We start from the raw sequence: 139,573 nt of genomic DNA on the forward strand, positions 1-139,573 counted from the left end.
TATTTCCGGGAAAGTTTATATTGGAAATTGCTCTGACTGGCTGTATATACTGTATTTCTTCCATTATAGATGAAATACAAGGTAGAAATCACCCGGAGAACCACGAGATCACAGCCTCTAGACATCAAGGACAATTCCAGCATTTTTATACAGACCCAGCCCCCTCCTGCTGCCTCATCTTTGTTTGTAGATTGAGATTCAGGAACAGTTTTGTCCCTGGAGTCATCACCTGTCTGCCCACCGCCGCTAACTCTCACCACATCTGCCACCCAGACAGACTAACAGTCAAAGCAACCACTGCATGCACTGCCGGACTCAAGTACTACCTGTTACTATTTCATACACAGCAGTCTCTTTTGTTCTCCAGTGGTCAGCTATGTCAAATATACTGCGCATATGATTTAACAATAAATATGACATAAGCAACAATAAGCTGCAGTGTTTGTCTTGCATCTCTTAACATTTGTTTGCCCGAGTCCTTCTTAAACTATCATGATTTTTGTGTCCCTATCAGAAAGAAGAAAAATAAAAACACGCTTCTTTACTTTGTCACGCTTATTTGACACAAAATAATATGTACAAAAATTAAATGATAGATCAGTCGTTATTTTTATAATACAAACAATGGTATTTTATGTGTGTTTGTTGCTATATTTAAATTCAACCCTGTTTAATTTTGAATTCTCTAATCAGTCACACACCAATCACAGCCCATTCCCTCAACAAGGCGGTCCATTTAAATATGGCCTCCTACTCCCTGATATATACACTAATGCTACCACACACCAATTCTGCTGCTGCATGCTGCTACCAAAGCTTGCCTCCTCCACTCCAGCCTCCACTTTTCTAATTCAGAGTCCTACCATGGCTTAAAGTTTAAAAGGGTATTTTATGTCTTGCTTTTGGGCCCACTCTTGCACACCCTGGGGGGTTTCTGCATTGCACTCCCTGTATTGGTTTAGCATGCTGCTTGTCTGATCCAGGGAGCATCTTCAGAGCGGAGCCATCAGCGCCAAGTGTAACTGTATTTCTTTTTGATGCAATAAATGGTTAAATATAACAAGAGTGCTCCTGACTGAATATTAACTTTTCATACAAATGACACATTATTACAATTTTAATAAAATGTGTTGTACAGTATATTAGTATTTTATGGGGTTTTTTGTTGTTTTTTTTTAATAAAAAGAACAACTGTCACTTGGGGTTATTGTCATTTGCACCACTCAAAAATATATAAAATGTAAATTAAGAAAGGGTTTTCTTTCTTTCTTTCTTTCTTTCTTTCTTTCTTTCTTTCTTTCTTTCCCCAGTATTTTTTCATTTTTTTCATATCAATTTTGCCATGACATAGAGACAGTTAGCTCCTGAAATAATAAGAAATGTAGGTAAATTTTTGTTAAATCAAGAATGCGTTTATTTACCGTAATTTCCAAACAGCTTATATTACTACTTAAAAATAGAATTTTATGTTGTATGTTTTGTGTATCTTTAGTTGTAATGCTAATGTGAACATTAGCACGCTAACATCAATTTGATTTCTTTTTTCTTTTCTTTTTAATGTGGCAAAATGTCATTTCCACAATAGTTTCCTATCACTTTGTTTATTGTGATAAAGCACACGTATGGTTAAGGAAATGACAAAGCGAGCTGCATTCCTCTGTAACACGTGTTTGTTGTAGCGTATTATTTTTTGTTGTGTCTTCGTCTGACCATACAACACTTTGGTCAACTGCTGTTGTTTTTAAATGTGCTCTATAAATAAATTTTGATTGATTGACTAATTGAAAGCCAGTGTTATATTACTGAAATTTCTGTACCAATACATGTCTTTAAATATGTGTTACATTTTATAAAAGTTTCCAGACTAAAGTATACTAGTATAACTGTTGTTTATATGCACCAGATAGAAAGATATTACTCAAATATGTCCTTCTTTGTAAATGTTTTTTAAGTCAAATATGAAGATATGTAACCTTTATGTACTTAGTTGTTTTTATTAGGAAATAAAAGACTGGGTGTAATAATTGTGTTGGTCTCTGCTGTTTAAAAGTAATTTTACAAGTTGTTGTTTTTTTCTCCTTTAACTTGTAAATGAGTGTGTGACATGATAGAAAGAAAATAAGGAATATAACGTGTCTAAGAGACTTTGGATCACAACCCTAACTTGCAGCAACACCCTATTTTGTAATTTAGAGAAAAAAAAGTTTTTAAGTCAAATATGAAAATATGGAACTTTATTTTCTACTTATTTCTTCATTTATTTGTTTATTATGAAATAAACGACTGGGTCTAATAATTGTGATCATCGCTGTTGTTTAAAAGTATTTATGAGTTTTATTTATTTATTTATTTATTTCTCTTTAAGTTGTTAATGAGGTTCTGGTTAGGCTAGGTTGGGGCATATATATATGTGTAAGAGACTTTGGATTACACCCCTACGTGTTAGAACACACCTCTGTTCACATTCTCATGTTACACATTTTTCTATAAGTCAAACCATCCTTGTTCTCCCTCATGCTGATATGTTATAGCGACGGACACTGGTACTCTCCCTATCATACACACACACACACCCACACACACACCCACACACCCATCAAGAGCACATGGAAGTGTGGTGGGTGCGAGAGAATATTACAAGTCAGCAATTTTGAGGTGTGAAAATTGCTCTTGCTCTCCGGGATATTTTTAATTTCCTATTATTAAACATCATTGCACTCACATGATTATGCATTGAAACCACACCCATGCACACGCACACAGACACACAACTACACACACATATACGCACCGTCTCTCTCTCTGTCAAAGACAAACTCGCCAAGTTCACACTGCGTGACTGCCCATGTGATGCTCATCCTTGTCCTCCATTTCATTAGACAGGGGGGCCGAGCGAGCTATTCTGGGAGATAACGGTAACTCTTTGTTGGTTGCTCAGCTGAAGAGACGTCTCCAATAGCAACTGAGACCTTTGGCCTCCCCCCTGTGGCGTCCAGCTCTCGTACTTGTGGTTGTGAGTGTCCATGTCTGTCTGTGTGTGTGTGTATATGTGTGTGGATGTGTGTGTTTGCACGAGTTCAGCCCCCGTGTGTGTTCAGCCTTTTAAGTGTGTACCTGTGTTTTGCATGTGTGTTTGTGCGTGTACGGGCGAAACAGGATGCGATCTATCACTCGTGGATCTATAACAGTGGCACACAGCGAGGGATGAACACGTTAGTGTCAGTTGCAGACGAGGGAGACGAGCAGAGGAGAGGAGTGATGTGACTGTTATCGATCCTGCCTGGTAATTACAGCGCGATTTATTACCAGAGAGAGAGGAGGGAGAGACAGAGAGAGAAGGTATCATATTTAGTTTGGGGTTGTAAGTCAGGTTTTTGGCGAGAGGGAACAAGGTCAGAGAGAGACAGAGATAGATCACTTTACCCCTCCCTCCCTTGAGTGCTGTGCGATCTGATCACTGTTGTGCTTCCTGACATCCTCCCCCGTCCTTTCTCTCCCCACTCATTCCTATTTTCTTTTGTTTTTCTTAAATCATCACATCACCATATGATGCAGTGAGCGCTTCTGTTCGACACATGCAGACTCATGTTCGTTTTCTTAAACACTCTTGCTTACGTTTAGCCCTTCCATGCATGGTGTCTTCTTGCCTGTCAGGAGCATCACTTGTAATCAGTGCAGAGATGAAGTGTTGATATGATATGAAGTGAAGGTGCGCTCTGTCACTCTCACAACAAGCCTACCAGTGTTTGTGGCTTGTAAAAGTGTGGGAGTGTTGGGTTGTTTACAGAGATGTGTGGGCGTTAAGCATGATCTTGTGGGTATGTGTGCGCATTTATGTGTGTTTCTGTTTGTGTGGAGGCAATATTGTTCCTGAATATGTCAAAAAGCTATGTTCTTATTGGCGTACCACATCCTGTCTTTCAATGAGTCACACAGAACAACACACACGCACCCGAACGCTTTACTACGATCCTACTCACGTATATGTTTGTTTGAACTGCAGATAGGTGGTGACTTTTTTTTTCTGTCCTGACCGCTAAGTGTTTTGTAAATATTACACCAGATGCTGTTCTGGCCTAAATAGCGTTGATGTCATTGTATTACAGCAATGAACAGTCCTTACACACTGATTTTTTTTTTTTTTTTTTTTTTTTTGTTTTTGCTTTCATTGTGGCACCAAAGCCATTTGTGTGTGAAAGTGAAAATAAAAATGTATTGACATACTTTCTGTGGAGACACACACACACACATGTAGGAAGACAAAAATATGAACAAAAAGAGAAGAGAGAGCATCGTGTAGTAACTTTTCACACTAACTAGATGGAAAACAAATGCTCTGTGTCTGTCATAGTTACAGTGGCACCCCAAGGAGGTACAGGGCAGCATCCTGATGCAATTGCCCCTCTGCACTTGCCCCCCGCAGCGAAAATTACTGGAGCAGGGGTGGAAATATAGACAGTGCAGGCAGGGGGCCCATAGAGAGCGGGCACTCTAACTATTTCCCTTTTTCCACTGTCACTTTTGGCCGTACAGAGTCAAGCCATGCACGCAAATTTGCGTTTCCATTATCAGTTTAGATGCACCTTGCCAAGCCAAGCTGCTCCAGAGATGGATCTTTTTTGGAGCAGGTCCAAAAGCCAGGCCGCCTGCCCTCAAGCAGGTAGTGGTGACGTCTCACCAACTGCAGCCAACCTCCGATGACCCCACTTCCGAGCCTCTGCTCACCTCTGTCTGCAGGAGACCAGGTAGAAAGGTGTTTTTAAAGTCTCTGTGTGTTCAGCTCTCAGTACTTTTGTATCCTCTAACTGAATCTCTGTGGTCTGGAGTTTAGTTTCTCTCCTGCATCCTGTTGGTTGTGTGAACTTGCTGTTCGAAAACTCAACATTACCTTATTTTGCTGCTTCACAATAAGAGTTTTTACATCACAAAATAACACGGGACTTTTATTGTGAAGAATCTATAGGAAATTAAATGCGTTTGTCAGTGAATTAGCAGAACTTTGTTAGCATCTTTTCTTCAATAAAGGCAAGTCTAATGATATAACAGAATGTTAATGAAGAGCTGCAGACGACGGGCTCTTACTGCACCCCTGCAAACAGCTCACCTCCAACAGGTAAACTTCTTCTCCCTGCCTTGCTGTGTGAAGGAAAAACTTTGGATCAGCACTCTGCTTTTAAACATCATCATCACACAAGACAAGCATCATCGGTTTAAGGCACACCTTCAAGAAGGTAGCCCTGTTGTGATGGAAATGCAAATCCCTGCTGTGCTGGGCTGATGGCCCAAGCCAAGCCAAGCCAAGCCAAGCCAAGCCAAGCCCATGACTGTCGAAAAGGGGATATATGTTAGGAGGAAAATAGGCCCTTGTGAGTAATTTAGATCGCCACCTTAGAAATATGTCTGTGTTCAAAGAAAAGCTCACATTTAATTAAAATGGTGCCTTGTGCTTTATATGCCTTTGAAAAGGCAAACCCATCTCCACCAAGGTTTTCTTTCTTTTCTTTTCTTTTCTTTTCTTTCCTTTTCTTTTTTCTTTTTTCTTGGTAAAAAAGCCAGTAGCAATCTATAACAAAATGTTAAAAAAATATACAATATATGTTTCCTCCGTATGAACTATAAATAATGTATAAAAATTATTAAATTAAATGACTAATTCCTTATTTTCTTTGGTATTTTTGGCTTATACATACATGCAGTGATGATGTCTGGGTGACACCTCTCACCTCAAGATATCTGAATGACAAGGGTTCCCAGGAGTCGGTATGTTTTGTTCCTTACAATCAATGTACTCCTTCAAATTAAAGCACTATATTTGTCTTTTTAAGGAAAAGGGTTACCAACCATCGCCTACACACACATGCACCACAACATAAATGACACTTTAAAAATCCTTTTACATACTTTTCCATTTATAAAACATCTGAAAGCAATGAAATACAGAGACAGCACAGTGTTTTGTTAATTTATTTATGATTATGATTATTTATGAACGATTATTTCAAGTGTCAGTGTGGGGTTGCCTGTTGTAGCATAGCAACTTTTTTTAATTAGTATTTTTTAATCAATATATTACTGAAGGGACATTTTGAGCATATCTGAATATTGAGTAGGTCCCAATGCATACTTTAATTACTGCCTTGGATTATATACCTCAACACATCATCAAATTTCTTAAATTCCCTTATGACTTATGATTTTGGTGCGCCACCCCAAAATGTTCTGTGGCCACCCCAAAGAAAAAAATCCAAAAAATTGGATTGTTCATTCTTTTAATAGTTTAAGTCTTGTTATTATTATTACTGTTGAAATTATTTTATGTGTAAGTCTTCCCATAAAATCCAGGCTCCAGCCACATATACAGGGCTGCTATAGGCGTGTCATGTTATACTGAGGGATGGATTAGTTTAAAATTAGGACTTTATCTGGAGCTGCTAAATAAAGACTTGATTTGATATTATTCATAGCAGAGTATAGTTTGCTGGTGTATGTTGCTATGGTAATCCTGCTATTGGCAGCATTCCAGTAATAGATTGATTTGGGTCTGGTTATTCTATACACTACTCTCTTTTTCTGCGTGTGCGTGCGTGTGTACATGTGTGTGCTGCCGTGCACGTTTATCTCTGTCTTATCAATCTGCGAGCGCTATATATTGATTGGCCAAAAGATATTTCCTCTAATGTGCTTGGGGGGGATGAGGAGTAGGGGAGGGTAGCGGGGGAGGGGGAGGGGGAGGGGGGTGACAGCTTTCACTTAGCCTCCGAGCTCTTAAGAGAATATCTATCTATCAACATTTCCAGGCATAGGGACGGGTCAGGAGCAGGTAGGTGGTTCGATTACACACAGACACACAGACACAGACACACACACACACACACACACACACAGAGGAGAAGCAGCAGGAATCATTAAAATAGCAACGGCATCAAGCAGCCAACACACCTAAGCAAAGCTCGAGCTTGTTGTTGTTTACACTGTGGGAGGCAAAGAGCTGATGCATCTCAGAGAGCTGCTAGTTTAAGCAATAGATCCTGCTCTTTGTGGGAACAGCCAGGAGAGAAGAGTATCATTATTAGTGCCAGGGCATCGGGGTCTAGTATGTGTTCGGTGCGAGCATGCAACAATCTGTCCAATGTTTTGTTTTGTTTTTAATTAGGGGGGGTTAAAGCGTGAACGCTGCACTGTCTGCACGCCTCCTGCCCCGGCTCCTGGGATGATGTGATGCATCGTGATGATAATGCCTTTCCCTGTTTTTACACTCGAGCTCCATTTGCTCTCTTCAGGCCTCGAACAGGGGCGAGAGACTAACAGAGCCACCATTAAACTCTCAGCAGGGAGAGAGGAGAGGGGGGGAATCAGTCGCTCCTCCTCTCTTATCTCTCACTTAACAAAAGCCTCTGATGAAGACAACAAGCATTCTCCCGCTCTCTCTCTCTCTCTTGCTCTCTCTCATTTGTCTCTTGCTCTCCTCTGTTTAACTGTCAGAGTGCTAGTTGAACATGGCAGCTCAGACACTTTTCACATCTTTAGTCCTTTTGTTGTGTGTGCTCTCACATGTGTGTGTGTGAGCGGCTGCATTCTTGCTTGTGTCTCTGCAATGTTTGTGCTTCCTATACTCGCACCTTGTGCCAGCACGTGAGTTTGACCAACCATGCGCTTGCATGTGGGCATCCTCTCTCAGCAGCTACTGTTGGCTGGCGGTGGATGTCTCCGTAATTATCTTTAGAGGTGAACACAAACATGCATGGCGACACATAGCCTACAATGGAGTCCACGCGCAGCTGTCTAGTTTTCATTTCTGGCTTATTGTCTCCAACTAGCACAATAGCAGAAGTGGTTCTTAGCCTGCAATGTGGAGGAAATGGGTGAACAGCCTCTCTAATTACACTTCACCCACTGACACTAATTTACATACAAACACAATCGCACTCCAATCCAAACCTTCATTATCTCTGGATTCCATTCTGTAGGGCATGATATTCTGGCTGTTATATTTCATTCAAGCTCTATGTCTCAGCACCACTGCTTAGTCATTACACTAACTGAGAGGCACAAATAGGGTTTCCAGCGAGACTGCAAATTTGTCAAACCAAGTAAAGGGTAAGTAAAAGGAACATGATACTAGTGTGAAAATGAGCTCTTTCCAAATACTCTGTGCTCAGAAAGTGCACCATCTCTGAGTGTTTTCATGTGTTTGTCCGGGGCCTGGTGTTGTATGTAGCCCACAGTCCGCCCAGACGTCACCCTGCGAGAGCTGACAGCACAACTGCGTGTCTGTCTTTCCCCGGGTTCATGCATTTTCCTTGCACTTCAGACTTGTGTTCGCTCTCTGCACACACACACACACACACACGCACGCTAAATAAGCTCCATTGTAGGGCCATTACAATGTGAATGAGGGGCCCACCAGCTCCATTGAGATGTGTGTGAGTGAGTGTGTGTCAGTGCAAATAGGTTAGGGAGATTGATGAACTAGTGGGAAGGGAGAAGGGAACACCTAATCAAGTTAAAAACTCTGTGATTGACATGCTGCGCCCAGTTGATTGACATTCTACAGAAGTGGGCCTAATGGGGCTGATTCACACGTGGGTGAACATGCATGAATGAGTGTATTTTGAATAGTGAATACCAAAAATGTCTTATTCATCCGCATGATTGATACCATTTTTGATGATGTGAAAATGCTTTTTTTGCACACCACCTATAGTCTAAGTGTCCCTCTTGCTTACTGTTCTTTCTTATTCTTGAGTACTACAACTTGTGCAAGGAGCGAGAGGGAATCAGCAAGGCGCGCCATTAACTTGCACTGGTGCGTATCCGTGCGTGACATCCCTCATCCGACTAACACCAACTAACGGGCCGTGAGCTTTTACCGGGGCCCGTGATCGCTGATGCCCGCGAAAAAGGCTGTTTGTGTCAATCACACCGAGCCCCCTCCCCTTCTTTCCTTCCTACCTCACTCTCTTTCTCTCTCTCGCTCCCTCGATCGCCTCCACTTGTGTAGGCGCTCTTAAACCGGAGCGTTTACGCACGGCAGTCAGTCGTTAACGGGCAACCTGGTATCGGTGCTCCTCCGTCCGTCTCCTCTGCTGGCTAATCTCCACCTCACAGAGCAGAGATTAAGAGAGAAGTGAGCATAGCGGGAGAGAGGAGAGGACCGCGGGGGAGACGAGAGTAAGAGAAAGAGAAGAATGATGAAAGGGGGGAGGAGGAGAGCCGATCATTCCGGCTGCCCGCATCTGCTGCTGCTCTAGTGGAGGGTAAAGAGAGAGAGTGTGTGTGTGTGTGTGAGTGTGTGTGTGAGTGTGAGTGTGTGTGAAAGGGGAGATGGCACAACGCTTCAGCATCCAAAACATACGGGAGTGGTGCGCCACCGAGACCGGAGCCCCGGACCCACCCGAAGCAGCAGCAGCAGCAGCATCACACTCACCGCTCTCCCGTCACGCCTCTTCCCCGCACGGCAGCGCCTCAGCTTCGGCGAGAGGTAGGTGGGCGAGTCGGTGCTCGTTGTTAACAGAAACTTCAGCGGCAGGAAGCGGGATGGGGAAACTCTCAGGGATCATCTGCTGTTAGTTTGAGTTAATCTTTCAGTGTGGGGATGTTTATGCTGCGGGTTGCTTTCTCTTTTCATCAGAGATTTAACCACTCAAACAGAATAGTTGACTAGATTTATTAACATTTCAGTGTTTTCCTCCAGTTTTTTAAGTGTTTATCCTCAACTAACATCCTCAGTTCACTGCTCAGATTTGATTAAATTAAAACTGGATGATTTTGTGGCTTTCAAAATGCACTTAAAACTAACAACCATCATTTTGAACTGTTTTAAATACAGAAAAATGCAATATTATGTTGGATTTAAGTGCATTTTGTTGTAAAATTTGAATTTGAAAATGGTTCAAAACTTTTTTTTTTCATGCAGCATTTCACAAAATCTATAAAAAACAGCTCCCAAACCAAGAAGTATATTTAGCTTCTTGCATACTGCATGAATAACCAGTGGGAGTTTTAGCTGTTAAAATGACAAGAGGAAAACTTCCATGTGAAGTCTCTCACATTATTAATCCAATTCCAGCGCCCTCATGTGGCTCCTAATAGTGAAACACATGCATACCTCCAGTAACAGGTTAAACTCACCTATAGTTGTCAGATTTTATTCCTCCTTTTGAATCTCAAAGCACCAGCTTGAATTACTCCAAGGCTGAGTAAGTGTGCCCTACTTTTCTTGGTACAAGAGACAATTTCCTCCACATTTTTCTGGCGTGTAATAAAACTCAGATATGCTATCTAACAGAATTAGTGTAGTCATTCAAGTACCAATTAAGATGACACACATTTCCTTTAACGAAAAATGACTACTTTCTGCTCGGTGTTGGCTGTAAAGAAAACTGTTAAGAGTTATTTCATTTTCTGGTTTCATACTTAAGGACTTCATCCTCTATGACCTTCTCTTCGCGTGTGTTCTCCAAAGGCAAGGAACAAGGAGAGAAGGATGGGGAACGTGAGGGAAGACTATTGATATTCAAACAGACAGAAGGAGAGAAAGAGGGGGTGTAGAAAGACAGGGAGAGGGGGAGAGTGAGGCACAGAGAGAGAAAAGAGAGAGAAAGAGATGCTGTGGGATCTTTTCTTCTCCCTGGCTCCCGGCACATACATTAAGATGCTAATCCTGGTCTTTTTTGTCTCTTTCTATAATTCATTGCATTTTGTTCCTCTCTCTGCTCTGTCTCTCTTATTCTTGCACTTTCCTCTTGCTCTCCATTTCCTCTGTACTGTCATGGGCTCCCCCCAGATTAGTGCTCCTGGCGAAAGGATTCCAGCTCTAATTTTGTGGTATTTCAGATGATTAGGTTCAGAAATAGGACAGAAGTGCACCGAGTTTGGCGCAATTAGAGGAATTCTCTGTAGAGCTTCATGGGACTGATTAGTTGAGCTCCCATCCACCTCCCCACACTGCCACATTAACACACAACCAGCTGTTGTTTATTTGTGAGGCTTGACTTTTGTGTTGTGTTTGTGCTTTTAACTGTGATGTCACTTTGTGTGTGTGTGTGCCAGAGGTTGGATAAGCCCTAAGGATGCAAGTTGTTTTCAATCAGCTCTGTAGTTACCAGCTGTGCCCTCGCGTTCCCCAGGGTGGCACAACCTAGGTACGCGCACACCCGCGAGCACGTTCGCGGAGAACTAATGCATACTATTCAACCTTGCCCAACAAATTCACTCTTTCTTCTTTTCTCCTTGTCCCCTTTCTCTGCAGGCATTAATCATCTCTCCCTCTGTCTCTGCATGTGATTCCTCCGTGAGGACTGGAAGGAGAGTACCTCGACTGCGTTTCCCTCAATGAAGACCTTTGTTCCCCAGCATCCGGCACAGCTCCCCTCTCCACCTGCCATGGTGACATGACACACCCTTGAGTGGCTTTGCTCCTGTCTCGCACACATAGACAATCTCGTGACTTCCTCAAACCCCCAAACTCGTGCTCTCTAGGCTCTGGCAAACTAAAAACGAAAGACACCTCCTCCTACGCACAACACCTCCTTACATCGCGATGACCGTGGCCGTGCGATTCCGCCGCCACTTACGCAGGCTCCTGCTCCTGCTGGCCTCTTGCTGCCTCCTCTCCCTTCTCCTCTCTGCCTACTTTCTGTTTACGAACTCCTCCCCTTCCATGCAGCTTGGACAATCCCCTGAACCTGCCTGCTCCCAGCCGCTCTCCCCATACCATCAACTTCCATACCCGTACCCTCCTAACCCACCTCACACACATGTCCACACTGACCCGGTTGTGCTTGTGCTGGTGGAGTCCCAATACTCCCAGCTGGGTCAGGACATTGTGGCTATATTGGAGTCGGCACACTTCCAGTTTCGCATGGAGATCGCCTCAGGGAAGGGCGACCTTCCGCCGCTGACAGAGAAAGGCCGCGGACGATATTCACTCATCATTTATGAAAACCTATTAAAGTATGCACATGCAGACACATGGAACAGGCAGCTGTTGCATCAATACTGCACTGAGTACAGAGTGGGCATCATAGGTTTCTACCGCTCCACTGAGAACTCCCCACCTCTCCTCAAACTCCGAGGCCTCCCGCTGGTGCTAAGGACCAACCAGGCACTTTGGGACTGCTGTGTGGTGTCTAGCTCACCTCTCCTCCATCTGACCAAGCCCGGCACAGATCGAGGGGCTTTACCCGGGGAGGACTGGACCTCTTTCTCCTCTAATCACTCCACCTACCAGGCTGTGCTGCATGCACGGGCCAAGGAGGGGGCAGGGGCAGGTAGTGGCGATAATCCAGGGCCTGGTTTTAGTTTAGGCCTCCAAGCCACTGTAGTGCAAGACATGGGGCTTTATGATGGGGTGAGGAGGGTACTGTTTGGCCAGGGACTGGGCTACTGGCTCCACAGACTCATCTTGGTGGATGCCATCTCCTACCTCACGGACAGGAAGCTTACTTTGGGTCTGGACCGGCACATACTGGTGGATATAGACGACATTTTTGTGGGGAAGGAAGGGACACGCATGAACGCCAAGGATGTGAAGGTATTGGGGGTGATGGGTGTGTGATAATGCGCATTAGAGAGTGGTGTTTTCATTCTGCTGTCAGTTACTAAAAAAACAGTAATTCATGGCAGAGCAGTGATGAAAATAAGGAATGTTTACTTACTGCTGTGAAAGACACCTCAGCAAAAGATTTTACCTGGAGTGTATTTCTGATTATTTTAGTTCGGGCATGGGTGGACCGAGAGGGTATTTGAGAAATCTCATGCCTGTGTGTGTGTGTGTCTGTGCGTGTTGTGTACCAAGTGCATATGTGTTGGGGTACAGCGAGAGGGTATTTATCTCAAATGGAGGTTTAGCCAGAAGTAAAGAGGCCATTTAAGGGAACAAAGACGTGGAGTGAAAGAGAGAAAGCGAGGTAGTGAATGAGCCAGTGAAAAGATGAATGGCACTTATTCCTCTTTTCCCACGTTCCTCCTCTTAGGGAAACTAAAGGAGAGTCAGCCATGCAGCCCGCCTCTCAAGACAGCCATTGTTTCAACACACACGCTTGCATGAGCAAACACACACACACACGCATGCATACACATATATACAGAGGCGTGCACCTCCGCTGATATTTGTGCACACGCTCCCATGCATATAAACCCTAATATTTGCAGGAATGTAATATTTTTTAAAAGAGAGGGGCACAAAACTTCTCAGGTTTGATGGAGTGTGGATAAAACGCCTCCGCGAGAGGAATTTCGTTTGAAGCCGGTGGTCACATTCTCCCACTGCGTCCTCACTCAGGGCCATTCAAGGGAAACAAATTGTGTTTGGTGGGTTTTCATGTGTGGGAGTGTGTGGCTGTGTGGGACTTTTAAGACAGGTGAGATTTATGCCGCTCTGCGCTGATGTGCATGAGCTAATCCCGTCTGCCCGTCTCACTGCAGCCACAGGATATACATGACAGGAGTGTGTGTGTGTGTGTGTGTGTGTGTGTATATGTGTGTCTGAGCGTGGGTGTTTTCTGAATCACTACTTTAGATTAGAATGTCACTTCCCGTCAATGGTTGACACCTGTCCCGTCAGGCGCTTGGAAAAAAAGAAGAAAAAAAAAGCGAGCCACCTGTCCGTGGCTGAAACGTGGGGAGGAGATGAGAGGAATGGGGAGGCTGAGAAAACAGGAGGGCAGTGGGTGGTGAAGTGGAGAGGAATTCCAACCCTTGAATATAAAAAAGATGCTTGAATCCAGAAAGGATAAAAGAGTGCATATTCACGCACACATACACACATACAGAGCGAGAGATAGAGTGCACACACACACAGACACACACACACACACACACACACCCCCGTGCACGTACACATTCACAAAATGAGCACACAAGCGCTCTCTAGTTGGAGTTTTCATTTTAAGTCTGCCTGACTCTTCAGCTTTGTAGCATAAATATACATGAGGATGAACCAGCGCCATAACAGAAGGACAGGGAGATGGGGATGGAGGAAAAGGTGGAGAGAGGGAGATGGAGAGATAGAGAGAGACAGACAGAGGGGAGGGGGCAGAGAAAAAGAGAGAGTGATGCCATTTGAAACACTCGCACTCCTTCCACATTTCGTCTCTCCCCTTCAGGATAGTTGGCAATCACAGAGAGGAAGACTGGAGGAAAAGGGGTGGGGTGGGGGGGTTGGTAGGGAGAATGAGAGGGAGGGGAAGGTGGGGTATGGCGCCTAGGGGAAGAGCTAGCAGCTAACTTTGCGATTTCAGAGAAACAAAATGCTGAAGGGAAATGGGGAAGCAGAGGAGGGGAGCAGGAATATGGTGATTTGTAGCAGCCCTCCCCTCAGAGATGGAGAGCCTCAGGTAGAGTTGTCAGATTACAGTTTGAACAAGGCTTATTTTAAGTGACAACTGTGTAACGCGAGCATGTTCGTAATCATGTGCAGCAGCTAATTTATTTCAGTGTTGTCTAAATGTCTCACTTTGTCATGAGGTCAGTCCTTTTGGTTAGTTTGCAGCTGGGCTCATAAATGGAAGTGTTTCCCTCAAAGCAAAGTGTCATTGAAAAGCTGTTGAAAGGGTGACTCATATTAGATGACGGTGTGTCAGATATATAGCTTCGGGTTGAAGGTGACAGCTGAAAAGATGTTTCTTCATTTTGTTAAAAAATGATGAATGCACGTGGAATCCGGGGAATTATTCAATCATAGAACCAGAGTGTTTGCACAGACTAAATTTGAGGTTGTGTAAAATCGCCGAGGTCTGATGTGTTGTTAAGTCCTCGGTGAGCTCATCTTTTTCTTTATCGAGACATCTAAGAATAGTTCATTCTCAATATTGAAGCGCTGCAAAAATGATTCCTCAGGAAGCGAATACCAGTTACAAGACACCGCGGCATCTCGGTGAATCATTATGAATGACACACAAATTATGTGAAAATGTAAATCCTGTCTCATCCCTGGTGCTTTAAAAACAGCTTATGTCTAACACTCCATCAAAGTATGTAACAGGATATGTTATTGACCAATTAGTAAGACAAGACGTTGGCAGTGCCAGTGTTAGAAATTCCCTCTTACCTCTGAGAGAAGAGGAGAGAGGTGCAGCTCGGCCACCAGGATAAAATGTTGACATTGTACGCTATTGCAAACCATGGATACGCTGCATTTGTATGTTTCATACGTGTCATATCAAGGTTTCTAAGGTGACGTAGTTCTGATTACAAATGAGCCGAGTTTGTCATATGGAGGCAGAAGGGATGGTGGACGGCGTGACACCTACGTGAGATGGCTGTCAAACTGCAGACCAATGCAGACCCCTGTTTGAGACCAACAAACAACAAAACTAGTTTGTTGGTCCAGCACTGATTGTTCCACCAAAACTGGGTGTTTTTCAGAGGCATTTCTGACGGTGGTGGTTCGACCATAAATGGGTGTTTTCAGCAAGACATTGGTGCCATTTTGAGCAGTGACTGTTCCACCATAACTGGGTGTTTTTCTCATGCACTTCCGGCGGTGGTGGTTCGACCAAAAATGGGTGTTTTATAGCAAGTCATCGGCAGCATTTCTAGTGGCGACTGTGTCACCAAGACTGGGTATTTTAAGCCGAAACAAAATCTTTTCCTGATCATAACTACATGGTATTTGCGCCTAAACATAACCACACATTAATCACACATAAAGTTTAACATATCCGCAAGATAATAATGTACAAATGTTACATATCCGCGGTTTCCACAAGTGTACAATGCCAACATTTATTCTGGCGATTGGGTTGAAGAGTGAGACAAAGAGAGAACGAGAGAGAGGCCAATTAAAATACCTCCCTCCTTCTCTCTGCACTCTTCATTAGTCTCACCCCACGAGTTCATCTGGTGACAAACAATACCTACACCCCCTCCTGTCTGCACACACACTCACGCACACAGCTGTATTTCCTCCATTAAAATGATTCACAGGGAGGCACCCCACGGATGACATTTCTCAAAATGAGGGATGATGCCAGTCAAAAACTGCCATCAATGAATCGCGCGTGCCGGTGCTTGTGTTTTTTAATTCATGCCTGCAGGTTTCGCTCCTCTTCTCCGCCGCCTCAGAGTGGTCGTTAGGGAGGTGTCCGACTCCCGTCTTCAGATCCCTCTTTATCACCTCGCTCCTCCTTCTCCTCTTCCACTCACCTTCTTCCTCACCCCCTCCTCGCCTGAGTCATTGATCACTATCACTAGCCTATTTGTATTCCTCCCTAAACCCCTCTCTCAACTCCTCTCCACTCTTTACCTCCCCAAGGTGCTTTCTGAATCTAAGTTGAGGGGACACACACATGGGAACACAAGTACTGTACATGAACTCAGAGGCCAAGACCCACACACACTTGAGCTGGATTAACTGACTGGGTAGTTTTATGTATCTGAAAGAAGGTAGTGGCTCAGTGAAAGGCACTTAGGACATTTCTGTGTAGCTTTGCTGTATGCAAATTTACCTCATATTTGTGTGGGTGCACGTTAGTTAGATTGTCCTGTGATGGACTGTCATCGTGTCAGAGGAAATCCCCTGCATTCTGCGTATTTTCTGTCGTTGCAGTCAGTCTCTTGTACTCCTGAAAGGGAATAATTGGCTAAAACAGATAAAAACAAGTTTCCAGAGACACAGTCGGGCAGTTGCTGCACTTTCATTACTTTGTTTAATTTGGCAAGACAAATAATTACCACTTTCATGTGGCCTAATAAGCCGTAAAGTGCCATTTTGCCTTTAGGACTGAATAGAAAACCTGTTTTAACATTGCATCCAGCTAGAAGGTTGTTATTCTACACATTACTGCATTTCACTGAGGCGAGCCAATAATGGTGTAGGGGCGTTTGAAATGCAAAGAATGCATGTCAAGGCTGAAGTGCTTTTTCAGGTCTTCATGATCACTTTGGTCTGGCACCGGCATGAAATTGAAAACAAAACAAAAAAAGGAATTTTACCAAATGGACAATAATAAGACTTCAATTAAGTTTTTTGGCGTAGCAGTGTTTAATTTATTGTGCAGTCCTACTTAGAGTTAATCTTTAGACTAATTAAGTATGATGCCACTTAAGTCAATGGAACTGAGCTCACTCCATATCAGTTTATTACTTTGCCAAATGCTATTACATAAGTAATGAATAAAAGACATAAACAGTGGAGAAAAGATTAGAAAACTACCGGAGGCAGACAAGGAAATGTGAGAAACGGAGACTGCTTTTGGGCTTTTGTTCCACGAGGCAGACAAATTTCTTTCTCTTTTTAATCTGGCAGGCGGCATTCATTTAATACGTGGCAAAGGTCGGCCACCCTTGCCGGAGAATCTTAGGTGTTCGGTCTTAATGGCTTTTAAAGCGACAAAAGTTGCAGGTGGGAAAGGGAGAAAAGGAGAAGACATAGAAGACGGCAGAAGGGAACAGGATATTGCTTCCAGCATGATGCGTCCTGACATCTGCTCTCATTCGACCCCCTGATCTGGACAAGTGAAATGATCACAGTCAGCCCTGCAGGGGAAGAGAAGTTTTACAGTTGCACTATTGGAAAGAGAAAAGGGATGTTATATGTTTATGCATCAGGGGTTATCATATCCAACATACAGTGTCATTATAATAAATGCACTGAAGAAAGCATCTGTCAACAAGAGAATTATCTTAATAACTTTTTTTTTGTTTAATTAAATTTTTTTGTCAGTGCTCTTGTTTTTACTCCAAATTAACTCGGAGGATGTGGCAGTGTGCCATGCATTTTCTTCCACAAAAATGAAGCAGGTTTTTGCGGTCACAGCAATCACTGAAACTCAAAATCCTTGAGGGGCTGCCAAGTAGAATTTAGTGTAAGTATAGCGATGCCAAAGCAATCACAAGTACCTTGGATCTGTAAATGCAAGTGAATAGATGATTTTGTAAAATGCTCCAATATATAAAAAAAAAGCTACACTGAGGCTGACAAGCGAGACTGGAAGTGAGACAGAAGAAGGGAAGAGTAAGCAAAAGGAAGACTGGCATTAACTGGTAAAGTGCTCTTCCTGCTCATCAAATAGAGATGACTGACCCAGTTAAATTTGCTGGTCTAGTGTTCGCATTACATGCACAGATACACACACATACATAAACACATGCGCTTGTGTAGATGAATCAAGAACTTGGCTGGCTTTTGCAGAAGAATCCAACCTCGTAAATGTGTCTAACTTTCTTGTTCCCCTCAACACACCTTCAAATCTGTTTGCACATAAAATCCCACTTGCAAATAAGTTCTTTCATAATTACTTTTATTTTAGATCTCCCAGCCAGGCTTAAGGCTGTGAAAAGAAAAGAGAGGAAGCAGTGCAAAGGCGAGAATGACAGAATGGGGATATGGTGGGGAGGTGGTTGGTGTAAAGGGTTTGTGAAAGGCAGTGAATGCCAGCTGTCCAGATGCCTGTCTCCCATCTGTTTGAACCCCAACATCTAGCTGGCACCTCTTCTAGTGCTTACCACGCACACATGCAAGAACACACACAAACACACACACCCACTGTCGCTCTCACGTACACAGAAACAAACTGGCATTGCTTCTGACACTAGCAGTGTTAGGCAGCTGTGGGATTGGGCACAGAAATGAGGGCTATCGCTAACCGCTAATCCATTTGTGTGTTTACCTTCATCACTAGGATTGTCAAGATCTCTCACATGCTACATAGTCCCACCTCCTGCTAATCCAAATCCCCCCTTCTTTCTTATAAAGTATCTCTTATGGCCCATTTTAAAACCATCTCCAGCTTTGAGCTCAGTATCCAGCAGACAGATTGGCTCCATATTGCACAAAGCTCTCCATTCTCCCGGATCTGCTGCCGTTACCCTCAAAAAAACAGCAGGGGGGACCTCATGTGTCCCTCAGAGCCAGAGGTAGGGTTTTGTCATATGCTCAGTGCGAGTGTTTCGGTCCAAGAAGTGCACTCCTTCATATTACTGGGCATAGTTTGTACCCGTAGTTCTGCCTCCTCATGATCAACAGTAGTCCTCCTATTGCTCTCTATTCCTGAAAGTTAAGTTTCTGAGAACAACACTCAGGGCGAATTCACAAAGAATGGATTGTGGCCCCTGATAGAGCCATTACTTGAAACCACTATCTGCCCTGTCTCAAAGTCCAATTCACAAAAGGTATTACAAGCGCACACAGCCATAAGTTTTGCAGCTGAGTGCAATATGCTCTTTTTTTTAACATCTGATTGCAAATCATTCTTGTGGCAAAGTATAAATGTTTTTATCCTTGCGCCAAAAACACAGAAGGCAGAGCAATGGCCTACTGACAACACCTGACAACCCAGTCTCATTCTGAAGTTGTTGGGTACTGACACTTGGGCAATGACTTCCGGCATCAGACAATGATGAAAAAAGCCGTCGTTTCCCATTGCGGAGGCATTCCTCATAACTTTAGCAGACAGAGAGAAACTGGGATTTAATACCTGTCTGCCAGTGCACTTTGTTACCACCAACCCTCTGAAGATGCTAATATTTTCACTGTAGCTGCATGTGGCTGTTAACACTGATCTTTGTAAATTGGAAACGAGGCTTATTTGCATTGAAAAGGTCCAATTTTGCACTAAATGTATGCATTCTACCTAATTCAAATATGTGCAAATAGCACAGGGGCACCAAGGCTGTAAAAGCTGCACAATCTTTTTGTAAATCCTCCCATCAGGTCTTTAGTTTGAGGGCAATGGACTGTCACAGTTTACCCAGCACAATGCTTTTGGTCCACTCAGGTGTTAACAAACAGTCTCCAGTGGTATCCTGATGTGGTTGTGTTGTGAATATTGCTGATAATGTGCAGGTTTTACTACTCTGTGACTGCTGGTGACACACAGCTGGCAAACAAACTTAACTCCTGTTGTCTGTAGGACCTCTTTATAGGACATACATACAGAGTCGCCAAAATAAAATGTTGTAAAAGCAGGGAGGTTAGGCTACCACACAAATCACAAAGGCCCTTAAGATGCCAGTGTACTTCTCCAGAAGTGGTTTGGAACCCACTTCTCCCGTCACTTTCCCAACATCCGACATTCACACCCACTTCGTGCAGTGATTCGGCAGCTGTGCAAAGGTGATGATCTCTTCCTCGCTCTCTATGTTTATTGTGTAAGCCACTATTTCTGTCATCCCCCCCAGAGACTGTCTGAACCTGTCTGCCATTATTCCTATATTTAAACAACATCACGGTCCCTCCCCACCTCCCTGTGTGAATGTGGCCTTATCGATCCAAGTATAAACAGTGATTTTCAGTGTGGTCAGACAGCCCATCTTACAAACTAGTTTTGTTTGAGACAGGTGAGAGTTCATCCCAGAATCAAAAATTTGTATTTCTCCTCTGACCTGTACCACTAACCATCAGTCTAGAATGTATTTGTCTGAATTGTTGAGTTGTGGAGATATCGGCTACGGAGATAATACAGTTAACCGAGAGAAAATAGTTTCTACATGAAACTGCTCACAACAAGGTCTGTGGATTATCTTGAGTAGCTGGGTCAAGCACCACACGCCAAGTGACATCTGTTTCCATTATGTTGGAGAGAAGGCAGACATCTCTATGGCCAATGTCTCCAGCTATCTCCAACTGTCCCTTGAAGAGAGAGATACGTTACTTGTCTTTGAGGAGGAAATTCTTTTCCACTGTAGGTGGATACAAAAGTACAAACAGGTAATACATACAGAATAAATACACAAGAGACAAAAACATGTTTTGTATTTGAGACACCACAGACTGAAAAGGTTACTTATATAGAGCCTGAATAGCTGTGGGATCAAAGCTCTTCCTGAAACGAGCCCTTCTGTTGATGGGTAGTCTATACCAGTGTTTCCCAGCTGGTGGGTCATGGCCCAAAAATGGGTCCCGGGTCCATTCCTAATGGACTGCAAGTGACTTACAAACATATCTAATATGAAAAAACACACTGTATTTTAAAGTACAGCGAATTTCTGGCACAGAGTTTTTATTTTGAAGTGCAGTTCCTGCTAGCCTGGAAATCCAGACTCAAATCTAGAAAGAATTTGAGTCTGGCCCTCAACGATACACCCTTCCTACCCAAGGGGCAGCACTAACTGAGGCATATTAAATGCCGCTGCATGCAATTGGATAGCACGATAGCCAATCAGAGCAAAAACAAGGTGATGTATTCATTGCAGTTAGCCCCCTTGGTTTGCCGACCAGTGGGGCTAACTGATTTATTTTTATCAATTTGCCGTATCCTGTCGGCAAAATGGCAAAAACGTCCTTCCTGGAAGCGAAGGCTTCTAGGGCAGTATTCTGTTCCTCTCTCAAGGAAAAAGATAGGTGTTCTTCCAAAGCTAAATTGAATGGACGCGGCCCTTCAGCAGCTGCCATCTTGGCTGTTTACTTTTCGACTCCTATGGCACTGCGCTGTCCTCATAATGTTACGCCCGCCCAGAGCCTGCCTCTGTCAGATAGACTGATCTGATTAGTCCGATGGCGATTCAACGGGCTCTGCTCGTCGGGGCCAGATCCCCATGCAGAGCAAATTCGAATTTGCTAGGGGCGGGGCATCTGGATTTCCAGGTTAGTTTCCTGCTGTAGAGTGAGGGAACAATGAACAGCTACTTGACGACATGGCCAAATGCAAGTATGATGCTGAATGTGTTAAACTGTGTGGACCTTGAACTAATGACTAAGGAGAAATCTGGACCAGTGGCTAGACCAGTTGGGAACCAATGGTCTACAACTACATCCAGAAGGAAGGGGAATAAAGTACTGGTTGAGTGGATCATCTGGGTCATGAGTGACTATGAGTGCTTTGCGGATCACAGATGAAGTGATACAGTCAGATAGGTTAGGAGTAGGGATACCTATGAGTTTGCAGGCTAAATGAGTTATCTTTAGAAGTTTAGTTTAAAAGTTGAAAGAAAAGAAAATTTAAAGTTAATTTAAGTCCCTCTTCACCACCACAGCCCTAGAGTAACACAAAACAAATATCAAACAGGCTTTCAAAAGGTAAAATTAATCAAAGTGTTGAGAATGAAAAAGTTATTACAAAATTTTACAATAGGTTACTAGTCAGTAGTGTCTGCTTCATCGTCTCCTCCATCATTATACTTGTCAGTCAAACTGAAATAGAACAACTATAAAGTTGATCTTTTAAATGTGGCCTATTACATCTTTGAGTGGTTTTGAAAACCACTTTACAGAGACTTGAAACAAGCTTGAGAAAGCTGATCCATCACCATGTGCAATTTGTTGCCTGTGAAAGTTTCATAATCAGTGCTGCGGTTGCAAACAGAGAGTGTTTTTGAAATTCTCCTTGAATTGTTTGTGTGTTCTCTGTAAGATTTGGCAGTTGAACAACAACTTCTTAAGTGCGAGAATTGGCCGAGTTCACACATTGCCCCTTTTTAATGTTTGCTTTTTGGTGTTCTGGATTTGTCAGCAAGGAGAGCTTTAAAAATGGCTCTCTGCTCACTGTGGCATAACTGCACAATGAAAACAAAACTTTCCCAAGAAAGACATAAAAGTGACAAAATGCTCGCTGTGATAGTAAAAATGCTAAAACATGCAAAAGCACCTGTAGGGTCATTTGTGGCTTTTAGTTTCACTGACGCATCACAAAAATTGGTCATTTGCGGAGCTCCTCTCTTTTCTGCTATGGATGTTAGGTAGCAGAATACAAATGAGGTGTTTAAACTAATATATTGCACACTTGGACACACACCTCCGCCGACTCTCACAGATACCGACACACACGTTAATAATGCATTTCGACCAAGTGCATCGGGGAGTGTATATTGAGTTACAATGCAAAGCACTCAGCTACAAACTTAATTTAATTTTTAAGTCTTTGTATCCACATGTTTGCCTGTGTGTGTGTGTGTGTGTGTGTGTGTGTGTGTGTGTGTGTGTGTCTGTGAAAGATGTAGAGGATGTCATAACAGAGGAGACAGGGGATCAGATTAGGGAGCTGTGCACATCTGTCAGCATGCAGCCATCTTCAACACCATTAGATTAGAGCTAATGAAGACACTGTGTGCATGTGTCTGTGTATTTGTTAGTTTGGGAAACACACACACAAACATGCACACAGACAAGCAGTGTTCCAAGTGGAAATAAACAAGGACCGGTGCTCCCCTTATGCACATGTTGGTGTGTGTATCAGGGTGGGGACTGGGAACCAAAAGACTTGTTTCACGAGTCAGTTTGCTAGTGGCAGGTAAACTACTCTTAAAAGAACTTAAGAGAAATGGTCATCTCATCACTGACATGCAGGTTTTGCTGAAGCTAACATTATTTTAACGGCCTCTTCGCTGCTAAAAGGTGCATCGCGGCCTGTGTTTAGCAACGTAGAATTTGACTGTTAAAGTTCTGTTGTGTCACCTTCTTTCTCTGATGATGTTCCCTTTGTGTTGCCGTTTCGTAGACAGGCTAACATCAATTGTAATGTAATGTAACTTAGGCCTACAGCCCAGTGGTTCCCAAGTTACATATTTTATGGATATTCATATTATATTCAGCGCATAACATAAACATCACAGAATGGCTAATAAATTATTCAAGTAATTCAAATAGTGTACGTGATAACGTGGAAACCAGGGTTGCCCCCGACTAAGAATTTTCCTAGTCGACCAATAGTCATCATTTAGGACCATTAGTCAACTAGTCACCTGCATGTTTAAGATATTAATTTAATTATTAAATGATATATTTTGGGCGGAGCAACACAATGGTTTGAGTTGAAGGTGTGAGAAAGAATAGTATCAGTAAGATTGTTAACACTGTGCTACATTACAGAGAAATACAAACCGTACTAATGAACCTTCATTAATATAGACCTATATTTTATCTACAAGTGCATGTCACACACTGAGCGAGCCGCCTGTTAATGGCGCTGTCGGCAAAGCAGTAATGATTGTGCTAAGTGGCTAATGGGCATGTGGCTACTTCCATGTTTCAGATGATACGTTATGTTTGTAGTCGACCAATGAAGATGAGTTTACATATCACCTTGGGTTCGTCCTTCACTTTCTCAAAATGATCCCACACTTTGGATTTCCTGCCCGACATGTTATTAACTAGCCTGTGGAATAACCGCAGGTACCAGCCCTGGAAATTAGGGGCTGTACACATGCCGTGTCTTTAACCCCATGGAAACGTGAGGTCGGGCGCTGGGCGCTACTCCTTTTTTTTGAGGCAGGTGTCAGGTTGCAGAGTGCAGAGCTGATCTTCTTCCAGGTGCTGTTTATAAGTGTGTAGGCCTATCGTCCGTGGGACAGATGTAAAGCTGTGGGTAGCTCTGCACTAACATAATCGCCTTTTCTGTATTTACCAAAGAAGGGACATAAATCAGTCGACTGTGATTGTTTTGTAAAGTGGCAACTTTATGTGTCTGTCCTTTTAGATTAAATTCCCACATGGTCCGCTCACATAGGTTTTGATTTATTTTGACAAGGCACAGCGCCTACAATTTGGTCAACTTACATTTGGTCGACTATTAGGGGGCAACCCTTGTGTAAACAAACAATTTTGAGCAGATTTTTTGTGATTACTGCATCAGAGATGAGTTTTTCTGATATTTTTATGAACTTGTATATGCTTATCTGTCATTTATTTTTTAACAATCACTTGGTAGTCTTCTTGTTTGACTAATTCAGTGTTTATATCTCCCCGACACTTGGCCATTGCTCTGTTAGCTATTTGGTTGTTTTAACTCTGTACTTTTCTAATGCAGGATGAGGCTGTTTAGCAGAGAGTGGAAGCCCTGTTAATACAGCTTGTGTTATGCAGGTCTTCACCGTGCCCTTATCCTGAGAGATTTTTTTTTTTTTAAGTTTATAGTATTATTATATTATATTTTGAAGTACAGTGAATTTCCAGCACAAAGCTCATATTTTCAAGTCCATTTCCTGCAGTAGAGTGAGTGGATAACGGACAGCTACTTCACAGAGACAGCAAACTAGCTTGTCGCCATGGCCAAAAGCAGTTATGACGCTGTATGTGTTAAACTGTGTGGACTTTGAACCAATGACTAAGAAATCTGGACCCCATGGCTGGACCAGTTGGGAACCACTGTCCTACATAATAATCTTAACTTTAGAAATTTTATTCAGTTTTCTCCACAGAAAAATGAATCAAATGCTGACATACAGCTCTATTGCATACATATGCATATATACACAATATGCAACCCTCAGTGGAGCCTTTGCAACCCCTAATGGGAGTTGGGACCCCCAGGTTGGTAACCAGTGGACACACCGATAAACAGAGAGGAGCGGGCAGGCAAGAACGGAAACAGTTGAGAATCACGTACTGCCGCCTGGGTAGCCTACGTAGTGCTCCCAGTGCCTCCTGGGTAATGCAGTTTGTTTAGGATCACTATGAATCACCCAGAGAACCTGATATGCTGAGGGCATTAAAGAGTAACGGCAGAGAAGTGCCGGTGCACAGGAAAAAGTTCCGGTACACCAAAGAGTGAAATGTAGAGGTGTCAGTACAGAGTACCAGTGAGTACCGGCCCACTTTGAGCACTGCACACAGGAGGAGAGAGGGTGAAGAGAGACAGAGAGGGAAAGAGAGAGACTGCCTGGAACTGATTCCTTGCTCTGACATCAGCTGCTCAGGTCTCGTAAATCACGTAGGGTTCCTGGGGATCGATTAAAAGCAGCATGGCAAAGATTGGTAATGGAGACGTGGCGTGCAGCCCGATAGAAAGACCCAGCGGACTGAAATATACAGGGAATTATAACTTTCATAAATAAACAGAATATTAGTGTGGGAGCAAATGGTGAGAAGTGCAACTATGGCAAGAAGACGGGGTGGGAGAGTGCAAGAGAAAGAGCAAGGGGAGAGCGTTATAGAAAGGGAGAGAGAGCGATCTTTCCTCCATGCTGCTTCAGCCTTCCTTTCAAATTAGAACAGCCCCGTCTCCTGAGAATGTGACATTTTCACGGAGCAAGCGAGGGAGAGATGGAGGTTCAGAGAAGGGTGGGGGGCGGGGGGGAGGTGGAAGACAAATGGGGAAGGGGGGCAGAGAGGCGACTGCAGGTTCTCAGAAGCGGTAAGATGGAAGAATAGAGGGAGAATCAGAAAGAAAGGAGGCGGCGAGAGGGAAAGAGAGGGAGAGTCTGGATGCAGGGCTTCACTCGGTAGTGTTAGGGATGGATGGAGAGAATGATGAGAAGGGAGGAGTGTGTGCGGGGGTTATTAGTCCACCCTCCAGAGGCTACTAATGCACTGACCTTCATTAACTCGCATTACTGTCGGTGTGTGTGACTGCGTGTGCGAGTGTGCAACTCTCTTTAGTTAACACTCATTACAGAGTCTTTGTTTAAAGGCCAGTAAACTAATGAAGTCATTAAATAAGTGGAGAAAATCCTGATTCAAGCATTGAAACCAGAGACTGAGGTAACTTTAAGGACAGGAACAGCCACTGGAACACTTAGTACACGGGGAAAAACAGAACGAACTAATGAACGCGCTGTAACAGCATGTTGGCGACTGCCATTGTCGAGCCATAGGATGAGCACTGATGAGTACACACAGCACTCATGATAGTTCTCCGAGGAACCAGAGTTCACCTCAATATACAGCAGAGAGACATGAGAGCTGAAGCAGAGACAGCAGCTGTTTATTTGTACTCGTGCAGGCTGGGGATAGACGTACCTGATACACTGATTGTGTCACTAATGTTCTTATCTATCTATCTATCTATCTATCTATCTGTCTATCTGTCTTGTCTGTGTGTCTGCAGGCTCTCCTCGATACTCAGAAACAGCTTCGTTCTCAGATCTCCAACTTTACCTTCAACCTCGGCTTCTCTGGGAAGTTCTACCACACAGGTGTGTTTTTATTTATTACGCTTTCCATTCAAACATGCATACCAGTGCCAGGCATACACAGTACTATAACAAATATAAATAACATGACTTGTTTTAATAATCTAGACTGATGTTTTGTATGAATGATTCAGACATCACATATTTAATTCCATTGGGTTTATGTAGATGCTTAAAATGCCAATTCTTAAAATGTGCTTTTGGGGTAAAGTTGTTAAGAGCTATATTTATTTATTTATTGTTCACACATAAGACTGCATAAAATCCAGGTGATGGAAAACAAGAAGTGGGACAGGAGAGGTCAAGAAGCCACTGGCTTATACGACGGGCCACCCCTCAACTTAAGGCGAAAAACAAACAATAACGAAGGAAGGAAGGAAGAAAAAAATAAACCAAGCTAACATAACATAACATAATTTAGAAAAATACAACGAGAAGCACACAAAATGAGTGGAAAAAGATCAGAAAAAAATATACATATACATACATACATATGTATGTACCTACACAACCATGTCAAGAAATAATTAGACATCTTGAATCTAAATGTAATGATGAATGGTAATTATAATTTCCTTTTATAATTAAAAGGATAATGAGCTCTTGATAAGGAGTGCCTTCGCATTCTGTATCTGTACCGACGATATCGTAGGTAATGCAGGTTATGTTTCACCAAGCTATATGTGTGTGTCTCAAAAAAATGAACGGTAGTTAAATGTTTTTTTTTCACTTAAACCTTCGACATGCCAAAGGTCATGCACAAATCTTGTGGATCTAAACATCCTCAAGTGTTGTTTTTTTGGTTTTGTGATGAAGTGTAAGGATGATGCAACTATTTTTTTTAATATAATTCAGGTTTTCATTGGTTTGAAAGGCTCGCAACATGGTGTACGTATATTCTTTTCCAGGGATACAAGAATACAAGGCACATATTTTTTTATAATGTGGAGGTGGACTCCAGTACATAAAGAAAAACTAACAAATAAGTTCAGAAGGACTCTACAAGGTCACATAATCATATAATAAATTCATGATTATATAGGCTTATCTTCCATTCAGACATGAATCCCAAGGTGATACTCCTTTCTCCTGATCGCCATTTATTCTACTTCATAAGGTGCTATTTCCACCATTTCATTCACCCATTCTTTCAATTCTGGGGCCTTTGCTGTCTTCCTGTGTTTTAGAATAACTCAACAGACGGTTATTAGACCCGTGATTAAGCTATGTTTTAAAAATTTCACATTAACATTTGTTTGCACCTAGCACAATCCATCAACTGAAAAACAATCGTCATACAAATCAGTTGACATAATATAACATGATCTTTATGATTTATTTTTAGATGCTACTCAGTGTCAATCTGAGTAAACAAGATTAGCTTATTGTTACTACATTATAAATAAATCTAAATGATTGCCTTAGGGCTGGGCGAAATACAGGTATATTGACATTGTGATATGAGACTAGATACTGTCTTAGATTTTGTACCAAAAATATTTTTAAAAGACTATTGCACGCAAAGTCAGCAGCAAATAAACAACCAAATATAATTTAATAAAGAAAGGATGAACTTGCAGCACAGTGGTCATCACTGAAAAGAATATTTTTATCTCATACAATCTGTAGATACTTAGTTATGGAGTGATATTAATCAAGGCATATATGTGTGATATGGTGACATAGCGCTGTGCGTTGAGCTCTGTTGTGGTTCCAAGGGTGTATTTTATTGATTTTCTAGTTAAACTGTATAAATCTGCAGCTAGAGAACAAAGGAACACTGAAAGGAAAAACATGTGGTGGGACTGAACCTAATTATAATTACAAGACATCTGATGCAGAATAGAACATAATTTACCACAGCATCTATTATTGCTATGTATGACTTTCCATCACCATGGTATCAGACTGCCATCTTATTTAGCAATGTGACCTTAAAACAACCTAGTTGCTTGGCGATACTCTTACCTTAATTGGGCGAGAAGTTTTATAAAGCAACAATTTTCAAATGTACTCTGAATCCTCATGAAGCATCCAGTTATACATCTTGTTTCCTTGTCCTTTTGTCCTTGTGTGCGCGCGCGGGTGTGTGTGTGTTTTTGTGCGTGCAGGCACGGTGGAGGAGGACGAGGGAGACGATTTACTACTTAAGTATGTGGATGAGTTCTGGTGGTTCCCCCACATGTGGAGCCACATGCAGCCTCACCTCTTCCACAACGAGTCCTCACTGCTGGAGCAGATGGTCCTCAACAAGGAGTTCGCCCTGGTGAGATGGATGCACACGCATGCACCGCACGCATGCACACACGTTTCTTGCAGCTGCCTGTTCTGCTTTAGCTTCTTTTCTTCTTGTGCGTCCTTTTAATCATGCTCGCTTCCCGTGATTACATTTTCTTCAAGGACGTCTGTTACTGTTAGTGATTGTTATTTCTTTTGCCGCAGCAGATTGCACGCACGGTGTTTGCAGGTCAAAGCGCTAGAGTAGAATAATACAACACAAAGAACACAGCGTATGTTACATGTAACATGCTTTACAGGAAACAAAATGTCTGCCTTGTTTGCCTTGTTACGCTTATTTAAAACATTTGTGTGACTTTACGCCACCACAGGAAATAGAAATAGATACTGTAAGGCGGGATAATGTCATTTGTCTTTCATGTTGTTCGGTTTAAAGGTATACTATGCAGGATTGTTGGTAAAGGCACTTGCCAACAGAAGTCAAAGTTATATCCAACCCCAGATTCACTCTTCTTTGGCTTTTTGTTTCACTATATTTGTTCCGAACACAAAAAACAAGAAGATATTAAGAAAATACAGGCAGAGGGCAGAGTCTAATAAATGATAATTAAATGACAATCTTAGCCCTCGACTAAGAATTTTCCTAGCTGACCAATAGTCGTCATTTACGACCATTAGACGACTAGTCGCCCGCATGTTTACGATATTAATTTAATTATTAAATGATATATTTTGGGTGGGGCAACACAATGGTTTGAGTTGAAGGTGTGAGAAAGAATAGTATCAGTAACATTGTTAACACTGTGCTACATTACAGAGAAATACAAACCGTACTAATGAACCTTCATTAATATAGGCCTATATTTTATCTACAAGTGCACGTCACACACTGAGTGAGCCGCCTGTTAATGACGCTGTGGGCAAAGCAGTAATGATTGTGCTAAGTGGCTAATGGGCATGTAGCTACTTCCATGTTTCAGATGATACGTCATGTTTGTAGTTGACCAATGAAGATGAGTTTACATATCACCTTGGGTTCGTCCTTCACCTTCTCAAAATGATCCCACACTTTGGATTTCCTGCCCGACATGTTATTAACTAGCCTGTGGAATAACCACAGGTACCAGCCCTGGAAATTAGGGGCCGTACATGTACCATGTCTTTAACCTCCTAGAAAACAAGAGGTCAGGCGCTACTCTTGTGCAGAGCTGATCTTCTTCCAGGTGCTGTTTAAAAGTGTGTAGGCCTATCGTCAGTGGGACAGATGTAAAGCTCTGGGTAGCCCTGCACTAACATGATCAACTTTTCCGTATTTATCAGACTGAATATTTACAGAAGAAGGGAAAGATATCTGTTGGCTGTGATTGGTTTGTAACATGACTCCTGTCTGACTGCTGAGCGTGGCCTCTTCCTGTGTCTGTCCTTTTCAAATTAAATTCCTACATGGTCCAGTCATGTAGGGTGCAACTACTAATAGAGTTTCACGTTTACTTTTTTTTTCTTTTTTGTGCGACTAAGCGACCAATTACATCTTGCCGATGAATGACCTTTCTGGTCAACTATTAAAGGGCAGCCCTAATATCTATAGAAAAGCTGAAGACTGAACATTTTTTGAGGCTAGGGTAGAGTGTCTTGCTCTCGTCTGTCATCTCCTCCGACACAGTTTTGTGTGGCAGTAATAGACACACACTGCTGTAGTTGCTAGCCAGTTATTGCACCACAACATCACCTCAGCTGAGCGTGCATATCATGACAGCCCTGTGACAGATGTTGACAGTGAGTGTTTTGCAGATGTGCTCAATATGAATATGTCTTTGTTATGTTAATTGAAAACATAATCAGGGTAAAATTATACTTCCTGCAGAACATACTCGCGAGGGCTAATTACATGCATATGAACATATTTTTAAGAGGCAGGGTTGGGAGAATAGTTGTACCACTTATGTCAGCATGAGCAATAAGAATGCTTTCACAAAATTTACCCTCATGTACTCATTTTCTAAAACCAAATATCCCTGTTGGGGAGTGATGCACTTATTTTGATGGGCACACCTGAGCCCTCTTTAATGTCTTTGGATTAATCTGAAGTCCACAAGGTCGAGCGCTTTTGTTGCCCTGCTCTGCCTTGTTTTCCTGTTTTGTTAGTACGTGTGTGTGTTGAAATGATTTGTATGAGCCTACTGGAGTGCCGTGTCCCACATACAATACGGCGAGGAGAGCTGGTTCATGTTGTTGAAGGTGAATGTGATCATAAAGTGTGATCCCTCACCTCTGTTGTACACACACATATACATACTCCACTCCCTCATCCCCTGACCGCTGATGCTTAGCTTTGACAGTGTGTGTAGGTGTGTGTCAGAGCGAAGGACAACACCATCAGTCTGCAAGATGCACCCAGCAACCATCCACCCTCACACTCCCACATGCTCACACAAACTTTTTTTTTTTTTCTCATTTCCAACCCGAAGGCCAGCATCGTAACAAACACAGCACAAACCGCGCGCTTCTTCGACAAGGTCAGCCTGGTGGGCTTCGTGTGTTTATGTCCTACCGTGTCCTTTGTCAGAGCTGTAAACGTACTGTAACTTCTGTTTATGTATAACCCTCACACATGTGTCTGCCATGTGTATGTATGTCCTCCATCTCCAGGAGCACAACATCCCAGTGGACATGGGCTACGCCGTGGCCCCTCACCACTCAGGTGTCTACCCGGTTCACCTGCAGCTATACAAGGCTTGGAGACGTGTGTGGAACATCCAGGTCACCAGCACTGAGGAGTACCCACACCTGAAGCCTGCCCGCTACCGCAAGGGCTTTATCCACAACAACATCATGGTGAGGAGACGACTTCCTTGATGACATGTCTGTGAAAAGCCTCAGGGGTGCATAAGCAATGCCGCAACAGCACACATGCATAAATGTGCTCATCCACATGCACATCCATAAATGCACTTTGATCAGTTGACACGTTTCTGCACAGACATGAAATCAATTAGTATAGTGTAACATCTGACGAGTTGATCTTACTTAGAACAATCAAGGAAACAGATTGCCTTGAAAAAGGTAAGTAAACATAACTATTAATCTTAAGATATTTTTACTTCGTAACTAATTATTAAATTTACTTAAAAATCAGCCGTATTTACTCAATTTTGTGAAGTTGTGGCAACTTAAGTGACAAGTGAAAATAACTTAATCTTTCTAAGTATTAGTAACATCAGTATACCAAGTTTACTTTACTATATATCTGTGTTCTGCTGGTTGCAAAGTAGTCGGCCATATTTGTATATTCTTTAAATTAGACTAGTTTGGTTTACTGAAGTTGCTGACACTTAGAGAAAATGAGTTAATTGTACTTGTCATTTTCAAGTTTCAGTGACTTACAAAATTAAATTAACACAACTAAATTTTAAGTCAGCTTATCAATTAGACATAACTTAAGATCAATACTTATTGTTACTTTAGTTTCTCAGATGTTTTTGAGTAAGATCAACTTGTTAAGCCACGTTTCCACCAAACACTTTCTGTATGGTACCTTTGGAACCAGAAGTAACCCTTCAGACATGGTGCCCAGACCCTAGTGTTTCCACTGCAAACAGCACTCTTAAATGTGGGCGGGGTTGTTGTCACTCACTGCTACGTCAAGCACTCACTGTATTTCCTCCTTTATCAACCTGCACCTTGTTTATCAACTGCAGAATAAGGAAGCCCAAACACAGTAATAAACATACAAACAAAATAAAACAGGCTGCAGTGAGAGTCTCTCTCGATGGGATATTTAAAAATAGCAGGTTTGTGCATTTAGTCCTTCTCAGGCAAGCTCTGGGGTTTAGTGATGCTGGAGCACACAGGAACGACGCTCCACAATGCTTTCTTTTTTCTTTATAAAAAACACAATCCGGTCGATATTAATATATATTTTTGAACGCTTCAAGATCCATTCATTATTAAAAGTGTGTGTCATCTAAGAGAGACTACAAAAACTTAAGTAATGGTCAAAGTTGTCACATTGAAATTTAAGGTGTGTCGATGGATTCATGTCGTCAACTCATGCATTGAGCAACATAACAAGTTAACGTTCCACCTTAAAAGTTGCTAGCAGTCGGCCTAGTGAAATATTTTTCTCAGACTGCAGCTGCTACAAGAGGCAGCAAAACCTCCTTTCATTTTATCATTTCAGTCTACTGATCTATTTAAAACTCTCCACAGTACGAACAGTGGTTACATGAGCCTCAAAACCAGCCACAACTCAGCCCTGAGCAGAGTGACTGTCCTCTATTGACCAATCAACGGACTGCAGTGTTCACAGCTCCACCTTTTAGTACCAGATCTGTGTGCTAGGTACCCCAACAGAGGGGGGACCAAAAATGGAGACGGTACAGAACGGTTCCATTGGTACCATCCACAACGTTTCATAGTGGAAACAGGAAAAAAAAGCGTACCGAACTGAATGGTACTGCTTGGTGGAAACAGGGCTTTAGATTTACAGTGCACCTTTGGGTGTTCATAATTTAACACCTTTTTCTGGTGGTGTTGTTTAGCTGAATGCCAACATGTCTAATTTCCAAACACATTCTCTGGGCAAACATCTCCGTGATTGTTTAATATTTTTCCTCACTATTTTGTCATTTTCATTTTTTTCCCTTCTTTTTATCTTGCATACGGCCAGATTAGCTGGTGTTTCCACAGCTGGTGGTTGTGGTCCCTAGATAGTCGGTGCTGGCACTGTGTGTAGACATATAAAATATGTTGGCCTGGCAGACAAAGCATAGATGTGTGTGTTTGACAAAAAGAGGTGAGTCAGGTTCGTCTGATAAACGTGATGAATACCACAACAAAGGGCATATTTAGAGATTCCTGTGTGTTATCATGTACTTTTCTTACAACACACACATTGATCATGCAGAGGTTAATGGTCAAATCTAACTCTTATGTTATGTAGTGTCTTTGCCTGTGTCTTTGTTATATAGCATCTTCGCTTAATTCATCAGACTTTAATTAAACCATGAATTGTAAATTCTAAGACACTGAATCAACGCTTCAAAGCAGAATTATTTAGTCACAAGAGTCTGTTTAGATTCTTTTATCTCACTTTGAAAAACTGTTTTTATCTACCGTCTCTGCGTTCAAATAAGTGTTTGCTGAATAGTAAATTGTGTGCTGATTGTTTCTTGCGGTCTTAAACAGAAAATCAATGATGCTGCGCGTGGTTTGTAACCTCTGTGCGTGCACGCGTATGTGTGTGCGTGTGTGCAATATGTATTCTTTGACCTCATCTCACCACAGCTCTATGTTGATTTAATATTTAATGGCTTCCCAAGGCGGCTAAAGGGGGTTAGCTTTTCTGTGTGTATGAGTCCGTGTGCATTTCTATGTTTGTATATGTGCAGGATGTGTACCATAGAATAAGAATCGAGTAATGAGAGTATTTTTACACTTTCATGCTGCGATAAATAATTCATCAGTCACTGTTTGAGACAGCGGTAGAATAAAACTCCTGTCGCCCATTCCACCTAAGCAAGTTGTCTTCGTCCCTCCCTCTGTCTCTCCTCCTCCTCCTCCTCCTCATTCACTTGTCAGTCAGGCTCTTTGTCAGTGTGCACAACTGCTCCCTTATTGACAAAAGAACCAATCACATCTGACACCAAAATTACCAGTCCATGTTGTTCTGCCGTATTTGGCTCTCGAGCAAACAATTTGAACCGACAGCAATGTCAATTTCCTAATCAGTCCTACAAGTCTGCTTTTATTTCTTGACATCTTGTCACAGCGTCATAAAAGACAGCCACTTAATGCTACATCCTTTCAATACAATAACAAGCTGACGCTTTGACAGGCTATAATGTGTTATTATACATTATCACTGGTAAGGTATTGAGAAGCATCAGTGAATCGCTGAATTAGATAACAAGCCATTGAAAAAGAATGCATATTCAACATTGTGCATCACAAAGGAAGACAAAAAACAGGAGAGACAAAGTGGCAGAAAATCAAAAATAAATCTAATTTTTTGTTTTATACAAGAGAGGAAGCTTTTTGGGAAGAAAAAAAAAGCTGAAGAGGAAACAGAGGCTGAAATGAAATTAAATCCCCAGCAAAAATTACTCTCAAGCTTACCATCAACCCAAATGATGGATGCAGCAGTTCTCCGAACATTGCTTTTGAAACTTTTGTTCTTATTGTCTTTCAAATAAAACTTCAGACAGTAGTTCATATTGGATGGATTATACTTATTGTTGGAAATTTTGCCCGTGCACTAAAGTCACACTGATAGGGGAGCACAGACATGCAAAATCAGATCTCATAGACTGAGCTTGGCTCTGCTCTGGTGCGAGATAGTTCAGATGTTTAGTAAAAAGATCACATGGAACACTGTTCAGTACAGTTATTGAATTCTCTGAGCAAAATGCTGTGATGAAATGACCTCCAGGAAGCACAGCTGGACTTCAGGTCTATGAATCAGAATTAGCTACCACTGGTGCCCTGAGAGGTATCCAGTGTATGTTGCATCTAATTCACTCTCCCCTCCAACAGTGTCCCTCAACAACAGTGCAACAGCAGATGGAGATGCCCAGAGATTCTGTTTATTCAAACTTTCATGTCTCCATGTGTGTGCTTTTTGAACTTCTTTTCTACATTAAAAGTGGTCTTTGTCCTCATCCGCAGCAGATGAAGATTATGTGATATGATCAAAAGCTCCACAACAGCCACTAAATGGACCTTGAGATTAGATTTTTATTTATATATATATATATATATTGAGAATGAACTTCAAAACTCAACTTAAAGGTTTAGCGTGTAAGATTTAGTGGCATCTAGTGGTGAGGATTGCACATTGCAACCAGCTGAAACTCCTCCCAGTTGGATTTCCTCCAGTGTTCATTGTTCAGGAGGTTTTTACCAGGGGCCAAATTATCCGGTGACTATCAAGACCAGGTGACTGAAACCAGTTAAAAAACTGAATAAAGCAGTTTCATGTTACGAATCAGTGTCTCTCCTATGCTGTTTGGCACGTCGCAGACGGGCTGCCCACCAAGCACCTGCTAATGTGTACTCACCTCTTTTCTCTGACAACTTAAAGCCGCTACAAGGAACTTTTAACTGGATATGCAAAAGTCTCTCGTTTCTGCTGATGTCTGTGCGTGACCTACAGCAGGAAATGAGACCATTGGTGTGAAGATAAGTTATTTCTATATAGTGTATATCCATACCTTTAGGAAACTGTCTCCGGGTCCACACCAGGTCGCTTCCAGGACAAAGTGATTTACGGCACTCAGACGGCACACTTCATCTTACCTAGCTGCTTACATTTATAGTGACTCTTTATTAATAGTCGCTATTCCTCCTCCTCGACCCGACGTCCGCGGGGAGTTAAAATAGCAGCAATCATCAGGTAAAAGTTCTGTGAAAGCACTGGACTCACCAACAGTCAGCCACGTCTCAGTCACACAGAGAAAACCCAATCCTCAGGAAGTCAGGAAATCCTTCAGGATAAACGTTTTGTTCGCTAGCGATCTAGCATTTACCAGCCCAATCCTGGCAGGAGCTGGCGGGTCCATAGCATTAGCTGTTCGGGAAGCCACAGACAGAGGCCGCAGGTTGTGCAGATTCACCCCGCGCCAGCGGCAGAGCTGGGATCCCCGATAGAAGCGGGTGCAAAGTTTTCCCATCTTGTTGTTTCATTCATCCCCAAAACAAACACATGCACGAGCCAGGTAAGCATCTTTACGACAATATGCGATAGAGCTCATGGGAAATGTAGGCTTCATTCCGGCAAAACACTACGGCTTTTGTCCACAGGGTCACCAAACTCAACTCAAAATGAAAGTTCCTTGTAGGGGCTTTAAGTTCCAGAAGTTCCACGCAAATTATCGGTAGAGGTGTCTTCCTCTCCAAAACAAACAGACTTGGTAAGTTAAACCAGTAAAAACACCAAATAAAGAAAAAAAATCAGTGTCTTTCCGACAATCATCGCAGAGATGCAGAAACAAAATAACCGTATCTAGAGGTAGTGTTCGGTTTGTCTGTTCTGGGCTACTGTAGAAACATGGAGGTGCAACATGGTGGACTCCGTAGATGATGACCCGCTCTCTATTTTGATATAAAAAGCTCATTCTAAGGTAACAAAAAACTCAACGAGTGTTTCTCTCAGGTGGCTAGACACTAAAGAAAACATGCTTATTATATTATATACAATTCCTGCCACTATCTCCCTAAATCCTACACACTGGACCTTTTAAGGGAATGTGAAGCAACAACCTGTTCTCTGAGTGAGTATCAAGATGATGTGAGTTCAGAGTCAAACTCCTCTCTGGAGAGAATTTTACCATCCTAAGGTAACAAAAACACAATTCTTCTTTTCAGGTGATTGTACACTAAAGAAAAAAATAGCTATTAACTTATAGGCCTAAAGTGTACGATTTCATAACATCTCAGCAGACGCCATCTGCTGATGAAGATCATGTGATATGATGATGACTCAGTGGACCTAAGGGTGACAATGTTCTGTCAAATTCTATTTACAAACTGTAGAAGTACACACTATTATTAGCAATTGTTAAATAAAAACTGCGGAGCAATGTGAAAGCAGAGTAGGAAGACAGTGAAGAGGTCCATCTCTTGCTCCGAGACATTGCATACTGAACTGACTGAACAGCAAAGGGAGGCTCGGAAAAAGAGAAAACAAACTTGCCAGCTCGTGGATGCCGAACATTTTCCTGAGAGGCAGTTTATTTTGTGGTGTGTGTGTGTGTGTGTGCACCTGCTTGCAGAATTTAAATTTTAAATAATTTCACCACAACCCAGCTGGCGAGCTTTCGCCTTGTGATAATTCATCGAGCCTCCTGACCTCTTGTAAAGTTACTGCGACACATCACTCACAACCGTCCCATTTTCCTCACCTTTCACATTTCTTCACTTCCAATTTTTCTTGCAATTTCTGTCTATTAATCTCTTTCCCCTCTGCCCCTTGCTCCATCTTTGTTTGCTCCGAGGAGGACAGGAAGTTGTCTTAAGGCTGTAAAATTGGTGTTTGTGTGTCTCTGTCAGCAGATTGAGAGCCACCCACTGGACCCACAGTATCAGAACAAATCAGACTGAGATATGGGATTGTGCTGTGTGTGTGTGTGTGTGTGTGTGTGTGTGTGTGTGTGTGTGTGCGTGCGCTCACTCACAAACATGCATACTTGTGTGTGTGTGTGTGTGTGTGTGTATTTCTTTTTAAAATGTACTATATCAGTTTGAGCTATAGCTCTGTGGATAATTGGTTTGGTGAAATAGTGCTGAGTGTCTGTGGCTCTGGTGGCCTTCTCTCTCTCTCTCTCTCTCTCCTTCTCTCTCTCTCTTTCGTGTGTGTGTGTGTGTGTGTGTGTGTGAACGAGTCTGCAGTGTTTTATAGATAAACCAATATCTGCTCTTCCAGCCTTTACTCTCTATTTCACACGGAGAAGTGCTCCACAAGGACTTCACAATAAAGACCTTCTTCTTCTCTGCTCTTCATTTAAGTCATTTAATGACCTAATGAAAAGAAGATTAATTCATCAGCTGTTAAACACTTGATCCAGCACTCTGTTAGTCTTGTGTGCTTGTTTTTTTGTGCACATTATTTTAGTTAATTAAATATTTACGCCGGCCAAAAAGACTTTGTCAAATCTTTGACAAATGTGAGTGTTACAGCGGAGGTAAGCTGTGCACACTCCCTAAGCCCAAAACATGTCATGTCATCACAATCAATTGTTGCTGTCACTTTTTAAACCTTGATCTACTACGACGTTGTTAGATTTACAAGAAGCAATCAAGAGAATCTGGGAAACCGACATGTGAGACCCTGCTTTCTTCAATCAAAGCATGAGTATGTAACTCACACAGGGTGTGTCAGTGTTTTGTGGCCAAGGGTGTACAGTGCACCTGCTCGAGGCAGGATTAAAAGTAATCCATTATTATCTCCCTCCGCTTCGGTAAACAACGAGTCACCAAAATACCAAACAGGTGTAGGTGAGGAGAGAAACTGAACAGTGCCCCAGGAAGACTTAACTTCACCGGTGCAATTCATGCACTTGCAGGAAAATGAAGGGTCTCTACTGCTGCAGTGGAGAAATCTCAGCTGGACAGCTCTTCAGGACTCATGGCTGTAGCACAGCAGTAAATGGTGTGTCCACAGACAACCCTAATTTGACTCTTACAGACCTTTTTTCCCCACAGCAGACTTGTTGACTTGTCATTACAGGGAAAGGCACAAGTGGAACTAATAACATTTAATGATGCCTCCATTCTATTTGAGTGTGCCTGTAAGCTGTGTCAGTGAGCCAGCATGCATGATACCAGAGAACCCGAACACCTAAATGGAAAAGCGCCATTATTTATGTTATTAATTACACCTGTGCTTTTAATCTTATGACAAGTTAAAATGACAGCTGTGAAAAACTGTTTGATACACCCTGCAAGAATGTGACTTGAACCATCTGTAGAATTGGCACCTGTGCTTCTCCAGTGGGATAGGTAACATTACCATATGCTGGATGACACAACACATCAGAATATCCCTGACCTGCTCGGCTGTCTGCTTTTCATATTTAGAAACTGCCAAGTAGACAAGCTTGACTCTATAGCTGTGCATTTCATCCATACACCTGTCATCTTTTATGCTGCTGGCTGAATTATTTTTTTGTTATTTGAAGTCATGTTGGTACCTGGTGTGTTTGTGCTTTGGCCCTGAAATGGGTGAGTGATCAGCAGTTTTTAAACCTCACACAGAACTGGCGGTTTTAGTTTCCTGTGTAATCTCAAATAATTATATCACAGCTGTTTCATTATGCCACTTAAAGGGGAACATCAAAGTGTGTTTTCAGGTCTTGGGAGCACTATAGCATATGTGAAACAAGTTGTGGAAAGCCTTTCGTGGCTCCGCCGGGACTTCAGCCAAATCTGATAAATGTGCTAGAGCCCTTTAAATGATTAAAAACTATAAGTTTGAAAGAAGAAAATCTGAGGGTGTGGAGCTAGAAAGAAGTGAGCTTACCAGACTTCTTTAGCTCGCTCCTCACCTCTGCTTGAGGGTAGGCGGCTAGAGGCTACAATAGCTGCTACTAGCGTAAGAGTATGATCACACCTGAGCTAAATTAACACTGACGAATATTCGCTTCCTGTTCACTTCCATTCAACGCGAGCAGAGGGCGAATAAAACATTCGCTCCTGGTTGCAAAGCAAATTTGAATCTTCACATAGCGTGGAGTTTAACTCTGGTGAACTGTGATCCATGCAGTCCCAGCCTCAACCAATACCAAAGAAGCATGTGTGCAGGAGAGGATGGTTTCTTGTTTAACCAGCCGATACTGTATGATATTAGCCATGAAAAACACAAACTGCCCACATATAAGGAGCTACCTGGCTGGCAGTGAGTCAAGAGACAGGCATTAAACATAAGAAAATGGAAAATTTGCCATTACCATTATATTGTGCTATAGCTAGCAAGCTTGCTTTCCATGTCTGTCGCATCAGGCACTGCCCACATTCAGCATGAATATCGCATTAGTCACTCGCCTGTATTAGCTCACATGTGACAATGCCCTAAAAGCCCATATGCACCAAACCAACTTCAGAGAACTAGCAGTGAAGAAAACGTGTGCCTCACGGAGAGCCCACGTGGGCCGGCGGCTGTATGCAGCTTCTTCTCATTGGCTGGGGGGGGAATACTAGCGCGGGTGACAATCAATTATGCGGGACATGGTCTCAATTTGCGTGACGCGTGAAAAGAGACAGAAATGCTGTGCAGTCCTGTGCAATGCGGGACATCTGGTCACCTTACATTGCCTGTGTCTCGGCTAAAAAGTTGCACATGAACACACCCCAAAGACTATAGCCGATGGCCAACAAGCACATCGGGGAAATACCTCTCCACACCAGCAAATAGCGGTAGTCTATATTCCTTATTCAAAAGGGGAAACTGGAAGACTGTCTTGAAGCTAGTTAGCCAGTTAGCACATTAACAACACAATACAGTGTTCAAAGAACAAAGCATATTTGACGTGCACCAGTGAACAACAGCACAAACCATTACGAAAGGTTTCTGCTGAAGTGCTCAGTAGCTAAAAAAATGATCTTACCTCATGTAACAAGTTTATTTCGATCTCACTCCCTCTTGACTTTAGCTGTTTGTTTACTTTCCTCACTTCCATTTTTCTTCCTGTGTGCTGAGCTGAATTGCCAATGACAGTGAGTTCAATCACCGATGGGCTGTGCCGTCACTGAATTGGCCAAAAACAAAAAAAAAGTGAACAGACATTCAACGATAGCCCAACATTGACCGACAGCCGACTGTTGCCTTGGTGTGTCAGGGCTTTAACACACCTGAATCTCCAACCAAGCTGTCAGGGGTTGTGGTTGAGTTGCACTGTGGGTAATGCAGGTTTTGAAAAGGAAGAAGAAGGTGTGAAACTGCTTCTGCTGCATTGATTTTGATCCTTTATTCATCGTCTATCAAGAGCCCCACAGTATTATAAGAGTGCAATATAAAGTCAGTGGAGTGCTCTTTGATGGGCCATTAAAAACAACAAATTGTCATGTTTTTGCCATTCGTATTTTTTAGTCTTAGAAGTTAGTACCTGCTGATCATACTTGGCTTGGCCGACTGTTGTACACTATTTGTTCAGTTGCACTTCCTGTGTGAACTGAAGCTATGAATGATAATAACAGCTCCTCCTTTTATGTGTATGTGTGTGTGTGTGTGTAGGTGCTGCCCCGCCAGACGTGTGGCTTGTTTACTCACACCATCTACTATAAGGAATACCCTGGCGGACCTAAAGAACTGGACAAAAGCATCCGTGGGGGAGAGCTGTTTCTCACCGTGCTCCTCAACCCAGTGAGTCAGAGAAAACACACACACACACACACACACACACACACACACACACACACACACACAAACAATCAAACACACACTCACGTATGGAAACGGATATGGGGAGTGAGAAACAGGGAGGCCTGTTACTTTCTATTTTGATTTTTGCACCTTAAAGAGGCACCAACTGGGTTTCCTGCTCTCTCTGTAAAGGTAACTTCCTCTCGGTCTGGTTCATTCTTTTTCATGTTTTGCTGTTTGTGTGTGTGTGTGTGTGTGTGTGTGTGTGTGTGTGTGCGTGTGTGTGTGTCTCTTCTCCTGTCAGGGGCTGCTTCTCACTGTGGAGCTGTGTTCATCTCCCCACTTTAAATTGGGTCACACCACAGGGGGAGTTGCTGTCACACATTCACACACACACACACACACTCACACACACACACACATCCTCCCCGTCTCGTTTACCCCTGCTGTGTATGTCAGCTCAACTCGATTCTGCTTTGAATTAAGGAACAGAATTAGGTTTTGGTGGCAGTTAAGATGCCCGCGCACATGCTCGCAGGCGCATGCACGCACACAACCAAAGGTAGAAATTCCCAGGAATTATCTCCAAACAATCTCTGTCTGATTTAAACCACACACATGCACAGACACACACACACAGATGCTCATAGACCAGCAGTAGGCTGTATTGAAGTGTCAGGTAGGGGAGTGCTGAACTAGAGGAGCTGTCAGAACTCGGCGAACATCACAGAGTCAAGAGCGGCTTCGCACAACAACCCAATCTAGTCCTTTCTTCTCTCTCTGCTCCACTTTGTCTCTGTCTGTCTGTCTTTTTGTTATTCTTTCTCTCCCTGACATCCTTCTTTTGTTTCGTTGCGTCTTTCTTTTGTCTTCCATTCCTCACTGTTTTATTTATTCAGATGTTTTCTTTTTCTTTCGCGCTGTCTGTCTTCTGTGTCCCTGCATGTCACTGTGCTCTCGTGTCTTCCTTTGAGCGCAATGTTTTCACTGTGTTAAAATGATAATGACGCATGACAGAAATACTCTATGAGATTGTTGTTCTGTTGTCTATTGGCAGTTGATACAACAAAAGAGTTAATTGCTCAGTTTTTCTGTTCCTAACTTTTATGTCTCAGATACCACTTAACATGGGAAAAAAAGGCTTTGGTACAAATTAGGTGAAGTGTTTCACATTTCCTCTAGCTGGGGCAGTTGTTTTCTAATTATAGACAAAGAACTGGGTGGTTGGCATGAAGTAAAAAACTAAAGGGAACAGCAGTTTAGCTTTTCCTATTCAAGGGGTTGGAGTGATTTGTATGAACACAAGGACTCAACGGGGAAACTGCACCAGACAAATGGTCACCTACACCTGTTAAAGTCATTCTCACGGCCATTTTGAACATCAAATGAATCATGATCAGGGCTAATAACTACGTGGCCTTTAGAGCTCTGTAGTTAGCATAAGCAGCGCAAGTCAACATGGCTAAACAAACACTGAGGAAGACCAGTAGTTTAGCTCTGGATTGAAGATACCAGACGTAAAAACTTCCTGGAGTGCCTTATTAAAAGGAAATGCCAAGGTTTTCAATTCTGAAAGGGCACCATAAACTGGGGTTATTATTTTTTTACTGGAGATTTAACAGGAGGTACATTAAAAGATGCCAGAATCTTTACGGGCATGGAAGTGTGCAGTCCGTAAAAATTACTCACATGGCCAGTTTGAATGGGATAAAATCAGGGACTTGCTCTTATAAAATGTACACTGGGGCACCCCGGTATCGCTCACCTGAAAGTGTGTGTTCCCCACTAAAAAGCTCAGCCTTTTGTTGCATGTCGCCCCCTCTTCCTCTCTCCTTTCTCGTCTATTTTGAGCTGCACAAAGCCCACAAAATATCTGAAATAAAAACAGTGCATTAACCCACATCCTCCTTTAAAATGTCTCTTGCATCAATAACCACACAGTGATCACAGGCTGAGTTTTGGTTTCTAAAATCACCAGGAAGGACCAACTTGAGACTTAAAAGCATTTTTGCAAACATATACATGTCATGATCCTGGGTTTTCTGTCATGTCATTCATTCATGTTTAATCTGCTTCCTGTTTTATTTTGTAGAATCTCTCCTCATGTGTTGTGTCTGGTTTTACTTCCTGTCTTTGTGTTTCCCGCCTGTTTTCTGTCACACCTGTCTCGTTAGTCCTTCCCTGTTCCCAGAGTCTTCCCTTCACACCTGTTCTGAATTAGTCTTGTTTGCTCCACCCTAGTCTTCCCAACCACACCCTTGTTCTTAGCCAGTCTCCATCTCCCTCCTTTTGCCTGTGTCCTCCTACTCCAGCTGTGTCTCATTCTCGTAATTATTTCTGTGTATATACACCTGTGTGTTTCAGTTTCTCCTGTGCTTATCCCTGGAGTTTTGTTTCCGCTTTTATTTGGACTTACATGCTTGTTCTGGATGTGTTTTATCAGCTGCATTAAAGCTCGCTTTTTGTTTCTCTGCACTTGGCTCCTCCCTGAACTGACTCATGACAACATGAAGTCAAAATATTTAAAGCGCCGAACCTACCGGCAGAACTCTGACTAATAGATGAAATCACTTTACGAAGGACAGCAAACACATCACTTACAACACGGTGAAACCTTTCTCACATAATTCTCCAGCAGACAATGCAGTGCTAAAGATGTACTAATGGTGATGGTAGTATTGATGGCCCAGGTAATGATAACAATAAACTGACATACTGTGGTTTTAAGCACAGCGATTATACTTTAAAGTTTGGTGCGGCTGATTATAATTATAGTAGTGTAATGCGAAAAAAGCATTATATAGCAATAATGACAAACGAACCAAGTTTTCTGAACTTTGTTGCAATTAAAAAACAACAGATTTACTGTACTGTACTATGTAAAAAAATATAAATAATCCAAGTTCTGTATCATTACATGACAGTCAATTAAAGTAATTTGAAACGGTAGAACAAAAGAAAATTATAGGGTGGTAAAAAGCATTGTTGTGTAATAATAGTCATATGATATTGCAATACCCTATATGTTTTCCACCACTTAAACGCCTGGCTCGAGTTGAAGCAGTTTGTTCTAATTTTTTAGCTCATTACATTGTTATCATTATATTTTGGTTGTGACTGAGCAGTGTGTTCCCGAGGTGTTGATTAGCACTAGAAACATTTTTATAGGTAATTAAATTTCTGTGTGTGTGTGTGTGTGTGTGTGTGTGTGTGTGTGTGTGTGTGTGTCACATCAGTGTAGGTGTGTGTGTGTTGTTAGCTGCTCAAAGGACAAAGAACCTAACAACCTTTTTTGTGCACATCGCCACTGATGTCATCACAACATGAGCCCTCAAACCGACAGAGATGCCTCTGCACGCTCACTGTCTCCCTCTCTGTCCTTCTCTGTCTCTTTCACACACACACACACACACACACACACACACACACACACTCATATATATTACATAAGGGTTTAAAATTCCTCCTAAAAGCCAGAAACACAGACGCTAATTACATTTTTTCCCCTCTGCTTCCACAATCTTTTGTCCTTCTCTCCCACTTCCTCCCTCTCTTAATGAGTGTAATAAGAGATGAAACTCTCCTCTTGTTGTATTGCTTAATGAAGAGACCTAACTCTGCCATGACGTACATCCGCGCACACACACACGCTCACACGCACATAAAGACTGACGATTTATTTTTGCTTCCCCCTGCTATGTTTCCACTTGCAGACGCAGAAAGCTTTCATTAGTGTGTGCACTTTGCTCGTATAATCAATAGTGTTCTGTAGCTCACTGCTTTAGTCCCCAGGGGGTTTCCTATTGTTTGATGATCTGCACATTGGTAACATTGTCACTTCCCATTCAGTGACTTTAAATCACATTTTGGCCCGTGGTGGCAGTTCACCACTGACAGACACCAACATATTGAATGTGTGTGTGTGCGTCTACTGTATGTGTGCGCATGTGTCTATGTGCGTTTGGATACTTTTGCATCATTCGGGGCTGCATCAGCGATCATTGAGCTCCCCCGTCTCGCATAAGCTCGACAATCGATTGGACGACCTAGACTCTGCAAACAGCCAATAGGGCACAAGTCATTCCCCGATAAATGGCCAGAGAGGGGTGAGAGGGAGAGGAGAGGGAGAGGACAGAGAGATGAGGATGAAGTGGGGGGGGAGAGACGGGGAGAGCAGGGTGAGAAGGTGGCAGACAGATTGAGATTTAATTTTCAGGTCACGGCATCTTGTGTCACTTGAGAATCCAGACACATACAGAGAGGAAGTGATGCACATACAGCCACACACACACACACAAATGCACACAAGCACACACCAGTGCATATGTTCGTGTCACCACCCAAGTATCTGCGTATGCGTGCATGTGTATGTTTGTATAAGTGTGTGTATAGCTGACATAAGCAGAGCTGTAGACATATATCAGGGCTGACATTTAGCGCTTAGCTCTGCCACTAAGCTTATTAGCCAAACACCAAATATCAGCACAATCTCCCTCCCTCCTAGCCCTCTGTTTCACCCAGCACTCACCCGCACATCCTACACCTCTACACCGTCTTTCTTTCTCCATCTTATTTCTCGTTTTCGACCCGCTTGCGTTGACTTTGCTCACACACACATGAATCTTTCCACACTTGTTGTTGTTTTTTTCTTTATCTCATTTCCACTCCTTCCTTCCCTTTCTCTGAAGTCCTGCTGATTGCTACTGAAGGTTTTGGCAGCTCATCAACACATACAGGCTCTCACACACACACACACACTCTCCCAGTCACATGCACACACACACACACAATATGCTCCAATCCAAACAGGAGGACAAATTACGAAGTTAGGGTAAAGCAGTCAAAGATGGCAGAATGGAAAGGGCCAGAAGATGTTGACTGGAGCAGGCAGAATAAATTGAATCGAAATCATTTGCTGTTTTGACGTTCAGCTTTCAATTATCCACTGATGAGACAGAGACAGCGAGATGGACTGCGAGAAAGGGAGACGGAGAGAGATATGCTGCAAGAGCAGGAAGGGGAGAGAGGACGACGGCGGTGAAGGAGAGAGGGGAAGGGGAAGTGGGGGGGAGGGGGGGTGGTGTAGGCTTCTTTTTAGTAGCAATAACAATTCAATCAGGGAGAAATGTATGTGGAACTAAGTGCTCTGTAATGGGAAACAGGCTGCTACAGCTACACATTGAAGGAGAGAGAAAGCAGCTGAGAAGGCAGAGACGGACGGCAGTAGGCAAGAGGCAAAAGGACGGATGGATAGAAACAGACAGATGGACAGAAAAGTGCGGGTAAAAAAAACAAAAACAAAATCCACCCTCAACCAAAGGCTGGTAAAACAAGTAATTTCTTCAAAAATGCAATCATGTCAGAGTGGATTGAAGCATGTCACAAACTCAAATACACGACTGGTGTTCTCTTAATCTTCTGAGACATGGCATTTGTGTGTGTTTGTGCGCCTGTGTGTTCGCGCACGCGTGGATTTTGAAGAACATCGCTCCATGTTGGACTGACATGCTTCATCAGAGCATCTAGGTCAGCATGAGATCGGAGAGAGAAGGAGAGAGACAGAGTGAGAGAGGAGAGAGAGAGAGAGGGAGAGAGAGAGAGAGAAAAAAAACACATAAAGTGACTTTTTGGAGCAGACGAGAGTGAGTGAGAGCAAGACATTAAAAGGATGAGAGAAGAGGGAGGAAATGAAGCTGCGTAGGAGCAATGAGAGGAGAAGACAAGGGACAAAGATTAAAAGAGGGAAGCTGCAGGGTTGGGTTTAGTTCTCTCATTTCTTCTTTTTTTTACACTTCTCTCCCAGTCCAGTTCCAAGTATGATTTGAGCCCAATTCTGGTGTTAAATTATTAGCGCAGTATTCTTTATTAAAGGCACATAGGGGATTCAAAGCAATCCAATATTCAGGAAATGAGACGTGGCACCAGATGCGGAGAAAAGGTTTATACGGTTCAGTTAATTGAATTCTTACCCACAGTGAGTTCTTCCACCAAAAGGGATCGGGGCTCGCACTGTGTCGGGAGATTAACACTCTCTCAAGTGGCTTTTTTTTTGTTTTTTAATTCACACTCACCTGCCAAGGTTACTCTCTTTGTCTTTCTCTGACTTTTCTTTTTTTTTGTCATTTTCTGGAGCTCTCCAATTACAAACACAAATCATCTTCTTGCTCCCTCTTTTGTTTAATTTGGCAGCCAGTGCTTAAGCTCCATAATGAATGTTTCCATGTTCAATAACGCTCAGATTCTCCCTCTCTCTCTCTCTCTCTCTCTCTCCCTCTCTGTATCATGCACACACACTCACATACAGTACGCTCCGTCCCCGCACAGCCTGGGCCAGATATCATAGGGTATTGAGTGGTTTGAAGGGAACATAAATCACTTTTTGATCACCTTGCCTGCTTTCAAAAACAAGCACAAAACAACACAAAAAGGGGAGAGGCGGTTTATAGCCTCTTATTTACTCAGGTCAGATTTGTCTGCATTCACTGTGTAGCAGTCCAAAACCTTTTCATTTATAATATTCACATCCCATTTTTCCCCCCCGCCGTCTTCAGCCACTGCAGCATGCCGTGGGGAAATACTCCCTCTCAATCCCAAATGTGAATAGATGTTTCCGGTGAGACGCTGTCGAATTTAATTTTACACGTTTCTAAGAGCAGTGCTCGAAGTTCTCCACGCGTGCTTCGAAGAAGGGAGGTTTTTCTGGGTTTTGACATTACGAATCATTGCAGAGCAGGAGCAAGCAAACATTTCTTACTGGCTCGTGTTTCTGTTGTTCCTGGTTGAGTGCTTGGTGATGCCTTTTTGGCAGCGGTTCCACGTTGTTGCCCTAACATCAACCAGATTGATATGAAGCATGCTGGATGGTGCGCTGCTTGGTTTTGCTTAGAGTGAGTGCGAGATAAGAGGATGGTGGCAGATGCACACAATCGCGCCGGCATACACAAATGCATAAACAATTATGCTGACACACACACACACACACACACACACACACACATACAAGTGAAAAATGACTCTGACATGCATACCCTTGCTCCTCTCTGTTCTTTCTGTGTTGCCTTCTTTGTCACAAAGACACACACAACTAGCCACACAACATGTCTGGTTCCTCTTTCTCCCTCCCACAGTCTCTCTCTCTCACACACACACACACACACACACACACACACACACACACACACACACATCAGTATTCGGGGGCGATCAGTATTCTGAACAGCTTTCCAGGTCGGCCGGACGCTGATCCATCAAACCCCGACACTGTGTCGCTTTGTATCTGCGGCAACCTTCAGCGTTAAAGAGGAGCACCGACAGTCCTCTGTCACCAGGAAATTCAATGTGTATGCATGTGTGTGTCTTCCCGTGTATGTGTGTTCACATTCATGGACATTCACCCAAATACACTGACACACGATCATCCATGCACACACACAGACACACACATGCTCACATCCACCAAATAATTCATATCTTAATGGCTGATGTTACCGTTTCATCCAGACACTTCACGTTCCCAAGCTCCCTCCAATCACAAAAGAAGTGTGTGTGCGTGCGCGAGTGTGTGTGCATTTGTCTGTAGCAGCTATCTTAGCTTGTCTCTTTGATCAGCCTATAAAAGCACCGAGGCGTGGACAGATAGCCTGGACCAACACACTATCGCTCCTTCACTCCCTCTGAGTCTCTCCTTTTCCCTCACACACATTAACCACCGTGAACACACACCGACACACTCGGAAACACTTTCCCCGTGTGTAGCTGCATCTCTCCCATCACCCAGTGGCTATGAGAAGTATTGTGCTGCCTCCTCAGCTTTATCTATCAGGAGTGGTGAATACATCAGTTTCGGTTTATCTGCCCCCCCCACCTCCCCTTTACACTTGAAACTGTATTGCTCTGAAAGTTAATGTACAATCTTACATAACAAAAGTGAGTGTGTCTCTTTGCAAAGTGATAGCAAATATTGATACCCGCCAGACAGCTGCTCTGTTAGTGACTTTAAAACCATCACACACTGAGAAATAATCTGTTTGCTTTCCACTGCAGTCACAACAACAGTAATTAGATTTACTGCGCTGCCTCAGTTTTTCACAAACATGGGAACTTGGGAAATGAGATTTTGACTTTATCACAATTTGGCACAATCCAATAAGTATGTATTTCCTTCTCTCCATTCGTTTCCCTTTTCCTCCCTACCCCCTCCCCCCCTCCACCCCCACTCTGTCTCTGTTTCTCCACTCTAGATCAGTATATTCATGACCCACCTGTCTAACTACGGTAACGATCGGCTGGGTCTTTACACGTTTGTCCACCTGGCCTCCTTCCTTCGCTCGTGGACCAACCTGAGACTCCACACGCTCCCACCTCTGCAGCTCGCGCACAAGTACTTCCAGCTTTTTCCCGAACAAAGGAACCCGCTCTGGCAGGTGTGTTTGCGTGGGTATTTGCCCGCATGTATGGGCTTGTGTGTTTCTGCACTCATGTGTATATTTTAACTGTTCATTTCTGTGTAAAAAAAAACAAAAAAAAAACTGTCTTGTTATTCTAACTTTTATGTGTGATTCAGTTGTATTCAGGAGGAAAACAGTTTGTATGAGCTGTTCTCTTGTACACACATTCTTTTGTGCTGCACGACGAGTTAATTTTCCACCGCTGACTTTGTATCAAAAGCCTGGAAAAGAAGGCGAGGTGAACTATTTCAAAGGCGGGTCCATCTGTTTTGTTTTTCGTGATTTTCAAATTGAAACTCCCACTCAGCCGTCAGCAGAAAGCGCTGACGTAGGTTACAGTGCTGATTCCACCACCCCTCTCACATGTGGTGCACTGACAATTTAAGCAAGGAGAGTTAGAGAAGTGTTAGCTTGGATGGTGAGCACTGGGAGGTGGAACATGACGCTTTTAAACCTTTATTCAACCAGGTGAAGACACATTGAGATTCAATATAATAGTGAATTGGTGTTGTTTAAACAGTTTAATAGACTCAAAGTCAGTGTATAAACAACAGTTGATGCAGTCATCACACTCCTAGTGGCACAGAACTAAGCACTAGCCTACTGCTGTGGACGTCAAGTTGGTTCGGGTCCGAAAGTCGGCTTTACCTTGCCGTCAGACAGCCCTTTCCAACGGGGAACTGAAGTCATTATCTATGCTCTTTTCAAAGCCACTAGACACCATTGACAGAAACAGAAATTTTGCCTCACAGCACAAAGGTGTTGCTGGGCTACTGCCAGGCTGATTGTTAAGTTTGGTTGTCATTTGTGATTTTCAGAGCCAAGCTAATGTTGCATTCACAGCAGTTTGTGAGTTTATATGTGGCAAGGGCATTGTGCAGAAACTGACGTCACGTCATGTGGGGAAAAAAAGCTTTTAGAAGGGCTTAGGTAAAATGGCATCTTAAGGCTAAAGCATACATACTCAAACTTTAGGGCCTTAAACTACCTACCTAAAATTAATTTAGGGCCATTAGTCACCTGCATGTTCATGATATCAATGTAATTATTAAATGATATATTTTGGGCGGGGCAACACAATGGTTTGAGTTGAAGGTATGAGAAAGAATAGTATCAGTAACATTGTTAACACTGTGCTACATTACAGGGAAATACAAAACCGTACTAATGAACCTTCATTAATATAGGCCTATATTTTATCTCCAAGTGCACGTCACACACTGAGCGAGCTGCCTGTTAATGACACTGTCGGCAAAGCAGTAATGATTGTGCTAAGTGGCTAATGGGCATGTAGCTACTTCCATGTTTCAGATGATGCGTCATGTTTGTAGTCGACCAATGAAGATGAATTTACATATCACCTTGGGTTCATCCTTCACCTTCTCAAAATGATCCCACACTTTGGATTTCCTGCCCGACATGTTATTAACTAGCCTGTCGAATAACCACAGGTACCAGCCCTGGAAATTAGGGGCCGTACACATGCAGTGTCTTTAACAACCTGGAAAACGCGAGGATGGGTGCTGGGCTCTAATCATGTGCTTTTTTTGTGTCAGCTTTCAAGAGCGCGGCAGCAGGTTGCGCCTGAGGTTGCTAAGCAGCCTTAACAAGCACTGCATAGCCTATTTACCTGAAATCCTGAGTGCAGAGCTGATCTTCTTCCAGGCGCTGTTTAAAAGTGTGTAGACCTATCATCAGTGGGACAGATGTAAAGCTCTGGGTAGCCCTGCACTAAAATGATCAACTTTTCCGTATTTATCAGAATGAATATTTACAGAAGAAGGGAAAGATATCTGTCAGCTGTGATTGGTTTGTAATGTGACTCCTGTCTGACTGCTGAGCATGGCCTCTTCCTGTGTCTGTCCTTTCAAATTAAATTCCCACATGGTCCAGTCATAAAGGTTTTGATTTATTTTGACAAGACATAGCTACTAATAGAGTTTCACTTTTTATTTTTTAAGCGACCAATGAAATCTTGCAGACTAAATGACCTTTCTGGTAGACTAACGTTTGATCGAGGGCAGCCCTAGCTGGGACACAACTGAGAAACAAAATGACATAAACCGCCAAAAACAAAAAAAAAATAATGAAGCTCTTAGCTTTTTTACTAGTATTTACTTTAATTATTACGGTAAAAAAAAATGGTTTATGAACTTTGTTTTTTATGTTTTTTAAACTTTCTATAGTATTTGAAAAAGTGTGTCAGCATTCAACACAAGAAGTTTGTGCTCTAGGTAAAGGATCAGCGCTCAGTGAATAACCTCCTAAGCCCTATGATAAGCTATTATGCCAAGGCTTAACTATACAGACCACTGAGCAGTGATAACTAACACATCTTTGGGAACCTCTTATCACCAGTGTTTCGTCTAGTTGGTCCCACGACACCTCCAGGAGGCTAGACAGAGATCTCTGGCTTGTTCTTTTTTAAATTAATATGTAGTGTCTTGTTAGCCTGTTACACCTGGGTATAGTTGTGTGCATGAGACAGTAACTACAAACATCATTCAGTCATTCTGTGTAGTAAATCCTCCATGCACTGGAGTATGTTTTTGTATGTATTATGTGCACGATTACTTTAACCTCCAATCCTTTGTCTGTGCCTTTTTAGAACCCGTGCGATGACAAACGACATAAAGACATCTGGTCTAAAGAGAAAACCTGCGACAGGTTACCCAAGTTCATGGTCATAGGCCCACAGAAAACAGGTAAGCTGCACACAAACACTAACTCAGGCATGCACATACAACAGACAGACTCCTTCTGTGTGCCCAGGTGTTGAGATCCTCAACATCAGAGCCCATTCATCTAATCCCCCAAGCTCCTTTGGCCCTGTCAGAGCGAGACAAAGGAGGAGGCTCTTACCTCCTTTCTTCCACCCACATACTATCTACTTTAGATGCACAGAGATACAGTACTGAGCAACCACCCTCTCCTTTTCTGACTTTCTGTCTGTGGAAAAAAAGAAGAGGAGAGTATTAAAAATCTGTATTCGCTGCTTGGATCCAAAGTGTTGCCTTTGTGTGATTTCAGGAATTCTAATTGCCGGTGTTTGATGTGAGAGGTGAGGAGGTCCAGTAATGCTGGCTAATTAACCAGGTGATAATTTACTAAATGGGAGGAGGGGGTCACCATAGCAACATTAGCGGTGCAACAACAACTTCAGGACAATGAATTATTTTTTTATTGCAGGGTATGTATGCCTCGCATGTCAGAGATGTTAGCGCAAATAGGAAACAGGGTGAGGAGGGGGTGGAACAGGATGCGTGGGAGTAAGTGTTAGGGGAGCAGGGTGAAAAGAGAGCTGCTGAGGGTGAGACAGAGGGCACGACCAGAGCCCCAGTGCTGATTGGTGTCAAATGGTTTTGAATCATTTGATGGGGAGGCGTGTGATCATTGCGGGCACACACACACATAGTGTACTCTCAGCAAGATATAAATCTTGTGGAAGGAAAAAAATCATCCAGTATGGATCAGTGGATGACAGCTCACACATACACACACACACAGACTACTCTCTGCTGAGCTGAATTAACGAGCCAGTTATGAATTATGCCCTTTCTTCCAGGAACGACAGCACTTTATCTCTTCCTACTCATGCATCCCTCCATCTCCAGTAACTTCCCCAGTCCAAAGACTTATGAGGAGGTCCAGTTCTTCAACACCAATAACTACCACAAAGGAATTGACTGGTAGGAACACAAACACACACACCCTTATCTTTCATTCTCTCTCTCCGTGACTTTTTACGAGTCGAAACCTGAGGTGAAAAGAAAGATTATAAACAACCTCCTTTCATTTTTGCAAGGTTGTTGTAGACTGTAATGTGTATTGCAGACTTTAATTATACATTAAGCAGTTCAAAACAGTTCAAAAACATCCTCAAAATGATCTTTTAAGCCCGCAAACATAAGCCAACAGACATATGGCTGCCTAAATTGACCCATAAATGGGTTACTTAGCTGACAGAGACACAGCTGGTGCAGCCTCCGAAGTCATCCAGAAAAGACTTAACTCTGGAAATTTGTCATTTAACGCTGTTAAAATTATATTGTCAAGTTCATTTAAGGCTTGTTGTCTAAGCGCAGATTAAGGCCGTAACTTTGTGGCTGTGTCTGACTTTGGAAAAATGTGTAAAAATTCACACTCCAGGTGACTCCAGGAGTTTGCAGCATTGCTTCGGTGCCTGTGTATGTGGAGTTTATCATTATTTTGTGCATGTGTATCTGCATTTCCTGTCAAATCTCTGTGCCTCTGTTGCCTCAGGTACATGGAGTTTTTCCCCGTGCCCTCTAATGTTAGCACCGACTTCCTGTTTGAGAAGAGCGCTAACTACTTCCCCTCAGAGGAGTCCCCTCGGCGAGCTGCTGCCCTGCTGCCCAAGGCCAAGATCATAACCCTGCTCATCAACCCCTCTGACAGGGCCTACAGCTGGTATCAGGTACAAACACACAGAATATATTAGATGCCACTGTCTGGCTGCACATGTATTATTTTAAACCCTCTAAAGTTGCCTGCTTCTTCATATGACATCACCTCTGTGCTGACTTCTTTATCCAAGATTGTGTTTGGAGTCTGATTTCTGTCTGTGAGCGTGGAGTTAATGAGCCTGATTTATCCATACGTCTCAGTGTGGGAAATGTCACCAGAGCCTAAAATCTTCTGCTTAAGTCTGTTTGATTAATGAGACATGAATGTCAACAACGTGCCAACTCAAATGTTATGTCATTGTCGACAATAAAAATGGTCTTTCATGCAAAGCCGTGAATGTAATGCTGGATGTTAAAGAAGAGGGAACGAGAATACAATGGAGTCAGTTAAAGCTTATGTGGCTGCATCTGCTCAACTCCCCAGCATCAAAGAGCTCACGAGGACCACGCAGCCCTGCGATTCACCTTCTATGATGTCATTAGCGCAAGACCGGGAGCTCCGGCTGAGCTCCGCTCCCTGCAGAACCGCTGTCTCATCCCCGGTCTTTACTCATTACATCTTGAGAGGTGGCTCACCTACTACCCCGCTAACCAGGTATGTGCAGGCAGGCACGGACACAGATGCACTCAGTTGCACTGTGATAGCGAACACAAGCACAGATCATACAGTGTGTAAAGTTAAAGCCTTTGGTTTTGTAAGATGAGATTTGTTGTTCACAACATTTGAAGAAAGTTATGAAAGATTTAAATGTACTAATTTTTAATGTGATCAGGAACATACCGTAAAACTACGTCAATGAAATCAGCAGGCCTATATTTGGGACTAAACTCACAAGTCAGTCTTTAGATGCTTTGCTTAACTAAAGACTGATGTCTTTCTCCCTGATTTTGTGTTTAGATGGGCGGATACAATTTCAGAGTTTAAAAAAAACTGCAACCTACATTGCAGAACCAATAGTAAATCCGCAGGGCGGTCCTTTGGTGGCTCACTGGACTCTTGTGCTCGTAAACATAGTCCCACTAGAAACACGTGTAGCGGTACAAAATGGCTCAAGTCGCTGTAAGTCCTTCATTTCCACAATCTTGTGGACTGAGCACACGTTTGATAAAACAGAGTTAAATCTCTCGGTATCCATTTTCAAGCTCTCTGTGTGTTTGTTTCCTTGCAGATGAGAAAAGGGGGAGCACACATTTCTGGGAGGGCGTGTCCTTTTCAAAAATGCAAGAGGCATTGCTTTTTTGCCGGCTGTTTTCGCTGGTGTGTTAAACACACTTCAGAAAGGAGTGTCCCCAGACTATCAGAAGCCAAAGAGATCTCTGATTGTCTAGTGGCGAGACTAATTTGGGACAGGCCTTTAATTCCATTCGTACAAAAGTGTTGCTCAGCAAAGATCGTAAATACAATCAAATTGTTAATTGAAGCAAGTATGAATATTACTTGCATACAAATTTGACTTCAGGTAATATATCAATTATGAATCATTTATGTGATCTAGCTCCGACTAACAGGGCATCAGAGAGAAAGAGTTACGGTACAAGAATTACGGCGTCCGATATACCGACACAACCTCACTTTATCCTGATAAAACAATACTCACAACTTGAGGACCTTCACAGATTAAAGGAATATGAATAACTTACAGGGTACATGAGAAATTGACACCTAATTTGAGGTAGCCAACAACCTCAAGAGCATCTATAAAAAAAATTAACTGCTTGGCAACCAGTCCAGGCGTCTAACTGAGACAGGGGTTTCTTTGTCAAAATGTGTAGCCACACCAGGCTAGTAAAAGAGACTAGGCGTTTAACTGGGACTTGGCTTTTATTGAAGTTTTATGGTAATAGAGGGAATGGTACCATTATGTATTTTTCATTGTTTAAAATGTCCTTATTTCTGTGTTTAGATGAGAACGACATAATTAGTTGTGCTAAGTGTAGTGCAATGACATAACGTTACATAGCACCTAATTATTAGTGGAATAAGAAGAAATAGATAATAGAATAGAAAAAGAGTAAATAGATATATAACATGTTGGGTTGTCCCGAATGCTTCAAAGCTTCAAATGTTGCTATAGTAATGACATCCCATTCTGATCCTATATATTAGATCTGTGATGTTCATTATGCATTAACATTAATTATTCTCACACAAGGACATCATTTAAACGCTGTGATAGCTTTGTGACTCCGACTCGCTCTCGTCTGATGTCAGTCACCAGCAGAGCAGTCCAGCACTTCTGAAACTGGGACAGTTTGACCACATGTGACAGGCTTACAGATCCACTAGCAAGATGTTGAAAAAGTCAATCGTCTGGAATAGTTTCAAAATTTGCAAAGATGACCCCCAGAAGCCGAGTGCCCGATTCACCAAAGGAAACTGGCATTTCTCAAATCTACAACGACCTTGTCAAACCGCTTAGCCATCTTGCAAAGTATTTCTTTATCTGGCTATAGACCTTTTTTTCACAGCAGACATTTTGACATGTAGGAAAAGCACAGGTGTATTCAATAGCATTAATGATAGCTGTGTTTCACTCATGGGGGAATGCAGGAGGGTAATATGCATGTTGGCTCACTTGAATAGCTTACTGGGACACTTAGTGTAAGTGTTATCAGTTTGACCTGTGCTTTTCCTACTATGACAAGTCAAAATGTCTGCTGTGAAAATAGGTCCATTTTGGGTAAGGTAACTGTGACTTGCATGCTAACAACGTGGCTAATTGTGTTGTTATTTTAGGTGCATTGACTGAGAACTGATGTTTCAAAAGAGTCCGTCTTATGTCCTTGTCTCTTATTACCCCAACCCCGATCATAGCTTTGATTAATCACAGATATTTCTCACTGACGTTTCAATGCCCAAAACTGGTATTCAGGACAGCCCTAATCACATCTGCTTACAGAGTTCTGTTTTCCAACATTTTTGGTGTCATCAAAGTAGATCAAGTTGCACTAAAGAAGCTGCCCACATGCTTTTACTTCGACCCAGTACCTAAATAATGCATCAGCTAGTTACCCAGTGTTACAGTATGAGTGTATCTGTGTGTAGGTGATGATCATTGACGGCCATCAGCTGAGAACTGACCCCGCGGCAGTGATGGATGAGGTCCAGAAGTTCCTGGGAGTCACTCCTCACTTCAACTACTCCCAGGCACTTACGTAAGTCTCTCTTGCTTTGCTTGCTTTCTCTCTTCAGTCTCTGACATTCCTGGCATCCCGGAGTCAGGGCGCCTTTCACCTGGCATGCACTGTGATAGAAATGATAGCACAAGCTGTAAGGATGAGACTCCAAACCCAAATCTGCGTGAAGCCTGACATCTACTGGTGAACAGCGGGGCATTAAACTGGCCATCTCCTCTTTGCCAGTCTCTGGTGCCAGGTGGTGTCATTCTCTGAAAACTCCAGATGACAGACACGGTGACATCACCTGGCACCAGAGATCAGCCAATAGCAGGTGGTCAGTTTGCTGCTTGCTTTGAGCTATTACATTTCTGCCTTTACAGATTAAGGTGTGGGCTGTTGCAGGAAAGATGGAATGTACTGGACGGTCCCGATGCAGAGAACAAAGGGAATATTGGTTTAAGATGAGCCAGAGATGATAAGACAAAAAGAGAAAAGAAACATCAAGGAATTTGTCACATTTTAATATAGAGGACGTGGCAGAAATTCTTAGCTTTAATGGCAAATTAACAAAACAAGGTTGTAAAAAGGAGTGATTTATTAGTGTCAAGAAACGTAGCAGGTAATTTAATGTAATGCATAACTTTTATTGACACACTTTTATTATCCTGACTGCAGGGAATCAATGACAGACGCTTACATCTCCTCACACTCAAATTTCAGGCATCATTTCCAAACATTTAAGGAGCATTAACATCTGATTACATTGCTTTGCAATTTAAGAGTGCGTGAATTATGTTTGTACTGCGCATTAAACACATGACTTTGTTTTAGCAGTTAAAAATTTGATGCCTATTCTTGCCAAAAGACAGTCAAGTGGTGAAGTCTCAGCCCTGTGAGCTGCTGGCCTGGGATCAAATCCCCAAAGAGCGTCGACTGTCTCGCTTACACTGCCTGCCTGTCTGTGTGACAGCTGTCTGAATAAATAAAAGTACGAAAAGGTTAGTGCACTGCACAGCGTCAATCCGAAAGAACTAAAACAGGCACCAGTAGCTCTAACCAAGATAAATAACTAATGCAACCTCTATGATACGAACTAAGCATAGTCTTTGTAGTCGTTCATAACAGATAAAAAAAGACGTGCAAAAAGGAGAAATAATACAGATATAATGAACTGTGCAACCAATGTGTGCAGATATTAATATGTCTAATATGTTGACCCAAAATATGCATGTCAACTAAACTCTCTCGAGTTTTAATACAACTCGAGAGAATTAGCTTTGGCCTCTTGACGCTCTGTTTCAACTCATTCTCCATTAGAGATTTTGCATGTGACCTTTAAGTTTTGGAGGAGTGGAAAACGGTTTATTTATCTCGAGCACCACTCATCAGAATGCAATCTGCCTCCAAGCCCTCAAATCTCCAGACAGGGACATCTAAAATTTGTAGCTCAGATTGGGACAGAGAGTGCCTCTGTCTTGAGTGCCTCTGTCTTGAATCACAAGCCCACATGCATACAAATAATTTGTAAAGAGATGCATTTTGACAGAATAATAAGGAAGCTGTGTGTGTGTGTGTGTGTGTGTGTGTGTGTGTGTGTGTTTTGGTTGAAGACCGAGTTACACAAAAGCCTAATCTTTCTTTTCTCCTTCTCATTCTTTTGACATGGCAGCAGTCTGACAGATCCTGGAGCCTATTTATTTAATCCCCCTCTCCTTTCTTCCTCCTGTTCTGTCAGAGGAAAACTGAAGGAGAACCACTTAACTCTTTTTTTCTCTTTTATTCACCCACTGATGCATGCAGATAAAGAACAATATTTGCATCTTTCAGTCACATCCACATTAGCCTTTATACTCTGACTGCCAAATAGCCGTTAAAAATAATGTATATCTTTTTACCTCCTCTCTGGCTGTGACACTGTACTGCAAACACCAGGTGCATAAATGTATACATGCATAGGAATGAGTAAGAAGTCTGCAGTATATATGCACAACATACATGTGCATGCAGATCCATAAATACTGTTTACACTTAAAGGAGCAGTGTGTAGAATTTAACGACACCTTGTGGTGAAGTTGCAAATTGCAGCCAATTTAATAACCCCTCCTTCACCCCTTCCTTCCCAAGCCTGTAGGAGAACCTATGAGCGCCATCACTTAAACATACACATGAAAAGGCCTCTCTAGAGTCAGTGTGCTACCATTGAAAGCGGGATTTATACTTGTGCATCAACGCTATGTAGAGCCTACGCCGTTGCCTAAGCATGTGGCCTGCACCGTTGTGAGCATTTATACTGTGTGTCTGTGTCACTCTGCAGTGTCATCTCCAAAACACTAGTCAGCGTCGGGGTTTCTGTGAAATGCTGTAAAGTTTAGTTGATTCAAAACACATCCCAAAACACTTTTTAAATGTCTTAATAGAGACAATTTCAAACACAAGTACACAAATCGGCTTCATTATAACTCACAGCATTCACAGACAAAGCCTTTGTCTTTTGCCGGACACATTTTCCCCCCAGCCTATGGCATTTAACATTGTATAAATTAGCCTAGCAGATAGTGGACTGTTTCTGTACGCATATGAAGCCAGGGACAACAGCAACATTTAACAAAGGTAGCGATACAAAATTCAGCTCCATTACAACTCACAAGGTTTACCAACAAAACAACCGTCTTATACTAAACACGTTATCCAAACAAATATAGCATGCTAATGTTATTAGCACAAGCCTATGGCATTTTACACTGTATAAATTAGCCTAGCGACAACCAGCTAACATTTAGAAATTCGGCTCCATTACAACTCACAAGGTTCACCGACAAAACAACTGTTTTATACTAAACACATTTTCCAAACAAATAAAACATGCTAACGTTATTAGCACAAGCCTATGGCATTTTACATTGTATAAATTAGCCTGGCGACAAACAGAGATTTCCTCTGCTCATATGAAGCCAGGATAAATCACACACAAGACTTATAATGCTATTTTTTGGAGGCTTTACTGTCTTCACAATTTATTGTTTCTTATCTGTGAAATTAAAGTAAATAAAAGCTTCCACTGAGGGAAATGGTGTCAGCTTACAAAAATAGACAGCAGGTCTGTGTCGCCACGACGTGTAGTTATATTTTTGGGGAGCCAATGGAAACACAAATGATTCTTAGTTTCAGGTGATTATACACTAATGAAAACATAATTATAAATATAATATTCAATTTTTGCCAATACATCCACCTAAATCCTACACACTACTCCTTTAAGTCAGATATGCAGGTCCATGCATAAATCTATATATGTGAATATGCACTCATGCATATACTCTATACACTTGTCAACAAGCACATGTTTTTTCCAGGGCACTTTGCTTTAAAAGTCACCTACCGTCTCCTCGCCTGGTGACAGGTTGTCACATAACATGCTGCTGGGGTGTAATAGTCTTTGCACTCTGCTAATAAGAGAGGCAGTTTGGCTTTACAGCAGATGCTCGTGGAGGCAATATGGGAATGTTATGGAGACATCAAATTTATTAGAATATTTCTCCCTCACATTCATGCTTTTTTTTTTTTTTTTTTACATTCATTCAGTAATGAATTGAGGTTCCATCTCAGGCACATACTTACATCCCCCAGCGATTATTATGTTATCTCTTTTATCTCGTTGTTATTATCTCTGCCAGCTCATTCCAATAGCGAAGTTGTGATCACTGTCGTTACCTGGTCATTTGCCTGTAAACTACGGCAGTCAGATAATCTTCCACTGTGTTTTGCTTTTTGTGCCTCTGCGTTGGAGGCATGATGTTTTCTGTACGTCTTGTTCTTGTGAAGAGCCTTGAGGGAGTTTCCCCAGATTTGGCATAAATGTCCACTTGTACTCAACAATTAACTGATTAGAATTTGGTGGCCAAAGGTCAGTGTGGCCTCACAAGAAGTGTTTTTGGCCTTACAGTTATAAATGCATACTTACATTTGAAAAAAAATTGAAAGCAGCAATTTAATAAATATTTTAATACATGTATTAAAATTAAAACAAACACAGAAAACAGCGATAACCAGAGTGTTTTGGTGCCCCTGCACCCATTAGAACTCTTGGAGAGGAAAAGAAGTAATTTTAAAAGGAGAAAAAAAATCAATCATTGGCAGTTTGTAGCATAAAGAATCCAAATTCCAAGCAGTCAACTGGATAGCTGAAAATAAAAAAGCCTTTAATAAATATGGACTAGTACATAATAAAAATACGCCAACTGGTATTGGCAGAGTTGCATTCCTCAGGGTGTTGTTACACACAATGAACCCAAACCAATAAGTGAAGTAATCACATTTTTAAATTAGATTAGATGGGAGTAAACAAAACAAACTATGGCCTATGCATATTTCTAATTCTGTTTAAGCATCTCATAAAGAATATAGTAATCCATTACTGTTGGATTACTGTATTAAACACCCAATAAAGTATACTCGTGATTACTGTGTGTCTGCATTGAGAGGAACAGCGAGGAGAGGAATGGAAAGGGAGGCAGATAGAGACAGAGATGAAACGAGACAGTGCGACAGTCAGAGAGACACCGGCAGCACGCTAGCAAAAGAGTACAAGACAGACAGAGAGTGTGTTGAATGCGTAGTGACATTTGTGTCTTGTCTATGAGTGTAAAATGGGCCGACTTTTTCAGCTGTAATATCCCAAAAGAAGAAACACTGCTTTATATTTCAGACTGAACTTACTATTAATTTGAATGTTTTATTAAAAGTTCTCCTCTGTCCGTCTCTCTCTGTCTCTCCTCTTGCAGGTTTGACCCTCAGAAGGGCTTTTGGTGCCAGCTCCTCGAGGGAGGGAAGACAAAATGTTTGGGAAAGAGCAAAGGGAGAAAGTACCCTCCTATGGAGCCAGAGGTAAACAAATACATTTTAATTAGAATAGATTTCTGCTCGATGACAAAATAAATGATATACGCACTGAATGAAATGTTGGAGAAAGAGACATATAGGAAAGAAAAAGCATCAGCCTGACTGACAGTGATACACAGTCCCCTCCATTGCTGTGGCAAAATTTCCCACAGGACTCAGCGTCGGGGTGGAAACTGTCAGCCAATCAGATCCAGCCAGAAAGTTACAACCTAATTATGAGGACTCAATAGTGACACAACACCCGTGAGGGAGAGGGTCGCGGGTGGTGGTGGGGATTAGGATGGAGGGAGAAAGGTAGAAGGAGAAAATCCAATCCATAAATCTTTGTCCTGGCTACTGATTCCACAGAGGAGAGACCAGAGCTGCCGACAATGAATCACACATTTGCTCTCACATGAAGACAAACACACGTAGATACAATTTGTCTTCCCTCATGTGCTCACACACGGCTAATGGCTGCGCCTCAGTGTCACCTGTAATTAAACTGTGTTTGAGTTTCCACCAGGGGAGGGAGGGGGGGCAAATGAGAGGGAAGGAAATGGAGGGAACACCAGGGAGGAGAGACATGAGAGGGGGAGAAGAGGGATGCGCACAGGAGGGAGAGAGATAATGGATCTCATACATCCTTCATGCAATTTTCTCCCCCTCTCTTACCTCTCTTTTCTTAGCTCCGTTCATACCACTCGGCACTTAGTGGCCCTAAAGTCCTATTGAGGAGAAATAAACTAATCTAAAGATGGTGGCACATCATTAATCTCTCTCAACTTCTTGTTTGCCCCCTACTCCCATGCTGTCTTTTTATTTTCTCCTCTAAATATCCCTCCCGCCAACCCTTTTACCACTCCTTGCACTTCTCACCTTTTCTGTCTCCTTTGATCCTTCCTTTGTTTTTTCCTTCTCATGCCTGTCCCCCATTTCCTGCCTGTTTCCATATGTCTTACTATACTTTCTGTCTTCCCTATCTACCACTTATCGAATCCTGACTCGCCAACTCGTATTCTTTCCTTATTTCCTCACTCCATCTCCCTTACTTCCCCATCTACGCCTGCTCATCTTCTTTCCCATTTTTTGCTCTTACCCTTCCCCTTCTCTCTGCAGGCACATGCATATCTCTCCAGGTACTACAGGGAACACAACGTCGAGCTGTCAAAGCTGCTGCATCGTCTCGGACAGCCCCTTCCCTCCTGGCTAAGAGAGGAGCTGCAGAAGGTCAGCAGCATTGAACTCTGTAACACTCTGCTTATAAATTTCATATCTTAGGTATTTCTTTTGTGAGTAAATAAGCAACAATCAGAGTTAAAGTTAAAAAAACGTTCGTAGTTATTATTCCTTAAGCGTCTGACTCTCAAAAACTCAACATGACTGGGACCAGTTTCAAAAAATATTGTCGACTGGTCTGTGCTGTAGACCAGCTGTAATTTTTCTCTTAAATCAGCTTATTTTAAGTTTCACAAAAATACACAATGACATATTTTAAGCCAAAAACATTTAGGCTAACCAGGCTAACCCAGGCTAACTCATATTTCCATGGTAACAATCTGACCAGTGGCAAAGAGGAAAACATGGCTTATAATCTCTTTGCCAGCATTGTTGTGAAGCCAGCAATATAGAGGAAAAGAGTTTTTGGGGGGAGCTGCAGAAGTACTGCGCCCTGTCACATTAAGAAGACGCATCTCAGGTCTCCAGCACGTCTGCCTTGTGTTGAGATTTTAAAGGGAAATTTCGGTTTATTTCAACCCGTTTCCTATCGTCCTAAATTTGTTTCAAGTGACTAGTGACATAAAAATAATATTTAGCATGTTAGCCGTTAGCCTAGATACAGCCGGGGCACATCCACAAAGACCGCCTCATATCGTTAGGTTATCCTAATGATATGAGGCGGTCTTTGTGGGAAAAAAAGCTTGTTTAGTGGACTAACTTGCACATGCACGGATAGCATGCTTATCTTCTGAACTGATACTATCACAATACTTGGGTTTGTATTAGATTTGAATTGCGATTTTTAAGTATTGTGCTTCTACAAACTGTTGACTTTTACAACACCAGACCAAAGGGAAAAGTGAAATCATACACTTCAAGACACTGTTTATCATGAAGCATTTAAAAAAAAAAAAAAAGTCTTTCTGCCTTTTTTTTCAGCAGCATCATACTGCATAGAAATGTGGTAAATGACACATACGTGTACAACAGAATGAATGAAAAAATATATAGCCCCAAGGTAAACTGTTACATTTAGCTGTTCCTACTAATCAAGCTAGGGCACTGTTTCCCATACAATCTCCGCCTCACTCCCCATCACTAAGAGACCACTTTGCCAGAAGAATAGCGGGCAGTAAACGGTCCTGAAGTTAGGCTGTAGTAACTTGAATTATGCCCAGCACTGGGGGTCACAGCGGACTAGTTGCCAGAGGCAGTGCTGGGTCTCTCCTGCGTTACAGCAGCAACAGAAAGTTTGCTGAACTGGGGGGAGTCTTGGCAGTCTGGGATCAGAACCCAGGGGCTGGGGTTTGTGCTGACAGAATTCAAGTTGCTTCAGCCAGTAACTTAAAGTCTTTGTCCTCTGACCATCTGCCATTTTCTACTGTATTGCTTCAGCATTGCATTTCTTGAAACAGATGTGACGACATGTAACTCATAGATTAATTCAATTCAATTCAATTTTATTTATAAAGCCCAATATCACAAATCACAATTTGCCTCAGAGGGCTTTACAACATACGACATCCCTTTGTCATTGGACCCTCACAGCGGATAAGAGACCCAGTCGCAAACGTAATCTGTGGGAACGTGCGAGACAAGGGAGCACAGAGGCTCCAGGGAAAAAGCCAAGTTAGTAACATGCATTAATGGGACATGAATGTTTGCAAATGGAGAAAGAGAAAAGGAGAAAGGAGCTCAGCGTATCATAGGAAGTCCCTGGCAACAGTAAAAGCTGTAACTTCTTTCCACCTCCACATGGACTAAAAGCTGAATGAGCTCGACGCTGTTTGAATTATACTGATTCAGTCATTTTTGCCACACCTAAAATTTTCCAAGTAAAACGTTGTATGTAACAGTTACACTTTTCCAGAATGTTTTTTTTTTCTTCGTATTTAGTCGGACAGGTTTTTTTCTGTTTGAAAACATTAAATATATGTTCAATTTGTTGCAAATTGATCAGCAATGGACGAATTAAGACTAATATCTGAAGTCTGACGATTGGTTGGATCTAAGCCATAATCAGTCTATCTTTGTGAAACAGGCCCCAGATTTGACTGACTGTGCCAGAAGCATAGGCATACAACTCCTCAACAGTCATTAGATTTTCATTCAAATACTACTAGGTGCTTAGAAGTATGTGTTACCACCCTTTTAACAGAGCCCTGCCCTCTTCAAACCAGTGAGAAAGGAAAGCTTTTATATTCATGTAGGACTCCGTCGCTCATTGTAGGAATGTGTTTTATAGAATATGTTCAAAGGGCCTTTAAGCCAGCGAGCAACAAAAGCAAAATGTTCGGAGTATCAGTGGTTGAGTCAAAATACAAAGAAAACACACGAAACTGGCTTCTAAGAAATAAAAAGGCATCTTTTGAACTTGATTACCTTCTAATCCTGCCAAGGTATTCAAAGCATGCACTTAAATTAGGCTTCCTGGTGTAAGTGCTGCTGCTGACAGTCGCCTCACCTTGATCTCTGCACAGCCCTCTCTCTGCTGCAGTGCTCGACGCTGTTTGTCTTTTGTCTGCGGATTTGTTTGTGCTACTGTTTGTCACTGTTTATGAATGAGGGAGCAGCTTGACAAGTGCGCTTAAGTTTCCCGGCCCATTCGCAGCAATCACAGCATGTTTCCTTTCCTTTTTTTTTATGGCTGGCATTTGAAAAGTAAACAGATGTTAAGAATTAAATTACCTTGTTCCTCTCTCTTTTCCCTCTCCACCCCCCCTTTCTCTCTTTACCCCTTTCTGAAGGTTAGATAACCTTTGCATCCATGAACCAGGGTTAAAGGTCAAAGGGGTCGAAGACCAGGAAGTGACCAGGAGCACCTGACCTTCAGATGCACTGTCTGTGGCCTTTTAGTGAACCCTGAGGTGAAGGCAAGGACGGGATGCCTTGTTTCACCTGGGAGCTATGGTGACACTGCTGATGGGAGCAGAGGTCATGAAAGCACAAAGAAACTCTGGAGGGCTGAAACTGAACTCCGTTTGGATGGATGGATGGATGGATGGATGGATGGATGAGAGTTTCAGGTGACCGTCAGCTCTGAAGAAAGTGGGACTAAAAGGAAGAGCCACACCATAAGTGTGAAGAGAATTATGGGGGACAAGGAGCATTTTGCAAGTCTTTGATGCCCACACCCTGTTCTGAACTGTGGTGAACTCTTGTGCAGACCCGCAGTGACTTTGATGGTTATTACTCTTTGTTTTATTTTCACCTTTAATTTATGATGCCAGAGCAGCGCTGGTCAGCTGTGCGTGGTTCCCATAGAGATGACTTTGCACTAAGTTCTGTTCATATTTCTCCAAGACAAAAAAACAACACACCCTTTGTGGTTTTATTTTACTATTCTTTAGGTTGTTTTGTCACATTGAGAGTGAATATAAGCAGGGAGGATAAGTGCATAGGCTCAGGGTGAGTGACAGGCTGTTACTTTCCATGATAGGTTCTCATTGTTTTGTGAGTTAATTTTTTTTAAAGTGAAGCTAGTTCCTGGTAGATCTGGTAGCCTTGTTCACCATTAGAGATGTCACTTGAGGCTTTCACTGGAAAAGTATGGACTGGAAATGAGTCACTGAAGCAAGATGCATCGCCCGCTCATTATTTTCCCGTGACAAGCCGTGCGGAAGAACGCCGTGTCCATTTAGCAGAGCACGAGCGCTGATGATTTCAGCGCCAAGGACTGAGGGGACGTGAGATTGTGGGGGAAGAAAACTGACCAAAATGAGCCTAATGGATATGACACTTAATTCCAAGACTTTAAGTAGCTACTGTAACCGCAGGCAGTTTTTTTTTGTTTTGTCAGTGTCTCATTTAAGTCTCAACCTCCTTTTCTTTTTCCTTTTTACAACCAGTGGCCTACGTTGTTGAGCTTCAATTTGAATGCAAAAAAACCCCTAAATGTCAAACACAGAAACCAAAATTAAAGAAATGGATATGACTGACAGCATAAGATGTTTTATTTTATTTTCCTTGTGTTCAACAACATAACAGCTGTAATACATCCAGAGTGGAACATCAGAATACAAAAAATTGCATGTTGTCCATTCGGATAGCATCTAAGAAGAGGCATGTTCTCTGGGACTACCCCGAAAATTGCAGTTAGTGGGGACGGGGTAAATTTGACTCCCAAAACCACAGAAATTGTATTAAATATCAATGTCCTGTTTTTATTAAGATGTGGACAAGTCCAGAAAGTATGAATGAGGGATCCTGTTACTGTTCTGCATCTGTTGCATAAGGGTTCTGTCCCCGGATAAATCACGGCTAACTTTTCGTTTGATGTTTTTTTAATAACAAAGCAATCCCAATGAACCATATTGTGCACACCTGCACACATACTTGTGAAGTCACATAATCTTTGGCCTGACTGGTTGACAACAGACCCTTTGTCCTCTAAGGTAAGTGAATGACAGTTTGATGTTTGAGGAATTTAAACCTGTCAGGTATGGCATCAATCGCCATTAACTAACATACCATACAATAATGTTCAGTGTTTATACAACATGGTTATTTTACTTTTCCTGTTTTTAGAGGATAATACGTGCAAACTGCACAACATCAAACCAGACTGCAAAACAACACAATTAAAGATAGAAAATAATAATAAATGAAACAAAAGCCAACATGGACAAACGGCAAAACAGCCAACACTCCCACCAGTCCTATTTATTTCACCATCATTTTAACCCCACTATAACACAACTAAAATGAACCCAGTCATTCAAACTTCTTTGTCTTTCAAAATAAAAGTTATTAGAGGCCTTGGTCTCAATACAACCCCCTGTCAAAATAAAAGCTGAATAAATGTAATTCAAATTTAGATTTCTTTCAGTTTGCACATAATGTAAAATGGATTGTCTTTACATGAAACTTTGAACACCACATGCTGAAGGCAGTTACAGCACATGTGCTATGCTCAGGGCTCACAGGCATGTAACAGGAGGAGCAAAGATCTGGCACATTCCTGTTTGTGTTTGGGAGCAAAGGCAACACCTTTTTTGAGATTGTCCAGCCGAGCAGAAGGCGTTGACAGCAGTAGGTGGAGTTTTCTTGAAATGATCAATTTGACAGACACAAAACATTTTATCATGAATGATGTAAAGTATTTCTGACTTTGAACATTATCTCACCCCATTGAAGAGCAGTGTTTGAGGTCATCGGCCAAGCACATGAGGAAATCTGTCTCTGCTGTCTATGTCTGTCTTCTTCAAAATGACTGACCTGAACTGTCTGATGAGTGTCCCAACCTCCCCTGATAGTGAGTGAGTTTTAAATAGGATCCATGGCATACATAAACTCATTTTAGAAAAACTGCACAGGAAGAATGAGGTGCATTTGACTGGGGCCCCCTGGGAACCCAACAAATTAGTACCTTAGGAAGCTTTCACACCTGCCCTGTTTGGTTCGGTTCAATAGAATTCAAGTTTGTTTGCCCCCTAAGTGTGGTCTGTTTGGGCAGGTGTGAACACAGCAATCACACTCGGGTGGGCGCCAAAAAAAACGGACCAAGACCTTCTTGAAGAGGTGGTCTTCGTCCGGTTACAAATGAACTCTGGTGCGGTTCATTTGTGGTGAGAACGTGTTCCAACCTCGATCTGAACCAACTGCAGTCACATGACACATTGTTTGGGTTAAACATGAGCATGTTACAGTCCTGGAGGATTATTAATGTGCACCTCCTCCTGTACTGCCTATATGCACATTCAGCACATCCAATGCATCAAAACATTGTTTTCTAGTTGGAGCCGCGCCTCGTTTTCAAACTGCATGGTTTGACTAAAATGAACAATGACAGCAATATAGTCCACGATGAGCAGCGCTAAAACCAACCTGTGTAGTTGTCCCTCCATTGTGACATTAGAAAGTGTTGCATTTATCTTGCAAGTGTACTCTTCTTCAATGTTTTGTTTACTTCCTGGATTTTTCCCGCATTGAAATTCTGACCAATCAAGAGCAGCTTTCTCACACAAGGCATTTGATCTGGTCCGCTTGTAAATGCTGCCGTGAGAACACGAAGCAACTCTGGGCAAGTATGCAACTTTGTAACAAAGTTAGTCCCTGATTCAGACCAAAGCAAGACGACTCTAGGTCTGAAAGTACCTCTAAAAAGCACTAATTAAAACAAAAACAGGAAACAATGATACAAAGCTTTAAGGAGCAAAGTGACTGACAAAGTAATGAAGAACTGGAACAATAGAATAAAGCACCTGTGAGATATGATGAAAAGTATACATTTGGGGTCTGTGGGTAAACCAGTAGGAAGGATGAGGGTTACAAAACTGTATCTTGAAGATGTCCACTTGACGTCTTTGCTCAAAACAAGAACTACAGATTTTGTCACAGGAAGTGCATTAGAAAATGATTTTTTTAATGGCGAGTTTGAATCAACATAGGAGAACAGACTTGAGACAGTGTGGACCTGTCCTTCAAGGCACAACATGGTAATAACACATCAGTCAGTGTTCGAAGGCGGGGGTGAGTGTTTTGATATACGACAGCGCAAGTTGCCAGGTGAGATTGTATTTGTCGATCTGTTGTTGAGCTATTTTTCTTTTATCTGTGGTCATAAAAGATTCTGCAGTAAACCTTGAATGTGATGAAGGGCTTTGACATTACCGAAGCAACAGGAAACAAGGTTTAGCCATGAAGTCACAAAAGGCAGCCGCCTTCAGATTAATGTCTTTTGAGTCTAAACACTCTACTGTCCAAACAGGTCTGGAAGATCAGAATGAAAGGCTATACTGTGGGAGAACTCAATTAAAACATCTGTTACCGGTGAAGCAGGAGTGAAGGACAACACACACGTACACGGAAAATGTCAGAGAGAGAACATACAGCCTATGTTTGAAAAAGCCAAGACACTTTTCAAGCAACTCTTCAACAGATGTTAACACTCACAGAACCCCTTTATGGCAGATATGGATAAAAGTATGGCTTTCCATACATCATGATGTTTATCTACAGTAGCTCCATCCCTGGAGTAGCCCACTGTGTTTGCAAGGAGCCAGAACTGACTGTGTGAAAGGGCTGAAACAATTTCAGGTGTTCCAGTTACGGCTCATTAACAGTTCAATCTTTACTGCAGAGTTTACAGGGGCGGGTAGCAGCAGGAAGCAGATGGTGTTTTTACCTAATAAGTCTCTGTTGTGCATATTGTATACTAGAAAAAGTACCTTTTTGAACAAGATATCATGGTTGTAATGTTTCTTTTATTATTATTTGTTTGTTACCACAAAGACTAGACAGGTGGGTTCATAAAGAAAGGAGAAAAAAGTGTGCATCAGTGTGACCAGTTGACAACATCAGAACATCAGAGAATATGCATATCAATTACTCACCCTGTGTTAGGTTAAAGGGCCAGTGTGTAATATTTGGCATGGTTTATTGTCAATCTGAATCTGAATCTGAATATTCTATCCATTAATATGTTTATACAAGTGTATAATCGCTATAAAATAAAATTTGTTTGGTTTTCGTAGCCTTATAATTATGCTTTTATATATATATATATATATATATATATATATATATATATATATATAGCAAGGGCCTTGCTTTAGAGAGGTCGCCATCTTGCGCCGCCATGTATGTAAGGCAGCCCAAGGGACAATCCAGCCAGCCAGAGAACGCGTTTCGAGTGTATAAATAAACCAACGAAGACAGCGGAAAGTAGGAAGAAGGAGGAGGAAACATCAGAGAGTGATAGTAGTTCGTCGATGGAGAGTAATGAAAAGTTTTTTTTAGTTAGAAAGTGTGCGAATGGACCACACTTACCACGCAACAGGAGAGAATGAACCCGAACCGTCATCTGCGAGGAAAAGAAGACGCAACTTCACTCCTTGTGATGCACTCTCTGCGGCGCTTTTCCTCCTGATGATATATCTCCCCAGCGATGGCAGCACTGAATCCCATTCTGTGCAGCAAAATGGGAGCGAAGGATTCAGCCTCTCTTCTCGCCCGCTCAGCATCAAACACATGGAGTTTCTCATCTGTATGCTCCGGCTCAAACAGGTATGGCTCTGGGTCTGTGTCCGCTACAAGAAACTCTTCAAAATCGCGTTCAAAGTCGTCCATTGCAGCTACTATAGTCCGGAGATATTGCTAGGCTAAATAAACAGCTGAGCTCTGTTTACTGGCTACGCTGTCAGTCAGTGTGCGGGCTGGAGATTGGTGGAGCAGAGAGGGGAGGGGGGTCCCCACTCGGTATGGTAAACGAGTATGTGTGTAAAGTTATGAAGTGTGTCTGTTATGCCAGAAGAGTCAGAGTTTGGGACGGAGTCTTTTACCCCCTGGAGTGTTACCAGAGTTTCTGGAGTGCTCAAATAAACTGGCCTTTTTCCCGAACGCTCCTCTGGTCTCCTGCTCGTGAGGGATTCATTACAATATCATAACATGGCTTAGATTTTTATATAAACATTCACCTCGTTGCTAGATAGACCTACTCCTGAAAAACTTGTGCGCAAGGCTTTTTGTCCCTACGAGGCCACCGTCATTTACCTGACGGGAGGAGTGAGCGAGTGAGCCCTGCAATCTAGAATTTGACCACTGATGTCACCGTTTTCAACCCATTTTACACACTGGCCCTTTAAATATGTGAGGAAAACTGTTTTTCTGAAATACCTTGGTGAATGAAGAATCAAAAAACAGTCATAGTCAAGAATTGCATGAGAGTGTTCGCACCGGCATGTTTTACATTGTAATGTTTTAGCAAAAATGCATGTGTTTGGGAAGTACTGAGCATACAACTTGATATATGAGACTTTGATTATAGTGCACGAGTTGTGTGAGCATGAATGGATGACTGACAGGGCCTTCTGGGCGGAGGCCCAGGGGCCCAAGACGTCAGGGAAGGACCCTGGCCTTTTCTTGCCAAATGTCACCAAACTGAAATGTACCAACCGAGAGGAGAGTAAAAAAGACCAAAAAAAGATGCAAAGGAACAACAAAACAAACTACAAAAACGAGTAAAACAGCCACACAAAATGACTAAGAAGTGACACAAAACAACCAAAAATTACCTCAAAGATACGCAAAACCAACCCGGTCTCACTCCAAAGTCGTTGAAATCCGGCACTGGGGCAGTGACTTGCAGCATCAGACACTGACGAAAAGCTGTCCTTTAATGTCAGCATGATATGCAGCCTGTTGCCATTATAGTTTAACGCCACTAGGCGGCGTCGGGGGGAACCCATGAGTGACAAGAACCAAAGTTAAGGCGGTAAAAGTCCAAGTTGTGGGTGTGGGAGGGGTGGTGGATGGGTCCAAGAAACACCGGCTTTCACAAGGTAGAACTGTGTTTATGTCCCATAAGAATCTAAAGCCAAGCCCTGTTGTTTTTTCCTAACCCTAATCACGTGTGTTAGTTGTTGAGGGAACACAAATGTCAATTTGCGTTGCTGTACCAACATAGTGCATTTATTTTGAAAGAGACTGTATGTAAAAGTTAAATTTCCTGTGAAAATGGAAGTGCATGTTGAAAGAAGACAATGCATGTGACAGGCAGAACTTGACACAGTGTCCTAGAATGTCAACAACCAATGCACCCACAGTACCTTTCGCGTTGTATCTAGATGTGGAAGGTCCATGACCTAATGTCAATATGTTGGAGTGAGAATGTGTTGGCAAAACAAACATGAGGAGACACAAATTGTCCACAGAGAAAAATACAAAACCACAAAAAGGAAAGACTGATACCTACAAATGGAGGAGAGGTGTTGGGGCTTTTTGCATATCTGTGACTAGGGGCCATTTTCAGATTCTTCATTTACCGAGTCATGCGAGAAAAAAGGTTTCTTCAAAAATTGTTACACTGGTTGAGCATTTGTCATTTTGTAGGTAAGGTATCCCTTTAGCTACATCATTGCTGATAAAACCAAAGGCTTATGATGGGAATATGAAAAAGGGAATTTATTTACAGCTACTGCAAAGCAGAAGTTGCAGCCCAGTAATATGCCACCCTAAGATTTAGGTTGTTGTATTATCTTTTTCAATACGTGAGTATTTTTAGATCATAGTTTCAAATATTAACATTTAAAAAGAAAGGTAAAGGAATTGCTGCAGATCTAAATATAATTGGTCTAAAAGTAGCACAAATCCCAAACCTATAAACATATTTACAGCCACCTTCAAAAGCAGCTGGTCGAGGAGGGAGTTACCTAACAGCCAATCTGATGTGCACCAGATCACGCCTATTCAGGTTTAATCATTATCCTCAGATCTTTCCCAACTGGTTTTCCCAAGTGTTGCCAGACTTTAAGGGATGGAAACAGATATGAGTGGAAATAAATTATCCGTGTATAATGAGACCTTCTGTTCTGCACCACCTCTGGTGACATCTAATATAAGCTCATTAGTGCAGAGAGCTATAGCTAGAGGTTCAGAGGGAGCAGCAAGGAGAAGAAAACAAAAAAGGGCAGTGCTGTCTGGTTCCACTATTCGTCATTATATTTGATTGTTAATGCACGATAGTTTGATTCAGATTTTTGTATGTTGAATAATTTGAATAGAACTGAAGCATAAGGGGGTTGAAAAAATAAAATCAGTAGACATTATAAAAGATTGTGCAAGATATTCAGCATCTAACAACACAGCCAACACAAGAACATTATGAAAACTAAAAGCAAATGAAAGAAGAAAAGAAATTTCAAAATCCAGATTAAAAAGACACTGCCACAACCGTTTTATAATTGACATTATGAGCACTGTAAATCCACATTTACTTAATTAACATCTATAATTTGTGTGGCAATTGTTTATTCATGAGTGTGATTTTTTTTCATTTATATGTTTATTTTTGTATTATTTATGTCAGCCCAAAGAAAAAAAGGACACACAAACACTTAAAAAATTAGCACCAATTTTTCTGTTTAATTATGTTTTAAAATGCCATCGTACTCATAGAGCATTACAGTGTCTTTACAGACTTTTTATGCTTGATTTTTCATAAAATTAACCATGATTAAATGAGCTCCAAAGTTTTGTAATTTGTGTTAATGACCACAGGAGGGTGCTCTCAGACAATCAGGACAACTGTGCTCTAGCTGAGAGCTGTTGTTCCAGTTCAGGCAATCAATTCAGCAGATGTAAAACAAGATGAATTATAATGGAGATGCACGTTTACTCCCACAGACATTCCCCCTGCAGCATGCTGTGCCTTCTGGGCTTATTAGTTAAATGAACTATCTGTCACTGTGTTCGCGTGTGTGTAAAATACCTTTGCATAACTACCAGTGTGCAACCATCGCGTCTGGTGACACATAATTCAATTTTGATTAAAAAACTGTTGTGTAACCTGACTTTGCTTCATCAAAAGTCTATGAGGATGAGAAAGGAAAGGTTCAGACATACAAAGGCAGTAATGCATGATGGCATTTGCATTTAATTTTAAGCAACGTGCCTCATAAATAGCTCATTAAGTCAGTGTATTAAAATCAAGAAAAAGCTTATCTAAAAGCAGAGCCAAGGCAGAATTCCCATTAGTCACCACTTTTAGAGGCAGACTGCTTCATTGTTTTTATGCCGATGATCATCATTTAAGGCAGTGGTTCCCAAGTGGTGAGTCGAGGTCCATTCTGAATGAATAACTTTATTTTTGAAGAACAGTGACTTTCTGGCACAAGCTTTTATTTAGAAGTGCCTTTTCCTCCTCTAAAGTGAGTGAGTTGTAGACAGCTACTTAGAGACAGCAAAATACCTCAACAACATGGCCAAACGCAAGTATGAAGCTGAATATATTAAACTTTGTGGACCTTGTGTAACCGGTGGACTATAATGATGTCTGTGTTGTGTTGATATGAAGAGGCCCAGACCGTGGGTATTTTTGGAGGCAATCTTCGTTTATTCCTGACAGCAAGTGGCAAAAACAAAATCCTCCGTCAAACACAACTATACAAACTCCAACCCCAACACAAATTAAATGACACAAGAAAATGAACTTTCCACGCTAAAACACGGAAATTACTATGAAAGGAATGTTGCTTACCTCTCCCATGGAGCACAACAGCAAAAGGGGAGAGGCAAAGTGGGAGGCACACCTTTATAGGTGGGGTACCCCCAGAGGTGAATGTAGGGGTACAGAAACTGAGTTCCATATATTGACTTCGGAGGCCTAAGCATGTCAGGTAGTGTCAGATAACATCCATCCATCCATCCATCCATTTTCTAACTGCTTATCCTCTTGAGGGTCGTGGGGGGCTGGAGCCTATCCCAGCTGACAGTGGGTGAGAGGCAGGGTACACCTTGGTCAGGTCGCCAGACTATTGCAGGGCTGACATGTAGAGACAGAAAACCATTCACACTCACACCTACGGACAATTTAGAGTCACCAATTAACCTGCATGTCTTTGGACTGTGGGAGGAAGCTGGAGTACCCAGAGAAAACCCACACTGACGGGGAGAACACGTAAACTCCGCACAGAAGGGATCCCACACCTGGGATCGAACCTCTTGCTGTGAGGCAACAGTGTTAACCACCACACTACCATGCCGCCCAGGTAATAACAACTGAAACAAATTTTGTGTAATTATAATACTTAATATTACAAATGTACATTTCACTTTGTTACATGTTACTGCTGAATAACTGACCCTGTTATACTTGAACTAATGTCTAAGGAACAATCTGGACCCCATGGCTGGACCATTTGGGAACCACTGATTTAAGGCACTGTCTTGGCTTATGGTCTTGTATGTATTTTGGTTCTCAAATGCTTTTTGACAACATATAATAAATTAGTATTTGTCTCAGTTAGGTCTATAAGTAAACATAAATCATGCAAAGACAAATATATAGAGAATTTTCACTTTTGCAGAAAGCTGTGCAATTGAAATTGCCATCCAAACAAAATTGTGGCATACAGGTTAGTGTAATGGGTTGACCACAAGGTGGTGCTATTTTGTTGGATAATAAAACCTGTTGTGCCAATACAAACACTGTGACAAGAAGGTGTTTTGCTTTTAAGGATAAAAAACATTCAGTAAATGCATGACAAATTAAGCTTTGATACAAGAAGCAAAATTATAACAATACAAGGTTAAGAAATTGCACTTGGTGTACTTCTGAAGTACATGAGGGAAAAAAGCAAATGTTTAAAAGATGAGATTTTTATTTATGTTGCCAAGATTTCATGCAATCTCCCACTGTAGCAGCTGGTCCCAGTTCTTGTACGGGTGTTAAGTCAACATGACGTGTTTGCCTTGTAAATGAGGACAACTCAGAAAATGGCTGCCGTTCCTGTCGACACTGTGTGACAAAGCAGCGACAGTGTGTGTGGGTGTGTGTGCGTACACATTGTCTGACATGGTGGTGCTCACTTTGACAGTTTGCAGTCAGAAACAAACCTGAAAGAGCTCTCTTGTTCCAGCGGCTGTCAGATGTGTGGGCATGACATGTACATGTAACATAAACTGCAACAACCACTTAGAAAGTATACACGATGACACGGAATCAGAATACGGCCATTATCACTTAACTAAACACAAACAACAAACTCACTTTGTTTTCTTTTTTACAAAATCTACTTTTATAAAGAAATGTTACAGTACATGAAAACATAACAAAGTCAGTAAACACCAAATAAGAAGGCAGTGTAGTTTTTCAAGTGTACCAGATTGTCTCCATTCAGTGTTGTCAGGACCTCGACAACACTTGACCATCCCACCAGAACAAAAGGACATGAATTAATAGTGTCGATATGACAGAGCAATACTTAGAAATGCTGTTATGTGCTTTCATTCTGAAAAACTTTAATCCCTTCCTTTCTCCGCAAGCATCGAGCAGCACTGAGGACGAATACTGACTGGATGTAAAGAATAAATGCCTGAGTAATAACTAAGACCTGATCTGCTTTTCACACAGAGAACAAAGAGCACAGTGGAGAAACATCACATTAACAATCATAAAGTGAGGTTGAGAGACATATTTCAATTTGGCAAATGTCAATATGACGAGAGAAAGCACTGCATGCATTAAGTATCTAAAGGGGGCATCTTAGTGCAAGTCTGCAAATGCATGCATGTATACTATGTTTATTCTTTCACTATGGTCCCTTTTCAACATGTTTAATCACGTATTTAATATCATAAATTACACTTTAAAAAGCAAGCACAGAAAACATTATTTCAGAAAATAAGAATACAATTAAGTGTACAAGTAATACGCAATGTCACAAGGAACAAAAGACATTGAAGTTACAGAGTTGCATGTTCTTGCGTGAACACCATACAAAATCTTGCATGTCAAGAGCATATTAAATCTTTAAAATAAGTGCTAATGACTTAGATGAGAGAAAAGACTCCTCAAAAAATATAAAAAAGTTTATAGGTGGAAAAAGACCAGCGTTGCCTTGTGCTCTCCATTTGAAGGTCAGGTTGTCACTGACATTACTGATAATCAGGTCATAACATCAGTTATTCATGACTGATATATAGCGTTGCGTCAGCCGTCACTTGACCAATCCAGTAAGTCTTGAGTGTCATTCTCTCTGATCGAGAGGTCAGCTGTTTCAGATTGTCTTTCACCATTTCATCGCCTTTTCTCCTGTCTGTCGTCGCGTCCGATCACCTTGCGTATCCAGGAGCTGAAGGCAGAGACTTTGGTGTAGACGCCAGGGGACTGCTGTGTCCTGCAGGCATGACCCCAAGATGTGACCCCGTAAACCACCCAACCCCCTCCTGGACGCTCGCACACCAATGGACCTCCGCTGTCACCACGGCAACTGTCCACACGCCTCTCCGACTGGATGCTGCCTGCGCAGAGCATGCGGCTCGTAAAGGCGCTGTGGAAGTGGTGCTGGCAGTGACGACGGGGGAGTAAGGAGAGAGGTGCCTGCTGAAGGGTCTTTGAGTATGAGCGACCTGAAAAAGAGGAAACGCATGAGAGTTTAGAATAAGAGCATCATATCTGTGTTTTAGCCAGTGTCTGTCCATCAGTTTGATCCTCTAGCACCACCAGCAGGTTGACAGGTTTGGTTCTGTGTGAAAAGTCTGGATTGAGCTATTCGAGAGATTGCCATGATATTGTTACAGACATTCATGGCCCCGAGAGGATGAATTCTACACACTTTGAGCCCCTTACCTTTCAACTAGTCCCACCATCTGATCAAAATATATCCAAACACTTTGGTTTATGACTAAACTGCAAAACTAATGACATTCCCATCAGCCTCAGCTGTGCTTTGTCTTTAGTGCTAATTAGCAAGTGTTTGCATGCTGACACTCTAAACTGAGCATTGTCATTGTGAGCATGTTGACTCGTAAGGCACATAAGCATGCTAGGTTTTTTGTGCCCGTAATTCCATGGTTTTCAATGTAGACATGTGGAAGGTGCACTCAAAAGTGAGAGAGATGCTGTCATAGCACAGAAGCACCTGCTTGTAGGGCACAACAGCAACACCCTGAGATAACAAAAGTGAAGTTTTAGAAGGCAGCATCACCTGAAAGAGGAGTCTGAACTCTAGATTTCTGATAAGTAGGCAATGATATGATGTTGCTTATGGTTCCTTAGCAATATCGCAGCAACCTGCCTCTTTTAAAGTTTGCCTGTCCATGCCAGCGGGCAACAGACTCCACTTTATTCAACCTCTCACAATGTTATCAAAAGCCCTCTGAATTTAATGACATAAGAGGCAGAGTCTAAGAGAAGCTGTTTATTATTATTATCATTATTATTATTATTATTAATAAATTATAATTATTATTTTATGACAAACTATACTATGACTTTTTTTAAAAACATTTTTATGACATATTATAACTGTGATTTTTTTTTAAATTTATGACATACTATTCTATGACTTTTTAATTTTTTATGACATACTATACTATTACTTTGTTTTTTTATTTTTTTTTTTTTTTTTACATTTTTCATGACATATTATGCTGTGACTTTTTTTTTTTTTTTTTTTTTACATTTTTTATGACATTTTTTTAAATTAATTTAATTTAATTTTTTAATTTTATATACAATTACACACAGGTCCAAACACACACACATGCACAAACAGGACCTATACATGCACTAAGTGGAGAGATGTCAGAGTGGGGCTGCCCATTACAGGCACTCTGGGCGGTTGGGGGGGTTCGGTGCCTTGCTCAAGGGCACCCCGGCAGTGCCCAGGAGGACTTGAACAGGGACCCTCTGGTTCCCAACCCAGGTCCCTATGGACTGAGCTACTGCCACCCCACATACTATATTATGGCTTTTTACAATTTTTTTTCAATATATACTACACTATGACTTTATTTTTTATGTATCTTTCTCTATATCTCTTTAAAATATCGATTCCCTTGTATGCATACTCTGTCACTGTTGGCCTGTTGGAGAAATTCGCTCCCTCTAATACACACGCCTTGTTCAGCTACCAGTAAGTAACTCCACCCTATAGCCCTGTAGCCAAAATGTGTGCAGAGGTTCAATCTATCCCCCAGTATCCTCCCCCTTCTACTCAACCCTCCCTCCTGACACCTCAAACAACCAGTAACAACAAGGACATGATCCCTCCATGGCTTTCCACACGTGAACCTTGTCACTCATGACCAAACTGAAGGAAACCACTGACAAAAACTGAACCCAAGCCTGTGTGTGTCTGTGTGTGATATCAGAGTGGCAGAGAGCCAAATGCAAACAGCTGTACAAAGCAGACATCTCGCCTTAAGTTAAACAGCCATTGCTAGCGTCACGCACTCTAAAATAGCCCGTGTTGTCATCACACTGAAGTAAACTAATAAAAACACCCTCTCCGCCACTCGCACTCACAAATGAACTTGAAAGACATACAAACCCCTCGACGGGGAGTGCATGTTTTTGCATATGTGTGCACTGAGACCCTCTGTAGTCCTTAGTGACTAAGTTGCTATGATTAATGACATCAGCATGTAATTTAAAGATCACTAACAGATGTGTGTCGGTGTATATAGTCAAGTGTATGGACAGATACAGAGCATGAAGTCAATTGAAGAGCAATTACTGGTGGAGGATACACTTCTACTTTATATGCATTTGCAGTTGACCTTTAAAATGACTAACATATGGTAGGAATACTGCGGTTACTGCAGACGATTGGACCCTGAGTAGCTAGTCCCTCTGTGATATCATTTTCTTTTGTCCTTCATCAACGTTTAACATCACTGAGTTGTTTATTGGTTGATTTCCAGTGCTTTTAAAAACTGTAACATATCTTGTAGAATCCAATTGACCTGGTAAATATTTCAAATTAAATGTTGTGTATTACAAGAGCATCTTATTCAGTCTGCATTCATTCAAAGATATACTATGCAGGATTTTCCTAGAACACACGAGGAAGCTAAAAAAAATCACAGACACAGCACCAAAAAAAAAGATATAAAGAGGCAAAATCGCGAAGCAGGCAATCCTTATTCCTACACGCGACTGAATCTGGGATTCACTCATAGAATGTCCAAAATAATGGAAGTCATTATTGTGATTTCATCTGTTGGTTTGTGGACTGCTGTTTTGAAGCCTTGAGTTCGGCATTTCCAATTTTTTGGAGCCAGATATGACCATATTTGAACAAGAGGGTGGAGCTGTGGAGGGGTGGATCTGAATCATAGACTATAACGATGCCTCAGAGACAGCCTGTCACTCAAGAGGCCCCTCCCTAAAATATGCACAACTTTAAACCTTGATAAAAATGTAAATTGATGAGTTATATAAAAATTCACCCCCATACAGTTGTCATGATTGTTAAAACTAGCTATGATGATGAAAATAGTTTTTTGTACCAGGCTGTTAACGTTTATTTTGTGCTGCAAAGTCAGGCATTTTAATATAGGGGTCTATGGGGATTGACTTGCTTTAGGATCCAGCCTCTAGTGGCCATTTAAGGAACTGCAGTTTTTGGCACTTCGACATTGGCTTCATTTTTCAGCCCTGGAGGTTGCCACTTGCTATCACTTTCACTTTCACTGGTGAAGACTGAGGGAGAGGATGGGGATAAAGAGCGACATAGAGATGGCCCATGCTAGCAGTTAGCTCAGTTAGCTTGTCAATTTAACATTCCTACAGTAGTAGCTTGCAGTGTATGTACAAGCAGAAAGGAGGTGCAAGTAACCAACAATTCCTGCATAGTACACCTTCAAAGACAGAATTAAAAGTCACTTGATTTGGCAGGTGTGACTGCCTCAAGTAAGTGAAATGAACAAACACTAGCCCCTTTTACACTGCCAGATTTTCGGCGAATGTTGGGCCGTTTTGCTGGCAAGGTGCGAGCGTTTAGACACACAGAGCCGGATTGGCGAGGTGATCTGAGGTGCCCAATTTTCCACCTCGCAGGGTAGACATATTGGTGGAACCCTTTTAGTTTAAAAAGTTCGAGGCACCCTTTTGCCCCGGGAGGGGCTGTTGATGACTTGTGGGAGGAGCTGTTGATGACGCCGCATGTGCGACCCACTGGCGGTGGATAAACAGGAAACAGCTGATAGCAGGAATTAGCGAGCAGCTAGTAGCAAGAGGGAAACACAAACCTGACAGACACTGTAAAGATGAGCAACTGGGGAGACAAGGCATTGCATACCCTCCTTGCCCTCGCAAACGAAGAGGCCATTAACCGTCAGATGACGGGGACGGGGAGGAACGGGCCAACTTATGAGAGAATCGAACACGCTACACATTTTGTTACTTGCTCACGCCCCCCCATTGCCCCGAAAAAGGCACATTCTGTATGAAGTAGGTAGGCGGCGTTTTGCTGCACTCCCCGATTTTTTTTTATACTGCCAATGCTGAAAGAAGACTGATTGGGCTTTACTGCCAATTTGCACAATTCCTATTTAAAAAGGGCTACTGAAATATATCCCTGGTCATGGCACATGCTTGTAAAAATGTTAAATGCAACATTATTGAGATTACAAAAGGTGGAAATAAGCACCGACTCAAATTACGCAGAATCTGGCTTTTAGAGTCACCTCTTTTTGTGGACTGTCCCTTCAAAGAAGTTAAAGCTGTAAAGGTCCAACACCTCTCCATATACAGTGCTGCTGACGTGTTAAATACAAGAATGAAATGAACTGATATTATATTTTTGCACCTCAGGGCCACCATACCCACCTCCCCTCCACACACAAACACACACACACCCTCACCCGTATCACCCCAGCCGGTAATGTGACAGTTGCTGGCTTGTTTGAGCACTCTCTCTTTCCTCATGGGCAGACAGGCGGGAAGAACATGACGGCTGAATGACACACACTCTCCCGGCATCTGGCCCACTGCCCCGGGTGACAGACGAACCAAGGCCAGGTCGTAATCGTTGCTATGGGAGTGGTAGCTTGGGTGGAGGACGATCTGATCGACGCCGTACTCCTCTTCGTATTCCTCAGGGACGAGGGAGTGGTAGTCGCCCACTCTAACTTTATACAGCTTGGTGCTGTTTCCATACCTGCAGAGAGATAGAGGGATGGACCAAAATGGGCCATTAGAGAAAGAGGGTGTGCATGTGTGAGCAGTCCCACTGCTGCTGATACATAAACCAGGAGCAATAAAATCATGAGCTCTGGTTGGGGTTACCTCAGCAGTAGTTCATGTAGAGCTGGAAAAAGTACAAGCATGTTACACACAATCATAAAGTCTGCACTAGTTGCCTATGAGCTGCAGAATAAATTTTAAGGTTTTTCCATATGTGTAAGTCTTTATAGTTTTACTATTCCCCCTGCAATATTTTGGACATGTTACCCCTAGCCCCTATGAGACACTGCACATGCAGGACTCTCATGGTTGTTCCACCAACCTGCCTGACTTTCAAGGATGATTTTGGCACAGGTCACTTTGGTTTTATCATTTTAAGTCTCCTGTTGAAGTACGTATGCGTGTATGCATATGAAGACACTTTTTAGCTTTATCTTTTCTGTCAATAATCTACTATTTTTATACCCTTATTTAATTTCATCTTGTTAATTTTGGGCTACATTTTCTATTATGTATTGTGTTTGTGTTGCCCCGGAGGCTTATAAATATTTCATATAAATCAGACAGTCATAAAAGCTTTTTTTCAAGTGATTAATCAGCTGCATGGCCTCTCTTTTTCTCTGCTGCACCTCCTTCTTCAACACAGCATTGTTGTAGTGCTTTTAAACCTTTAATCAAGTCACTATAAATCATGACTCCTCACACCTGGCATTAGAATGCGTCTCCACATGCGTCTCAAGTGTCCGCTTGCGATCAGAGCTCACTTAATCGCTTTGTATGCTAATAAACATGTACATCATTTCATTCACGGTCAGGGTTGCACACTTGCACTACTTTTATGGGCTTCACAGATGAAAACTTGGGACAGAGAATGAGCACAGGCAAGAATGATAACAATAGATCTGTCACTGTGTCTCTGTGTTTATGCTTCAAACTGACTCATAGGTTGACATAATGAAGTGTTTTCCTCGCTTTCCATTTACTTGTTGGAGATGTTTGGCCTTTTTGAAATGAAGTGAGAGAGAAAGAGAGGAGAGGAGTTGAGGGACGGTGAGGAGGGGGACGAGAAGGATGAGGAGAGGAGTGAAGGAAGGGGGGAGGGGGGGGGGGGGGGGGGGCGTTTTGATTGAGCCAAGTCTCTGTGTCCAGTTACAACTGGTAGAGTGTTTCCGGAAAGATCTCCTGACCTGGGAATGCCACGGCGTTCCTGGCAGAGCAGAGACACTGCTGACCAGTCAGCTACGTACAGTACATACCAACCCTTGAGGCGAAATCTCAGGATTAGAATGAAGTTTGAATGTGATGCCTGAGTTACCTTTCACACATTGTTGCTGCTGCTAAAAGCGGTTACAAATACACTGGAGTTGTGTTACTGTTGGCGAGCCCCCAGCTGTACAGCTACAAGGTATAAATAGGGTTAATACACTGACAACATGTGACCGCTGACCTGGGGTCAGTTTCTATGAACATACTAATCGGTAAATGGTAGTGACAGGGATAAGGTAACATGCTCGTGTGAGTTACATGTGGTAGTTGCACCTTAACATGTCATTATAAAATCAACTGTGTTTGTGCGCACATTAGAGCGAGCAGAAGTGGGTATGCCAGCTTGTTTTGTATTGTATTTTCTGTGTATTGTGCAACTGCATGGGTGTACTTGTTGGTTTGTTTGTTGCTGTGCGTGCTTGTGTATGTATCACCCTATTTTGGTTACCACATGTGAAAGGAGACACTAGCAAGTCGGAAGTCCCTATCTTGGTCCGCATGCTCTGGCTTGCATTCAGTGAATTACTCTTCAAAGCTGTCATGGCTGAAGCTAACAGCTTGGAGCACTGAAGACTGATACGTGATTAGGCAGGCAGGAGAAATAGTTTTGTAGCGTCTGACCTTTCTTGTCTGTTTCCAATGTCTTAGACAACAAATATCTTATGTACAACTAAAAATACCTTTCACAGTTTCTGTCAAGGAAAGTTGTGGTATTTGGGTGTGCACTTTGGAGCAACAATAAACATCTATCAAACATAAATAACCATTAAACCACTATACTGCTGGAGATGTTGCTGCACTGACTTTGTGCTAATCTGCAGCAGTCAGCAGAAACTTGCTGTAGTAGCAATGTCATCAGTTTGCACCTGATAGATGAATTCCACAAGAAACGATCAATTATTAAAACCCATTCACTACAAAAAGCATAGCCTGCGGGTGTAGGTGAGTGAGCACCGACGTCATTAAGCACACACTGACATTTAATTAATTTGCTTGGATAAAGCCTATTATTTATTTACTCTTGCACAAGCACGCTACGGCATTCAACCACAAGAACAATCTGTTCGAGGCAGATTGTCTGTTATGTTTGAGGCTATCTCTGCCTACTGTGCAGCTTTAAAGAATTATCATTGTTAGTAGAGAGTCGGAGTAAAATTTGTTATTCCAATCTGTGATTACACTGGTGGTGAACTGACTGCACTGTTTGCATTAATCAGTCCGAGAAGTCCTGATTGCTGCAGCCCAACTGGTCTTAATTTGCAGCCCAGCACAGCTGTATGTTTCCTATGTGTGTCATTTAAAGGAAGTGGATGTAGGAGTCTCATCACAAAGTATTGGTTCCTGAAACTGGAGTAAAACTCTGGCAGTAGAAAGGGCCTGGGAATGGCTGGAGAAATGGCACTGGAAAGGATTTAGTGAAGAACCTCTTCCTCCCTTTAATGTGGAAACATCAGGATTTATAGTGGTAGAGCTGCTGGGGCCAGTAGACTTCTGGATTTCTTACCAAAACCCAAACATTGGATTAATACGCACTAATTCAGCTGAAATATATTGTCCTCAAAATACAGTCTGAAACATGTACTGTTCAAATATCAAATGCAGACTCTAGGGTTAGTGCCCTCACAACCCTCAACTTTCTCAGCTCTGGTCTCTTTGTTCAAATCTCTTGCTATTCTTCCCGCTGCCTTCTCTGCTGTATGCATTAGATGGCGGTGCCATGTGGAGGCCCCCAGACCAGAAGTGTTGAGATGAAGTGACTCTGGTGGTCTCCCTGCTGCCTGCACCACAGCCAAACCAAACCACTGATCACTGCTCACATCTCTGAGGTTCTTATTACTCCGTCAGACTTAAATATACTGAAGATGTTGATAAGCTGTGTAGGTTGGGTGAAGCTCAAGCTGCAGTAAATATATGCATAAGCACACCCACCTTTCCATGAATAAAGATAAATTCCAACATGTTCTGAAAATCCAATCAAACGACATAAAAGGCAGATGCGTCACATAATAACATTTGGTCATGGACTTTCCATGTCGAGATATGACATGCAAGGTAGCCCGGGTGCGTTAGTTGCCGATATTCTTGGATGCCTGTTGCATGCATTGTCTGTTTTCAAAATACATTTCTGTTTTAACAGGAAATGTACATTTTGCATATAGCCTCCTTCAAAATAATCACACTACGTTGGTACAACACTGCAAACTGATGGGTTTTTTTTCTTCAACAACAAACACACGTGGTTACGTTTTGCCAAGATATGTACATGGTTGGGTTTTGCAAAAAAGAACAGGGATTGGCTTTACAACCATACAGGAAGCAAACACCAGCCTCCTGGGCGACAGTCGGTGGTTGCTGGACCCATCCGCTACCCTTCCTGCCCACCCTCCTCAGACTTCCACCAACTTAACTTTTGTTGTTGTTCCACTGCATTTCCCCCTGAAGCCACTGGGGGCTGTAAACAATAATGGCGACCAGCTGCATATCATGCCAACGTGAGAGGACAGTTTTTTTTGTCGGTATCTGAAGCTGGAAGCCACAGACCGAGCACCGGTTTCTGACTAAATCAGAGTGAAACAGGGTTGACCAATCATTGAGGCTGACAGGAGGAAAGGCCGACTGACCAGTGTTGTGGATGCATGGAAAAGAACAGTGGCCAGGATGAGAGGCAAGATGTTTGCCGCATGTTGTGAGAAGTCTGTAAACAGATATTGCGAAGATACGTTATTGTTTCCTGACCTCCATACTGAACCTAACAATTGGATCTAAAAGATTTAACTCAAACCTTCAAACTGTGACACATACATATGTGTGTGTGAGTAGATGTCAGTGTGTGTGTTTGACCTCTTAAAGCAGTGAGCCGACGTGAGAACCCAGCAGGTGTCAATGAGAGTCGCTCCACACACCAACCTCCCGTCTCCTCGAGATCCTCGCAAACGAACCGCGGCCTGCCATGGCCAGCCGCCCCTACGGACACACAATCACACACCACACACACACACACACACACAAGCAATTATAAAAGTGCACATTCCACATGTATATTCTAACCTGATATGATTTATGAGTTTTTTATTGGAGGACACTTAACATTAGCACACCTGACAAAATGAGTTTACATCAGCTACGCAAAGTGTAAACATGCAGGGTGCCATCTAAACATGCACACACACATATATAAACACACAAGTAAATACTCAGTATGAAAAACTTTCTTTGGTTTCCCATCTACCCATAAATGTGACCCCACGCGCTCGGTTGCATACAAACACATATAAATATTGGTTTTCCTCTCTGTTTATCCCAACCTCTTTCCATCTCTCTAGCTCTTTCTCACACTCAACACAAACACACACACAGAAAGACAGAGAAAGTCAGAACCACAGGATTCTCTTGTTAAATTCCAGCACGTTTTTCTGCGCGTCTGTTCCTCTTTTATGTAAATCATTGTAGATGAAAATCTCATATTTACATTCTTATTCACTTTCATGCTTCTACTTGCCCAGATACAGTTTGTGTTTGGAAGCAGACACAACTGGATACTTCTTTGCCTGTAGCTTCAGATCAGCTGTTTCCCATCAAAGACTCCTTGACTTGAAAATGTGTCCAATATTCTTTGTTCTATAGGTCTTTGGCAGGCGTTCTCTGCGCTGCCATTAATCCCTCCTGTCCCTTCAAGCTTACCTCAGAGAGTTTTCTCCTCCTATGATTCGGCGCTGGCGAGTGTGTACGAGCCGCAGACCACAAATTGAGCTGACAGGATCTGACAGAGACAAAAGAGGAACCATTGAGTGCGTATATGTGAAAGTGTGTGGGAGCGCGATGATTGCTAAACCATACATTTGGGCTCAGATGTTGCTCTTATTAAATATTTAGACGGATCGAAAAAATAATAATGTTTGACATTTGTCTTTCACTACTGCATATGAACCTGAGGTAAAGTAAATTAAATAAATGAGAGATCATTTTCATACTGTGTGTGTATGTGATCTTAAAATCAACAAATATAGGTAGCAGGCTTTTTCAGGAGGTGTAATTTATCATACTGAAGAGACAAAACACCCCCCTGCATGAGTTTGACTTTCCACAGTATGTGCACGTGAGAAATGGAAGTGATAGCATATGTGCAGGTAACGGATAGCATTGCGTGAGTCTGCCCTGATGTGTGACAGACAGGGTGAAGCAATAACACTGCGCTCTCCACTTTACCATCTGGATACACACACACACACTAAAGTCCTGCCCGCTTTCCTCTCAGAAACTTACCTCCTAACTTTTAGTCATTTATTTGTCATTAGTTTTTCAATGTGTACGACATATTGGAAATGTTTGCTAAACACACCAGAGTCTCATGCGTGCTAAATGCAAACTTATGCCACAAACAAATCACAAGAGCTCCATTTATTTTGAGAAAAAAAAAAACACACCTGACTGACCTTTGACCTCTTTGGAGCTTGGCTGCGTTTCACCATAGTCACAGATGACCCCAGCGTCCTCACTATGGCGACAGTTGTGTGTGCCGGGTGCCTGTTTGATGCAGTCTGCCAGCGAACGCTCCTCGCCGCTGCACTTCACATTGTCCACGTGGATGGGCCCTGTCCCCTCCCCGAAGTATGCCATCACACGGGCCTTTGCCACCCCACTGTGGAGGATGGACAGGACACAGAACACAGACATGTCATTGTCATTATTTAGTTTAATTATATTAAACTGGAAAACAGTTTTAACTGTCAAATAGGTAGTTCCTATTGAGACTGGAGATAAAACCAACTGCAACAAAATATAAAAAAGTCACAATAAAAGCATGGAATGGCATGGTGGTGCAGTGGTTAGCATTGTCGCCTCACAGCAAGAGGGTTTTTGGTTCGAACCTAGAGCAGGGGAGCCCTTTTGTGCAGAGTCTGCATGTTCTATCTGTGTCAACGTGGGTATTCTCTGGGTACTCCAGCTTCCTCCCACAGTCCAAAGACATGCAGGTTAATTGGTGACTCTAAATTGCCCGTAGGTGTGAATGTGAGTGTGAATGGTTGTCTGTCTCTATGTGTCAGCCCTGTGATAGTCTGGCGACCTGTCCAGGGTGCACCCTGCTTCTTGCCAACCCGACCCCTCACAGGGTAAGTGGTTACAGAAAAAATGAATGAAACAGATAGGCTATAACAATAAAAAAGAGCAAAACATCAGTTAAGAAAAACTGACGGCATATAAGTCCACTTTTAAAAAAGACTCAGTCTAATTGGATGTTCTATTGTTACAGTAAGAGGTAAAGGGCTCAGGCACCACATGCTTGATCTCCCTTCATTTTCAGCTTAGGTCTGGGAACATTTAATAGACACTGGTTAGCCAACCGCCAAATTACTATATGGACAACAATTCAAAAAAGTGCTTGGGCTTCACTGAGAGCCTGATAGGTAATAAGTAAAACTCCACTGCCAGTTAATGGAAAGAGGCCACCACTGAAGAAATGTGCTCCCTGCACTTTGTTTTTGTTAGAAGACAAGCGGCAGAATTTTGAACCATTTCCAGATGCGTTGTAGCTCCTGTCAGACTTGGAAATGTAACAATGTTTGTTTTGTGCAACAGGCTGATGAGATTTTAAAAATGTAGCATGTGTAGGACAGATTCATTATCTCTTTTTTGTTTTGTCAGTTTGCTTTAAAAAAACAACTCTTCTTTTATATACATTAATTTAATTCTATATATCTTTTCCAAATTACTTTATACATGTCACAAACAGAAACATTCAGGAGTTGAAAGCTTGGCTGCCACATCTTTCTGTCAATGTGTGTGTATAAGTGTATAGGCGGTGATGATGTTTTAGTATAGATGTTATGGTTCAACATTCTCTGGCTGTGACGCAAACCAGGTCAAACCACTTTTACAATCTGATAACAGTATTTGTATCACTTTCTCACCTCTGACTTTAATTAGCAAACAGCTAACACACAAAGGCCTTTAGGTTGTGGATGTGTGTGTGTGCCTGTATAGGCTGTAACTGTGATTTTAATTAAGACTGATAGATAACCGACTGAGAGGATCTCATGTTGCGTCCCTGGGGTTTGATGGGTGGCAGGTCTTGCGTCTCCAAAGGGAATCTCATGTCTCTTATTGAGACATCCAGCATTGTGTCTGTGTCTCCAATAGCTCCCTGAGCAGTACTTAGCAGGCAAAGGGGGAACCTCCAAGTCACTTGGAGCTAAGCCGAGAGCCTGACATCAAGCCTGCTTAGTGTGTTTCTGTGGCAACACACAGTCACACAACATCAGTCAAACACAAACTGCTCTGGATACTAAATGTTCAAGTTAGAAGGAAAAACAAAGTGTTTTCACAGAAGCATTTTTCATGTACTCTCCATGTATGAAATATCTTTAAAATTTTAAACATATTTCTTGACTTGGCTGCCTTTTTGTTGGATCAGTTTTGAATATTTGCAAGGGGGTATGGAAGAAGTGATGCAGTGACTTGAACAGAGCTGGGCACTTAATGCAGTTTGGACAAAATTCAAAAAGGTCCTCAAGCAAAGCAAAACCTCTTACTGTTCCTTTGTTATCACAAGGCAACACATTCACAGTGTGGCTTTAAAGACACGCTTACAGCAAGCATTTATTATTGTCTGCTGCCCACTAATTTCACATCTGTTATTCTTTCTTTGTCATTTTTTTGTCTTTGTGTTTTTACTTTCATATTATGATTGCCTTTCTTTACAGCAAAGCTCAAACATCAAGGCTTTCACATGCTTGCCCAGCTTCTTTTTGGACACCTATGTGACAATCTCCACCATCGTCAGGTCCAGTCTCCCTTTGAGTTTGGCAGCAGGCATGAAGAAAAAATAAAGCGTGGACAGTCCCTGAGAAAGTATGGTCATCTCCAACCTATGTAATCCAGGAACTGTCGGAGTGTCATCTCCTCCAAATTGTGCTGCAACCCTTTGACCTAAAAACGGTCCCACAATGTCCAATCAGTGTCATAGTACTTGTGTGTGGGGGAGCAGCAATGGGCTCAGAGAAGGCAAAGGAAAAACTCAACCAGTGTTGCGTTAAATTTGTGAAGAAACTGTCGATGAATTGAAGTCATAGTGGTCTGTGTTTAAGTACAGCAATACTAGGCTATATTAAAACATCTCTTTACAAACTCTCACACAACGTGCAGTATTACTCAAGGCTTACTTATCCAACTATATGCTCAGTTCTTCCCAAACAGACAGCCCTTTCCAAGGACAAACTGAACTTAAAGTTAAACTTATCTATGCTCTCTTAAAAAGCCAGCCAGACCCCACTGACAGAAGCAGTGGGTCTCATTAATGAAATGTTAGTAAACCTGTGAGTAGATCTGCAGATAAAAAGTCTTGGTACTAAAAACCTACACTGGATACATGACGCCACAGAAAACAAGGCAAAGATCGTAAGCAAGTGCGTATGTTCATGAATGTCGATCACTCGGAAAACTGCCCATGAATAGCAGGTGACCACCATATAAGGAGGTGATAATTACTAGGTGCATCCTGTCTTCCTCATCTGCCGTTAAGTTTAACAAGTAGTCTGGCGTAAAACCACACTGTCCCCCTCCATCTCTTGCAGGTGTAGACTTTAGCCCTTTTTAAATAGGAATTGTGCAAGTTTGCAGGAAAGCCCAATCAGTCTTTTTTCAGCATTGGCAGTATAAAAACAAAATCGGAGAGTATGGCAAAATGCCGCCTACCTACTTTTGTTCATACAGAATGTGCCTTTTTCGGGGCAATGGGGGGCGTGAGCAAGTAACAAAACGTGTAGCTCAGCGTGTGACGTAAACAGTGACGTGGGAGGGAAGCCGCGGCTAGACAGTCCTTCAGCGATTCTCTCGTAAGTCGGCCCGTTCTTAGCCGTCCCCGTCATCTGACGGTTAATGGCCTCTTCGATTGTGAAGACAAAGAGGGCGCACAATTCCTTGTCTCCCCAGTTGCTCATCTTTACAGTGTCTGTCAGGTTTGTGTTTCCCTCTTGCTACTAGCTGCTCGCTAATTCCTGCTATCAGCTGTTTCCTGTTTATCGCACATGCAGCGTCATCAACAGCTCCTCCCACAAGTCTTCAACAGCCCCTCCCATTGTGGAAGGCCGCCTTGGTCTTTTTAAACTATAAGGGTTCCACCAATATGACTACCCTATGAGGCGGAAAATTGGGCACCTCGGATCAACTTGCCAATCCGGCTCTGTGTGTCTAAACACTTGCAGCTTGCGGGCAAAATGGCCCAACATTCGCGGAAAATCTGGCTGTGTAAAAGGGGCTTTTGTTAGTACGTACAAAAAGATTGGAGCTACTAACAGTGATGAATGCAAACTGTTTACACACAAATTCGTTCTGCTCATGTGTAATGAATGAGACCCAGTAATTTTACCTCGCTGAACATGGGAGCTGCTGGTCTACTGCTGCCTCTGTGGTTACTTTCTTTGTGTTACTGGGTGACTTTGGTGTTTGAAAGGGTTAGTTTGGATTTACCAAAGTAACATAGAGGGAGAAAGGCTGTCTGTTTGGGAAGATGAGCATATGACTGGATGAATGAGACTTGGATTATACTGCAAGAGTTGTATACTTTCAAAGGCAGACTCCTGTGACTTCAATTCACTTAGAATTTTCTCTGTTTTAGCCTTCTACGTTCACTGTGGAGCCATGCAAAATAAACACTGTCTTCATAAATTCAACATAACGCAAGTGAGTTCCATTTGTTTTTTTGTTTTTTTTTTAAAGAAGTAGTATAAAATAGAGGCTGGTTCAGTTCAAGTCAGTCCCCAGGCTTTATTTAGACAACTAGATAATTAGATTAATGCTGGCAAACCTTTCCCTTGTCTGTGTGTGTGTGTTGTCCAGTTTCATGTAGGTTCTTACTGAAGGTGACTCTGGGTCAAACTGTTGACTTTAAATATAATTTGTGTGAAAGTTTCTGTGAGTGTGTGTGACTGCATATATTTAGTTTTATCACCCCCAGAGCAACCTCTAATGCTTGGGGACCTGTTGTGTATGTAATGACTTTTCACCACACCCTGTGTGAGACAGAATGATGATCCTAACACGGATATAACACGCCTCCAACACGCTTCCTCTCTCTTTCTCTCACACTTATGCGCTCCAGATGTGGCTTTTATCTGCATGCGGATGTGTCACCGAAAACTGGGTGGCTAAGGGATGATGATGGCGTCCCATGCTAAGCAGCGATGAGAGAGAAAATGAAGACAGTTTGTTATGGTACACTTTTCCATTGTCATCCTATTGCCATTGTTTTGGAAAATGGGCCAGTGTCTCAGAGGGAAGAGCTAATAGGACACAGAGAGGATGGGGTGAGGTAGTTTGCTTCGCCTCAACATATCTGTCACTGTGAATGTGTCATATGCACAACCGGCCTGCCCTTTAATTGGATGTTTATCTTGGCTCTGCAAAAGGGCAAAGCTAAAACCCCTAATAAAAGCAGCTGGCAGCACACCAGAAGCTCTTAAGAAGTGCTCAAAAACTTAAGTGCACAATTTGTAAAGATCAAGTAATGAAATAAATGATTCAAAGCACACTGTAGTTTTTCCACTGTAGGTTAGCCTGAAACTTGAGACATGCGTGATGAGGTGCAAACTGAAAACAGAGAAGGGCTAAGAGATGGAGAGATGAAAGACAGACAAAGAAAGTAGGCGCGAGTGTAAGACAGATGCCAGGTCTAAGAAGTGGTGATTGATTTTGCAAACAGAGCAGGCAGTCTGGATTCACTTAAGTGTGGGTAACGTATAGAATGATCACATTTCAATGCCACAGCTCAAAACCGAGCCTTTCTTCAACACATTACCTCTACTCCAACATCCTGACCTGGGTCAAATATGAAATAACCTTTTCATCATTTAAATTTCTAAAAAATTTGATCACTTTCTCAAAAGTAAATATTTGCAGGTTTTCTTAGCTTTCTGTTATGGTAAACTGAAAATCTTTGGGTTGTTGGACTTTTGGGAATTGATGGGCATTTTAGAGCAGAATAGAATAGATCACCTTTATTGTCTGTTCCAACAGTGACAGAAAGTCTCCTTTGACAGGGCTCAACAACACACATGATTCACATTCAAAACAAATATATATGAAAACAATGACTATTAAAACAGCAACTGGTAAAAGCATGTTAAAGTGCAGTGTATATTTGAGATTGTTTGGGGTGGTTATAGCAGAGGGAATGAGGGATTTCTTGTAGATGTGGGACTCTGTAGCGTCTCCCTGATGGCAATAACTGGAAGGAGTGGTGGAGGGGGTGAGAAGGGTCCTTAGTGATCAGGGTGGCTTTCTTGATCAGGATCCATAGCAGCTATACAGTTCAGATAGAGGAGTCTGGGGTGAGCCAGTTATTTTGAGAGGTTTTTTTTGTGTTTGGTGGTGAGTGAGTTGTACCAGGATGAAATGTTGAAAGTGAGAATGGATTCAACGCTTGTATGATAAAATGCCCTTGCTGACAAGAAAAGTTCTGAGTTTCCTCAGCTTTAGTCAAAGAAAACTTTATTTCCATTTGCAGTAGTATACTTGGTGGTATGGCTCTGTTTTGGAGCCTCTCTGCCTTTCCTCTGGTCAAAGCAAAAACCCTCTTCCATACGCCTGCGTGGAAAGACTAAAGGCAGAGAGAGCACACCTCTCTGCCCTTCCACATGCAGACGGGAAAGCCTGAGGCAGAGAGAGCAAACCTCTACCCTCTCAGCCTAGCATCGAAAAGAGCCAGCATCAATGACAAACAGAGATGACACAGATGAGTCCGAAACAACATAAAAAGGAGGAGCTGGGGTGGAGACGGGTTACAGAGCGGCTTGCAGAGGAAGCAGCAACAGTAGGCAGGCCAGAGCAGTTTAAACAGGGCTCCCTTACTGAGATTCCCTATGCTCAATTTTATTTCTAACATTTGCCATATTAACCAAAAGATTTGTTAAATTGATGGGAAATCAAATGCGCTCATCTCTCCAAACTTCATAGGTAATCCTTCCCCCTACTAACTGAATCTACATCAGTAAGATGTGCATGGAATTACCCTCTTACTACAGTTTGCCCATATGGCAAGCAAAACATTCTTTTACCTCGTGCTCCAAGTGAGTCATTTTTTTTTATCATGTTACTGTGAAACACATGGCTAACAAACAGGCTATTTCAACACACTTGCACATGCAAACATACCTGTATCCCAACTGTCGGCACACCACCTCAGCGTCACGATCAGTCCATCCATCATCACACACCGTCCCCCATTGTCCAGACAGATAGAGCTCCACCCGGCCTTCCCTTGGGCTCTCTCCTCCCACAAGTCTCACTGGCACACCTGAAGAACACAATCGACCACACAGACTCATCCTGCTGGCAAAAATGTATTCCTGTTCTCTGAAGTTACCCCAAACCCCAGAGTCAAGAAATACTCAAAGACATTTACACACACATTCCCTCTCAAACCTGATCCTCCGGGCAAACGTGTCTGGTGAATAGGGCATGTGCACTCATGCTCCCTGCAAAGGAAGTAGCCTGAACACCTGTCAGTTTTCATGCACGTAACCACTTGTGCGTCCAGAAGGGGAAATTGTGAGATTCCATTGCCTCTCTGGTTTTCACACACTCCCTCTCTTGTTCTTTCTCCCTCCCAAATTGTATTCACTCACACTGTTAATCAAATCAGTCTGGGCTTTAGGTTTAAACATCCATCATCATTTGTCTGCGCACAGATGCTCAGGCGTGCACACATACACACACTAATCTCATTTACGTGAATGCCAATGCCTTTTGCATGTGTGGATAGTTTCAGGATCAGTTTACACTCTTGTCAAGTGTCAGGTATTTTTATGATATGATATATATAGTTAGCTGTAGTGTTTCATAGCTCAAACACTGCTGACAGTAATGAAATAATTTTGTAAATAGGAAATCCTAAAATTACTTCAGCAGTGGTCATTTTATCCCGAAATAGTTCTTTGTCACTGGAGTGAGTTGAATGGCATTCAAACATTGTGTGTGTGGCACGTAAGAACTGTAGGAGGGGGTGATTAAGGTAGGGAGAGTTAATTGTGGGAATGTTTACTTCTTTGTTGGTGTTGGCTATTGAGGAAATGCATCGTTGTTCTCTCCCTTAGAAATACAAACACTGTTCTTCCCTGTCTCAGCACACACACACACACACACACACACACACACACATTGCTGCTCTGATACAACCCTAATGTGATGGTCTACAGAGGGAGACAGTTCAAAGCATAGCCGGGCTTATCTGCTTTTTCTCCTTTTCCAAAAACAACATAAACCAATCTGCCTGTGGCATGTTGAGCGGGAAGGAGGGATTTGCACACACAAACACTCAAACCAATGCACACAAACAAACACATACACACAAGCGCTATGTGGTAATGACACAGTTCTTTGGTGGGTGTTTGCGGGGTGACAGTGTCCCTCAGGCTCTTGCCAAAAAACATAAGCTACTAACATAAGCCCAATTTATGTGACATTCACCAGACTAATCAGACTTATATCTGGTACATTCAACATTAAGACAGATGGCAGAGAATAGAACAGTATACAGACCTCAAATATTGTATGAGGTGAAACCTGAGCCACTACTGGTTCCATCCAGCACCTTTATTGGTGTCTGGAGGCTACAGACATGAGCTTGATTAATGGTGCTATTATTCAACCCTCCCTCCCTCTTTCAGCAAGTAGCAACACCGCTGAATCCTCCTGTCTCCTCTTATAAAAGAGGTAAGAAGTGCAGTGTTGTGTGGCAAGATATCAACCAACTGCTGCTGGATAGCTCTGATTCAGAAACAGTGGCATGAGGGGGACTTACTTTAGGTAAAGGTTTGCATTAGGTCCATTTAATCATGACGACTTTACAAGTGGCCCACTTATTAAGGCAGGACAAGCCAACTAACAGCTGTGCCTATTAGAGCTAGCATGACTTACATCATTCTCTATCTGTCTCTTGGAAAATGTTGGCTTCCCTCTTCTGGGTAAGATGAGATCAAATTGACTGCAGGTTGGCTGAGATCTTAGAAACAGATCTCAGATCAGCTTGCACTTCCATTAACCGGTTTTATGAAGTGACGGGAAATTACATAGAAGCTTTCATCATTTGGTTTCCTGTTCTTCACTGCCTATAAGGTACGTGTGCTCTGAGTGCAAAGTTTAGCTTCTACAATCCTTGTTTAAGCTCACATTATTATGTGATACGGATATTAATGTCAATATGTGTTATCTCTAATCTTAACTCATATCCTTTCTCTTTTGATTACAAAAGCTTTACAAAAAGTAAGATTCAGAAAGTGTATAGATCAAAGGGAATAAAAATATAAAAGTACAGGATTAATTTCAGTAAAAGTGTTAAAATCATATGTTCTTAAAGGGGATTATAAACAACATTTAAAACAACTTGCCAGCCCGATCTCATCCAGCTAGTCATTCCAGAGTTGAGAGGCCCAGATGGCAAACGCTGATAGTTTTTTAGCCTCCACCTGGGAGTCAATAAAAAGGAACAGCCAGAGGATCTCAGGCAGAACTCAGCTAATGGTGGAATAAAAGGTCAGTAGTCAGGAACTAACCCCATATGAGCTATAAAAGTGATTAAAATGCAAATTAAAGTCAACTCTGGAATGCATGGGTAACCAGTGTAGACATGCTTTTACAGTGGTTTATTTATGGGCTGCAGCATCCTCAAGTATTACGAAGATTACATTGATTTAAACAGGAATATATAGACTTTTAATTTATCCACATTAAATCAATCAGATCTTGTCATTTTACGTCGCTGCACTGAATTATTGATTTCATGTTAAAAAAAAACAAACAAAAAAAAATGTTGGTATAGTGGTTGGTATTGTCACCTCTCAGCAAGAGGGTTCCTGGTACAAACCCATATTCTGTGCATAGTTTGCATGTTCTCCCTGTGTCAGCGTGGGTTTTTTCTGGGTACTCCGGCTTCCTCCCACAGTCCAAAGACATGCAGGTTAATTGGTGACTCTAAACTGGCCATAGGTGTAAATGTGAGCAGTGTGAATGATTGTCTCTATGTGACAGCCTTGTGGTAGTCTGGCAACCTGTCCAGGGTGTACCCTGCCTCTCACCCAGTGTCAGCTAGGATAGGCTCCAGCCCCCCTGTGACCCCCAACAGGATAAGCGGCTATGGAGATTGAATGAATGAATATTAGAAAAGACTAAACCAACATGGAGAAGATTCTGCCTCTGGACCGATGATAATGCAATCTGATTTCTTAGAGTTAACCAAAGAAGTTGTCAGACGTCATCATATTCAGTTTCTGTGTATGTGGACTGAGGTTGCTGCAACCAAAAGAGAACTAGATCTTGATACAAATCTGCTTATAAATGGCACTGAAATTTTGTTTCGACAGGTTGAGGATGGAACCTGAGGCACCCCTTAATTCAAAGAAGCTGAATGATTTGTATTCAACAAAGGCAACAAAATAGAGAGATAAGAGTGAAACCGATGTAAAGCAAAACCACCCACGATGTTAAAAATCAAATGATCAACAATATCAAACTAAGCAAAAGAAAGGAGCGCTACAAGACCATAAACAGCACTGCGAGTGCAGTTTCTTTGTCATGACCAACTGTAAAACCAGAAAGGAATTTTTGAGAAAGACCGTTACCATTTATGCAGACAAATACCTCCATTTGAAGTGATTTTCCTCGGGGCATCGGTGGCTTAGTGGTAGAGCAGGCGCCCCATGTACAAGGCTGTTGCCGCAGCGGCCCGGGTTCGACTCCAGCCTGTGGCCCTTTGCTGCATGTCACCCCCTCTCTCTCTCCCCCTTTCACACTTGTCTGTCCTATCAATTAAAGGCTAAAATGCCCAAAAACATTTAAAAAAAAAAAAGAAGTGATTTTTCTAAAACACTGGCCAGTTTAGAGATTGCCCACTTATTTGCTTTGCCAATTTGCAAACCTCCCACCTCCTACCTACCTCCTACCTCTAACCTCGAACACCCCCCTACAGAGAGCACATTCAAGGTTTCTATGCAATCTGTAACCCTTCAAGGCATTACAGGACAATAGGATTCTGTCTTACTCATTGGAAGACTCTCTCCGTTGCGATCAGGGCTGCATGCAATGTTAACATCTTCATGGTGTGTGCAGTCATGGCGGAGCCACTCCTTTCTTTTGCACAGCAGCAGGCTGGGCTCCTTTCCTGTGCAGCTCACATCGTCCAAAAGAATGGGACCTGACCCCACTCCGAAGCGTGGGACTGGGGTGATGTCCAGTCCTTCGGAAAGGAGAGTCTCGCCTAATCTGCAACGTAGACATGTACACACACACACAAAGACACCTTTTTTAAACGTATTAATACGCACTAAGAATGCTCGTGTTTGTACATGTCGGGGGCATGAATACTTCACATTACCTGTAACCTAGTTGTCTGCACACGACTTGTGTGTTAGAGTCTGTCCAGCCGTCATCACACACTGTCCCCCACTGACCATGGTAAAATATCTCTAAACGTCCCTCATTGCTGCTGATGCCCCCCACCAGCCTCGCAGAACCATCTGGAGAGATAAAGAAAGACAGATAAGATAGGCAAAGAGTTAGGTGATGCCCTCGCTAATGAGGATACATTTGAAGATATGTATCTGTCAGACATGGGGGAAAGTCACACATGTGCAAGTCACAAGTCTTTACCTTCAAGTCTCAATCAAGTCCCAAGTTAGTTGTGGTGAGAATCAAGTCAAGTGAAGTCCCTGCTATAAGTCAAGCAAGTCAAGTTGAGTCATTGCTCAGGTCAAGCAAGTCACAAGTCAAGTCATATGTCACATACAGCAAAACACGATCCGCTAGCTACATGTCCTCTGAATATGCTGTGCAAAAGTCTGGTCTCTGTAGGCAGCCCAGGCTCACACATGCGCACACACATGAACGCAGTGCCTGGTGAGTTTTGTTGCTACCCCCTCTCCCCTTGGATCTCCGCAAGTGTTGTGAGGACTCTAAAACTTCACCTGAGCCTCGATCGGTATGAGGGTGAGTAGAGAATGGCTGAATTTTCATGTTGGGTGCACTATCCCTTGAACAGTTGTGTAAATCCAGGATAACTAGCAGCTATCACTCTTTCATGACAGAGTCACGGAGCACGAGGGGGTCATCAAGTCATCTGTCTCAAGTCAAAGTCAAGTCTCAAGTCATGAATACAAAGTCAGAGTCAAAGTCAAGTCTAGTCTTTTATCAATGTTAGTCAAGCAAGCCTCAAGTCGTCATATTTGCGACTCGAGTCTGACTGAAGTCAAGTCATGTGACTTGAGTCCCCCATCTCTGGTATCTGTATTAAACAAGCTTTAAAAAAAATCAAAAAATGTATAGTTTCTTGTGGCTTTGAATGTTTTGACTTATTCTTATTGATCACAACATAGCAACAAAAAATGCAGTCATTTTTGGCTGTAGTAAGGACAAAAAAAGCTCTGGGAGATCCTGATTAGACCTAATAGTTAGTGTCTGTAGTCAGGACTCAGTCCTTAAGACTCCTCTGCTTGTGCGTGGTGAAACCTTTCCCACATTGTTTGCTCAGGCTGAGCAATAGCCATCCTCCTTGGTCTGGCCACCATGAGCTCTCCTTGTTTGACTAATCAAAATGTCTGCCTTGTGAAAGCACTACCGTCTCCAGCAACAAAGCTTTAGGGGTCATAGGTACATGAAAACCCTTTGTGGAGAGCCTTATCTTTATATGTAAATATGTGCGTTTCATTTGCATATCTTTCTGAATATTATGGACTGCTAATGCTGAGTCAGGTGTTGTTCTACCTGTGAGAGGGCTGCAGGACACTCCTGCATCCTCAGAGTGCAGACAGTTGTGCTCCCCCCAGGCACTCTTTGGACACTGCTCCAGTGTGAGCTCATTGCCCGTGCAGCGCACCTCATCCAGCCACACACGGCCTGAACGCTTGCCAAAATGTGCCTGGCCCCACGCCCTCGCCACACCGCTACAAAGAAAAGAGAGGGTACAGAAGAAGAGAGGGTTTAGTTTTCAGTGATACTGATGCGAATTAAGAACAGATGTACTGAATGATCCTGACTGACTAACAAAACCAAGGGTAAAGGATGCAGTATTTGTTTAATCTGGACATTGATTGTATTTCAACTTAAGTTTTGAGAAACTGCTTGTCATGCATATCTGTGCCTCCATAAACATTGCAACACCAACACCACAGTGGCACACACAAAAAAACTGCACACACGGACATTTGCGGAGAGTGCAGTGTAGCTAAATATGCATATCTCTGTGGTACTAGATTCATGCAGGAACAATGAGCCTGATTCATTATCTGACCCCCAGATGTTCTTTACTGCTCGCTCCTCTCTCTGTGTGTGTCCGAATGGAAAGAATACTTCTCATAGTTTTGGAGACAGAGGGAAAGAAAGATGGCTGGACACCCACATTTACTCATCTCTTGCTTCCTAGTCTGTCTTTCAGTCACACTTTACCCTCTTTTTCCTCATACTCACAATGTATTTCCTTTATGCTAATAAGTGGTTGGAATTAATGTGAATATGATATTATTTTGTGTATGTGTGTGTGTGTGTATGTGTGGGTGCCCCTTCACCTCAGCCCCAGTTGTCGACACACCACCTCCGCATCGCTGTCGTCCCATTGGTCATCACACACGGAGCCCCACTGCCCTGCATGGAAGACTTCCACTGTGCCCTCTGACCCCGACCGACCTCCCACCAGCCGTATAGGGAGCGTCACAACTGCTGAAACTAACAGAGGCACAAACACACACATTTTCACATGGTCTGCTTAAAGAATCTATGCAGGCTGCTGGAGATTTAGCAGATCTCATATCATCCATATCCAAACCTCTATCCATCCATCACAGACATGTAATTCCTCATGAGGAGTGCCTACCTTGCTTCTGTGTGCAAGTGATGGCTGCAGCCTGGGAACATTCCCCTCCATTCCAGGTGGTCTTAGGACACTGGAGCAGGTCTGACTCCTCTCCCTGGCAATGGACCGCCCTCCAATGGAGCTTGGCCATGCTTGGACGAAACAGGGGAACTGCACGTGCACGACCTGAGATCCTGGAAGGGGATCAATAAGCAAACAAGTTACTTTTCCTAATCTGAAATAATTTTTTAACTCGCAACTAACAAACAACAGATCCAGTCTCATCTGATAAGAGGTGTTTGTTAAAATAAAGTAATGTGAACATTATGTCAACATGTCATTTGAGATAAATCCTGCAGCCAGGCTGAGGAGAAAAGTACAGAAGCCCTTTTAGCCTGGTAGCAGTAACCTTGAGCCATCTGTATGTTCATGATTTGCCATTCCAGGGCCAACACGGTCAGCAGTTTTGCACACAACAGCTTCAATAACTGGCCACGTGAAAGTCATCACCAACGATTCCAGCTGACATATGGCTGACATTTGCCCTCTTTTCCATTCCGCTGTGGACTTTCATTGACTCCTGTGTGAATATGCACACACAGGCATGTGTTCGCGTCAGCATGCGTGCCAGCGTTGGTGTTAGTGTCAACATGTGTAGTGAGTGCACAGAACGCCTCTGTTCTCCAGGGAAATAAGACGCTTTCTCAGCTGACTACACCCCAGCTTATGAATACTGTCGATATGTATGATCCGTCTACAGGCTCCCTCGGGACCCAGCATATCAGTGGCTGTTCTAGCAAGCAAGCCTCTCAAAGACTTTAAGACACAGTCGCACATCATGAGCATGTGAGTGAGAAACAGGGACAGAGGCAAAGAGAGAGCTGGTAACAAGGTAAATAGCTGAGCACTGAAGGTATTTAAATACCTCTGGGGAATGGGGGGTTGGAATGCAAGGGTCACAGGAGAAAAGTACAAAGACTGTGGCAAGAGCGCATGCATGTGTATGTCTAAAGTGTTGTGAATTTCCCACTCTCCCATCAAATTTCCATCACTCACTTACCACATGTCAGACCTCTGCAGGCAGTTTCACATTGTGAGTTTATATGGCACATGTTGAGTGAGCTTGCACCTGTGTCCGAATACGTATGTAAGAAGGACAGAGCAGTAAAAAGTGCATGTCTGAGCGCATGTGTGTGCATGTGTGCTCTCTCACCCCTTGCCCAGCTGTCTGCAGACCACTGCAGCGTCTTCATCGCCCCAGTCGTCGCTACAGACAGACCCCCACACCCCTCCAAGATAGACTTCCACCCTGCCGTCTAGCTTGGAGCGACCTCCTTGCAGACGTACAGAGCCTGGGATGGAAAGAGAGGTGGAGAACAGTAGATATTCAATACTACAACACTTGAAATAGGGGATAAAAAGATGATACAAAAGAGATCTGTCACACCATATCAAAATCTAAAAGCAGGGCATCGAGAAAAACAGATAGCAGCATGAGAGACAAGAAGAAGAGGGGTCAGAGGTGGGTGCAAAACTGGGAGGCAAAAAAGACAACAAGGCGAAAAAGAAGAGAAAAAAGAAGGCAAGCTGTATTTGATTTTGTAAAGACGACAGGGGAGCACATATACATTTCACAACTTTCTTATAAGTGATCCAAGTAATCTCTCAGCATCAAAGCATCTTGTTTATTTGTTTCTTGTGTGTAAACACCAAGGACCATGCTGGAAATAAATATTTTACCTTAGCATGTTATCCTTAGGATTACGGTCTTATTGTCTTCCAGAAATAAATCAAATCAAATCAAATCAAAAGCGGCTGCGTGTAGAAATGCACTTCAGTTCATTAACGTTTCATGTACGTCACATCACAACTAGTCTATAAAAAGAAAAGAAACAACAATAAAGAGCTAGAGCTTTTAAGAATAGTACATACAGTATAAGACAGTAAAGTGGCTGTTTGACTGTTTGACTTTGTCCTTCTGTTTGTCCTTTTTATTGTCGCAGCAAGTGATAGATTGAGTGATCCAGGAAGCAGAGAGTAAAACATCTTTCTCTTTGTGTGGTCCACTGCCATACAACTGATGCTACCACTGATTAAAATCTAGCCACAACCTAATTAGAATTGACTGTTTTACAGATGTGTGTTTTCAAGTTTCCACATGGTTACAGTGTGTGTGGGTGCATGTTTTAAGTCTTGGAGTAACCTAATTGTTTTATGTGTATCTATATGATATATTTGGGTTATTATAACAACAGAGAATGACTCTAACTAAATATAACATAATAGGTATGTTTTCTTCAGTGTAAAATCACCTGAAAATAAGAACCGTTGTGTGTTTGTTACCATAGAACGAGCCTGTTCATATCTATGGAGCTGCACCTCATCCACTGAGTTGGTTATGTTGCACTACCATGTTTCTACAGTAGCCCAGAGTGGACAAACCAAACACTGGCTCCAGCTAGGATCATTAGTGTTTCCACATTGGCCACCAAAGTTCGCAGCCCCTCCGAGATGAGAGTGTCGGAAAAACATTGATTTTTTTGTAACTTTATTCAGTGATTTTTCTGGTTTAAATCACTGGGTCTCTTTGTTTTGGAGAGGAAGAGACCTCTGGGGATAATTCGGCTCATGGTAAATACCTCCTGAATGTCTGGATCAGAAATAAGGTGAGCAAACATCAGCGGGTGCTGGGACATGCATAGGAGAAACAGTAATATTTAACGTGAAACTGCTTTATTCAGTGTTTTTAATTGTTTTAATCACCTGGTTGGTTTGTTTTGGAGGAGAAGAAACTTCTGCAGATGATTCGGCTCCTGGTAAAAATCTCCTGAACAATCACAAGTTTCAGTTGGTTGCAATCTGCAATCCTCACCACTAGTTGGCACTAAAGTCCTCTAAGTCTTACACGCATACCTTTAAAATTAGACATTCACCTGTGTGGCTGTCTGTTTCCTCACCAAAGGTCAAAAACACAGAAAGAACTGTACTTGGACTCCAAATTTGGCCACCTTTCCTAAACGTGTACAAACACCTTTAATAATTGGACCAATGTTTGGCAATTCCATGTATCAATTACTGGAAGATAATTTACCCACACTGGGCCGGCACACTACAAGACTAAAAATACCACAGGCTGCTTGTCTTGTGCCAGATGGAAATCACACACTCTATTTCTTTCACCACTCCCTCACTCTACCTTCTCTACCTTTCATCAATCCAGAGATGTAGGGCCTCTTCTCCCTCACTTTTCACTTTAGCAACACTTAGTAGCTCAAGTCTGAGTACTTGATGGGCATTGATGATGTGGTGCTCCCCATGTCAAACTATTTTAATGGGAGAAGAGAGGTTTCACGTCACCTACTCACTTTAACACTGGTGATCCCTGTGACTGTGTAATTCCCAAACACACCATATAAGCAAATACCTGTGCACTCATTACAGCACAAATGTGCTTAGACTTGCCAACTGCGTGCACTGCACTCACACCTGGGACAATGAAGGTGTGTCCTGTGCTGTCTAATTACTTCAGCATGAGCTGCCTGAGTTGAACACAACTGGAGCAGGACAGTTTTTAACACAGCTGCACACCAAAGCCAGAATTTCTGCAGAGGTTTCTCTTCATCAGATGGAATAAAAAATTGAAATAGTAGCTATGTAATAAGTTACTTGGAATTAGTGTATCTGTGGCAGCCTGCACTGACTTTTAAATTATCACTCAGTGTATTTGGAGATCTCATTTCCTCTGTGTCCAGCTCATTTTTTCGACATGTTTCTACAGTATGAATCCCTATAGAATACAGTAGCCCGTTACAGTGTGTCTATAGGCCTGCGTGTTTACCTTGTTTACAGTCGCAGTACCCCCAGTCCACTCTGCCTTTGTGGTTCCTAAAAAAGCACCAGGGTCGGATCCTGCCATCCGGGTTGCGACAGTGATTGTGCTCTCCTATTCCTTTGCCCGGGTAGCGCTCCTTGAAGCCGGCCACCTCGGTCCAGTTCATGCACTGAGTGCCGGACTCGGTGACGTCTATCGCTCCCTGGTAGAAGCCGTCTTTGCCGCGGCTCTGGACGCAGTCAGTGAACGGCAGGATGAATGAAGGGACGCTGCTGGAATAACAGGAGCCGCTATTCGAAGCCAAAAGCGCGGCTGTTAGAGCGAGAAATGCCAAATTCATGTTAGGTCTCTGGTGGTAGGCAGCTGAAACCAGGAGCTTCTATCATCAGTGGCTTTTGTCATCAGCTGAGAAGACGGGTTTCAGTCAGCCTCATCGTCCTGCCGTGGGACCAGAGTGTGAACCGGGAGAGGAGAAACGACGCGGATCAATGAAACTCCTATTTGCGTGGGCTAATGGGCAGGCAGCCCCCTAACGCAAATTCTATCACATAGAGGCTATGCTGGAAGTCTTTTTCAACTATAGAAGTATTAGTGGCGATTTTATATGATTTAATAAACAGAATCAAATAATTATAAACTGTGGTAGCCTACCTAGAAAATGTACAGGGAACAGAGGGGGACCCATCCTGCAGCTATAATGTGATTATTAGGTATAGGCAAGTTATTCCCTGAGAATAATTGAGAAATTGCCGATTAGCCTTATTATATATAGCCTAATCAGCCAATGAGGTTTCCTATTATGACTCCTGGCAATTTCTTTCAATACTAACCTATTCTTTCCTATATATATATATATATATATATCTATATATATATATATATATATAAATACAAAAATATATATATATATATATATATATATATATATATATATATATAGACATATATATATATATATATATATATATATATATATATATATATATATATATAGGCCTACCTTTAAACTTAATAGCCCGGGCTACTATTTGCCTTAATCACCGAAACAGGCCTATAATTGGGACAGGCCTTCCTTTCACAAAACTGTTGCTCAGCAAAGATCGGGAATACAACTGTTCATTCAAACCAAAATGTATATTAATTGTGTCCATATTAAATCTGTCCAATGGACAGAGAGAGAAAGTTATGGCACTTAAGGATTATGGCATCAGGCATACTGACACAACACCACTTAATCCTGTTTAAACAATATTTATAATTTGGATCCATTTTTATGAAAATCCCTTTTATATCTTTTGATTTGAGGACCCTTGCAGACTAAATGAATATGAATAACTTGCAGGGTGATTAAGGAATGGACTTTGAGGTAACCAACAGCCTGCTTTTATAGAAAAAAAAGAAAGAAAGAAATTAACATCTTGGCAACCAGACCAGGCATCTAATTGAGACAGGCCTTTATTTGTAAAAATTTGTAGCCACACCAGGCTAGTAAAAGGGACTGGGCTTTTAATTGAAGTTTTGCAGTATATATATTCCCATATTCAACTTCTCTTATCATAGCCACTATGATCCACTCAGACAGATCTATAATTAAGTTTGTAATAAAAAAAGGCCTTAGTTCTAGGCTGATGAAGAGGGATCATGTAACAACTCAGAAGCTGCAGTTTGATGATGCAGAATGGTGGTGGACGGTGAATGATTTAACATGAGTTAAATCACTTTCTGTCCCTCTATCTGATGACAGGCAGTGTGCTGTTTTTTTAAAGGTCTTCATGAAACAATCACAAACTAAACATGTATAAGCCAAGTGCTAATAATTAATGACAATAAAACAAGAAAAGAGAAACAGAAATGCCAGGGGACGGTATGGCTACGCTAATACAAACCCAGAAGACAATATTCATTCATACAAATACATTAAAGAAGGTGCACAAATTCATTGTCTTAATAGCCTTCTTGTTTCTGGAGGAGAAGAATGGTTTTCCAGTAGCCTATTGTATGATTCAAATTTCAAATGTAATAAATGATGGTTTAAAGTTATTAAACTTCAATTTGCTGATATGAGATCTTGCCAAAAATAATGATTAGATTAATAATATAATGTTCTTTGTTTTATTGACATTACATTTACTGAAACCAAAGAAAACATTCTCTCAGCATAAAGTGAAATCGCAGTTAATATTATCAGTAATAAATCTACTCAAGTCCTTCCATAGCCTTTCAGTACGGGCACAGTGCAAACATAGGTGTTTCTGTGAGTACTACGCAGAATGAACTTTTACACTGATATCCTTATTCAGCTTGATAAGATAATAATTAGCTGGGTATTATCTTTAAAAGACAGTTCCCTTATTTTATCAGTCAACAAATACTGGCAGACTAAAATGTGCTACATAGCGCCTCTAGTGTCGACAATACGGTATTCTGTGATTGGAGGAGATTGGACGTGTGTTAACGTCAAACACAAGCGTCCTGTCTGGTGACATCATCACACTGCGTCCATTCAATCTCAAACGTGTGCGCTCTATATAATCGGGCGTACGCCGATATCACTCAGATGGGGCGGAGTTGACTGGATGAACCGCCGGTTGACCCCCTCACAACCGGTTACCGACACTAGTACGGATGCAAAAAGCACCACAGTGTGTATATATGGAACAACAGCTATTTATCAGTCGCACCCGGATGTCTTTAACACTTTATTTTAGCGGCTAACTCCAACCGGAGCGCTCCGGTAAACACACCGAGCACACCCATTGTGATTTTTAGCGGCTGTTCTCATTAGCCGTGTGTTGGTTACTATTATAGGTAGCTAATCACATTTTTGTATGAAACGGTTCGATGCAACAACGACCAAGGGTGTTATATTGTTAATTGGAAAACATTAAAGCTGAAGAAATGAACAGTCGACTGCAAGAGATTCGCGAGCGACAAAAACTTAGGCGGCAGCTTTTAGCTCAACAGGCAAGTGCACTGTTAGCTTCCTGTTGTTGTTGTTGTTGTTAGCACGTAGCTAATGTTGCAAGTTTACCAGTTAGCTAACTCAAGTTATAAGGTTATTTATTGACCGTCTGTGGCGCTGCTACCTAACGAAATGTTGTATGGTAAACACATTGTCGACTGTGTGGTTAACAAGGACAGTGTTCTGTCCACGGGTGGTTGTAAGTTAGCTGACTTATGTCCGCCAAACATTTATATTGGTCGCCCTCGAGTGGACTTAAGGGGCAGATAACTTTATGTTGACATGTTGAAGCCTTTTGAGCCAGTATAGTTAACATGGACACAGATGACATCTTTGCACGACATGTCAGTGAGAATACACACAGGGAAAATCTGCCAGGGTTAATTTACACTACATATACAAACGATATAACGGTTTTTATGGCGAGGGAAAGTGTTGAAGCTATAGCCACATTACAGCAGGTCAAAACACCGAGATAGAAAACGTTAAGTACAGCAATGCATTATATAATCAATGAGACAATAACACAGTTTGAAAATATGTGACTTAACACTGACTTTCTCATTGTTTTCTAACTGCAGTTGGGAGCTGAAAGTGCCGACAGTATCGGAGCTGTCCTTAACAGCAAAGATGAGCTAAAGGAGATTGAGGAGACAAGAGAAACATGCAGGTAAGAGATGATTGAACTGTGCAAGAAAGACTGCCCCAGCAGGTCAGCAATAACAGTGAAAAAGAAAAGGAGGGGTGCAGTTGAAAGCAAAGAGGTGCCAAGCATCTAATACATAGTTGCGCTACCAGTCTATGCCCCATTTGGGTTCTCTGTGCCACAAGGCTCGTTTCGAGATTATCTATGCCTTGCCTGGAAAGTGGACAAAATCAGGCGGCTGCAGCAGGTGGAGGTGACAAAAGGCTGCTGTGAAGTCAGACACTTTCCTGACAGTTTCCAGCAGCCTTCAGTCTGTACAGGAAGTCACAGAAACACTCACATCCTGTCAGATCTGATGCTGATTTATGAAACTGTTACAAGTTTCAAATATCAGTTTCTTCAGTTTAATTATGAGAGAGTAGCCTATTAAAATGCTTTCTGGGAGATCTGTAATATATGTTCACAGTTCAACCTCCATTTTACATGAACTGTCATGTAAATCAGCATCACATCAGTTTACTGCTACAGAGCAGACCTGCCTCCCTCAACTACAAAGGCTAAATTATTTGTAAGTAAGCAGAACTCCCTCTGCACAGCCAGTCTCAGGTATCAGGTGCTGGTCGGCCGCAGGAACATCTCAAATCTTAAAAAAATCACCGCACACTGAACTGATTTACTATGATTTTATTAACAGCGAACAACGCGTTTTGCCCGTGGCTTCTTCAGGTCTGCTCAACAGAAACGCAGGAGCACTCACAGGTGTGCTAAATACACATGGGTCACATGACCAATTATCAATCACAGTTATTTCATTTTTTCATTTTTTTCATCTTTAATAACCTTCAAAAGCATTTTTCAGAAGAATTTTCAATTTATCCAAAAAGCATAATAAATCCATACAAAATTAGATAGATCAGAAAACTAAACAAGAGTCAAGGAGTTACAAGTGTTACAAGAATAATATGCAACTTGACCTCATACCATTATGTAGATAACTCTTGTTGAGGCTAAATTAATTGTGTTTGGCTATTAGATTAGTGTTTTCAGGGGAAAAAAATACAAGACACAACATTCATTAAAGGTCAGTCGGATATAGTCAGGGTTTCACATCTGTGTAGATGTGATTTTAAGAATCCTTACATCCCACTGACCACACGTCTTTGTGTTGCTAAATACCTCAATAATTAAAACAGTCCAATGTTAATATACACATAGTTTATGATGAATATATTTAGTCTGATTATGAGACGTCACCATCAGTCACACAACATGTTTTCTGTTAACAGAATAAACCTTCAGATCAGACAAATAAAATCAAACTCTCTCACATTCAACATAGATTAAGAGGTTATATTAAATGTCATCTTTTTGAGTCAAAATTGAAACCAATCAGCTCTTCTATCAGGTGAGGGCCAGGTGTTTCCCATCATGCCCTGGGTCTTGCAGTCTGCGGAGACCAATTGCAGCGCCTGGATCTAAAACCTGCGCTGTCCATGTTTGTGTTATGTCAGAGCAAGTCAGGATAAAGTTGGACACCAATCTAACTGGCATGCATTGTGCGCCAATCACTGGTGATTGAATCTGTGCAGGCCTGGTACATCTTGGGATAATTTATTCCTTGTAACTGCACGTGTTGAGCACATTAAATTCACTTACTTTTCTTCATTCAACAGCTCCTGTCCTTTCTTCTCTACCATAATTTTGTAAACATTTGTCCATCTTGCTTGATGTTTTTGTCTTGTCATTGTCAGTGCTTAAATGTCAATTTTGTGCTTAAGTGATACACAGAATCTTGAAATGTGTTGTTTGTGTTTTGCAGGTCTTCATTTGACAGTTTAGCCGTACCTTCCAAAAGGAAGGCACAGACAGAGGGAGAGGATACAGAGGAAGTTGTGGAAGAACAAAAGGTGAGCATTATGCATCTACATGAGTTAAATAAGCCTCCACCCTATTGTACATTGATAATAAACATGATTAAGATTCAAGAAGTTTATTGTCATGTGCACAGTAATAAACTCTGCGGTTTGCACTGTACGATGAAATATAACACTGTCAAAACAAGTGTTACACTGACTACTGAAATCAGGACACACCTGTGATTGAATAAGTATGGGTGGGTATTTTTCAAAAAACTAACACAAACTGAACAAACTGCATCTTCTCAGGCAGGTTTTTCCCCAGGTCACCAGAAACAAAGATGTGCTCCCTCCTTGTCTTTTGTTTGGAAAGTGGGAACGTTTAGAGGGCACCTGCCTGAGGATTTCAGGCTGTGATTCTGCTCCTGTAAAACTAGTCCCAAAATTAGTGCTGAGATTTGTTTTTAATTATTTACTCCAAATATTGGCCAAACGACAGATTTATCTAATAAATATTTGTTTTGTAACGTCCTGTGTGCAGGTCACTGTGCGTGACTTTGCTTCATGTGGCATTGTGAGGTTGTAGCTGCAGGCAATGAATGTAAATTCAGCCACCACCCAAAACCTGTCCTTCTTGTTTCTTACCCAACAGAAGCTTTTATGACATTTTGATTGATTCTTTATAATTTTAGGGTGTGGGGTCAAGTAATTTAAATATTTCTGGACAATGTGAAATATGAGGTTTACCGATGAATATTATATGTAGGCAGAACAAGGGGGTTTTAAAGGCCTTGCTTTTTGTTTTTCATTGACTGATTTGAAAATGAGAATCTTGACTAGTTTACTCTTAGCCCTTTAACACAGGTTATGTGTTTCCCTCTCATTGTTATCCCAGCGTCTCTTCTTTTTTTATTTTCTACGATGGGAAGTAACGTTATCATAATTATGATTTCATTCATTGCTTTTATGGCCAGTTTCTTCTCAGTTGTGTTCATCTCCTAACCACAGTTACATCATGTGCAGATAAAGGTTCTGTTCATTGACAAAAATATGAACCTCGTTGTATTTTCCTGTTTTAGGATGAGGTGGAGGTGCAGCAGCCAGATGACAGCAACCCATATGAGGAGGTGTACAAGGACTCAAGTACTTTCCTTAAGGTTGGAAAACTTACTGTCTCTTTCTTTCACACACAGTGTCTTTTTTAATATTTATTTTATATCTTGTTTCACTAATAGCTACATAACAGGGCCTCTACAGGTCCTTAAAAAGTCTTAAAATGTCTTAAATTTAATGTCACATTAATAAGGCCTTAAAAGTCATTAAATAGTCTTAAGTTTGAATTTGTGATTTGCATTTTATCTAATTTCGTTTATCCATTTTTTAAGTTTCTATTTATGAAACTTAGTCAAGCCTTTCTGTGTACAAGTCCACATTTCTAATGCTACAAATATTGAAAAAAACTGTAATACTGTCATTTTACTTAATACTTTCACTCACCTGTTGGCAAAATGTAGACTGACTTAACTCCCTCTAATAACCATATTCCTACATAACACGTACCTCTGCACAAGACCACAGATATACTACTTGCCTTCAATGCTTACATGTGATGCTTAAATAAATAAAATATGATTTGTCCAAAAATCTGTCCTAAATTTGGTTAAAAGGTGTCTTGAACGGATCTTAAAAAGCATTAAATTTAACTGCCTGATACCTGTAGAGACCCTGTATAAAACCAAAACTGATGGTAAAAATCCTTAAAGTGGTTAGTAATGGCCATTGTGGTGTTTCTGATTTACCAATAGTTAGCCATGACTGGAAACATTTCTAGAAGAGTAGCAGGAAGAAGAGCCTCATAAATAGATAAATCTCACAGATGACCAGACTGGGTTACTCCCTGACACCTCAGTACATTCAAAGCATTTTTGGAACGGGAACAAATTGGAATGTGCTGCTGTCATATGTCCACCCACTGCTTTCACCTTGTAAATAATGATAGTAAACCAGAAAGTGAAATGTGGTTACGTCAAGGGAAATTAGGTCATAAACACACACTGCACATGTCAGCAATTCCTGATGTCTTTATTACTTTCACCAGCACCAACATTATCAACTGCAGTGACTACTTACAGTGAAACAATACATCCAGACTTTCCCACATTCATAAAATGCTCTGAATGGACCTGGTGGCGTGATACTATGGTGCAATATGAAGCCTGTTGGGACATTTGGCTGACTTAAAAGACTAAAAAAAAAAAGCACTAGCATAAAGATAAAGTTTTTACCATGTTATTAACAAGTGTATGTATGAAGTAGCAGTCTGCTATTCACACCACAAACCATTGCACAGTGATATAAATAAGACTTTGAAATTTGGGTTCCAAAACTAGAAGGACAGGTTTTACATGGCAGACTTCTATCTAAGCTCGAGCATGTTAATGGAATGTTAGTCACATGGGTCACCTGGCATCAACCTGTAATTTCAGACTGTACTGAGTGTCACAGCCTGTATGCACTGGTTAGAAGCAGTTTAATAATGGACATGAGCCAGAGTGTGTGATTTCACTGTATGGAAACTATTCATGCCTAACCAGTGGTAATGGGTGACTAAAAGCCTCTGTCACAACGCACATACAAACACAGCATGTCATTACAGTACACATGATCTGCTTTTGTTGAAGTGAAGAGCATATGTACAATGTATTATTTTAAGTAGGGATCAAATTCGTCAGTCACACTGAGAAATAAAAGTAAGGTCTTCATTTAGAAAATAATTTTTTTCTCATATGAAAAAAAAGTTAGAAATTTATTTAGATTTTGCAAAAAATATGTAAGTATATTAGAAATGCAGTCATTCATTCATTTTCTGTAAATGCTTATCCTGTTTGGGGTCGTGCGGAGGCTGGAGCCTATCTCGGCTGACACTGAAGCCCTTTTTAAATAGGAATTGTGCAAATTTGCAGTAAAGCCCAATCAGTCTTTTTTCAGCATTGGCAGTATAAAAACAAAATCGGGGAGTACAGCAAAATGCCACCTACCTACTTTTGTTTATACAGAATGTGCCTTTTTCAGGGCAATGGGGGGCGTGAGCAAGTGACAAAACGTGTAGCTCAGCATGTGACGTAAACACTGACATGGGAGGGAAGCCGCAGCTGGTCAGTCCTTCTGCGATTCTCTCATAAGTCGGCCCGTTCCTCACCGTCCCCGTCATCTGACGGTTAATGGCCTCTTCGTTTGCGAGGACAAGGAGGGTGTGCAATTCCTTGTCTCCCCAGTTGCTGGTCTTTACATTGTCTGTCAGGTATGCGTTTCCCTCTTGCTATTAGCTGCTTGCTAATTCCTGCTATCAGCTGTTTGCTGTTAGTCCACTGCCAGTGGCTGACACATGCGGCGTCATCAACAGCTCCTCCCACAAGTCATCAACAGCCCCTGCCGTGGCGGAAGGCCACCTCGGTCTTTTAAACCAAAACGGTTCCGCCAATATGACTACCCTACGAGGTGGAAAATTGGGCACCTCGGATCAACTCGCCAATCCGGCTCTGTGCGTCTAAACGCTCGCAGCTTGCTGGCAAAACAGCCCAACATTCCATACACAGAAGGGCTGTCCCACCCTGTGTTCGAACCAAGAACTGTGAGGCAACAATGCTAACCACTGCGTCACCATGCCGCCTATATTAGAAATTGCAGTTTCTATTAAGATTTTTACAATCTCATGTATCAAATTTGTATTAAAATGCTAGAATAAACGTCTACGTATGTTGTCTCTGTTTATGCAGATATGTATTTTTTTATTACCCTTTCTCCTGCTCATCTTATTTATCTTATTTCAGTCATTAATTCATTCGTTTATTTTCAGGGCACCCAGAGTTTGAACCCTCACAATGACTACTGTCAGCACTTTGTTGACACAGGCCACAGGCCGCAAAACTTCATCAGAGATGTTGGTGAGTGTGTGCTCATGTGCGATTGTTTTATGTACATGTGCGTGCTCGTGTGTGGTCTTGACCTGGCTGTTTTCTGTGATTCAGGGTTGGCTGACCGATTTGAAGAATACCCCAAGCTTCGAGAGCTGATCAGACTAAAGGATGAGCTCATCTCCACCACCAACACCCCTCCCATGTATGTTAAATGATGACATGAATATTAGAGTGGATAGTTACATGAATGTCAACGTGATTACAGCCAGAGAAATATCTTGAATTCAAAAGACTATTTAAGGCGCGTGTGTCTGTGTGTTTAGGTACCTCCAGGCCGATCCAGAGCACTTTGACCTGCAGGATTTGAAGTGCAAGTTCGATGTAATTCTCCTCGAGCCACCTTTAGAAGAATACTACAGAGAATCAGGCATCAGCCACACTGAACGTTTCTGGACCTGGGATGATGTATGTTGACATGCTAGACTGGTTTTCATTGAGCAGTACGCGAATAGCTTTGTTGGAGAGTATCTCACATTGCTCAGCTAAATGTCATTCTTGACCAGCTCTAATTCGAATTGTTGATATTTTTTCAAGCAGTGGTCACACTGAGAGACTCGCAACAAAAATACTAATAACTTAGGGAGAGCAAATAAATAGGAGTTTACTGACTCTCTTTCAGTAGCGGGCGACAGTAGTCAATTGACCAGACGTTGTGCTAGACTTTTTTGTCGCTGGTCATTTTGACCGACATGGTCATAAAAATCCGGTCATAATCTATTTTTACCGGTCATTTTAATTTTTCGTTTTTAAATGATAATAAAGATATTCAAAGACATTTAGTTTTCACTACACGGCACTAAGGCGTCACTAACGCGTCCGGTGTGTCCAGGGTGTTATGTAGTTATGCCTGTAGGCTCGGTGATACAAAATTAAAATTGTAATGAAGTGATTATGGTATTGAAAAATGTGTTCGGTTATGCACTGTTGTGTTATTTTAAATTATAAACACGGTATTTTCTCCTCACGTTCCTCAGTGCGTGTTATTGTTATTTTATTTTGAAAATTGGCCGGATTCTCTCGTCTTTTCTGTGTCCAACTTCATGTTTGGTACGACCCACTTGATCCAGCTTGACAGAAGCGTTCGCGGCTCCTGTGAAAAATAGACCAGACGCCGAACTGAAGCGCTGCCTCTACTCTGCGGGCGCTCCGCTCTGCTCAGCGGCCTGTGTGCACAGTGAGATAGGTTAACATGGGTGCTGACTGAAAACTGCTTCCGCTGCTGGGCGCCGTGCCTCTGTTCCGCGTCCAGTGTGTCCAGGGCGTTATGTCAGCAGCGCTACATGAAGCAGATGAATGACCTTTTCTCTGCAGTGTGAAAACAGCAGCCACTTAAACCACTGACTGTGCACTCCGCCGCCAAGTGGGCAGAAGTGGTAATTGCAACCGGTCAAATGACCAACGGCCTTCAGATTTTCCGGTCATTGTTGTAAAAAAAACGGTCAATGACCGAGAATAGGTTAACATTAGGTTAACATGACCCCTGCAATTGACCCTGTCAGTGTAAAGACATGACTGGAATCACCTGTCCTGTAGTCTCCTGTAGTCTCTTGTAGTCTCTTGTAGTCTCATGACAGGTGTGCCTAAGGGATAGAAAGTGACTCACGAGAGATGTATTCACACACACACACACACACACACACACACACACTCCCCCCACCCGTCTTTTGCTTCTGCTCTTTGCCATTACAGATCATGAAGCTGGAAATTGAGGAGATATCGGCTCTGCGTTCCTTTGTCTTTCTCTGGTGTGGCTCTGGTGAAGGCCTGGACTTGGGCAGAATGGTAACATGACTCCTCATTTAGTCCAAATCACACATGAAATTACAAACTAACTCTGTTCTTTACTGGCTTCTGAATTTTTTGGAACTTAAGGCATGCAAGTTATTTTCAACAAAGCATTCTTTGAGTCATTCAGCAACTCACTGGTTCAGTGTCGAGCTGACATGTGAGTTAGGCGTTGTGCGTATGTTATGACTTATGGCTTTAATAGCCTTTTACGTCTGTTCATACCGGACTATTTGAGGCTAAAGCTCCTGGACAGAGACATTCTAGTTCATGTTCACAAACCTGTTTGACAAAGAGTGTTATTTACTTTATTAGAAGGTTGTCGTTGGTGTGACACATGCCCACTTTTAGCGTGTCAGAAACACTTAGTCACAGTCTGACTCACTGATAGAAAATGGATTTTGTTGTAGCATTTACCAGAGCAGGTTGTAGGCCCCATTCTTCAGGGTTCACAGGGGAAAAGGTCATTAAACCAAATATTGAAATTTCTGTTGATGCAAAATAATGTCAAGTTTTAAACTGAGCTTTTATATATTGTTAACAGAGAAAGGTAGAGAAGATGTGTGACTGCGCCTAAAGACATTTTGATCTATGATAAAAAGTTGTTTTTAACAGTTTTCTCTTGACATTATTAAAAGCACTAAAAAGCCAATCATAGACAATTTTAAGAATGGATAGACTGATCTTGGTTTTTGTAAGATAACAATGTGTTGACAGTTGTTTTTCTGGAATGGCTTCACAACAATTCTGTTATCTCGAATACCACTCAACTACTACAAAGAGAAAGCAACCAGCCAAATCAGCATGAAGGCGAAACATGATATCCTGTGCAGATAACCCAAAAATGTAGTGTCAGTAAAATTGAAAGAACCACAGGGTAGGTGATGCACTTTCCAGGAGTTTAAAAAAACATATCCTTGGAAACACTGGATTTTCAAATTGAATTTATATTATTTGTGATTTCCTTCGTGATGTGCCACACAGTAGATGGGTCAGGGAAGCCCTACTGTGCCTGCGCTGTGTCTTACTAATGCATGATTCCTCTTAAATTAATCAAAAATATTAACATGCTAAATTCATTCTAATACATACCCTTATCACACACATTTCAGTGTTTGAGGAAGTGGGGCTTTAGGAGATGTGAGGATATCTGTTGGATCAAGACCAACAAGAATAACCCAGGCAAGACCAAAGCGCTGGACCCAAAAGCAGTATTCCAAAGGACCAAGGTACAGCAGAAATGTGAAATAAAAGTCAGTGTTTACGTGAATATTATAGAATCTAAGTGCTTTGGGAATTTGTTTTACTTTCATATCTGAAAATGTAATGTTAGGTACACAATTGTAAGTCTACAAAACTGCTCTACACATGATGAAGTTAAAGTTAAACTAGCTTAAACTGTGTATTAAGATGTATACAATATATTCCTTTCAGGAACACTGCCTAATGGGAATCAAAGGAACAGTGCGAAGGAGCACTGATGGTGACTTCATCCACGCTAACGTGGACATTGACTTGATCATTACTGAGGAGCCTGAGATGGGAAATGTAGAGAAGCCTGTGGAGATCTTCCACATAATCGAGCATTTCTGTTTGGGCCGCAGGAGGCTGCACCTGTTTGGACGAGACTCGACCATCAGACCAGGTGAGATGGACACTCCTGCTTGTTGTATGTTTACTTTTAGTTTCTTAAGGTCCCCCGAAATTTTTGCACGTCTAAATATAAATAAGACTTAAATATGTATCAATCATGTTTGCACACTGAGTCTGAAACCTTCGTCTGTTATTAACATTTTCAGGACAGGTTTGATTTTCTGTTTTTCACATCCATCAGAAGCCTTTAGAGACGTTTGACCAAGAATCAGTGAAGAAAATGTGGCGGCGGGACACATCCGCAACAAGACAGAGGAACAGGGCGCACAGAATCATTTCATAACTCAGATAGCTCACGTTCAAAAGGTCAGATTATAACCCTCAGGTGAATAATGATGAAGAGGAGGAGAATGTAGACCGCACACAGAATGTGGAGACAGAGAGGGAGGACAGCTTGGCCCTTTCATGCAGCTGCAGGGCCAAATGCAAGACAGGGAGGGAGTGGTGACAGTCAGATAAGTAACTCCTGTGGAGAGGAAAAGGAGGAAATGTGTCTTTTCATTTTGTCACGTATTGCGAATTTTCACAATGAATAGAACAATAAAATTGATCAGAATCAGTGTGCAAGGTTCCTGTGCGTAATGTTTTCTTCCAGATGACTGATTAAAAAAATGCATCTGAAAGAAAACAGACTCAGTGTGCAAAGGCCTTTAGTATCAAGTCTTCCTCTGTGCTTCTGCTCGATTCTCAGTACCCACGTTGTTGCGTCTTTGTCTTCTTCTCTCTCTAGGCTGGCTGACCGTGGGTCCTACTTTAACAAACAGTAACTTTAACCCAGAGACCTACGCATCATATTTTGTTAACTCCCACCTATCTGGCTGCACCGAGGACATAGAGAGGCTGCGGCCCAAATCTCCCCCGACTAAGCTGAAGTCGGACCGTGGTGGCGGAGCACCCAGAGGAGGACGTGGTGGGCCAAACGCAGGAAGAGGCGGAGACAGAGGCCGTGAAAGAAACCGGCCAAATTTCCGTGGGGACAGGGGAGGGTTCAGGGGCAGGGGAGGGCCACACAGAGGCTTCCCACCTCGCTAGGGCAAAAAGTTCATCCCAACCAGACTGATGCTATGAGTCCCCATCTGCAAATGGTATGGTATGGGTAGTATGTGACAACTGAGAAGTTAGCGGATGTCAAGTCTTGAATCTTTTTGTTTTGTTTATACTTTTTCATGATTATACAAGTGTCGTCTGAATAAACATTCTTTTCACTATTTGTGTTTATATGTTGATTTTTGTATTATGTCTTGTTATGGAAGTAATGTCAATATTACAGGTAGCTAATATATAGAGAGAGGGACTGAAAGTCATTAAGAGCAAATGGAAGCTAACACAAACACGATACTGTACCGATACAAGAACAGTTTCTCAAGTTTCTTCCTTAATATTGCTGTCATTTCCGAACAAACAAAATATGTAACTCAGCGTGCTGTTACGCTGTCGCTTTAACAAATACATGTTGTGCTGTCATGTTAAATAACGGTTGATTTTGATTGCTTGTCATATTCTCTAGATAAACAGCAAAATACTGAACCTCAGGGTCCTCTTATAAAACTCATTTATGGCCAAAATATTTGACATTTGCATAAGCATGAGCATCAGCCCTATGAGAGCTGATTGGCTGTTCTTTGTCCATGCTCTCCCTGCAAGCTGTTGAGCATGTGTGAAGAATGTGAATCAGGCAGAGTTAAGGATGGGTACCATCTGAGGAATGTGTCTACTTCAGTGTACACACTCCTTTGAAGTGATCCTTGGGTGTGGGTCTGGTTTTGTTGCTTAACATTTATCTCTTCAAAATGTAAAATGGCCTGAAGCATCGTGACGTCACGTAGAAGTGACCTGTGGTTACCTGTGACATATACATGTTGAGTGATGATGGTGTCCGCTGACTTTTTATCTTGAATCGCACAGAGGCTGACAGTAAAAAGTCTCAACAACTGCCAACTGTGCTAAGGTACAGCCTCGCAGAGCTCCCAGCATGGTTGCAGAATCTCAGTCTTATTCACTTTTTGTGTGAAACATTTAGTTTTTTCTATAAACTGGATCCACAAATTTAAGGTCTTGTTTTGCGTCATTATCAATACTGTGTAGGAGTTTGCCAGATTAATCTCTCTCAGACTCCTTCAATAGTATGTGGGCTTTGGTGCTTTGCTTCCTCCAAACTGAACACAGGACAGAATAATTCAAAATACCAGGTGATTGTGAGTGTGTCTGAGTTTCTCATTTGTCTGGGTCTCCTCTTGTGCGGCCTGTGCATATTCAGTGTTTCTGAATGTTGTATATTAAATATGCACCAGTTTGCCTGAGTTCACACAACCGAAATCTGAACTTTTGATAAAGCCTGGTTCAAATTCTTGTTTCATTTTGATGACATAATAAGAGCCAAAGGTTTTTATACAGGGAATTTGTTGTATATTTTTTATCTCCATAAATCAGAAAAAAAACTGTCAACAGCCATTAAAAAAAACTATTTCTGTCATGGTTTTAGGAATAAAATAAAATGTTGGAGAAATCAAGCTATGAATGGTATATGAACAAACGCCTTGGTAAAAAACTTCAAAATATAAAAAGGAATAAAACGGGTAAGTTTGGTGTATGTAAAACCTACTGAAGTGGAGATTTCTGGCTCAAAGTATAAGAAAAAAAAACGTTTTGAGAAAATGGCCTCAAAAATATGTATCGCAAAGATCTTAACATTTTTGGAGAAAGAATAAGAGTACAGATCAATCAGGTGAAAATTTTTATTGATAGATGTAACCATGATACTTCCCCAAGTGATACCTTACATTAAGACAGTTATTTTTTTTATATAACAAGTTTTCTGATATTTTAGGTTTAAATATGTAAATAACATTATCTTATTAAATATGTGCTATTTTCATACAGTTCCAGGACAGAAATCTGGACGACAATAAACACAATTAAAATGTGTATTTTGGTTGTTTTTCTAAGCAAAATTGCCCAAATACTCAAATCTGACCAGTGCATGAAAAATCTGTTTCTTCTGTTCTGACAATATTTCTCTCTGTTTTGGAGGTTTTTAATCGGCAAAGTGCTTTTATAATAGGTCACACCTCATACTGCATGGACCAAACCTAATGTTAAATTAGGTTTACAACTAAAAATTATAAGAAAAAAGATTGCTTAATAGTAGAAGTAGTCTATGAAATGTCACAAGTTCTGCGGTTTGTATTGGAGCATTGTTTTAGTCTCTTTATTCTGGTCAAACACAGCTGGTTCCAGTGTCTTTGACAGTTTGACAGCATACTGTAACATTAGATTGTGATCTCTGACATGGATTTTATTTCTAATCATTCATATATAAATAAGGCATCTTCAATTCATATATATTTTATATGCATTTTTTATGTATAGTCTCACACAAATGGATAGTGAGGGGTTATGTCAACACAATACAATTGAGTGCAAATAAACTTTGCAAGGGTGTGTACAGAGACAAGGATGCAATCACAATTTCAGGGGCGGCTGTGGCTCAGAGGGAGAGCGGGTTATCCACCAATTGAAAGATCAGCGGTTCGATCCTGGGCTCCTCCAGTCCATGTGAAGCATGTTGAAGTATCCTTGAGCAAGATACTGAACCCGAAATTGCTCCCGATGGCTGTTCCATCGGTGTGCGAGTGTGTTAAAACTGAGTAGCAGGTGGCACCTTGTACAGAAGGCCACCAGTGTATGAATGTGTGTGTGAATGGGTGAACGTGACTCGTAGTGTAAAAAGCACTTTGAGTGGTCACTAGATGTCTAGAAAGGCGCTATACAAATGCAGGTCCATTTACCATTCACCATTTACAATAAGCATGTCATCATTATGCTCATTATGTCATCAGATATAATGAGCCTCGTACTATAAGGTGTGTGTGTATAAAGTACCGTGACCATTGATGGATTACTGAATGGGCCCAGAGGCCTGTCAGTGTGGCTCCAGCTGGCCTTCACCTGTAAAATGTCACTCAAAGAGAGATGAACTGACCAGGAAGAGACTGAAAATGACCACAAAGAGACACAAAAAGGCACAAAACAGCTACAGAGAGATGCACAACAACCACAGACAGACACGATACAACTATGAAGAGATCCTGAACAGCTGCAAAAAGAGACAAAGAGACTCACGACAAAGGGGGATTAACAACCACCAAGACATTTAAGGACCTAAAGAGACTACCAAGAGACGCAAAGCAACAACAAAGGGATGCAAAACGACCACAAGAGGACACAGTTTGACGACAAAGAGACACAGTACGACTACATGATGGGGCAAAACAACTAAGGACATAATAGAGACTCGGAATGGCCTAAAAGACGAGCACAGTGAAATGCGTGAGGACTACAAAGAGACACATGTGTCTGCAGAACAAGAAAAAGAGACCAAGCAACAGTACAGTCTGTGTGTCTTGCTCCAAGGTAGGAGAGGTGATGGAGCCTTCTTTCATGTCTGTACCCCGGGGCCCATTGTCTCATGATCCATCCATAGTTGTGACAGAAAAGTAACAACTTTGTATTTTCACCATTGTTGTTGTGTGGTAGCCTGAGTGTTAGACTGAAGCTGCCAGAACCTTCAGTCTGACATTACCTCCATTGAAGGCGATTTACAAGGGGGAGGGAATTTGATTTTTGCCTAACCAATCAGTAGAGATCAACAACTCACCCAGAATCTGATGTCATTAGTATCCATGCCTTGGGGGTGCCGAAAACAAGCGAGCATTGCCTGTTTAAAATGTCTCCGTCGTTGTGCACGCCCAGCTGCATCGCCGTTAATCCAGTTTAGCAGCTTCCTTAATTTGGTCCTCCATTAACGCGAGTAGTAGCGAAATACCTCGATAGCATCGTTAATGTGGTCTGTAGGATCTGTAGCGGTCGCCATTGTTGCTATCCTCACCAGTTACCCACCAGCGTACAGCTTGACATCAGCGTAGCGCTGATTGGCTAATCGCTAAGACCCGCCCCCACCCCCGGGGTTCATTGGTCCGTCCATCGTTTGGATGAGATAAATCGCAAATTCATTGCAGTATGCCAGACCAGAGATGCAAGCCTACTCAGTTGAGTGGGCGGGGTCTATGGTCTGGAACCAGGCTAGTTGTGTGGCGGTCACTTAGGTTATCTGTGTTCTCACATTTCACGAGATGAGTTGAGGGAACTTTGTCCATCTAGTTGTTCATATCAGACTGTAGAATACACACTGTCCACATTTCAGTCTGCTCTGCTGACAAGCAATCACAAAATGTCTTTCATACACCTGACTTATATACATGCCACCTGTAATTGGACATCGTGTGCAGAAACCCTTCAACCCTTTCCTCTGGAAAAAGATTGAATTACTGAGATTTAACTTTAACAGATATTATCCACCTTCATTATCTATCTATAAAAGGTTAGAACAAAACATGTGACAAATGCATATTAGAAGCTATACACAGTGACTTGTTTAGATAATTGGGGACAAAAAAAGCTGAAATGCGTAAAAACAGTAATTCAACAAATAGCAACTGCATTTAAAACCCAACCCCAAGGAGCCAGGGATCAAACCGCTGATCTTCCAAGTGGTGGACATCACACTCTACCTCTGTTCCACAGCCTCAGTTATATTGTATAGATGTGAGAACACAATCATAGTTCAATAAAATAATTAATAAAACAATTGGATTCCGATGAATCCCACTGTAAAAAATCCTGTTCTTTCTCTACCATTTTCTCAACCTATGAGCTTATATTACGTATTAATAACTATATATTTAGTCCTCATCCTCGTCCTCATCAATAACTATTCAAAATGCTCAGCTACACTGGAAGACGTGGATAAATGGTGGGATAAAAAATTTATCGGACGTTATAAACCAGAATTCAGTACTTTCATTTCAGGAACTAAAGCATAAATATAAACTAAAAGACATAGAATTACGTACTTGCAGTTGAAAAACTGGTTAACAGAAAACTTCGATATGAGAAATAGAGCTTTAACCCAGATAGAGGAAATTCTGAATTAAAGGGGAAAACAGAGACGGATTGTAGGTGCTGTATACAATATTCTTATCAAAGCTGGGAGCAATGAGGAGCTACTACAGAACATATATAATAAATGGAATGAAGATCTTAGTATGGTAGATGTGGGGGAAAAATGGAGTAATAATGAGAAACATTTTTACAAGGTATGGAACCTAATTTATGAAGCTCTGTAAGTGAGTGGAACCACAAGTATCACCCAGCACTCATAAACCTAAGGAACCCTGTGTATTTATTTAAATGTGTTTTTTTTCTATCCTTCTTTTTTGTTTTTGTTTTTCTATTCTTTTCTTTTGTGTGTGTGTGTGTGTGTGTGTGTGTGTGTGTTGGTGTATGTGGGGAAGGGATATTACCTGCGATGACAATGTATGATATGTGGATATGTAAGGTAAACTGGGTCATCTATGAATTCTATTTTTTTGAAGAGTTTGTGTTTATACAAAACAATGAATGGAATGTGTTGTATTCAGACTCTTGCTCACGCAATAAAAATAATAAAAAGCACTATATATTTAGTCCTCACAGTGTATGCGAATGAGATAGCTGGAAGGTGGCTATCACTGTTTTAACCCCAATCCAATCACAATTTGGTATCTATACCTCGTCCTATCAAACTTTTGACATTGGGGGCGGCAGTAGCTCAGCCCATAGGGACTTGGGTTGGGAACCGGAGGGTCGCCTGTTCGAGTCCCCGTCCGGACCAAAATATGGAGCGTGGACTGGTGGCTGGAGAGGTGACAGTTCACCTCCTGGGCACTGCCGAGGTGCCCTTGAGCAAGGCACCGAACCCCCCAACTGCTCAGGGCGCCTGACCAAAGGGCAGCCCCCTCACTCTGACATCTCTCCACTTTGTGCATGTATAGGTCCTGTTTGTGTGTGTCTTTCAGACCTGTGTGTAATTGACAAGCAAGAGTGAAAACATTGAATTTCCCCTCAGGGGGATTAATAAAGGAAATAAACTTAAACTTAAACTTGATTCTGTCTCTGGCGTCTGTAAAGCACATAGCACAGAATTTACATTTGTTTCCTGGTCCCATCATCCTATTTATTTCAGCACAGATACGCCTTTCAACCAAACTACTGTGTGCTATCTGTTACGATTAAACTCTGAGTTAGCATACTATCTTTATTATCAGACACACACCCACAGAAATGTCTTTTTCTGATCAACTGATTGTTTGATCATTCATAATATCCAAATATTTGAAATAGATGGCCTGAGGACTTTTCCATTCCATTCCATTCCATTCCATTGCTAAACACAACAGTGTGTTAAGCATCTCTCTGAGTGAGCCAAGGATGTACTGTCAGCCTCAGGGATGGGTGAGTTTGAATTGGTGACATTTTGGTTTTCTGATATTTTTAGACACAACAGTAAAGCAAAACAAGTCCTGCCAGTTAACAAAAATCCATGTTTAGTCCCTTTCTGTCAGTGAGCCATTTCACTTGTTGATTTTTACTGAAGAAGATGTGGTTCCTGTGTGTGGTTTTCCCAACTTGTCACATCCAGTGAAAAGCAGAAAATTGATGTCATTTTCTTTCAGCATTGCTGTAGAGTTGGATTTTTACTCTACTAAGGTAAGAAAATATTCAGCACACACTAGCATTGCTTTTTAATGCCGTGTTCAACTTACCATATTTTATTTTAAAATTTCAAATGCTCACCAGGATAAATCTGAGAGCATCATCATTAACTTGCCACCAGTATCACTTCAGTTTGTGGTTTTCATTCAGAGCATTATCAAAGTGACCAAAAAATAAAGAAAGAAAGACAAGAAAAAGGAAAATACAAAACAACACAATATATTTGCAATTAATAGCATTTTACTAAATATGTCATATTTTTTGAGACTTGAGGTTTTTGTGTTGCCTCAAAAAATGTTTGGTAGCCTACATTTTTAGGCTGTACTGCACTGTATTGTATTCAAAGGCGTTTCTAATGTTTTGTCCACCTCATTTAAAGCAGCATAAACAATTGAAACACCCTGCAATATATCAAAACTCTACAATGGACAATTATCTTTTGCTTTGCTGAACTGCCCTGAATGTGCATTATACTGACTGTTACTTTCCTGCCATTCATTTAACAAGAAAAAGCTTTTACTCATGTTGCCATGTCTCCCTGGTTCTTCATGGTGTGCCTGGTCATATTAGAAACCTTTTTCCCCCTTCACCTTCATGAAACATTGTAGTTCTTAATGTTTTCTTTATGGAGTAAAATAAGAGGACTATAATGATCTGTCAGCTGGGATTTAATGAGTAGGAGATACAATTAGAGGAACTGAATCGTCTCAGTAGCTTAAGAATGCATTCAGTGGTTGGTTGAAAATATCAAGATAAATCATGAAACATTTTTGAAGGTCAATCAATCAATCATTAGTCACATGAAGTCATAAAATATAACTTCAGTGAAATGCAGTCGTCAGTTCCATCAATTATCTATTTAAAATAGTGTAGTAATAATAAATGTCATCGTGTAGATTTGAGCAGGGTCTTAATTTATGATTGGCCCAAGGGCAGAAATTCTTCCTGAGCCTCTCAGTGCTTGCCTGGTGTAACCGGTGTCTTCTTTACGACCTCGGCAAAGTGAAAAGGCAGTTATACGGGTAGCTGAGATCTTAAATAATTCTACCAGCCTTATTTTTGCAGCGTCTGGTTTAAATATCCTTTATGCAGGGTGGAGCAGCACCTATTGTGTGTTCAGCTGAACGAACCACGTTTTGCGGTTCTTTGCATTCATGTTTGGTGCTGTTTCTGTATCAGGCAGTGATGTTTCCCGTCAGGATGCTTGGTACAGTTGCTTCTGTGCAACTATGTCATTAGTCAAATTGACGGTGTTGTCTTGGAACTTGCTCCAGACTGCATCATTCAGTGAAGACTGCAGTGCAGCCTTTGATTGACCTGATCATTTCCTGACTGTTGACATCACTAAGGGCATGCACCATACTTTGTTTACTTTAATCTCAGCAGGATGGCCACATGGTCACTCTTGCCAAGCTGGGGAAGGGATTCTGCTCTGTAGCCACCTCTAAACTGCTGACAACAGTGATCCAGTGTCCACATTCCCCTTGTGGTGTCAGTCATAACCTTCTTAGATTAGCCCGATTTAAATTACCAGCAACAATGAGCACAGAGTCAGGATTACTGTTCTGTGAGCGGTTCAGGTCTTTGCAGAGATCCTGATATCCAGATATCCTGCTGGAAACTGAAGCAGGAGCGGAGATTATTCAGTTTATTATCCCATGCCTGTACAGTATGGCCTTGTTCAGACTGCCAGCCAAAATCCGATTTTTAGCCAATCTAGATTGGAACCAGATGGCTCTTATGAAGTCTGAACAGTCATAAATGACATGAAATCTGATTTTTGCAAACCAGATCGAAACCACCTTTGGGAGGTAGTTTCAAATCGCATTTGGACAGACGTGTCTGAGTCTGAACAGCTCCTTATATGACTTCACACAATACACGCTAGATGATGCCTCCACTCTGATGTCGTTGCCACAGCAACCTGTCAGATTGGTCAGTAATGTGGCCCAGTCTGAACAGAGCCAAATCCGATTTGGACACTTGCTAAAAACAGTGTGGACAGTCAGCAGTCAAAAATCGGATTTGAGAAGGAATCAGATTTGAATCAGATTCGCCTGCAGTCTGAACGCAGCCTATGTTGCAGAGAACATTTATATAGCTTGTGTTTGATCCCTTCATCAACATTTCTGTATTGTTTTGCGTTTTCAACTCACAGGCCTGTGTGCCCCTGAGCATCCCCATTGCCTTCATGTTTGTACTTACTGTAGTGTATTTTATGTGAATGGGATTTCGATTAAATGAATGTATTGTAAGACATTTGATAACTGGGGCAATGGGGTCAGCAATTCTAATTTATTCCTGCTCAGATATTGGACCTGATATAAGGTAACTCTTTAGCCTGTGATTGGAAACAATATATTGATTTTAAAATGAAATCAGATGAATCAGTATACACATTTTTTCCCAAGTGAAAACTAATTTATAATGACTTCTTTATGTACTGTTCTTTCACAGGGATAAGAAACGCAGCATATGGAACCTCTGATATTCCTTCTCCTGCTTGCAGGTATTTGTTGTAGTGTATGCTTTTGAGGGTGTGGAGGAGAGAGGAGAAGGAGGGAGAAGGTGTAGAACTGTAATATTCAGTACTTACATAAACAACTTTTTTGTTATTTTGCAGGACTGTTGGAGTCAACATCAGTAACAGCACAAAACATGACTAACACAACAACAGGTAATAAATACTGAAGCCCTAACAGGCAAGATCTAAAATTCTTTGAATGTTGCTTTTTTGTTTTTGTGTCTTAATTGTACATTTAACTGTTATTTAGTTAATAATACATTCAGTAAAGCCACAAACATATACCTTATTACAATGCAGTTACAACACAGGGCAACACAACAGTATTTAATGTAATTTCATGTTTTTAATGTGCTAAGTTGCTGGTAGTTGATATTGTGGTTGTTAGGAAGTTTTCAGTGGTGTAAGTGTAAGTGACTTTATGATGTCAGTGGTTTTCTAGGCATGTTATATGACATTAGGTGGTTGCTGAGGTGCCAGGGCCCAGTTGTTCAAAAGTAATCTAACTGGATTTCGACTATGGTATAGGATCAAATTCTGAAAATGGGATGTTCAAAAGGAAAAAAGGATTCTGAAATCAGATTAGATCACGTTATCCAGTCTTGTTTTTTTTCTAGACCAATCTAGATCAATCTTTGATCTATATCAAACCTGCAGTATGTGTTGGTCAGAACGTTTTAATAGAATTGGGATATCTTTGATCCAAAAAAATCAGGATTAGTCTGATCCCAGCAGAAGGGTGGATTCACAGTGGATTTTAGGAACAAAATGTAATAAAGCTTTTAAATTGGTAAAATATATTCACATTATATATATATATATATATATATATATATATATATATATATATATATATATATATATATATATATATATATATGTATTTTATTTACATTTTGCACTTTTTTTTAGCAGTCACTGTGGTAGATAAAGTAGACATTAGCCTACCTACAAAGCTTTTCAGTACAGTAAAGTAAAGGAAAAAAAAAATGATGTTGTCCCCATTAAATAATCCCCTGTATAGCTGTCAAAATGAAAGAAAAAGTATTTAAATTTATGATCTGTTGCATTCTCTTTAGCCCCGGGGGGGTTGTAGTCACTCACTGCTCCATCCAGCACTCACTGTATTTCCTCCTTTATCACTCTGCACTTCGTTGATCATCCACAGAATGAGGTTGCACGCCAACATTTTCAGAACAAAATAGAACAGGCTGCAGTGAGAGTCTCTCTCCATCGGACATTTAAAAATAGTGGGTTTGTGCATCTAGTCCTTCTCAGGCAAGTGCAGGGGTTTAGTGTTGCAGGAGCCCGCAGGAACAATGCTCCACAACACTTTTGTTTCTTCGAGTGAGGATTTGGATATATGCAGTTCACATAAATCAAAATTAATATTTATTTTTTCAAACACTTGAAGATCCACTCATTACTAAAAGTGTGTATCATCCAAGAGAGACAATAAAAACTAAAGTAATGGTCAAAGTTGTCACACTGAAATTTAAGGTGTGCTGATGTATTCATGTCATTAACTCATACATTGAGCAACATAACAAGTAAGCATTCCACCTTAAAAGTTGCTGGCATTTGGCCCAGTGAATTATTTTTCAAACACTACAGCTGCTGCAAGAGCCAGCAAAATATCCTTTCATTTTATAGTCACAGTTTGCTAATATATGTAAAACTCTCCACAATATGAACAGTGATCACATAAGCGTCAAAACCAGCCACAACTCAACCCTGAGCACAGTGACTGTCTACTATTGACCAATCAAGAAACCTTTAGGACAAGATCTGTGTGCTAGGTACCCCAACAGACGGATGACCAAAAATGGGGGCAGTGCGGAACGGTTCCATTGGTACCATCCACAACTTTTCACAATGGAAATGTTAAAAAAAGCGAACTAAATTGTACCATACCGTACTGCTTGGTGGAAATTAGGCTTTTGGCGGCATCTGTGGTGATAAATGGTAATTGTAACATGTGTGTTGGCAAACTGCTGACTTTGTGATATGTAGTTGCATGGTTATCTGCATTTGGAAATGTTGAAAAGTTTGTATCTCGACCAGCGTGATCCAATCCAAAACAAAAGTGAGATGGATTAGCTGATCTAGACTACATTTTTGACACAACTGGGTCCAGTCTATAATGACAAATTGTAATGCTAATTACAGAATATCCTGACCAGTGACTGGGGTTTTCCTAGGTTGTTGCTAAACTATTCAAGGATTTCCAGTAGTCCTGCGGGAAACAATAAAAATCTTTAAAACTTTAAACAAACTCAATTTGAGTCAGTACAACTTCAGTAGATTACTGCATGATTTAACATCATTGGTTGTGCGAAAACTGACAGTAATGTCATTATTATACAGTGCTGTGGGAACATTAACAGAGAGCTTCAATACAAAATACTTTAACTTTGACCAATATTCTGAACCATCATCATCAGAAAATGCAACCTCTGCTCCACCAAATGGAAGATCATCACAACCAAACATCACAACAATGGGGGTTTCACCAGCTACAACATCTGGCCCATCATCTAAGTCAATAGGCATTACAACATCATCGCAACTCACTGGCTCTTCAACTGGAGTAACTGAAACTTCATCTCCCCTTTCTTCAAGTACGGCGCCATTCGATACCACTTTCCTAAAAGTCCACACGACTTCAGTGCAACCGACTACATCAGCGTTAGTCAGTGAGACTTCGTCTCCGCATCAAACCACTTCCACGCTTGCAACTTTGACACCTGGCAGCACAAGTGTGACACAAGTAAAATCATCTTCAACACCACTGGTAGCAACTTCAGAGTCACTCAAGACATCTTCATCACCAGTCACTTCATCTCCAATAACTCAAACTTCAGCCCCACTTTCTTCAAGTCAGGTAACCCCTACTGAAAGTTTGCCAACAGTCAGCACCACTTCATTCCCACTTTCAGAAACTTCCTCAGCAGTGGGGTCAAGCTCATTACCAGCCACTTCAACTGTGCCAACAATCACAAGTTCACCACAAAGCACTGCAACTTCAGCACCTGTCACTGAGACCTTGGCAACAACAGAGACAACTTCAGTGCAACCGACTACATCAGCGTTAGTCAGTGAGACTTCGTCTCCGCATCAAACCACTTCCACGCTTGCAACTTTGACACCTGGCAGCACAAGTGTGACACAAGTAAAATCATCTTCAACACCACTGGTAGCAACTTCAGAGTCACTCAAGACATCTTCATCACCAGTCACTTCATCTCCAATAACTCAAACTTCAGCCCCACTTTCTTCAAGTCAGGTAACCCAAAGTGAAAGTTTGCCAACAGTCAGCACCACTTCATTCCCACTTTCAGAAACTTCCTCAGCAGTGGGGTCAAGCTCATTACCAGCCACTTCAACTGTGCCAACAATCACAAGTTCACCACAAAGCACTGCAACTTCAGCACCTGTCACTGAGACCTTGGCAACAACAGAGACAACTTCAGTGCAACCGACTACATCAGCGTTAGTCAGTGAGACTTTGTCTCCGCATCAAACCACTTCCACGCTTGCAACTTTGACACCTGGCAGCACAAGTGTGACACAAGTAAAATCATCTTCAACACCACTGGTAGCAACTTCAGAGTCACTCAAGACATCTTCATCACCAGTCACTTCATCTCCAATAACTCAAACTTCAGCCCCACTTTCTTCAAGTCAGGTAACCCAAAGTGAAAGTTTGCCAACAGTCAGCACCACTTCATTCCCACTTTCAGAAACTTCCTCAGCAGTGGGGTCAAGCTCATTACCAGCCACTTCAACTGTGCCAACAATCACAAGTTCACCACAAAGCACTGCAACTTCAGCACCTGTCACTGAGACCTTGCCAACAACAGAGACAACTTCAGTGCAACCGACTACATCAGCGTTAGTCAGTGAGACTTTCTCCATCAAACCACTTCCACGCTTGCAACTTTGACACCTGGCAGCACAAGTGTGACACAAGTAAAATCATCTTCAACACCACTGGTAGCAACTTCAGAGTCACTCAAGACATCTTCATCACCAGTCACTTCATCTCCAATAACTCAAACTTCAGCCCCACTTTCTTCAAGTCAGGTAACCCCTACTGAAAGTTTGCCAACAGTCAGCACCACTTCATTCCCACTTTCAGAAACTTCCTCAGCAGTGGGGTCAAGCTCATTACCAGCCACTTCAACTGTGCCAACAATCACAAGTTCACCACAAAGCACTGCAACTTCAGCACCTGTCACTGAGACCTTGGCAACAACAGAGACAACTTCAGTGCAACCGACTACATCAGCGTTAGTCAGTGAGACTTCGTCTCCGCATCAAACCACTTCCACGCTTGCAACTTTGACACCTGGCAGCACAAGTGTGACACAAGTAAAATCATCTTCAACACCACTGGTAGCAACTTCAGAGTCACTCAAGACATCTTCATCACCAGTCACTTCATCTCCAATAACCCAAACTTCAGCCCCACTTTCTTCAAGTCAGGTAACCCAAAGTGAAAGTTTGCCAACAGTCAGCACCACTCCATTCCCACTTTCAGAAACTTCCTCAGCAGTGGGGTCAAGCTCATTACCAGCCACTTCAACTGTGCCAACAATCACAAGTTCACCACAAAGCACTGCAACTTCAGCACCTGTCACTGAGATCTTGGCAACAACAGAGACAACTTCAGTGCAACCGACTACATCAGCGTTAGTCAGTGAGACTTCGTCTCCGCATCAAACCACTTCCACACTTGCAACTTTGACACCTGGCAGCACAAGTGTGACACAAGTAAAATCATCTTCAACACCACTGGTAGCAACTTCAGAGTCACTCAAGACATCTTCATCACCAGTCACTTCATCTCCAATAACTCAAACTTCAGCCCCACTTTCTTCAAGTCAGGTAACCCAAAGTGAAAGTTTGCCAACAGTCAGCACCACTTCATTCCCACTTTCAGAAACTTCCTCAGCAGTGGGGTCAAGCTCATTACCAGCCACTTCAACTGTGCCAACAATCACAAGTTCACCACAAAGCACTGCAACTTCAGCACCTGTCACTGAGACCTTGGCAACAACAGAGACAACTTCAGTGCAACCGACTACATCAGCGTTAGTCAGTGAGACTTTGTCTCGCATCAAACCACTTCCACGCTTGCAACTTTGACACCTGGCAGCACAAGTGTGACACAAGTAAAATCATCTTCAACACCACTGGTAGCAACGTCAGAGTCACTCAAGACATCTTCATCACCAGTCACTTCATCTCCAATAACTCAAACTTCAGCCCCACTTTCTTCAAGTCAGGTAACCCAAAGTGAAAGTTTGCCAACAGTCAGCACCACTTCATTCCCACTTTCAGAAACTTCCTCAGCAGTGGGGTCAAGCTCATTACCAGCCACTTCAACTGTGCCAACAATCACAAGTTCACCACAAAGCACTGCAACTTCAGCACCTGTCACTGAGACCTTGGCAACAACAGAGACAACTTCAGTGCAACCGACTACATCAGCGTTAGTCAGTGAGACTTCGTCTCCGCATCAAACCACTTCCACGCTTGCAACTTTGACACCTGGCAGCACAAGTGTGACACAAGTAAAATCATCTTCAACACCACTGGTAGCAACGTCAGAGTCACTCAAGACATCTTCATCACCAGTCACTTCATCTCCAATAACTCAAACTTCAGCCCCACTTTCTTCAAGTCAGGTAACCCAAAGTGAAAGTTTGCCAACAGTCAGCACCACTTCATTCCCACTTTCAGAAACTTCCTCAGCAGTGGGGTCAAGCTCATTACCAGCCACTTCAACTGTGCCAACAATCACAAGTTCACCACAAAGCACTGCAACTTCAGCACCTGTCACTGAGACCTTGGCAACAACAGAGACAACTTCAGTGCAACCGACTACATCAGCGTTAGTCAGTGAGACTTCGTCTCCGCATCAAACCACTTCCACGCTTGCAACTTTGACACCTGGCAGCACAAGTGTGACACAAGTAAAATCATCTTCAACACCACTGGTAGCAACTTCAGAGTCACTCAAGACATCTTCATCACCAGTCACTTCATCTCCAATAACTCAAACTTCAGCCCCACTTTCTTCAAGTCATGTTACGATTACTGAAAGTTTGCCAACAGTCAGCACCACTTCATTCCCACTTTCAGAAACTTCCTCAGCAGTGGGGTCAAGCTCATTACCAGCCACTTCAACTGTGCCAACAATCACAAGTTCACCACAAAGCACTGCAACTTCAGCACCTGTCACTGAGACCTTGGCAACAACAGAGACAACTTCAGTGCAAGCGACTACATCAGCATTAGTCAGTGAGACTTCGTCTCCGCATCAAACCACTTCCACGCTTGCAACTTTGACACCTGGCAGCACAAGTGTGACACAAGTAAAATCATCTTCAACACCACTGGTAGCAACTTCAGAGTCACTCAAGACATCTTCATCACCAGTCACTTCATCTCCAATAACGCAAACTTTACCCCCACTTTCTTCGAGTCAGGTTCCCCTAACTGAAATTTTGCCAACAGTCAGCACCACTTCATTCCCACTTTCAGAAACTTCCTCAGCAGTGGGGTCAAGCTCATTACCAGCCACTTCAACTGTGCCAACAATCACAAGTTCACCACAAAGCACTGCAACTTCAGCACCTGTCACTGAGACCTTGGCAACAACAGAGACAACTTCAGTGCAACCGACTACATCAGCGTTAGTCAGTGAGACTTCGTCTGCATCAAACCACTTCCACGCTTGCAACTTTGACACCTGGCAGCACAAGTGTGACACAAGTAAAATCATCTTCAACACCACTGGTAGCAACTTCAGAGTCACTCAAGACATCTTCATCACCAGTCACTTCATCTCCAATAACTCAAACTTCAGCCCCACTTTCTTCAAGTCAGGTAACCCCTACTGAAAGTTTGCCAACAGTCAGCACCACTTCATTCCCACTTTCAGAAACTTCCTCAGCAGTGGGGTCAAGCTCATTACCAGCCACTTCAACTGTGCCAACAATCACAAGTTCACCACAAAGCACTGCAACTTCAGCACCTGTCACTGAGACCTTGGCAACAACAGAGACAACTTCAGTGCAACCGACTACATCAGCGTTAGTCAGTGAGACTTCGTCTCCGCATCAAACCACTTCCACGCTTGACACCTGGCAGCACAAGTGTGACACAAGTAAAATCATCTTCAACACCACTGGTAGCAACTTCAGAGTCACTCAAGACATCTTCATCACCAGTCACTTCATCTCCAATAACTCAAACTTCAGCCCCACTTTCTTCAAGTCAGGTAACCCAAAGTGAAAGTTTGCCAACAGTCAGCACCACTTCATTCCCACTTTCAGAAACTTCCTCAGCAGTGGGGTCAAGCTCATTACCAGCCACTTCAACTGTGCCAACAATCACAAGTTCACCACAAAGCACTGCAACTTCAGCACCTGTCACTGAGACCTTGGCAACAACAGAGACAACTTCAGTGCAACCGACTACATCAGCGTTAGTCAGTGAGACTTCGTCTCCGCATCAAACCACTTCCACGCTTGCAACTTTGACACCTGGCAGCACAAGTGTGACACAAGTAAAATCATCTTCAACACCACTGGTAGCAACAGAGTCACTCAAGACATCTTCATCACCAGTCACTTCATCTCCAATAACTCAAACTTCAGCCCCACTTTCTTCAAGTCAGGTAACCCTAAAGTGAAAGTTTGCCAACAGTCAGCACCACTTCATTCCCACTTTCAGAAACTTCCTCAGCAGTGGGGTCAAGCTCATTACCAGCCACTTCAACTGTGCCAACAATCACAAGTTCACCACAAAGCACTGCAACTTCATCACCTGTCACTGAGACCTTGGCAACAACAGAGACAACTTCAGTGCAACCGACTACATCAGCGTTAGTCAGTGAGACTTCGTCTCCGCATCAAACCACTTCCACGCTTGCAACTTTGACACCTGGCAGCACAAGTGTGACACAAGTAAAATCATCTTCAACACCACTGGTAGCAACTTCAGAGTCACTCAAGACATCTTCATCACCAGTCACTTCATCTCCAATAACTCAAACTTCAGCCCCACTTTCTTCAAGTCAGGTAACCCAAAGTGAAAGTTTGCCAACAGTCAGCACCACTTCATTCCCACTTTCAGAAACTTCCTCAGCAGTGGGGTCAAGCTCATTACCAGCCACTTCAACTGTGCCAACAATCACAAGTTCACCACAAAGCACTGCAACTTCAGCACCTGTCACTGAGACCTTGGCAACAACAGAGACAACTTCAGTGCAACCGACTACATCAGCGTTAGTCAGTGAGACTTCGACTCCGCATCAAACCACTTCCACGCTTGCAACTTTGACACCTGGCAGCACAAGTGTGACACAAGTAAAATCATCTTCAACACCACTGGTAGCAACGTCAGAGTCACTCAAGACATCTTCATCACCAGTCACTTCATCTCCAATAACTCAAACTTCAGCCCCACTTTCTTCAAGTCAGGTAACCCAAAGTGAAAGTTTGCCAACAATCAGCACCACTTCATTCCCACTTTCAGAAACTTCCTCAGCAGTGGGGTCAAGCTCATTACCAGCCACTTCAATTTTGCCAATAGTCAACAGTTTACGACAAAGCACTGCAACTTCAGCACCTGTCACTGAGACCTTGGCAACAACAGAGACAACTTCAGTGCAACCGACTACATCAGCGTTAGTCAGTGAGACTTCGTCTCCGCATCAAACCACTTCCACGCTTGCAACTTTGACACCTGGCAGCACAAGTGTGACACAAGTAAAATCATCTTCAACACCACTGGTAGCAACGTCAGAGTCACTCAAGACATCTTCATCACCAGTCACTACATCTCCAATAACTCAAACTTCAGCCCCACTTTCTTCAAGTCAGGTAACCCAAAGTGAAAGTTTGCCAACAGTCAGCACCACTTCATTCCCACTTTCAGAAACTTCCTCAGCAGTGGGGTCAAGCTCATTACCAGCCACTTCAACTGTGCCAACAATCACAAGTTCACCACAAAGCACTGCAACTTCAGCACCTGTCACTGAGACCTTGGCAACAACAGAGACAACTTCAGTGCAACCGACTACATCAGCGTTAGTCAGTGAGACTTCGTCTCCGCATCAAACCACTTCCACGCTTGCAACTTTGACACCTGGCAGCACAAGTGTGACACAAGTAAAATCATCTTCAACACCACTGGTAGCAACGTCAGAGTCACTCAAGACATCTTCATCACCAGTCACTTCATCTCCAATAACTCAAACTTCAGCCCCACTTTCTTCAAGTCAGGTAACCCAAAGTGAAAGTTTGCCAACAGTCAGCACCACTTCATTCCCACTTTCAGAAACTTCCTCAGCAGTGGGGTCAAGCTCATTACCAGCCACTTCAACTGTGCCAACAATCACAAGTTCACCACAAAGCACTGCAACTTCAGCACCTGTCACTGAGACCTTGGCAACAACAGAGACAACTTCAGTGCAACCGACTACATCAGCGTTAGTCAGTGAGACTTCGTCTCCGCATCAAACCACTTCCACGCTTGCAACTTTGACACCTGGCAGCACAAGTGTGACACAAGTAAAATCATCTTCAACACCACTGGTAGCAACTTCAGAGTCACTCAAGACATCTTCATCACCAGTCACTTCATCTCCAATAACTCAAACTTCAGCCCCACTTTCTTCAAGTCAGGTAACCCAAAGTGAAAGTTTGCCAACAGTCAGCACCACTCCATTCCCACTTTCAGAAACTTCCTCAGCAGTGGGGTCAAGCTCATTACCAGCCACTTCAACTGTGCCAACAATCACAAGTTCACCACAAAGCACTGCAACTTCAGCACCTGTCACTGAGACCTTGGCAACAACAGAGACAACTTCAGTGCAACCGACTACATCAGCGTTAGTCAGTGAGACTTCGTCTCCACATCAAACCACTTCCACGCTTGCAACTTTGACACCTGGCAGCACAAGTGTGACACAAGTAAAATCATCTTCAACACCACTGGTAGCAACTTCAGAGTCACTCAAGACATCTTCATCACCAGTCACTTCATCTCCAATAACTCAAACTTCAGCCCCACTTTCTTCAAGTCAGGTAACCCCTACTGAAAGTTTGCCAACAGTCAGCACCACTTCATTCCCACTTTCAGAAACTTCCTCAGCAGTGGGGTCAAGCTCATTACCAGCCACTTCAACTGTGCCAACAATCACAAGTTCACCACAAAGCACTGCAACTTCAGCACCTGT

The 139,573-nt window shown here is 42.1% G+C and overlaps 3 protein-coding genes across 7 annotated transcripts; 2 read left to right on the plus strand and 1 right to left on the minus strand.

Annotated features, from left to right (window-relative positions):
* Nucleotides 1-8,913: 8,913 nt before the first annotated feature.
* Nucleotides 8,914-67,914, plus strand: ndst3 (N-deacetylase/N-sulfotransferase (heparan glucosaminyl) 3). 5 transcript variants are annotated; one of them, XM_049572761.1, is made up of 15 exons: nucleotides 8,914-9,481; nucleotides 11,252-12,535; nucleotides 26,706-26,793; nucleotides 28,902-29,056; nucleotides 31,678-31,863; nucleotides 41,756-41,884; nucleotides 50,125-50,307; nucleotides 52,940-53,036; nucleotides 53,897-54,020; nucleotides 54,595-54,769; nucleotides 55,183-55,353; nucleotides 57,805-57,914; nucleotides 62,660-62,762; nucleotides 63,876-63,986; nucleotides 66,730-67,914. In XM_049572761.1, the coding sequence occupies exons 2-15, from the start codon at nucleotides 11,543-11,545 to the stop codon at nucleotides 66,757-66,759; spliced, it is 2,655 nt and encodes an 884-aa protein (XP_049428718.1). In that variant the 5' UTR covers nucleotides 8,914-9,481; nucleotides 11,252-11,542; the 3' UTR covers nucleotides 66,760-67,914. The 5 variants fall into 5 exon arrangements, with proteins under 5 accessions (XP_049428718.1, XP_049428721.1, XP_049428723.1 ...); XM_049572764.1 differs by having other exon boundaries at nucleotides 11,299-12,535; XM_049572766.1 differs by having other exon boundaries at nucleotides 8,915-9,481; nucleotides 66,725-67,914.
* Nucleotides 67,915-77,487: 9,573 nt separating this feature from the next.
* prss12 (serine protease 12) lies at nucleotides 77,488-106,760 on the minus strand. Its single transcript, XM_049572767.1, has 13 exons — nucleotides 106,329-106,760; nucleotides 103,704-103,842; nucleotides 102,512-102,684; nucleotides 102,207-102,363; nucleotides 101,407-101,585; nucleotides 100,022-100,163; nucleotides 99,689-99,909; nucleotides 95,806-95,947; nucleotides 89,082-89,296; nucleotides 88,339-88,417; nucleotides 87,499-87,621; nucleotides 83,070-83,365; nucleotides 77,488-78,827 (listed from the first exon to the last, which is right to left on the minus strand). The coding sequence occupies exons 1-13, from the start codon at nucleotides 106,660-106,662 to the stop codon at nucleotides 78,496-78,498; spliced, it is 2,532 nt and encodes an 843-aa protein (XP_049428724.1). The 5' UTR covers nucleotides 106,663-106,760; the 3' UTR covers nucleotides 77,488-78,495.
* Nucleotides 106,761-109,037: 2,277 nt separating this feature from the next.
* mettl14 (methyltransferase 14, N6-adenosine-methyltransferase subun) lies at nucleotides 109,038-120,771 on the plus strand. Its single transcript, XM_049572771.1, has 11 exons — nucleotides 109,038-109,286; nucleotides 109,866-109,954; nucleotides 111,750-111,837; nucleotides 112,866-112,943; nucleotides 115,643-115,730; nucleotides 115,815-115,905; nucleotides 116,027-116,168; nucleotides 117,453-117,545; nucleotides 118,661-118,777; nucleotides 118,983-119,193; nucleotides 119,932-120,771. The coding sequence occupies exons 1-11, from the start codon at nucleotides 109,221-109,223 to the stop codon at nucleotides 120,231-120,233; spliced, it is 1,365 nt and encodes a 454-aa protein (XP_049428728.1). The 5' UTR covers nucleotides 109,038-109,220; the 3' UTR covers nucleotides 120,234-120,771.
* The last annotated feature ends 18,802 nt before the right edge of the window (nucleotides 120,772-139,573 follow it).

This window comes from Epinephelus fuscoguttatus, linkage group LG3 (genome assembly GCF_011397635.1).
Source record: "Epinephelus fuscoguttatus linkage group LG3, E.fuscoguttatus.final_Chr_v1".
In the NCBI taxonomy this organism is placed as follows: Eukaryota; Metazoa; Chordata; class Actinopteri; order Perciformes; family Serranidae; genus Epinephelus; species Epinephelus fuscoguttatus.

Excerpts from the sequence above, each read along its gene's own strand:
- prss12 (XM_049572767.1), bottom strand. The coding sequence starts at position 106,662 with ATGAATTTGGCATTTCTCGCTCTAACAGCCGCGCTTTTGGCTTCGAAT. Across the intron at positions 102,685-103,703 it reads TGCAGACAGCTGGGCAAGGG|GATCTCAGGTCGTGCACGTG; the intron begins GTGAGAGAGCAC and ends ATCCCCTTCCAG. Across the intron at positions 87,622-88,338 it reads GGAGGAGAAAACTCTCTGAG|GGGCGGCTGGCCATGGCAGG; the intron begins GTAAGCTTGAAG and ends GTGTGTCCGTAG.
- mettl14 (XM_049572771.1), top strand. The coding sequence starts at position 109,221 with ATGAACAGTCGACTGCAAGAGATTCGCGAGCGACAAAAACTTAGGCGG. Across the intron at positions 115,731-115,814 it reads AAACTTCATCAGAGATGTTG|GGTTGGCTGACCGATTTGAA; the intron begins GTGAGTGTGTGC and ends TCTGTGATTCAG. Across the intron at positions 119,194-119,931 it reads AGACTCGACCATCAGACCAG|GCTGGCTGACCGTGGGTCCT; the intron begins GTGAGATGGACA and ends TTCTCTCTCTAG.
- ndst3 (XM_049572761.1), top strand. The coding sequence starts at position 11,543 with ATGACCGTGGCCGTGCGATTCCGCCGCCACTTACGCAGGCTCCTGCTC. Across the intron at positions 29,057-31,677 it reads TCAACAAGGAGTTCGCCCTG|GAGCACAACATCCCAGTGGA; the intron begins GTGAGATGGATG and ends CTCCATCTCCAG. Across the intron at positions 63,987-66,729 it reads TAAGAGAGGAGCTGCAGAAG|ATAACCTTTGCATCCATGAA; the intron begins GTCAGCAGCATT and ends TCTGAAGGTTAG.